Genomic DNA, 144,179 nt, shown 5'->3' with positions numbered 1-144,179 from the left:
AGATGTTAAAAAGCACGGGTGACAAAGCGGAACCCTTAGGAATGCCACAGGCCAATGGCCAGGGCATAGACCAGAAGTCACCCAGCACCACCTTATGTGTTCTCCCCTCCAGGAAGGACTGGAGCCACTGTATAACAGTGCCTCCAAGTCCCATCCCAGAGAGACAGCCGAGAAGGATACCGTGGTTGATGGTATCGAAAGCCTCTGAGCGGTCCAGCAGGACCAACAGGGACACACTCCTCCTGCCCAGTTCCCAGTGTAGGTCATCCACCAAGGAGACCAAAGCTGTCTCTATCCCATAGCCAGGCCTGAAACCAGATTGAAATGGGTCTAGATAATCCGCTTCCTCCTGGAATCCCTGGAGCTGAGAAACCACCACATGCTCCTGTAGCTTGCTCAAAAATGGGATGTTTGAGACTGGCCAGTAGTTATCCAATACACTGGTATCCAGGGATGGCTTCTGTACTAGCGGTCTTATTGCTGCCTCCTTTAAGCAAGCAGGGATCCTACCCTGCTGCAAGGAGGCATTTACTGCTCCCTGTACCCAATTGGCCATTCCTCCTTTGGCTACTTTTATGAGCCAGGAAGGACAAGGGTCCAGCACGCATGCGGTGGCATTCACCTCTCCAAGAATCCTGTCCATCTCATCAGGCTGCACCAACTGAAAAGTATCCGTTAAAACAGGACAAACAACCAATCACTTTCTCGGCTGCATGGAGGGGCCGAGAAAGTGAGCAACATTTTTAAAAGTGTGTATTAGGGCAGCAAATAGTCACTCCATCGCTTTACAGACCTAAAAGACTGATAGAAAGCAAACATGTATTTTGACATCAGGAAAACTGAGAGCTGACTACTGTGAACAAAAGAGGGCCACTTGAAGTCTATGCCATTTGGATGTGAGAATTGCCAGGCTCCTCCTAATGCCACATGTAAATAAGCTTTGAGCTTCACAGCTCAGTGTGCAACACGCACGTTTATTTATTTATTTATTGGATTTCTATCCCGCCATCAAGACCAAAGGTCTACTCTGGGCGGTTTACAAAATTAAAAACAATAAAACCAAAAACATATATTATAGGTCCAAGATGGTGAAGTATAAGAAATTAAGACATGGCAGGAGGGGAAGTCTGCCCAAATAGCCAAATTTTAATTCTATTCTTTTTTTTAAATAAACATTTTATTAGTTTTTCAATCTATCTACATTGTTTTGTGCTTGTCAAACATCATGTTACATGTTTTGCTTACAATTATTTGTTTTTTACATCTCAGTGTCTTCCCGGTTATCCCCCTAAATTCCAAACATCTTTCAAACATTCAAACCATTCATATACAAATTTTAGTATATAATATGACTACTATCATATTACTCTCATATTATATAAAATTCTCAAGGTGTTCTAATAACATTCTTATTGAAAGTGGTTCCTGATCCAGGACCCAGCTTTATATCTAGTTTAGTTTACCTAAAATAAAAAACCACCATATTACATCTTTACCCTGATTAGGACTCCCTTATTTCAATTTAGTTCTCCTTTTTAATATACAGAATATACCCTTTTACAGTTCCAGATGATAAATATAAACATGCTTTCAATATTAAGGGGCCCTTCCTTGTTTTCCCTTTTTTCATCTTTCTAGGTAATTCCCTCTCTAATTTTCCTTTTCTCATTTAACATTTCTGTGTCTCTAAGCATTCTGTCATCTTTCATGTCCTCTGAAACCATTTTGTAGATCTGATTTATGTCCACTAACTCTTTATGTACTTGGTCTATCTTCAATGAGTCTTCCAGGCGTTTTTTGGTTAATTTTGCTGTTTTTTTCCCTTTGTCTTCCCCTGGTACTCTCCTCTGTTCCAAGACTGATGTTTATCTTAGATTAACGTCCTCCAGCTGCTGCTTTGATTGGCATACATCATCTGAGATACTCCTATTTCCTTCTTTGTTGTTCCCGTTGGTTGCGGACTATAGTTCTTCTGATGTTGATTAGATAATTTTGTCTCTTGATAATGAGATCTCACTGTTTCTAATATTGTTTGAAGGGTAGATTTTATTTCATTCCAAAATTGTCCTTGTTGTGCCATTCTGTTTCAGCTGCCCAAATGGTTATAAACAGATATTTAAAGTTTCCAGAGTCATTTCAAAAAGTCCGCTTTGGCTAAATAGGCCTGAACCAAATTTGAACCCTCAAAATACCAGGGTAGGGTGCAATATTTGTATCTGTGGCCTGATGGCCTTAAAGGTCCACTTTAGGGTTAATTTTCCAGCCAGGCTCAAAGAAAGTAAAAAGGAAATAACAGCAGAGTGCTCAAGGTCACTGCTCCTAGGCTCCATGCCGAAAGATTTCAAGTAGTTAAAACAGAGTCCAGATTTATCAAGTATAACTCACAGGAAAGTTTCTCAAGCTTCACAACGCCAAACTGTAATATTCTTAAAGTGTATTTTTAAAAGTTATTTCCTTTCCATCAGCTATCCCTCTCACCAGATTTTTTGCCGCTTTATAGTTTCTGAGATGAGATAGCAATTCTTTTTTCCATATATAGGAATTATTTCCTCCAGGGGTATAAGCAATTAGTTGTAAAAATCTCACCCGGTAAACAGCGATGCCAGAAAGCTGATATTCTTGCTTCTTTTAGCCGGATGCCGACGACTTGCAAGCGAGCCGAGGCTGCTTGTTTCTGCCCGTTGGCTGATTAGGGAGTTTCCTGGATCGAACAGGGGTGGCCGCCACCCCCGTGATCAACAGGCTTCCCCCCCAGTTCACCACCCCTCCAGGGTGGTTCTGACGCCCTATGGTGTCCCAAACAAGGTCAGAATTCAGCCCAGGGGACAGAGCTCTGTCCTCCTGCTGCTGTCTTGTCATGATGTCAAGCCGGAAGTCCCAAATTTTAATTCTATTCTTGAAAACACCCAGAGAAGGAGCCAGGCAGATCTCCATTAGCAAGTTGTTCCAAAGGCGAGGGGCCACTGCCAAGAAAGCCCGATTCCTTGTCCTTTCCTCTGGACCTCCCTCAGCGTTAGGCTCCTCAGCCACCCAGCCTGGCTGGAACGAGTGACTCTGGCAGAACTGGGTGGGAGAAGGCGCTCTGCCAGATATCGAGGTCCTAAACCATTTAGGACTTTATATGTAATCGTAATAACTTTGAAATCAATGCGGAAATGAATGGGCAGCCAATGCAAGGCGGCCAGCGTGGGGAAAATATGTTGGTACCTTTTCATCTCTGTAAGAAGTCTGGCTGCTGCATTTTGTACCATCTGAAGTTTCCCCGTCAGTCTCAAAGGCAGCCCCACGTAGAGCGCATCACAGTAATCTAATCTTGAGATTACAAGCTCATGGACCAAAGTGGTGAGCGCCCCCACATCAAGATAGGGACGCAGCTGGGCAATCCACCGAAGATGGAAATGTGCAGAACGGACCACTGATAACAACTGGGTCTCCATGGTGAGCACCGGGTCCAGATGTACACCCAAACTGCAAACCTCACTCTTGGTGGTAAGAGTCACCCCCCTGAAAGGAAATGGAGTTTCCCAGACCACTGATGTCTGGGACACCTGAAGGGCCTCTGTCTTGCCTGGATTCAGCCTCAGTCCATTCACCTGCATCCATAGCTGAACAGCCCCCAGGCAGCGCTCAAGGAACGAAACAGCATCCACTGTTCTAGGAAAAAAGGAGATGTATTGCTGAATATCATCAGCGTACTGATGACACAAAGCCCCACATCCCCTGATGACCCCTCCCAGAGGCCTCATATAGATGTTAAATAGCATTGGGGAGATAATCGAGCCCTGCAGAACCCCACAATTGAGGCTCCACAGGGTTGAGAAATTCTCTCCAATCTGCACTCTCTGGGGGCAGTCCTCCAAGAAGGAACAGAGCCAGGCAAGAGCCAGGCCACCGATTCCCAACTCAGAGAGCCTCCCCAGGAGAATACCGTGGTCGACGGTATCAAAGACGGCTGAAATATCAAGGAGGACCAGCAGAGACATTTTGCCCCTGTTGGCCTCCCTCAGTAGGTCATCAAACAGGGTGACCAATGCTGTTTCCGTGCCATGGTGCGGCCTGGAAACAGCATTAAGTTCTACCTTTTGTGTAGTAGCTAGACATGGGCTATTTGTAATCGTATCTCCAGGGATACGAATATGAGCCATGGCACCACAGGTACTGCGGGGCCCCGATTCTCTCCCCCATAACCAGCCAGCTCACTCACTGGGCTCCACACAGTGCTGGGGTCCTTTGTCATCAACACATCACTCATGGTAGAAGCCCAGCCTGCTTTTCTTGCCTCCCCATGCAGCTGACCACTGATCAGCTGAACAGGGAGACTGCATCCTGCCTCTTTGCCAAAATGGTCAGCTGTGTGGGGAGGTGCCGACTAGGCTCCTGCTGCAATTGGCACGAAGATCACAATGAAGGACCACAGCACTACATAAAGCCTGGTGAGTGCACCAGCCAGTTCTGGGGAAGGGAACTGGGCCAGGTACCATGGGTCATATTCGTATCCCTGGAGATATGAATACGAATAACCCATGTCTAGTAGTAACACAACAAGATTTCAGCCAATGAGTAGAATTTTCTTGTTGCCTTTACTAGTTACATTTGGAGGAGGCAAAATGTTTAGGGAAGCAAAGGGATTTCCACACACACACACACATATACACACATATGAAAACTTCATTTTCTGACTTAATTTTTTTTTGTCTGAAAAGGAATGAAAAAAATAATAATGTGTTTTAAGAAATAACTCGATGAATGATTCCTTAGAATTTGAGCAAGCAACTGTAATGCTTCACTTTAAAAAGTGACTTTCCCAGCTCTTTTGGCACTGTGGGCTAAACCGCAGGGTCAGAAGACCAGCAGTCGTAAGATTGAATCCACGTGACGGAGTGAGCTCCCGTCACTTTGTCCCAGTTCCTCACCAACCTAGCAGTTCGAAAGCATGCAAATGCGAGTAGATAAATAGGTACCACCTTGGTGGGAAGGTAAAACGGCATTCCCCAGTCATGCTGGCCATGTGGCAACGGAAAACTGTCTTCGGACAAGCGCTGGCTCTACAGCTTGAAAACGGGATGAGCGCACTGCCCCCTAGAGTCGGACATGACTGGACTAAAAATGTCAAGGGGGAACCTGGCCTTAGGGGATCTGTTTTGAGCTATAGAGCCACCTTAACCCAGCACCTATGTATAGAATAATGTGTGCAAAGAACAATGATGTTTCTTCTTTTGAAAAAGAATGTTACACATACTAGTGTTGGAGGAAACCTGTGCATATCCATTTAGTTGGAACCAACTCCCATCATCCTTTACCATTGATCTTACTGACTGGTACAGATGGAAGTTTGAGTCCAGCCGTATCTCAAAGTTGACAGGTTCCCTACCACTCTTCTGCAGAAGTCATCTTTCACTAGGAACTACAAGTTCTTGAACACTTTGCTTACCACTTTTGCAATATGTCAGAATCTCCATCTGTGAATTGCACAACATTTCTCAAATTCCTTGGCATACATCTTTTTACTGTAGGTGAGAAGCAATGATCAGCACATGGTGTGAGAACCAATCTTATGAAAGCAAAATATCAGCAGGTTGATCCAGGAGGATAATTTTGCCCTTTTGTTATTTATTACATTTAATACTGTATATTTATGTTAGTAGTGTATACAACTCTTGACAGCTTGAAAGTGTTATGAAAGGTTTAAGTGATGGATTAAAATGGGGTGTAGGGGACAACTAAAGTTGACTTTAAGACCTATGATATAGCTGCAAAAGAAACATCTAGTAATGGCTTGCTTTTATTTTGACTGTTTTTAAGCAACGCTCCATGGTAATGAATGTCTTTAACTCAACTTGATACAAATAAGTTGGCATTTTGGGAAATAAAACATTTCAAAGAACAGGGAAACCATCCCACAAAAGCACAGTTGCGGTGAGCATCAATTTGACAGGCACTGTAATTTCTCTGTTATAAACATTGGATGTCATACAAAAAAAAACCTTTTGCAGAAAATACACCAAATAAGGGGGATTGTTATGAAAAGGGCTGTTGCAGTCTTGGGGAGGAGTAATTGAAGTGCTGTGAAGACTTTGATTGTATCAAAAGTTGCTTCTGAAGGTGTGTCAGAAAAAAGCAACACCTCCAAATCTGTCTGAATATCTCCAAACAGAATCTAAGGTTACAAAAGGTCATAATCTCCATGAACATCCCCCAAAATAGCCAGGATCCTATTGCCAATTTATAAATACATGAGGAAAATCATGGAAATATTGATGACAAATTGTGATTCTAATTTTTTTAACAAACTGCTGTTTGCTATTCATTAGCTGGCCCAAATCCTCTTACCTAGTTACACTGCCATAGGACAAACAGGATAGCTTCTGAAGGCAAATTGGCCCAACCAGCATCTTGTTAATGAAGGGCAATTTACTTCCAAGATTTATGCAATTTCTCCCACAAAAGCATAAACTTAAAGAAATGGTGTAACTTGCAGCAGCAGGTTTCCTCTAATTAAAGAGTTTCCACTTCAATACCTCTTTGCTCAACCTCGGGATTCTTTAACTAGCAGCAATCCAATTAATGAAAGAATCTAAAAGGGGTGCTGCCATTTGGCTATGCATAGATCTGATATTTGAAACGGTCACATTTCACTTTTATTAGGTTTACATAATTTTTTTACTGTTTTGATAGAATCCTATTGTAAGTTTAACACTAGCATAATATACGTAACAGGATTTTAACTCTGTAATTTAACTGATACAAAGAATGACAATGAACTGCAGGGGTATGAAGGCATAAGCAATACAGAAAGGCAGGACTGGATGCTATCCCCACTCTGTCAACACTTGTGATTGGTTGAGCCGCAGCTGAGCCATGCGTCAGCAGCGTGGCTCGTCTTTGCCTTCTTCCCTGGAAGAAGCGAGACCTTGTAGTCTCGCGTAAGCAATCCAGTGGGAGAGGGGGGAACGTTAAGTTCTTTAAGGGCTGTTCCCCCCATATCTTCCTCTTCCTTCACTGGCACGGTGCAGGATGGAGTACAGCTTCTCGACATTGCTCGAGCTGTGTTACAGATTGGCAGTCTTTCCATTGCGAGTTTGGGATTGGGAGGGTAGCATCGACTCCTTCCTGTGGCTTGATTGACCCTTTTTCTTTGACCATTTTAAGCTGCTTTAGTTCTTAAATCAATTTAATAGAACTCATTTTAATGTTAATTGAGTCGACTGGGGAACAGCCTGAGAGGGGGCGCTGCGCAGGCCATGCTCCCTTGTGATCGGATTTTACCCTTTGATTTTAACATCCGTGGATTGGGGTTTTATTGGATAGAGTGCTAGTCATATTTGTTAAATACAAACAACAACAACAACAACAACAACAACAACAACAACAACAACAACAACAACAGATATTGAGCAATAAATTGAGCAGGTCATTAAGGTCATTATTCCAGGGTAAGGGGGCAAATGACTTTTCATGATTTCTGATCTTGTGGAAATCCTCTTTACTTAGTAGATACTGATCTCTTAAAATTGTCCTTCACACACAAACACCAAAATGTAGTGTGCCCATTCCCAGCATGCTAATTTTATTCCCTTTGAATACCTGAGTAAGCATTTTGAGTTTAATTTATTCCTTCCTTAATGGTAATAAGCATATATAAACCTCCTCACCACAAAAAAAGGGGGAGGGCTTTGAACCATGCTGCAGGGTGAGCAACAGGTGGAACAAAGCACTGCAGACACACCTTTGCGAAAGCTATATTTTCTCTTCCAAAGGGCTGCGCAACACAAGGCGTTTGGTCAGTTTTGATTTCTCCTACATTCAGTTTTCTAACATCTCGAGTTCTCTCTAGCTCAATGTGTCTATATTTTGTAAAAATTAATGTGAATGACTCAGGAATGAACAGATTTGTCCATCCGAACAAAGGAGTCTGAGCGACAAACCAGGGAAGGCAGTGGCATTCGGCTGAGGAAGAGGTTACATGAGGTGTCAGGGAAGTGGAGCAACATGTTCTCTGTCCCTCCCTTTTCTGCCAGCTATTGGATAGCCCCAGCAGCTATTCGTGAAGGGAGATGAAAATGAAGCCATACTGGCAGTGCCCTTGGAAGAAGAGAAGGAGAAGCAGAAGGTGAGGTGGAGTTTCCAGGTGGTGTTGATGGTGGCAGTGGCAGTAATGGCAGCAGTGGCAGCAGTGACCAACAGAAGGGCCTACACAGCACACATCTAGCATGGCTCAGCTCTGCAGAGTATAGTTTTTATTAAATCAAAGTCTGGCTCTGAAGGGTCTTACACTTAAGGAATAGCTATATCTTTGCCCTATAGCTGCCTTGCTTGTCTCTTTCTTCCAGATTCTAGCGGGGAATCTTCCAGAAGTGTTCCAGCAGAAGGAATCCTTTTCTTCTCTGCCTCCTCTGATGGGTGCTTTTGCCTTCATCACTGTTTCTCAGGTAGGAGGAAATGCTGCCTTCTCCTGGGACAGACAAATTTTTTTGTGCGTGTTGCTGCACACACAGGCACACAGGTATGCAGATGTACAATGTGGGAGACACGCAATGGATACTTGCACTTTATGTCTCGTTTCAGGCAGCAGGAGAGCTCGGACTGCCCCGGCATTTAAGGCTCCAGAACCTGAATTTGAATTCCTGTCACATTACTGCTGAATTAGGCTTGCCATTGTCTTTTTTTCTTTCTTTCAGGAGCTACTCATCCTGATGGGAAATTTGTAAATGTTGGTAAGTTCTTTTCTAAACACACTGAAATTGTCTCCGTTACAGGTAAGGCTGGGGAAAGAACTTTGTCTGGAAGAGTGGTACTCTGTTGGCAAGGCTGACAACAGTAATCCTAAGGAACCCATATTCTGAGTCAATGCAATTTGACTTCCTAAATGAGTAGAACAAGTGAGTCCAGGACTGGATTGAGAGAGGAAGCATACTAATCTCAGGGGCATGTTGGAATTTTTAAAGTACTACAAATTTTCTTCTGAACAGAGTGAGGAGGATTAAACAAGGATGAAGAAGACACCAAAGTGAAACACAATATGCAACCCAGAATGACATCCGTAAGCAAGAAAACATCCTCAGACAGACAGGCATGTCGGTTGTTTCCTTTCCCGAACATCTGCAAGGCATTCGAGCGGTCAGATCTTTTGTTACCCAATACTTGTGATTAAACTTTACCAATTGACAGGCCTGAGCCTGCCAGTTAGGTAACACCACATCCACTTGATTAATAATGATGCCACATCCCTTGTTTGTTTGCTTATTCTGAAATCGGATCATGTTTATTCGGTGCCCCATTCCAGTTCTGATAGATAACTAATTGTTGGCAGATGTGGCAAGTGTCTGAGGCCAAGATATATTTGTTTGCACAGTTCAACCGTAGCTGCTATCAGGATATTGCAGCTGTTCTTTATCAAGATCCTGTACATGTTAGACAGTCCACCTGGCAAAACAAGATCCACCCATGTGACCTTCATCTAAAAGCCTTAAATAGGGGTGTTCTGATTAAGTAGTACTGAAAATAAAGGCTGAAAACACCTAATTAAATTAACAAATTGCCATGAAATGCTAATTGGTGTTTATATATGCACAAGTGCCCTATGGTTCACATACAGTGATGTCGCTGCCTTTTTTGTCAACTTTGATTTAAAGCCTAAACTGCACGAGGACATTAATTTTATCAGACATCCTTTATTTATTCTGTGAAGCACAATTGGTAAATATATTTTAACTGTAAAGCCTGTACCCGGATTTCATTTCATTTCATCATTTCATCATTTCATCTTAGGCCTGCAGTATAAATCTTGTTTTGAAGTTAAACACCAATACGTATTCCTGTGTTTTGCTGAACTTGGCAATGTTGTGTTTCTGACTACAACGCACAGAATCTGGACTTCAGGATTATGTGAAGTCCAGATTCTGTGTGTTGTAGTCAGAAACACAACTTTGCCAAGTTCAGCAAAACACAGGAATATTGGTGTTTAACTTCAAAACAAGATTTATACCGCAGGCCTAAGATGAAATGAAATGAAATCGGGGTACAGGTTTTACAGTTAAAATATATTTACCAATTGTGCTTATATACGTATTATACAATGTATATTAGTACAGCTCCCATAATCCTGAAGCCCTATATATATAACATTGTCACCTCTGTCCTTTTGTGAGCATGGCTGCAGTATTTTCAGTCAATTTTATGATCTGATTTACTGCCATGAACAAGGATGTAAATTTTAGTCCACTCAGTCATTTAAAAGATGAATTTCCTAAATCTCTCTAAGGGAGCAGTTATATTATTGAAATAAACTGGGTGATGGACTAGGGTTTTTAATGTGATTTAAGGTTATCTGTAGTCACATGGGTTTTGGCTCAGAGTGTGCATTATCTTGGGACAACTTTTCAGTTGTGTTGTATATCAGTCAAGGGGTCTATATAGACTTTTAAAATTGTTGCATTTGAGACTTTATCCTGCACCCACCCGCCTGCCCTTACGCTGGCATGTGTGCTTGACTGTGTGGGGTTCCTCAAGGGGAACCTTGCAATCTGATCTGTTATTTTTTTCTATCTGCAGAAATGAACTAGCACTATCCCAGTTTGAAAGAAATAAAAAAAATAAATATTGAAAATAACACCACTAGTGACAGTGGTGAGTGACAGTGAGAGACAACTAGTGCAAAGGTGGTCAGGCACCACAAACTTGTTAAATTTGACATTTTGTCCCTTGCATGCCTGCCTTTGTTCTGCTTGCCTCTTACAACCACTCACTGTTTCTGCTTCCTATTTTATTTTTAATATTTGTTTGATGCTTTCATATATTTTCTTCATAGTGGGATTGCACTAGCTCAGTATTACACACACAGAGAAAAATAACAGATTGGATTACAAGATTTCCCTGCAGCCTAAAATCCATGATTGTGGTATTGGAGATGGGCACGACTTATGTCATCCCTTTTCATGCAAAGTATCTCATTTCATGCTGCGCATTTGCTCCCCTACCTCCACCTAACTAGCCCCTAAGTGCACCACCAGGGTACTCTTTCTCTGGTGGCTGCCCAGTCTGAGCAGGAGTTCGGGCTGTCCTGTCTCACCTCCTCTGGCAGCCAACCACTGAATAGATGTGCAAAGAGAAGCCCTGTCCTGCCTCTTTGTCGGAGTGGTTGGCTGCCAGAGGAGGTGGGGCAGAGCAGCCCAAGTTATTCTCCACAGTAGGCAGCTGCCAGAAAAGAAGGACCCCGGTGGATCACAAAAACATGTGAGTCAGTCAGTCGGCCAAGGGGTGGTGGGACCAAACTCACAGTACCAGAAGTGTCAGACAAGACAATACAAAAAGGGACCATATAAGTCATATCTCTCTCTACTTGGCATCCATTACTTGACGACTCCCACAGACACAATTTATTCCAACACAGTTGAGCACACATGCCAAAATGATTCAAAATAAATTGCATCCACAAACTAGTTAAAATAAACAGCCCCCCGAAGAATGTTTAAAATACCTTCCTTTACAAAGAGAAAAGCCATGCTTCCTGGCCAAGTAAAAGAAATGTATGCTCAGCTGTACATCATTAAACAGATAGTTTAAAATTGATTTCACGGATTCAGGGCTTCCTTCTCAGCTGCAATGGTCCAAGACAGGGATTTTTCCAGTCTAAATTAAGTGTAGGGACTAGAGGTTCTTCTCCTCTAACTTAGACACCAGATAACTCCTGTCAATCAAAGTACATGTGCAAACCACTGCACCAATCTACCCAAAGTTCAGTGAAATCTTTGATCGATGCTGCCCCCACCCCCTCCCAAGGACTGGAACCTAGAGACCTGTCTCCTACATATTCTGGATCTGGTTACAGTTTAAAATGGTTTATTTTAAAAGGAACTTGTTGCACTATTCATTACGTCTTAGCTACTAGGTTGCCCTTTTTATGATTTGTTGCATTGCAAGTTATTAATACACTGGCTGAATGCCAGTTGTGTAACTTACAGAAGGGTGATGATGTCACCGACAGAAAGCAATTTTCAGTACAGTTCCTGTATCAGCGAGATCAATATCCAGGGTTTCAACTACTGGTCTGAAAATATTAAAGATACCTTGAAAAACATTTTTTTCACATGTATAACCAGAACTGGCCACCAGAGGGAGTGATAGAACATGCTATGAATACTTTTTAGTGAAGAATACATAAAACGGTCTCTGGTGCCCTCTGTTGGCTAGTTTTGGTAAACCAGGTGTGGCGTTTACCCCGTGGCCCCTGCTTGTTTCACCAAACACAGAGCTCACAAGAGTATCTCAACATGTCCTTTTCCTTGCTGCCACCAGTTGATCTCTTTACCAACTATATTTCCTATGAAAGACTGAGGTCCAGTCTGTACTGAACTTTTAAACAGAAATGGTTTATTGTTTACAATTTGTTTTAGGAATAGTTCTTACGCATATTCTTAAAGTTACACAAAGCTTCAGTATTTTACTTTAAACTCTTATATCTTAATACAGGTCACACACTGACTAATCACTCCTTAAACACTCTTTCTGCCTCAAACCCCAAACTCTTTCTCTCTTTTCTGTCTCTGACTGAATTTCCCAGACTGTGACTCACCCCTCCCTTCTAGTTTCTCTGGCTCCGCCTCACGACAGCTCTCATTGGTACATGCAAACACATAGCTGAATATTCGTACCAGGGGTGATCGCTACACCAGGGGTATGCATGGGGGACTGATTAAAATGACTAAAATGCCCTTAAGAGTAACTTTTGAAAATAACTACTTTTTGTTGATTACACATCTGTAGCATAGTCACTCCTCTATAAAATAGTTGTTGCTCGCTACTCAAAATCAGATTTTAAAGAATTATTTATTATTTATTTTATTTTAGTTCAATTATTTATATGCCACCTTTCTCCCCCTAGGCCTAGGGGACCCATCACTGGTTACATCACTTGTTACCAAAAAAAAAAAAAGTTATATGAGATGAAATATACTCCTCAAGCTGCTTCAACAAGCTTGCAGCCTCCATTTTGGAATTGCACTTTAAACAATGAGGCCCAGGTTGAACATCTGGCCAGGATGAATGGGGGACTTTTCTGTTTCTTCACATCCCTCAGCTCTAAAATGCCCAGCTTGATAAAGAGCCCTGCAGAACTGGAAAGCTTTTCTCTCTCTCTCTCTCTCTCTCTCTCTCTCTCTCTCTCTCTCTCTCTCTCTCTCTGTGTGTGTGTGTGTGTGTGTGTGTGTGTGTGTGTGTGTGTGTGTGTGTGTGTGTGTGTGTGTGTGTGTGTGTGTTTGTGTTTTTTTGAGACTTTAGTTTAATAAAGATATTACCCACCCATGTTTTTGTGATGCAAGAAGCTGCCAACTGCATAATCATGTTGGAATTTTTTAAAAAAAAATATTTAGAAGAGACCTCCCATTCCAACATGCTAACCTTTTCAATTGTTTCTGCCCTCAGAATTCCTTAATGATCTACTGCAAATCATCTTGTAATCTACCAGGAGATTCCCATCCAACTACTTGACCATTCCTGGCTTATAGTGATTCCACTCTCAATAAGGTGTGACACTGTATGTTCAGATGAAATTAATGCATTCTCTTGGCCAGCAGTGTGTTGATCAGGCTTTCTCTTGCTTGTCAGTCTAATGGTTTGCAAGCTTTAAAGTCATGTGAAATGTTTCTTTAAGTATAGGAGTAACAGGCACTTGGTTTTAAAATAGTCATTAGCAATGGCCAGAGGAGACATTAGGCACAGGCTGCAAAAATGGAGAGGTGGAAAAACAGTAATTTAGTGCAGGAACTATATCAGGGAAGAATCAGGAACCACAGCACTGTGAGCAGCCTGTGCATAAAGGAAGATAATTATAATAAACACAAAGAACTAGCTTCATCGGCAGCTGGTGGTTCAACTACCAGATACGGCTTCAACAATGGGGAATTATTTGGTGAGATCTTATGTCAGCGCCTTGTGGGATTCAACTCATCATATGCAGTGCAAGCCTCCCCTCACCCCAAAACATGAGTACATATGGATTTTATCTTGTGCCCTAAGAAGTGAGATAACTTCAACCTAAGAAAACACATACCTCTTTTATCAAGGTTCAGCTAATATTCTTTTCTTGGGAGCCTTTACCATTTAGCTTGGCAAAATATTTATTCTGAACAAGCTACATATACTCAACAGATGTCCTTTAAGCTCATGAACCCACTTCTCTGGGCATATCTGCACTACAGCCTGAAACTGATTTGAGAGAAATTCCCTATTCCCAGGGAATCCTGAGACTATTTGTTTTTTGAGAGAGCGCAGTTGAAAGGAAAGATGCTTCACCAAACTAGAATTCCAAGAATTTTGGGGTGGATTGGTCCTACAAGCCAGGTTCTCACGAAGTCCAGTGTTTGGCTGTTTTATTTGTTAATTTGTTAATTGGTGGCATTTATGAATATAATGTATAGGGATGTGGTGGCACTGTGGGTTAAACTGCAGAAGCCTCTGTGCTGCAAGGTCAGAAGACCAGCAGCCATAAGATCGAATCCACGCGACGGAGTGAGCTCCCGTCACTTGTCCCAGGTCCTGCCAGCCTAGCAGTTCAAAAGCATGTAAATGTGAGTAGATAAATAGGTACCACCTTGGTGGGAAGGTAACGGCATTCCGTGTCTAGTCGTGCTGGCCATGTGACCACGGAAACTGTCTTCAGACAAATGCTGGCTCTACGGCTTGGAGACAGGGATGAGCACCATGCTCACTTTGGAAATATCGGTTTCAGACACATAGAAAGAGAAAAATGAGGATGGGGAAGACCATGGGAAAGGGGTTTAAACTGAAACAAGAGCAACTGGGGAGTGGATTGAGCATCTTTGTCCCATCCTCCCCTGCAACCATTTTGGATCGTCTTCCTAATTCAAGAGATCATGTGGTATGCACCATAGGACAGAGATAGGCAGAAGGTAGATCAGTATTGAAAGATTTCAGGGTGATCGAGACTAGAGTGGCAAGAATTTCTGACTCTAGCACTATGGAGTGGTATATAAGTCATCATCATCAACAACAATTTGTATGTGAAAGGACTGAGGTCACTTCTCATTCAGACACCTGGGCTGAGCGTGCTCTCAGCGACCTCTGATCGTTAATTTTAAATGTATATAGAAATATCCCTGTGATCCCCTTCTACTACTGTACTGGGATACAGTATCTTTAAATTAACTTTGACAAGCTTGTTGTTGGATCCATAGCTTCCAGCATCTGGGAGGCTCTGGGAATTATAGTACAAAAATTAACATTTCCCTCCTCTGCTTTAAACAGTGAATGATGGGGATAAACAAATAGCGAGAGCTGTTGCCCTCATCACTACTTAGAAGATTCCCATGCAATGGCCTGGTCACTGTTACACTATAAAGATATGTTGGGCCAGATCAACATTTAGATTGCAGTTTCGGAAGAGGTAGCTATCTTCGTCTGTGCAAACATATCAGGAGAAATCCAAAGAAACAAAACAAAACAAGACCAAAACAATGGCAGTTTAAAGACTACTATGTTTTAATGTAAGCCTTTGGCTACAAAAGTTTACATTAAAATATAATGGCTAGTCTTTAAGGTGACACATGTTTTTGTCTTTTTTGTTTGTTTGTTTTATTTCATTTTGTTTCTTCGGATTTTGCCTGATTTAGATTGCCCTAAGGCTTCTTTTTGGTTCCAAACCTTCAGCCATAAGGGAAGAGGGGCAGACTTGGAAAGCAGCCCATTAGTCTGGTATTTGACTCACTCAGGGAGTGCAATGACATAATTCCTCTCGCCGCCCCCTTCTGACTTCAGAAAGAGGTTTCCAAGTGAGCACTGGCCACAAATGAACCAAAATTACAGCAGTGGTTGAAAAACGAAAGACTGTCTAGCCTCTCCTTTATCTATTTCGTCCTAAGCAGATGCTGAGGCTACAGATATGAACTTCACTAAGAGTGGCTTTAAAAAATGAAAGCTGGCAAGGAAGACGGAGAGAAGAAAGCAAATTACCCATCAGTTCCCCTCTTTAAAGATTTCTCGCTGCCTAGATCAAAATCTGCTCCACACACTAAACAAGGGTCCTTAAGATGTTGTCTGGCTATGATATGGACACACGTTAAGTTGTAACCCAGTTCTGTAGAAATGATATTAACATGTAATCAACAAGCTTCCTTGATGTCTAAACCATTGCCTTTCAAAGTGTGTTCCAGTGAAATCTTAAAAGCTTATTGGTCATTATTCAATCAGAAGCTGTTCTCTTTCAGGTAATTGTTACAGAGAGATAGCAGATAAAACTGAAGGGAGGGGTTCCAAATCTGGACAGCTCTGAATGGAGCTCAAAATGGAAACACAGAGGTTTTCTGTCTCACAACATATGTATTTAAGTGATCAGACTTGCAAATTAAACCTGTGCTCATCTTCCAGAAACCAATCAAACCAATTCTCCCACCTAGATCTACCCGAGTCACCTGTTTTAGCCAGGAAAGACAGCTGAGGGGCCTAACACTGAGAGAGGCCCAAAAAGAAAAAAACAAGAAACTGGGCCTTCTCAGCGGTGGTCCCTCAACTATGGAACACCTTGCCGCCGGAAATCACCCTGGCACCCTCGCTGGGTGTTTTCAAGAGTCATTTAAAGACCTGGCTCTTCAGGCAGGCCTTCCCTCCAGTCAACACTTGATTTTCTTTTCTCTTTAGTTTTTTCCTCCATCTTGATCCTCTAATTTGCTGATTTAATTATGCGATTGTTTTATATATTTTGATGATTCTATTTGATTGTATTTTATAATGTTTTATACTTGTTTGTAAGCTGCCTCGAGTAGACTCTGTCTAGAGGGGCAGGGTAGAAATCAAATTATAAATAAATAAAATAAAATAAATCACAAAACATGCTAAATGCAAGATGCAAAGATGAGAAAAATCATATGCCATGATAAACAGATATTTTTCACCAGCATCTCTTTTATAATAATGCATCATCCAATTTCACCATCACAAAGAAGCACAGGCGACTCAAATGTTTCAACAACACTGGGTAACTCTAGGTTGATTATTAATACGACAACTTCTCAATCTGGGTGTCTAAATCTAACTCTCCCGGGGAAGAGGAAAAGTCTTTCAGTGATTTAGCAAGTATTAGTTCTGACAGTGTTGTGGCTGAGGTTAGTTTGATTTATTGTGATTTCAAAGCTATAGCCTTCGTATTTTGAAGATAATGGCAGGCAACCTTGTCTGGCTAATGAAATAGGCATAGGATGAACTCCAGATGTACAAGGACTACAGAAGGAAGGTCACCTGGGACGGTAGGAAGAACCATTATACCCACCTCGATGTGATCTTCTCTTTAGGGTCAATGGACTTACCAAAAAGTGTAGAGCTCAAGCCCAGGACCATGAGATATCAGTAACTGTAGAAATGTCTTGAAAACCAGTTTGTCCCCTCAGTAGCATCAATGTTCCCCTGCTATGTACAGCTGCAGGAGTACTAAGTATGATCAGGACATACTCTGTGTCTAAGCACAACAATAGTGAAACACAACACAAGAATCAGTACCTCACTTGAACTAACATATTGCTTAATATACATCCAGAATTCTCTACAATGTACTGAGGCTCCATTACAGTTATCCATGTCTTCTTCAGCAGAACAATAAACATGGAAAGAACTCCCTGAAGATAGAAAATGTGCACACCTTTTCTTCAGTAAAATCAACTTCCATTACCAGTTATTGGTGATGTGACAGCCAGTGTAGTGTAACAGACAGAGTGTCAGATTAGTACTTAGAAGACGTGGGTTCAATTCCCCACTTGGCCATGGAAACTCACTATGTATTGGGGTGGGGGGGGAACAATGCTAAAACCACTCTGTAAATACCTAACATTACTTGGAAACCTTACTAGGGTTGCCATAAGCAGAACTGACTTAGAGGCACATATATTAAATGTTGAGTTTGCTTCTGAGGATCATTAGTCTAGTGTAGGTGTGGTGGGCTCTAACGCCTCTCATTGCTCACATTTGTCTATAATGTGTAGGGTTGCTGTTTAGCCCCTCTGGAGGGCCAAAAGTTGACCATCTTTGGTTTAGGAACCTTATCTTACAGATGTATTTAATTTTTGGTAACATTACATATTGATGGGAGAAAAAACACAGCAATCAAAAGACCATTAAGAAACTTGCTCATCTAAGTAACATCTTGGCTTTGGGCTGCACAATGAAGTGATAACACATCTACATCACTGACGTTTCACTGCATTGCAGTCTGCTTAGGTAGACGATCTAATCTCTGTGTTTTGTTGACCTCATGATCCTTTACCCCAGCAGAATGTCTGGGTTCCATTTTATAAATGTAAACATTATTAGTGCACGTATGAGGACCACCTCAGCTGTACAATAGAAGATAAATAAATCCAGGAGATCTTATCAAGGCTTGGACTGAATGAGTTGCATATGGTGGGATCAACCAAATTGTGACAAAAGGAAAAGTAAATGCTTGGAAGGAAGGAAGGAAAGAAAGAAAGAAAGAAAGAAAGAAAGAAAGAAAGAAAGAAAGAAAGAAAGAAAGAAAGAAAGAAAGAAAGAAGGAAGGAAGGAAGGAAGGAAGGAAGGAAGGAAGGAAGGAAGGAAGGAAGGAAGGAAGGAAGGAAGGAAGGAAGGAAGGAAGGAAAGGGTCATGTGAAATTAGGTTGCAATAACAGGTCTTCTAAATATATTTCAGTACAATAATGAATATTTCATACTTTAGATTTTTAAAATCTCTCAGTTTGCTCCTTAAAGAAAGCTATAAAAACTTTTTTCTTTATACTGAATTTATTTTCAAAAGAAGACATTTCAGAAGCTGGATAGATCTCTATTTTCATTATTCCTGTTATTTGCTGGAAGACAAAGGAGTTGTGGAAGAGGAAGATGGACAGCAAGTTTGAGATGCCTTTATGATTGCTACTTCACATTCCACAAGGATAAAGAGCTACAGGATGTAAACTGAGCTGAGTGTTTCTACACAAAGTATATTCTGTATGGTATAGAAACTTCATGGCTGTTGTTGGGTTAAGCAGTGCTGTTAGTCTTTAGCAGGAAAAGCCACAAGTCCTGTGGCACCAACTGGTTTTATTTGGCATAAGCTTTCATGCTGGTTGACCACTTACACAAGACAAACCAGAACTGGTAATAACAAAACACAATTTGTTCTAATGTACTTAATATCACTTAGATACATCATCACTGATCTACAGTCCATCCTCGACAAGGACATCATACTTGCAAGGGTACCTCGTCCCTTGCAAGTATGATGTCCTTGTCGAGGATGGACTGTAGATCAGTGATGATGTATCTAAGGACTCCATCTAGAGGACCTCTGTGCATTTCTGTCCACTCCATGATGCAGTTGCTAAAAGCTAATGGGCAGTTTCAAGGCACCTGCTTTCTCTTCTTATGGTTCTTTTTCTTTAAACTAGGCTTTAATTAACCAGTCATTCAAACAGAAATCTCTTCTCTGCATCACCACCTTATCTATTTGCGGTGATCTCCAACGCCAGTTGCTTCACCTTGATGCACAGGACCACCCTTCCCATGAGCAGGATGGTTCAAGAGGTAAGTCAGAAGTGCCTGAATATTGTGCGCACCATCCACCACCCAAAGCATTTCCAGTTAGCTGTCACCATCATCACTGTCATTTACTTGTCCACCTCTGCTGAAGCCCCGCTACCTCTTTGCTGCTACAAAAAAAAAATACTCTTCCAGTTTCATTTGATATAGGAGATACTCTTGAATTTTGGTACACCGATGTGGCTGATGCTGTTTCTACAAGAGCCTTCATGAGCACCCATGACTTCTTTGTTTGCTTTTTTCCTTGTCTTTCCTCAAGCAGGCCATTGTAAATGATACAGCTTTGGAGTTCACTTGAGAAACCAGCAAGTTCTGGCTCTGTGTAATTGCTGGCTAGCCTAGGGGAGGTAAAGGTAAAGGTTCCCCTTGACAATTTTTGTCCAGTCGTGTCCGACTCTAGGGGGCGGCGCTCATCCCGCTCTTCAAGCCATAGAGCCAGCGTTTGTCCGAAGACAATCTTTCCGTGGTCACATGGCCAGTGTGATTTAGACACGGAACGCTGTTTACCTTCCCACCGAGGTGGTCCCTATTTATCTACTTGCATTTGCATGCTTTCGAACCGCTAGGTTGGCGGGAGCTGGGACAAGCGACGGGTGCTCATTCCGTTGCGTGGATTCGATCTTACGACTGCCGGATCTTCTGACCCTGCAGCACAGGCTTCTGCAGTTTAGCCCACAGCGCCACCACGTCCCTAGGTCAGTGACAAACCTGACAGGGCCCTTAGTATAATGTTGCTAATTTCCCACAATGACTCCATTGGTCACCGTTGTTGCTACCCTATCTAGCATTGCTGCCACTGCTACCTCCTCCACCTACCTCACCCAGACACTCCTCTCCTCACTCTACCTCTACAGCAGTCTTCTTCCTTTCTATTAATAGTTCAACCTGTTGAGATTTCTGGAAAGACCTGTCCCAGCTCATTGGACTGCCACCTGCCTGACTTTCCAATGCCAACCCTGACACCTTGGCACAATTAGAAACCACCAGGTGGGGGGATTGAAACTCAAACATTTGTAAGTTCACACCCAATGTTATAATGAAATGGAAGACATGAGAAGAGAACCCACTCTAATATTGTCCTTCCGTCAGAGGAAGAGTCCTTCTGCTGGGGGAAATGAACATTCCGATCCAAACCTATGAGGCAGAATCCTGTTCATTCGTTTTGCTTGTGCAACTCCCCATTGCACAAGGGGTTAGGCAGTTTCTGAGCTTGTGCAAGGAGATATGACTGGGTACCTCCTTGTGCTAGCTGGGAAGCTGTCCAGCCACTAATAGAATAAACCTCTGAGTGGGTGAAAGAATGAAAAAGGACTCCACTTCTGATGTCATGAGGGTGAATGAGGAAGTCTTCTGAATGAACTGCAATTTGGTGTCTTCTAGAAGACATCCAGACATACCATCAGTGAGACTGCTGCAGAGGTGTCATTATTTTATTTGCCTCAGACAGAAAGCTGTCTTGGGCCAATTCTGTTGAGGGGCGCAGAATCATAATCCTGCTTTTCTAGTTATGCCGTTTTGGCATTTTAATTTTTAAAAAAACAAACACAGAAATACGTATTGTTGAAAGCACATACAGGAAGAGAAGCCTCAGTTTTCATTCTTTCCCAGGATGAAGAATGGGCAATTACACTGTAATTCTGAAACAATGCCAGCTAGTGAAGAAGAAAAAAATTCAGAATTTCCACATAGTCATGTATCTTCTGTTTTACTGTCAAAAGCTTAAAATAAGTTTTGCATTGCTGAACAGAAAAATATGATAAAATATGAAGGACAAGAATTCAAAAAGCGACAGAAACAGACAAAAACAAAAACAAGAAGTATTGTGGCACCTTTAGTGAGCCTTTATAGCTTTGATGTCTGAAAAAATGGATGGTAATCCATGAAATCTTACACAACAATAAATCTGTCTTAAAGGTGCCATAATACTTTAAAGAAGTCACTGCCATTTTTCTGCTCAGGTACATGGTTTGATTACATCTTGCATATTGGGACAGTATATTCAGAAAGTTGGCTAAATTATACCTGTAGTATTAATGGAAACCATGTTAAGGAAGGCAGGGGAAACTATTCTTCCTGTTCAGAGAGATGGAGAAAAGAGAGACAGAGAGAGAGAGAGAATGTTTTGAGAAGTCATGTTTAAAATAAACTACTTCCCCCCCCCCAACTGCAAGGCCGCACCACTCCATGAGTTTTTAGTGATAGCCAGGATGTGTTTAAGACACACTGACACAAAAAAATAAATCAGCTTTGACTTCAGTTATTAAGTGCTAAAAGTAGCATTCACTGATAGAAAAAAAAGGAGGGTGGGTTTCCTGCTTTTAAATGATAAATATGTATGAAAAGGAGAAGTATCACCATGGAAACCAAAGTCTTGCCAGAGTTTTTCAGGCAAGCAAGTGTTATAATGGAAACTTGCAATCATTGTAAAAACAAATAGGTAGAGGCTAAAAGGGAGGTAGACACTTTGCTTTGGCCTGTTTGGCAGTTGGTATAACACATGCTCCTTGGGTCGGGCTCAGACTCCACCTGACAGTGAAAAGGTCACTTTTTTAAAAAGAGAGAGAGAGAGAGGGTGAAAATAAAGTTTAACAAAGAATGGGGAAAGCATTATTTTTTATTTGTTATAAAGATTTGTAAAACCACAAACCCTATACCCTCTTCCCTGGAAGGAAACCACATTGATAATAGTGATACTTACTTCTCAGCAGGCAGTGGTCACACTGCACTAGAAACACTTTGAAAAATTAATATATTTTAAAATTTAGTCCAAGTTGTTTTTTGGAAATAAAAAAACCCCTCCACCACACCACCTCTTCCTCTTCTGCTGCTTATATTGTAGGTTGTTTTGCTTTATATTAGAAATTGCCTTAGGACTCTCCAGATCAAAAGACAGTGTTGGGAGAACTGTGCTTATCTGAAAGCAAAGCCTTTGCAGGATCCTGAGTTTAGGGGCAACCCTGACACTCTTCTTTTTTTGTAAAAGCAAAAAGACAAAAATGACTAAACCGAGGGAACTGAGGGAACTGCATTCTGGGCATATCTTGAGAAAAAAAAGTTTGCTGGAAGAGACAATAATGGTGGAAACAGCTGAACATAGCAGGAAAAACAGAGGACCAAATATGAGATGGGTTGCCAGTAAAAGAAGCCAGGGCCTTGAGTTGTCTGATGGTTATTAGTGACAAGACCTTTTGAAGTTCCTGAGTTCACAGAGTCTCCATAAGTCAGAAGCAAATTGATGGGGCCTCGTAACAATGTTCTCTCTTGGGAAGGTGTCTAAGTAGCCTTAGAACAGCAATGCTAACAATGGAAAAACAGAGTGTAACAACACAGCATGGAACTCTTCTCACCTTTCCTGTACATTTTGAAAATTATGCTGGTTCTGCTTGTTTCTTTTATATAAGCATGCCTGGGGTGTGTAGGGGCCACCTTTCTTCCCTCAGGACTATTTGGGAGCCAATGACAGACCTACATTTTTGAGCCCCCTCACAAAAAGCAATGAGACATGAGCAACCACTGTTATATTCTTCAGTGAGGATGTTCCATGAGAGATCAGCACAATTTTTTTTTAAAATGGCTGTTGCTTACCCAAATCAAAGCAGATCAGATGGATGGTTGACTAATTTTCTCTTGAATGGTCTGGTGTTGGAGCACTCACCACCTCCCAAAGTAATTGATTCCATTGTAGTATTGCTCTAAGTTAGGAGGTTTTTCCTGCTATTCAGCTGAAATCTGGCTTCCTATAGCTTGAGCCCATTATTATGTGTCCTGTACTCTGGAATAATCAAGAACAGATCCTGTCCCTCCTCTGCATGACAGCCTTTCAAGTATTTGAAAAGTACTATCAGATCTCCCCTCAGTCGTCTTTTTTCTTAAACATGTCCAATTCTTTCAGTCTTTCCTCATAGGGCTTGGTTTCCAGTCCCCTGATCATCCTTGTTGCCCTTCCTCTGAAGCTTAAGCTTCATTAGTTTCATAATAGATCTACTCCTATTGTGGGCCAACAAAACTGTGAAATAAAACAAAAAAAGAAACTGAAATGGGCTGCAAGCCCACATCTAGTTTTGAAGAGCAGCTATTTGATGGTGTGAGGGGATTTTGTTACCAATTTTTAAAAGCAAAATTGCTGCTCCTGCAGCTAATTCATTGTATTTTAATTGGGAGGAAAAAGAGGATTCAGTGGGCCAATGGCTGCTTTAAAAAAAGGCTAAGCTCTTCACCCATCCCTGCTTTGTGTATTTGGGATTAGTGTCCTCGGGGTAATGTTTGGGACTACATTACTTGCATTATTTGCCCATAAGAACCTCTTAAGGCTTGCAAGGGATAGGAAATCGTGGGGAAATCCATCAGTAAGGTTACTAGCTTTTCGTGCCTTTAAGAGGGCTATTCCTCTTGTGCACAAATGATTTAAATAAGTTGTGTGGCAGGTGTTCCATGTAGAATAGGGGTGAATAATTTCTGGCTGCTGCATGGACTCCTCAGGGACCACCTGAGCCACAATCCACACCATATGTACATACTCATACGTACTTAACTGGGTGGCTAATGGAATGGCTTAAGCCATAAACCTTGTTCAGGTATTCGGGTTAGGCCTAATACATGAGCAGGTCTTGGTGCTCTGCATGCAGGCCCTGCTCAGGATATATCAACCTGCCCTTCAGTGCAGAACTTTGCCATACTGAGCAGGAACATCAGAATGCAAGTTCTATTCATGTTCACTTTGTAAAGCCCAGTCCCTGGTTGTACTGGAGAGGTCTACTGGTGTTCCAGTGAAAAAGAATTTCCATTATATCTTGGTGTTGACATGGCCAAGTTTGAACTGAGGGGGCAAGAAAGGTAAGCATTGAACTGAGGAGACAGTGGTGGTATTCATTGGGACATAGGAAGTGTGGCCTACATTCACAGTCCCATACCTTACTACTCATGTCTACGTGGTTCAAGTTGAACATCTGAATAGGGGTTTAAATGCCCCTCTAACCCTATGCTTGTTGTTTAGTCGTTAAGTCGTGTCTGACTCTTCGTGACCCCATGGACCAGAGCACCCCAAGCCCTCCTGTCTTCCACTGCCTCCCAGAGTTGGGTCAAATTCATTTTGGTAGCTTTCAATGACACTGTCCAACCATCTCACACCCTCTGTCATCCCCTTCTCCTGCTGCATTCACACTTTCCTAAAATCACGGTCTTTTCCAGGGAGTCTTCCCTTCTCCTGAGATGGCCAAAGTATTGGAGCCTCAGCTTCAGGATCTGTCCTTCCAGTGAGCACTCAGGAAGGGTTGATTTCCTTCAAAATGGATAGGTTTGTTCTCCTTGCAGTCCAGGGGACTCTCAAGCATCCCTAGGCTAAAAATGGGAAAAGAAGAATGAGGAAGATGAGGCAATTTGTGTGATATGAAGACGTGAGGCAGAAGTATTGCACCACTGACAGACTGTTTGCCCGTTTTTTTGCTTTTCCTTCTGTAAAAACCTCCAGAAACACAGATGTAACTTGTAAATAATTTTGGCTTGGCAATCCCTCTTACTTGCCAACAGTTTACATATTGTTTTGATTAGACAGCCAAACATGGTACCAAATATGCAGACGTGTTTCAGTTCCTGATGACAGCTTGTGGATGACTTACACTGTTGGCTGCTAAAGGCAATTGTTCTCATTCCATATTCCTATGTATTTATGCCAAGGTTTCTCTGTAAACAAAGCAATTGAGCTTATGTTATCATATCGCTACCGGGAAAGCCATTTTAAAAGCTCTGTGGGAACATAAATGTAGATGACTTTGGAAACAATGTAAATAGGCCACTGTTATATATATTTTAAAAAATGCTCTAGTTACGAAATAAAATCAAGTGAAAATCCAGGGTGTTTCCAAACTTGCTTTTAGAATTTCCCCCCCTTGAGTCCCTGGTCCAAGAAATTGTATTTATAGAATTGCAATAAGGTTGAAACTTGAAATCAGTACAACTGTGTAATGAAAAAGAAACAAAAGACAAAGAAGGGTTTATGATGGTTTTGGTTTTGCAAGTCTGTTTGCATTTTTAAAAGTCTTGTTCTTGGAACAAACAGTTTCCCAGTTTCCAATACTTTTGCATTGTATAATGTTTATAAAATATTTTATATCTCTTTTGTATATAGAGATGTGTTTATTTAAATGCAGTTAACTCAGTTGTTACCAACTGCCAGAGCTCATGAAAGATGTCATTCTTTACAAAGTTTACTGCTTTTGGTGGCATACAGTATCTATGTTTCTAGTAGTTTTCTGCCACATATTGAACACATACTGCCCACAACACATCCAGAAATTGAATAATTGTTGCTGATTGTAAGCATTTTCATAGCCTTAAAAAAAAAAAAAAGTTATATTCTATCATATTCAGTTGTTGCAACGTTTGGTCCAGTGGAAAAGTAGGGCTAGTTTTCCAGTCTGGCCAATTCTCCCCGCCCCCCCCAAAACATGTGATCAACGCTATTTGAAAAACATAATGTACGCTTCCCCAGAGCCACCCAGGTCACAAACTACTGGCTCTGAGGGTTCCCTAGTGCCAGGCATTGTGGAAGGAGTGGTCTGGGAGATAACCAGGGCACCAGTAACTCAGGCAACCTTCCAAGGCACTTGGTGTACAATGCCCAATCCTGAGGAAAGATCCTGAGGCCCTGACCCTGGTTCCTGGCTGATTCTCTGAAAAAGCGCTACACTTAGCAGCAGCCAGCACTTCATCTTACCACAGAGCCTACCTACCTTCTGTTTTGCTCTGTGAGGACAATGGCAGTGGTAGGGCACACTACCACAGCAAGGCTCACAAGAAGGCTTTTCTTCCACTTCAGGAAAGAGGAGAGACCAGGCCACAACTGCCTGAGCAGCATAATGTAGGTCAATGACACAGTTTTAGTGATGGAATCCTGAGCCTTCGTAAAATGAAGTAGCTTCCATGGATGTTAGTGAGAGTAAATACATTGCACTAGAACAGTGTAGACAATAGCGCTGAGAAGCACCAGCTTCTCATGAATAAAAACTAAATGCTTGTGTAGTCTGGAGATAAGCATAACTCAATGAGAAGGAGTTATTCTGCAAGCATATTCTGCAAGCAAAAGAGGCCAAGTATAATCAACAGCCATCCCCCGGTGGCTACCATTTTCCTCCATAAAACACCTTTGGATGAAGCTAAGTTATAAGTTATACACAGGCTGAAATCCTGTTGCACAATTATGTAAACAATGCAGATTTTAGACATGAATTGCCACAAGTTCAGAAATCTTTACAAACGTTATCTGTTGCACGCCAAGTCATGTGACTCAGTACGCAACATATGAGGTCTATGGAGATTTCTCAACTTACAGCATTTTGCATCTAATAGTTGTGCCATTTCTGTAACTGCTCAACAGGATTTCAGCCAAAGCGTGGAGAGCAGCAGAAGAGTTATTTTGGGGGCAGTCATATAAATTGAGAGATGAACAGCTGTTGACACTGCCAGACAATAAAATGGGAAAACATGCTGCCTTGGCAGCTGCCCTGGCTATTAAAGAATAAGATACTCAGAAAATTCAGCATATGTCCATACGAAGGATAGGCAGATATGTTTTGGGGTTTGTTTTTTTCATTCACATTTGCCAGTTTTTACCAATTCTGATCAAAACTGACATAAAACAATATTTGTACCTATCTGTGGCAGAGAAGCAAACATCTGTCTCTTTTACTTCCCCCCACATTTGCAGTTTGGAAATTCTGAAAATTCAGATTGAAGAAAAAGAAATTGAAATTGTGCTCTTACCTGTTTATACTAGAGATGGGCAATTTGACAGTTTTGCTTTCTGTTGTCTGAATTTTGAGTACATTTGAGAAGAAAAACTGAAATGAAATTCTAACCCACACCAAACTCACATGGATCTCCCACTGAACTCTGATACCACTCTTTCTGTCTCCATTCCGGTATTACTTAGGCATCAGAAAGGAGCTAAAACAAGAGCACTATCTGGGACAGGGCATGGGTTCACAGAAATCTGGAGTCGTTTCCCACCAATTATTATGGTGTATTTATTTATTGCATTTCTAACCTACCCTCAAAGATAGTAGCTCTCAAAGAGACTATTACATTTCATAAAAGAGTTTAAAAACAGCAGATAAAAACAGGTACAGCCATAAAAATATGAAAACCAGCACAATCTGGAAACAATTAAAACCCTCACAATAAGGAGGAAATATGTTCATAAGCCAGCTGAAAGGGATGCATCTTTCACATCCTTCCTAAAAGCAATGAGAGAGGGACTTGATTAGGATGCAGGCTGCTGTAAAATGATGCGGACTAATCCAACTACTGTGAAATGAAATTTTCTCTGTTCCTTGGCTTGACAGTCTCTGATGAGGAACCACCCCATCCAAGTGACTGAAGAAAATCTTCAGCATTCAAGAAAGTTTTGAAGAAAGAGAAACGCTTGTGTTTAACGTCTACCCATTTCAAAATGAATCCCCAAACAAGTAGGACAGGAGTTTGCACAAGGCAGGTCAATAAAGCTCATGCACGTGGCAGCACCCTGTTGTGCATACAGAGATATGATGCTCCAACAACAACACCCTGGCAATATTTTATTTATTTATTTATTAAATTTTTACCCCACCCCTCTAGACCATGTCTACTCGGGGCAGCTTACAACATAACAATAAATCAATATAAATATATATATATAATCATAAAAATACAATTGCAGTATTAATTAAGTCATTAATTTGAGAAAGGATTACCAAGATGGGATAGAATAAGAAAAGAAGAGATAAAAAGACTTAGCTGACTGGAGGGAAGGCCTGCTTAAATAGCCAAGTTTTTCACTGGCTTTTAAAAACACCCAGCGAGGGTGCCAGCCGAATTTCTGTTGGAAGGGCATTCCACAGCCGAGGGGCCACCGCCGAGAAGGCCCGGTTTCTAGTTTTTTCCTTCCGAGCCTGTCTCGGCGTCAGACCCCTCAGCCGTCCCTGCTGACGATGACGGGTGATTTGGGTAGATCTGGGTGGGAGAAGACGATAGAAACAAATAAGTCACTTGGCAATGAAACACCTTTTAGTGTCCCCATAGTCATTAGGGCATTCGGCACAATGCTGTGAAATTTTATTAACTTTTATAATCAGCTGCAGATCTCTGGAAAAAAATACCATTAAAAAAGAGAAAATGGCAATATAAGGAATGGATATTACATCAATATTTAACTGATACTTAGGTATTTGGTTAAAACTTATATATCTTAAATAACACCAGTTAAACACTGTTGTTGTTGTTGTTGTTGTTGTTGATGATGATGATGTTTTGTTCAAAACCTGCATTTGTTATGTAATACCAGTCAATGCTCTTATAATTGTGATTGACTGTGAGTGATATTTCATCATCATCATCATCATCATCATCATCATCATAAATACAAGTCCCAGTACAGGCCCAAATGGCAGGTGGTATGCTCATATCCTTAGAAGAAATGTTATACTAAGAAAGAATAATTCTGTGTTATTGGGGTGACATGGCTCACAAGAATCCAGCTAAACCCCATGCTTTTAATTGTATATTATGGTGCCCAATGGAAACTCAGGAAGGAGTCATCTGGGCAAGCCTTAAGATGACTTTTAATAAAAGATAAATGCATGCCTTCAATACAGTATCTCCATTTCTTGCTCTTAAAAAAGGGTAAAGGAATAACCGTAATAATACACTCAACCTTTTCTTCCAAAAGGAGTCAGAAAGGGTTCATGCTTGCAATTATGGGATCTAAGTATATGTTGGATCCTGGGTGTCTTCTGAGGAGTTGGAGTATCACGCTGCCTCTCTCTCAACAGTATGGCACTTTTACTGTATTGTTTTTATCTGGTCAAAATGTTCAGTCATTGGAAAGCCAAGGTGAAAGCTCAAACTTCTGTGTCGAAGTCTACCTATTGTGTATTAAAATATCCAAGATGATTCATTCAGTCAACCCAATATCTACTCATCAGCAGGAGAACAAGCTAAGAAGGCATTATATCTTTCTCTAGCATAACAGTTAAAGTGAGGAATTCCAATCTAAAAGCTAAAATTGTTCCTTTGAGTAAAATAATTAAAGGAGCCTGGTCAGAAGAAAGCTGTTACGAGAGAGACCTCTAGTGGCAAAAGCTGGGTGCAACACAGCAAATGCTTTTTATTGTTTATATGTATTCCATTCTTACAGTCCTAACTTTTGTTACCAAAGGATGATTCGGTTTTGTCCCTGACCTCTCATTTTAAATCAGACAGTTAAAGATCAAAGATGCTGAAACCTGAAATATGATTCTAAATTTTGCATATTGCTGGGTTGATGTTAGATGGCTGCAGCGAAAGTACTTTGATGAAGTGCCCTAACATTTCATTGATCAAACATTCTGTGTACTGCGGCTTTTTAGAAGAAGAGGGCATTATTACAAAAAATATATATGCCTACTTCAGTCTGTCAAATGTCCATAATTCTGGCATTTCCAGCCATTTTTGAGGACTGGTTAATATATCAATGTACAAAAAGTATCTTGAATTCTTGCACCCAGTTTTGCCTTCCTGTTACTGCTGGTGGGAGCAGATGAAGACATTATGAAGAAGCAGATAGCAGCCAGCCTGTCTCCCATTCTATGTGCAGAAGCTGATTAGACTGATAGCTGAACCTGGCATTAGACCTAGCAGCATCGTTGCCTGTACCTTGAGGCAGCAGGCTAGCATACAGGTTGCAGAGAAGCCTCCAAGGCACCCACAATTCTGTCCTCCAGTCATTCCTCCCTGCTTCTTAAACATCCACTCGCTCTCTGGCCTCCAGGCTTCTTTCCCCACCCATAGTTTTGCCCTCTAGAGGACAAAGAGTAAAGAACAAGATTATCAAACGCTGCTGGGCACGAAGGTTAATATTCTGCCAGGATTGGAGGCCAAAGGAGAACCATAGCTCGAGATAACTTACTGCTCTCATGTTCTGTTGATGGAGTTCCGAGAGCTGTCTGTTTGGCTAATGTGGGAATAGAAAGCTGAATTAGGTAGGCCCTCTGTTTGTTTTTGTTTGTTTGTTTGTTTGTTTGTTTGTTTGTTCCTTCCTTCCTTCCTTCCTTCCTTCCTTCCTTCCTTCCTTCCTTCATTCATTCATTCATTCATTCATTCATTCATTCATTCATTGGATTTCTATCTCTCCCATCTAGACCAAAGGTCTACTCTGGGCAGTTTACAAATTTAAAAACAATAAAACCAAAAGCATATATTATAGGTCCAAGATGGTGAAGTATAAGAAATTAAGACATGTTCTGAAGCAATAGGGTTCTTCTTAGGTGCTTGCATAGAGAGACTCACCCGCTACCTCAGGACATATTTCTGACTTTATTCCTGTCACATGTGACCACCTTCTAAATTGACTGGGTATTATCCAAAGGCTTTTGACCATGCATGGAAGTGAAATTTTGGAGACTGGCATGGCTACTTGACAAAGTGTTGGTTTCACATTGGTCGAGAGCCTTGCCATTTCCCTGATATGTAACTGACACATAAGTGATACCTGGTCAGTCAGCAGCAATTAGCTGTAGTGCTTCCCATTACTTCATTTCTGCATGTGGTAAAAAACAATGGGGTTCTAGCCTTTATGTATTTTTTTGTCACAACAGTTAATAACTTCATGAGTGGTCAGGCTATATAATAAACCATGTGGCAGTAAAGATTCTGATTTTAATAACGGTTTGCACAGGTCATCTGCATGGTATATAGTCAGAGCATTTCATCATGTTCTAGTATTTCATAGTAATCCAAACAAAGAAAATGTGGGAGTCCTCTCTCCCTCCCTCCCTCTCTCTCTCTCTTTGTTTGTTTGTTTTGTAACAAGGACTTTAACTAGGGTGTCCCAGAGCAAAAACATTTTAGAGAGTGCTGAAATCTAAATGTAAATTAAATCTGAAATCTAAACCTAAGGTGAGTCTAGTGGTGTCCATAAGATACGTAAAAGCAACTCCTCTCAGCTCTAGTCACTTTCAGAGCAGCTCTTTGCAGGGGCAGCCTGAAAAGAAGTCCTTCTTCCATAGAGAGTAGTTTAAATGGAGAGAGGGCATTTGGTGAGGAAACAGAGGAACAGTGGTGAAGAGGAATGGCTAGAGGTGGGGTGATGATAAATTAGGGAGCAGGAAGCCAGGGTAGGGTAGATTGGGCAAGATGAGGAACTGGAAAGTGGGAAGGTCCAGGAGGTGGAAGATCTGAGGAGGTCTTTAAGTGAATAACTGCAGAAGACAAGAAGTGGAAAAAGCAGTTTAAACAGTCAAGAAGTGTGGGAAGGCTCCTTTCTAATTCCAGAGTTAAGACATCCCCTTCAACCTCTGCAGAGGTGCTGCCTTTTTGCTAATTAATTCCACTGCCCCCAAGATTCATATTATTAAGAGCAGGAGGCCTGTACAGGTGATTTCCATGCTCCTTCCTCTCAGGACACCTGGCTTTGAGTCAGGCATTTGGAAATAGAGCTGCTGCTGGCAGCTGGCAGCAGATCCTCCTCTCCTTCTTGCTGCTGCCATCACCACCACCATCTCTTCCTTCTTGGGAATGGAACACAGGGCATGTGCACTACAGCTGCTCAAGTCATTGTCATCATCTTATCATCCTCTTTAAATGGAAACATTTTCCCTCTCTTGGGTGGGGACACCACAGTCTCCTCTAAGGAGTGGCTTCCACCCACGCTTCAGGATGGAGTGAGTGGGAGACGGTGCTATTTGCCTCCTGCACCAACATAGCAAGTTACATGGTGGAGCTCTGGTTACGACTTCCAAATATTATCTACTTTACCTTAAAATGGACCTGACAAATGCTGCTCTCCAGAGGTTAGCAAAGTTACTTTTCAGGCTGTAGGTCCCCAGATTTCCCAGACAGCATTGCCAGTGGCCGTGCTGGCTGAAGAATTCTGGAATTCATTGTCCAAAGGAGTAACTTTTCCAAACTCAGCTTTTAGCCACTTTTAAAGACTGTTATAGCTTCCAGATAGAAACGTTCTGAAGCTCGCAGTTGTGGTACGGCTTAATTTTCACTCTCTCTCCTCCTCTTCTTTTTCTCTTTTTTTTTTCTCTCTTCCTCTTTTTAAAAAGCTGGTGACTTTGGCATCGTAATAGTAATGAAGCTTTGTTCATTGAAACTCCCTCCTTCCCACAGTGCCTTAAAATAGGAATAGAATGGCTGCATGACTTGCTCAATAGCTGGAGCTGCTGCCCTGCCAAAACCACCAAGAAAGTACTGAAGAAGAACAAGGAGGAGGAGGAGGAGGAAGTGCTGGTTGCAGTGACCACACCAGCAGTGACAAGATAGTAAACCCATACAGTCATAGTTGCACAAGTGTGGAATCAAAAGCCAACATTTCAAAAAAAGTTATGGGGAACTACATTCCAGTGGTAAGTGGAGGCCAGGGCAAAATGGAAGGACCAAAAATAGCAGCAGATTTTAACTAAAAGCACTCTCTGCTAATCACTAAACCTTAGGAACCAAAACATTTCAACTAGTTCTGTACACACAATGGGATATTAACCAAAATTTGGACTATTTCTACATTTCCATCATGACCATGGGGAAGAGCAGAGAGACAGGAGACAGTGCTGGGACAGAGAAATGTGAAATTCAGCCTTTGTAGGATTAGAAACTGGAAAGACATAACACAATAAAAAGCAGGAAAGGAAAGACTATCAATATCTGATAAGGAATATGATAGGTGGGCACAGTGGGGAAGGAGACTGACAGATTTACTCCTCTTTCAGTGAAGGTCATCATCTCTCACCCACACCCTGATCATGAAAATGTGAGGTCCCTGAATGAGGTCACCATGCTGTATATTCTCTCACAACTGCTTTTAGAGGCATTTGGCTTATATGACGTTACATTACATCATATTATATTTATGGGTTTCAATGCGGCTCACAAAATTTAAAAAGACAAGCCAGTTAAAAACATGATAAATGATGACATTAAAATCATTAACCATCTACTAACATTAAAATAATTAGTTAAAACCATTAATAATACCTTAAAAGCAGATTTAAACACACATAAAATAATACACAACACTAAAAAATTAAAAGGTGCAACATGGTGAGAGATTTGCACTAGTGTAGCATATACAGCCTGATCTTCATCTTAATTTAGTTATTTTGACTCCATCCATCCATCCATCCATCCATCCATCCATCCATCCATCCATCCATCCATCCATCCATCCATCCATCCATCCATCCATCCATCCATCCATCCATCCATCCATCCATCCATCCATCCACAGCATACAACAGCACTTGTTTCATTCTCCCAATTATAGGGCTCACCACTGTAGCAATTCCACGTATATATTTATTGCTTGCTGTACTACTTATATCCTGACTTCCTCCAATAGGTTTAAGGCAGCATACAAGACTCTCCTCATCAATTTTGCAAAGTAACCCTTTTGGGTAAGTCCACTAAAACACTGGCCCAAGATCATCCATTGAACTTCAGGACCCAGTAAGAATTTGAAATGAGGTCTCCTGAGTTTTAGTCTATCCATTGCACCATCCTTAATTTTTCTCTCTCTCTGTAAAGAACCAGGTATATTTAGCCTTTATTCTCTGAAATCATGTTAACCAGTTTCCAGTTTTTGTTGGAAGACAGCTAGCCATGTTCCCTGAAGTCTTTGTTGACCCTCTGGCAAGAAGATAGAGACCTTTTGTTATTCCTCAATTATTGCTTTTTGCAGCACTATCTTCTCTGTGTTTATGGAAAAATATGGTGTACCATATTCAACGAGCGTTACAACAGGGAAGTTTGGATAGAGGTGCAATTTCAAAATGCATATTATGCAACAACGGTCTAAGCTGTGGTGTGTTTATGAGCTTAGGCACCTGAGGATTGAGCAGTACAAGTGAAAATATATATCTTTAAAATGAAATCAGGTTTGCTGAGGAGTTAAGCTGTAAGATGATAATTGGATGGATTCCATTTTGGTCTGTAAAGATCAGTCCTGTGCAACATAATTCTGTACTCAGAAACCTGATGAGCTTGTAAATTCAGATCCCCAGCCCTTCCATTGACTTGCAGCAAAAAACCAAAATAGTTATAACTTTGTGCACACATGTACATGTACATGATATCTGGAGATGTGATAGGCTGCAAAGAGATCAGACGGAGAGATGTGTACTGAGCACTTTTAAAATGCACTCCCTTCAAACACTGTTACTGAACTGAAATTGTAGCCACCAACTGCATGCCATGTCTCTCATGGAGCAAATCCCAGGTCCCTTCCTTCACTCCTGGTCCCCTAAGTAGCATTCACACAATCCCTCCCCACAGCCTGACTTCTCCTCCCGCCTGTTTTAGACGTTCTAACAGTCTTTCCTTCACTGCAAAGCCAAATCTGCTGATCCTGTGTCAATCTGGACATCATGCCAATTGGCCCATGTCAGCTGATTCAATTTAGGATTCCAGATTTGAACAATTTGTTAAACTGCTTTTCTTATTGATCCTTGAGTTGGTAGCTTAAGCAAAAGGGTAAGGGCTCTCTGAAGGAGAGATGTGGGGAAAGGCTAGAATGAGCCGTAAGTTAAGTTATACCAGATCCAAACTCCTGTATCCCAACAAAATAATCACAATGCTGGGCCAAAGTTAGACTAAGGCAAGATTATTGTAACACACTGAAAGATTTTTCATACTTACAATGGCCCTTGATTTATTAACTTTCGAAAGGTCCTATCATTAACAGACCTGCTCAGGCCTTGGAAACGAAAGGCCATGGTACCTTTGTTGAACCCACCCATCTCATGTTGGATTTTGCTTTCTTCCTACTTACTACCTTCCATTTCCAAGATCAGATGAACCCTGTTTCTGCGAAAATAAGACCTAACCTGAAAATAAGCCCTGGTAGGATTTTTCAGGATGCTCATAATACAAGCCCTACCCCCCCCAAAAAAAAACCCAGTTAAGTGAAACCCCACCCTCCACCATTGTGCAGCATTGTGCAGCAAGCAGAAGATGACATCACTGTAAAGTAAAAGATCCCCTGAAAATAAGCCCTAATGCATTTTTGGAACAAAAATTAATATAAGACCCTAGGGGAAACACGGTAGAGGTAGGTGTGAACTGAACGATGATCCAGAAAAACCAATGAATCAGGATGTTTTGAGATTTGGTTTGTGACCCAGTTTAGAGATCCTGTTTTGCTAAAGCAAAACAAAGACCCGACCTTTTTTCTCTTTGGTGCTTTGTTTTTCTTCGGTAAAACATATGCCCTCCTGCCCCCTTCCCACTGCCACTGCTGCTGCCTTCTCCACTGCTGCCGCTGCCATCCTAATCAAAGACAGCAAGTCAGCTTCCCTTCCAGGATCCAGGCCTGCTGCCTCTGTGCTTGTGCCTGCCACCCAGCTGATCAGGGCAGTCAGCTGGGGGTGGGCACATGTGCATAGACAGATCCCAGGCTCCTGGAAGGGAAGCCATTCCTCTGCCACCCCCAGCCCCTTGTGATTCAGCGGGGCAGCAGGGCGGCAGTGGCGGTGGAGCAGTGGCAGTGCAACAAAAGGAGGTAGCCCACCCACCAGGCATGAACTGGAAACGAAATCGCAAACCAGTTCGGTTTTCCGGTTAGTTCATGATAAGTCATGATTCGTATGTAATCATGAACCACAAACCATCATTAACCACATTTTTTAAGGCTTGTGCCCATCTCTAATCAGATGAGATCAGGTGTGTTGAGGTGGTAAAGCCAACAACAAAATTAATTAGTGGCTGTTAGGGATAATGTAGGGAATGAAATGTCGAACATGGAAAATATGGGAATGTGAAGTCAACATTTCACATACTTGTTTTGTAAAACTTGTTAATTGCTTGTATTGACTGAAATCCTATTGCTTAATCTAGTAAATTTCAACTAGAATAGGCCCATTGAATTGCTGGAGATGTGGTAAGTCAACTTCTCTGTAAGTCCCATTGATTGAACAGGCCTACTCCAAAATGCATACATTCAGCTACCTCTGTTCCACTTTTGTAACTTCCATTAATGACAGTGGAGGAACGTTGCCAAGGCTGAATTAAATTTTACAGAAACAAAGGGGAAACACCACATGGCTGTGCTATTTTTGGCAGCCTTTTGTTTTATTTCTATCATGCTGCACTACCTAAAACTCAAGGAGCTCATTCTTCTGGTAATAGTTTTAATGATCACTCTACGGGTCAAAAAGGAGTCAGTATTTTCAGTTTCTGTTTCTGTTGTATCCACCCCATCCAAGTAGCTTGCTTTCTTTGCATAACTTAAATGCTTCTCTGTCAATGGCTTAGTGCAGTTTATGAGATCCTTTCGGATGGAAAGATTTTCACAGTCTTTATCACTGTAGATAACCAGTGAAGAAGAGTGTTCTCAATCATCTCATCAAGTAGGATGTCATGGTTTTAACGATCAGCCACTGTACATTTCTGCTATCAGCAAATTGCAATTTCTGGGCAGGCAATGCCACTGTAACTGAGAGATTGCAGTAAGGGGTTAGGAATTGGCAGAAATGCCCTTATGTCAGCAGAGCTACCTGCCAGGGATCAGCCAGCTGGGGGATCTGCTAGTTGAACTGCTCTGCCAGTGAAGATCTGGTAGCAGAAGACCATGCCCTTCCAAAAAAAAAAAAAAAAAAGATGGTTAATAGCTGGAGCAGCTGAACCTCAACCACATCCAAACCTCATTCTGCCCAAGAAAACAGCCATGTGCCAGCACAACATTAGGCTGAGGTAAGGATTAGAGTATGCCATTAGACGCTGTCTAGGGGGTGGGTGGGGTATAAATTGAATGAATGAATGAATGAATGAATGAATGAATGAATGAATGAATGAATCAATCAATCAATCAATCAATCAATCAATCAATCAATCAATAAAATATAGTGACCTATGAATTAATAACATCCAGAAGGTCCTGCTCAGATCTTGCAAACTAAAGGTCGTGGCTTCTTTTGTTAGTTCAGTTCATCTCATGTTAGCTCCACTTCTCATAGAATCGTTGTCTTTCGCAGTGAATTTTGTTTTCTCATTATGACTATTGTTTAATGCAGTAAGTCACAATTAGAATAGACCCATACAATCGGTGGGGATTCAGTGAGTCAACTTCTCTGAAAGTTCCATTGATTCAATGGGCCTGCTGTGATTGTGAATCACTATGCTAAGCAATAGGATTTCAGCCAGTATATCCCAAGCATGGTAACTTCAGTCTGGTCATTTTAGCTTATAGTGAGAATTCTGTCTTCAAATGGTCTAGAACACATGTATTTGTCTCTCTGGCAATATATGGTATGACATTCTCTTCAAACAAATTGACTTTTTTCTACTCAGCTTTCTTCATTGTCCAGCTTTCATATTTGTGCATTGTAACTGAGAATACCATAGCATGGTTGATTTGGGTGCTGCTGTCTAGTGACATAGCCTTACCTATGAGGATCTTGTCAAGTTTCTTCATGGCTACCCTTCCAAGTCTCTGATACCTTGACTGTGGTCTCCATTTGGACTGATGATTGAACTAAGGTATAGAAAACCTTTAATAATTCAGTTTTTTAAAAAAATTGTCAACATTAAAGTTATATAATACTTTTTAAGTCATTGTTTCAGTTTCCTTAATATTCAACAGCAATCCTGCTTTTGTATTTTATTCTATAATTTCCATCAATAACAACTTCAAGTCTTTGGTGGTGTTCTCACAATAATATGGTGTAATGTGCATATTTTAAATTATTCATGTTTCTTTCACAAACTTTCACTCCCCCATTATCCGAATCTAATGCACGCTTTCATGTGATATGTCATGCACATAGATTGAATTTACAAGGAAGTAAAATATACTCTTGTCTGATGCCTTTGTTGATTTGAAGTATTTCTTGACTCCTTTGGGATCAGGTCATCATTCAGTCAGTGGGTTATAGTTTTGTTTTCCATACTCATTGGCGTATTCATATTAGTTGTTAGATTAGGTCTCTACAATTTAATATTCTACTATTATTAGTAGACTATTCCTTTATTTCTTCCAGTTGCCTCTGAAGCAGCTTTCACTTCACTTTCCAAAGCTGCATGTTCTTCATCAAAGGAGGAATTTTTCATTTTTATAACTGTACTGTATAGTTCTTTCATCATGTTAAGGTGTACATTGAGGGAAGGAATTTGAAAGATAGTTCAGATGATCTAGTTAGCATGTGCTTTTATTCCCATAAGGGAGGTTTACTTACTGTCTTTGAGTAATTTTCAACATTCCTAGGATTGAAAATTTTGGATTCAGCAATTAATTAGCAGTTGTCATCACCCTTCTGAAGGGAGAGGGTTAGTTAATGCCTCCCATACTTATGTGAATAAGAGCACTTCTCCATTAGCCTAGATGACTGACGGCAGCCAACCTCATGCTAACAGATGCATGAGGAAGTGGACTTGCTTGAAAAAATGAATAGCTTTTAGAAGTGTGTGTGGAAAAGACTATGTCCCACACAGGAAAATTGTACAATATTGTTTTTTTAAAGTGTGCCATATGTTGGAGCAGAAATAATATATAGTTAAGCCAGAGGCTGGGCTCTCTGGTACCTCAAAATATTGTTGGGCTACAATTTCCATCAGTCCCATTTTGCCTGCCAATGGTGGGTGATGATGGGAGTTATAGTTTAGTCAAGATCTAGGGAGATACCTCACCTCCAGACCTGGCTTAAGAAATATAGACATCTCTCCAAATTACTTTTTCTAGTTTTTCAAATAATTTAACAATGACAGTGTTACTAATTCTAAAACACGCCTGCCTCAATTACTGTAAAACTGATTAACAAAGCAGTTTTAAATATATATATACAGTATATATTACCCCAATGGATAAAATGATTCGGGGAGGGGGATAATTCCTTCAGCTGCTTGAATTGTAAATCTGTTCACCTTTCTCCAATATTGTTTGGTGTCATCTTGTTAGCTGCTAAGGCTTTTCTCATCTCCAGGCATTTGGAATAAATGCATGAAGGGGGTTTCAATCCTGCTGCCATAATTTACACGTCTTGAGACTGATGACATCATCAATAGCAGCAACTTTTTTGAAATGAAACATTTCCAACTTTTCTTCTGGATATCCTAAAGTGATCTGATTCATTTTCCAAAACTTGTAGAAGTCACAGGATGGGAAAGGGAGGTCTTTGCTGAAAATAGACCCTGCTGGGATGACTTTACTGGTGGCAGTGATTTTCAGTAATTGAAGACTTCCTCCTTTCATCCTGTGGCATCCACAGGCTCCTGATAATAACAGGGATTTCCTGGGAGCCTCAACAGCTTCAGGAGAGAAGTAGGAAATGTCTATTTTTTAAAAAATGTTGTTGTTGCTGATGATGATATGGTCAGCCTTATGTGCCATAAGTTATGGAAACAGGATTTCAGCCAAAATACCTTCTCTCCAATCACTGCCGGCTTTAGGTAAGTGATTTCCCATACTGAGAAGATACTGATTTGCTTTTCTTTGATTCCCCACCACACCACATCGCATCTGGGTTTTTTAAAAATGCCTTTACTAGTGTTAAGTGAGGTGTTCTTTATGTTTGATTGTAGCCTTGGTGTGCTTGGGAGTCTATTCCTGCAGTGAGGAGAGGAGTCCCCACCACCATCCATGGAAACCAGTCTCTACTGAACCCCCCCCCCAGGTCCAGTCCTGCCAGTTTCACCAGTAAAAATTTGTGTGTGTTTTTTTTTTCAAAATAAAGCCAATATTTCCTCAGTAAGCAAACACTGGGGAAACAATTGTCATAAAGTTGTCAGAAGGGTGGGGATGAGGAACTGCCTTCTTTTGAAACTGCCCAAAACTGTCTGTATAATATGCTGAGTATTTTTACCTCAGCCTAGTTCTTAATAACATTATTATATGTGAATAAGAAAAAAGCTGCATAAAAATGTAAAACATTGGTGCATGTTTATATGAGATAGAAGCATGAAAGGGATGGCTCTGAGTGGAAAATAGGAAAAACAAAGCTGTGATAAGCATTAACTGCAGAAGAAATACCTCTTGCTACAGCAAGACCTGTGAATTCTATCAGCTAACACTGTCATCTTAAAGGTTTATGAGGCAAGTTAATCCAGAATGAGTTTCTGAGGATGCTATTTTCTGACTTTTAGGGGTTATTAATAATCATTACTTTTTAAGTGACAGAAAATTGAAGACCCACAATTCGTTGTTAGTGCCTGTTACTTGAACTGACCTTCTCATACGTTTGGACAGTTGGTGGAAAATCTATTTATTACAGGGGTTATATTTTAATTACTTTCTTTTAAAAGAAGCTATAAGGTATAAGCAAAGCTGTGTAAAACGGGAAGAGTCTGAGTATTTTGTAAACTTGTGTTAACGTGCACAATTTGTGTCAGCATATTCAGAAAAAAAACACAAGCATTTCTCTGGGTATTTTCAATTTGATAATTATATCCATTTCAACGAGTTCTTCAGCAAAGCAACATTTTTCTCTATTACCTTACAGATCTTACAATTTATGGCAACATCTTGGCCTCACTAAAACTCTGTGGATTTCTTATTTATAAAGCTATTGGAGGTTGTCAGCTATTCTTTCATCTTGCAACCAATATATTAGGGATGAGGAACTTTTTTTCCGCAGAAAGCACCATTCTGTGGGGGACAAGGCTTAGAAAAGTAACTTTTTGTATTATTGTTGTAAACCGCCCAGAGTGGCCTTGGCTGTCAGATGGGCGGTATATAAATTAAATAAATAGTAGTTCCCAGATTCTCAGGTGCCATGCAGCCTAGGAGTCTGGAGAGTTGTAGTCCAAAAATTTTGTATTGAGGAGTAGTCTGTAGAAGGCCAATGCCACAAGTATGCCCTAGATGACTATTTGGAACTCACGTTTACTCAAAAGAAATAGACGGAAGAGCCACAGCTGCACCCCACTGCCCTACCAATGCTGTCATTCTTCTACATCTTTTGTACATCTGCAAAATTTCATCTTTCCAGATGCATTACTCTCCATGTGTAAAAGAATGGTGGTACAGGAAACAGAGGGAGTAGGGCTAGAGCACCCTCTTCCCCTGTGATAGACAAATGTGAATTCGAAACACTTGAACAGGGTTTGAGTGATGGATGTGAGGGGAGCCAAACATAGGTGAGGTGATGCCTTTTCACTTTCTTTTTCTGCCATTCTTCTCTCTCTCTCTCTCTCTCTCTCTCTCTCTCTCTTCATTCATTCATTCATTCATTCCATTTATATCCCGCCTATCTGGTCAATCTCTTTCTACCATCCTCTTTTTCTCTACCACCCCAATTTCTCTCTTGTTGTTATGTGTCATCAACTCACATCTAAGTTACGGTGACCCTAATATGGTTTTCAGGATAGTTGAGATATTTAAGAGGATATTGTCAACCCCCTCCTGATGAATTTTCACGGCCAAGGAGGGATTTGAATCCAGGCTTCTTGGATTCTAGGCAGAAACCCCATACACAGGTTCTCTGTTATTCATCACCTGTTGGGCTGCTGGGGAAAAGACAGGTAGCTCATGCAGACTTGAATTGATTACTTTCGCTGGAATTTTGAAATTAGACCAAAAGCCATATGAGATCAAGCTGTGGAGCATACAGACTCCTAGGCCATGGGTTACACAACTCTGCAATACACAAAATGCTGTTTATTTTTTTCTGTCTACCACAGGATATGTTCACATGCAGTAAAATGACAGACGTTTGTTTACCTCTCCAAGGGAACCATTCAAAAGAAGTACAAATGCAAAAATAGGTGATACCTTTATAGACCACTGAAAATCATTATATAATACATGTGCTTTCATGAATCAAAACACCATCCGGTTTATACCAGTGTGATGAACTTAAAGTCCAAAAGTTCATAGCAAAATGGAAATGTCTAGTGCAAGAACAATGACATTAATCAAATCGTTGCTTGTCTTATCCTCACAACTGAGGGTGAGGAATTCCCAAAAAATTATTTTGCTTTGAGAGAGCGCAAGATATTTTCTTCTGCTATCAAGTCAACAGTTTTGTGCAAATAGTAAAAAGCACGAAGGTTACATAACTTGAGCAATTTATGCAAACTGTGTAAAACTACAGCAATTTCTGCTTTCTTACATGGACTTCTAAAATAAGCATTTGATGGGTTGTTTGCATGCTTTTAGTCCCTTTGCACACTGTGTATGTATGCACATGCATTTTACTTATGAAAAGGAAAATACACTACTTTTGCTCCGACTGCATAAATCTGTGCAAATTGCAGAAACCTTGATAGAAAAAAAAGTTCTTTGCTGAACACTCAGGCTCAAGGCAAGGGATATTGTGAAGCTTGGAATTTCCTCATCAAGATTTCTTGGTATAGCAAAACAAACTAAATTTATGAGAATGAGGAACTGAGTATTCTTCACACCCCTTGCTCTTGCTGGTACAAACAGATAACTAGATTGAAACAGTTGCCTCACAGAACCATTTAAAACATTTTTCCAGACTGTTCTTACATTTAAACTAGTCTAAAAACATACACAAGTATTCTGAGATCTGGCTTCTCAAAACTTCTAAGAAAGTACATTTGGAAATTAGGACTGCATAATACAGTACCGTGTTATAATAGACTTTTTACTGTAAATGCATTCTAAGTGTGTCTGCTTATAAGCAAGTTGTTTTGTATTTAGTGGGACATTCCCAGAGATATGTGCAAAAGAGCATATCCTGTGATCTCAACAGATGTGCTGAAATGTATAGCAGAAGACAGCGCTTTCTGTTCCCTTCCCTCCAAACAGTAACACAGCATTTCATCTGAGTAGTCCTTATTGTGTAAAACAGGAATGGCTCACGGACAGCCAACTGGCTGTATCTAACCTTAAGGAATTATCCTTTCCTGTCCCAACAAAAACATTCATCAAGGTGCAATGTGGTTGCTCTTGTAAGGAAACATAAATGTGTTCAGGTGGTAAGCTCTTTAGTTTACATATCTTTTCTGTTCTTTAGTTGACATATCTCATTCTTTATGCACCAATTTCACATATTATATGTAGTGATCTAGCTGACCTGTCTTTATTAAGACAAACACATCGGCTGAAATCCTGTTGCCCAGTTATGCAAATGATGTGACTTTTGGAAGAGAATTGCTGTAAGTTAAGAAATTTTCATTGGCATGAGCTGCTGCATACCAAGTCACACAACTCACTATACGACACATATGGTGTACAATCAGACAATTTGTCTCTATTGTGTAATTGGACTGGTGGCGGCAGCTTTTTAGGGAAGCAGGCAGAGGATCTTCTAGCCTTGCTGCCTGGGATCTGTAAACACAACAATTCCAGAAGCTGGGTCCTTCTCTATGCAAACAGTACACTCAACTGCAGAGCCACAGAGCTTCCCTAGTTGTGGAGTCATTTTTCTAAAGAGCCTCGTGACGCAGTGGTTAAACTGCTGTACTGCAGCCAAAACTGTGTTCACAGCCTGGGGTTTAATCCCAGGTAGCCGGCTCAATGAGTGCTCACTGGAAGGACAGATCCTGAAGCTGAGGCTCCAATACTCTCACCATCTCATGAGAAGAGAAGACTCCCTGGAAAAGACCCTGATGTTGGGGAAATGTGAAGGCAAGAGGAGAAGGGGAAGACAGAGGATGAGATGGTTGGACAGTGTCGTCGAATTTGACCAACATGAATTTGACCAAACTCTGGGAGGCAGTGGAAGAGAGAAAGGCCTGGCATGCTCTGGTCCATGGGGTCACAAAGAGTCGGACACAACTTAACGGCTAAACAACAACAAGCTGGCTCAAGGTTGACTCAGCCTTCTATCCTTCCGAGCTCAGTAAAATGAGTACCCAGCTTGCTGTTGGGTGTGTGTGTGTGCATTGCCTGCATAAGTAACTTGTAATCTGCCCAGCGAGTGCTTTCAGCACTATAGGGTGGTATATAATCAGCAGACTTTGCTTTTAAAAAAAAAAAAACACCATTTTCAGTGGTCAATATGACAAACATTCTACCTTAATATCTACTATCCGAAGAATAGAGTGGTGAGGCTTGCCCAAGATATTTTGTTGCCTGGGGCAGTGGACAAGGTAGCCCTTCCCATTAGGAAATCTGGTTGCACTGGGAATTGATGAGATGGCATCTTTGTCTGCCATGGGTTGAGTCAGGTCAGAACAAGTTGTGCGGCATACTCAAATGCATCCTATTACAAGAGGGGAACATACTGGCATCCAAAGCAATTACCTCACATTCCGTAATGATAGGGCTGCCCATAGGAATATGGAAGACAGTCTTTCTTCATATATAAAATAGAAAACATGAAGATCTAAATATCTAATACTGTATGTTTGCTCAATCTTTACAAGCACAGAATATTAAAAAATTAACATTTGTTGGGAATAAATATTCAGCAATTGTGCTGCAGGATAGTATTGATACTGCTTGTCATATTATGCAAAGTGTCCACCTTCTCCCTGCTATGGCCCAATCTGTCCCACAACAGAAGTTATTAAACATATTTAAGGTGCTCATGAACTGTTTTGGCAGATACTTATTGATGCATTTTAAGCCTTTTATTAGAGATAGTCTTCTGTCATTTTAGTACACTGAGAAGTAATCTTCAAGTCTGCCTGTCCCCATTTTGCATTACAAATCATCTGTAGTTTTATAACTGTCATTTCCAAGGACATCTGGAAAAGATGGATTTATGAAAGGTTACCGTGCATTCTAAGGAGGCTGGGAATTAGCATGACTTTGTAAAGGTTCTTGTAAATTGAGCAGCCACCATAACTGGCAATAAGCTGTTTTTCTGCTCTAGTCAAGTATCTTTATTTAAATATTAAGGGAGAGGTATGACCCTTGGCCTCAGAGATCACTGTGATACAGCAATAGCGCAATCTATTAACTGTCAATGAAGTACCATGGCCTCGGATCTCTCAAGATACCTATTTGTGGACACTGCTATAATAATCCTTCCATTAGGCATCCCCAAGGCAAATAACCTTGGCTTTAACAGAGTCAGTTTAAAATTCCTTGGAGTAAAATTAAGAGAATATCTAGGTTTTGTCAGTTTAAGATGGACTGCCCACCTTAGTCATTCTGTAAATTATAAGTAGCTGCCATTTTAACAGAAGAGTTTATACATGCCTACAGGTAAATATGAAACGTAGAGGATACAAAAAAAAAAAATCACCCCACCACACACATTGTAAATGCTTTCTGTTTCCAAATCAAAATGTTTATAGATTGACTCTTCTCTGCCTGTATGCATTACATTTGATTTGTCGGGGTGGAGTGGAGTGGGATTGCTAAAATTAAACTTTGGAAGAAAAACAAAAAAAGTGAGACAAGAAAACCTGGTAAAAGAACAGTTCCCTAGGGATACAGAAGGAATGCAATAAAAGATAGTTGTTGAAACAGCATGCCAAACAGATGACATGTTGTTGTATCCAAACAGATGTTAGCTACCTGGTTTAGAATTACATAGGTAATATTAAGAGGCGTAGGAAGATTCCAGCTGTGCTTCACTTTTGAGTTTAGCCAATATCCTGTTGTTAATCTCAACAAGAGCACACCCATTGACTCAATGGGATTTAACATTCAGGAATTTATTCAATAGCTGAAATCCTATTGTGCAGTTTCGCAAAGGGCATGAGTTTCGAAAGCAAATTGATACAAGTTAAGAAATCTATATAAACACCTGTTGCATGGTGCAACAGATAATGCCTATGGAGATCATATTATGCAAATCATTACCCTCTTTTCTTGCCTTTTTTGATGAGATATATCTCTTTTTTGGTGACTTGCAATTACCCTAGACCAGGGGTGTCCAAACTTTCACCTTCCCTGGGCCACATTAGAAGATGAAAATTTGGTTTGGGCCGCACATACATTTGGTTTGGGCTGCATGGGGGGGGGCAGCCCTAGCTGTCCTCCGCAGCCCCGCTCCATGCACGCTTACTGGCAGCTGCGATCTCAGACAGCAGAGGCTGCCAGCTTCGACTCTGGCGGCTTTATGGGGCCGGGAGGGGGTCCACCTATTGATGGGGACGGCGCAATGCAGTCATGCAGCCCCCCTGTCCCCTCCCCTGCCACTCCTTCTTTCCTTCCCTCTCTCCCCCTCTATTGTTGTGACATGCCCCGGCCACATTCTGGCCACAAGTGCTGGCAGTGTAACTTGAAACTTATGAATTTCTTTAAAAATAAAAAAATTGCACTGGGCCGCATTACGAGCTGACCTGGGCTGCATGCGGCCCTCGGGCCGCGGATTGGACAGTCCAGCCCTCGACTATGTGGCCTAGCCACTATGCTTGCTTGTATTTAAAGATAAATAGACAAATGGCTAAACCTGCCAACTGCCTACATCTGCCCCTTCACTTTGAAACTGTGAATGAAAATTCAAAAGTGTAGAGATTCTTATTTGGTCCATCATGGATGATTACTGCTTCCATTTGGATACCTCCTGAATCTCTTTAAATCAGCCTAATTCAGTTCTGGATTCAGAATTTGTCCAGATTTAAAGTACACCATCAGTTAGTAGGCTTAATGGTATAAATAATTTCTAGGAACAAAAGATTCACATGAAACCCAATATCACCCATGTAAAACTTCAGTTGGCAGATATGATACACATATATAGTGACAACTTAAGTGTGTGTGAATGAGTTTGTGTGTGTGTGTGTGTGTGTGTGCATGCATGCGTGCATGCACACTCAAGTGTGTATTTGCTGAGCTCCTAAAATTCTAATAGCCTAATTGCTAAGCAGGAGATGCAATATGATGAATATAGTAGTATAGTACTTTAGCATCAAGAGGTTTCATGGCCAGCCTGACCCTCTAAAATGTTGAAATATAGGCATCTGACAGTTCTATGGGTAAATGCAGGAGAGTTGCTTAGTCTTTCAGGACTTTTTATGAACTTGCCATTTTTGAAATTGTGAATCAGTAGACACTCAAGAAATTAATATTACTCCAAGTGGCCCATTTGAAAGCTGACTTACCTTGGACCCAGAACTATAAAGCTAATCACCCCTCAGCTGGCAACATATTTGAAAAACTGAGTAAGGATGAAGACAGCCATTCTAGAAAGGATGGAAGTCATCATAAGAGCCACACTTTACTCTCAGATCCTAGCTAACAATCCCTGTGCACATCTTTAACCTACATTTGTATCTTCCCTAGTGGCTCAGTGCTTGGACTACCCAGGCAGATCTTGGGCTTTATTGAGGGCTTCACCCAATGGACCTACATTTTGTGGGGTCTGGAAGCTTGAACTGTTTTGCAACCACCAACAAGGTCTGGATAAAAACTGCAATCTTCTTCAATGGGGTTGTTCCACAACAGATCACCAAAAATTTTCAAAAAATGTGGTAATCCTGGGACCCTTCCAGGATTCAATACACTGAAATTTTAGCTTCACTAATTTCCTAGCGGTTCTGCCCTGGTTTCACCTGTCACCTGCCTTTTCCTTAGGTGACATCACTTCAGTCATTTCATTTCCATGTCCTCAGTTCCAATCACTGGACATCTTTGGTCAAAATTTTTTAAACCCCATGAATTCCAAATGAACACAAAAGACAGAGTTTGTTGTTCTGGCCCTGGGTGTCCAGTGGCTCTTCGCTGTGCCTGGTAGTCAACCTGGAATCACAGAAATAATCCTGATGATCATTTTTGCTCATGTGTCCAAGGGCTGCACATAACCCTACTGAATACCTGTAACGGGATGAAGACCATGGATTCAACCTCATCTCCTGTACATGTGTTAACAGAACCCCAGTGGGCTATCAGTACATCTTTTTATCCTCAAATATTACTCGTGTCCTCACCTCAGAGAACCCTGAGGCTAAATCAACCACAATATTAAGTAACCAATAGGGAAAGATCCTAATAATAGCCCATGTTGAAGCATAATTATTTAGGTTTGTTGTAAGAAAACATATGGCCATCTCCCACTCATTCTGCCATGACGCATAAGCATGAAACCACCACCACCTCAGAAAAAAGAGGAGTCCCTGCACACACACACACACACACACACACACAGAGAGAGAGAGAGAGAGAGAGAGAGAGAGAGAGAGAGAGAGAGAGAGAGAGAGTTTATGCTTTCAGGAAAAAGAAAAGCAGATAAAGCTGGGAGGTATTGCTGATTAATTTCCTAACACTTACCAGTAGATTCGTCTCTAGATTTTGGTGTCCACTGAGTTTTGCTGCCCTGGGTCAAAGTCCCAGTTACTCCATTTTGGCTACAGCCATTTCTGTGTCTGTGCTGCTCCTCAAAGCATCTATTGTCATCAGAAGAAAGTGAGGCTTTCAGTGACAGTCTTGTGAGCAAACTGGCTCAAAAAGATTAATCCATCTCTTATGAGGTTACCATACTGGCCGGCTGGATTTTGCTTGTTTGGGCCATCCCCTGTCCTAGATTCTCAGCTTTCATTTTTTAAAAAGAAGGAAGTCTCTAGCCGTTAAAGAAGCAAAGGCATAAGACAAAATATCCAGGTAAGGTTTGCAAAGATATTTCCTTAAAAAAAGGAGCTTGCAATTCCCAGGTATATGTTGCAGGGCATTCGCCCTTGTGGCCCCTGCTTATTTTACCCTCACAAAGGCTCATGTCATTTTCTCTTCCCGCTGCCACCACTTTGCTGCGTCCACCCAGCGCCCCTGTTTAATCTCCCTTAAATATATCATCCCTCTGGATGCATTTCCACTTTACACACTGCCACGAAGTATTATTCAGCTAATACCAATTATGTATTTCAGACACGTGTGCTGCCAAGTATAACAGGTTCATTGAACTTTTGAGTTGGAGAATCAGAGGTTTAAATTACAGATGTTCTTTTATTGTCATATAAATCACAATGGGTAAATCACAGATGTTCTGTATTCATTAAATAGGATTTGTTTATGCATTGGTTTGATGGTACCTTTATTCAGAACAACAATATACCGTTGCTAATTATCCATTCTCTATTACTTATAGCTCTTTCTCTCTTCTCTTTATCATTCCAACTGTTCGATCTACGTATGTATTAACCTTCTCAGTTCCCTCGCCTAACTCTCCCTTTCCAAATCACTATCTATCTTTTCCTTCTCTCTTAACTCCTAACTGTCATCTTCCTTCTCTCTCTAACTCTTAACTGTCAATTTTTTCTCCACTGTCTCCTTTTTACCCCACCCCTCCTGCCCTATCATTGGCTCCTCCCTTTGGAGCTTTCATGATGGACAGACAGGAGGGACCTCATGTGTTGGCATGACATCATGTGTTGGCATAACAATCTTATTCTACCCTGTTTGCAGACAAATGAAGTTTGCTTCAAAGAATAATCTGCAAGCATAGAAAGTAGTGAAGCACTAGGAATAAATGGGGGGGGGAGTGGGCATAGTCCAAAAAATGACCTCCAATGCAGCCCACAGCAGCAAGCCAAAAAAAGAGAGCAGCTATTGGGTGTAGGGTAATAGGATTCCTGTTTTGAAAAAGTGGGTGCAAAATATGGAAGGATATTTTTAAGCAGTGGAGAAACATTTCTGCCACACTGGATAAATATACCTTTCAAAGCAGCACGCTTTGAAAGGTATATATTTCTTACACAAATAAGCACCTTTTCATTTTTTCAGAGAAATAGCTGTAATAGTCCCTGTGGCGTTCGCCCAGGACATGAATATTCATGTGCTATTAGCATAGACCAATGGGAGTGCTGGAGGGGCAGAGTCATGAGGTATAAGAGACACATCAGCATCAGGAGGAGTTGAGATAAGATTTAGATAGGGTTTTGAGATGGAGAATTAGAAAGTTAGAAAGTTGAGAGAGTTTTGGAGTTTGGGCAGGAGAACGGTGGTTGAGGGTGGATAAAGAAGAATGTTTGTTTAAGAGTTAACAACATTGTTTATTCTGTCAACACCTGTATCAATAAATAATTTCAATTTGGTTCTTTTAAAATGACATATGTCTAGACATCTATTATTAATAATAGGTATTGCTGATGAAAACAATTGGTGGCAGCTGAGGGGCGTGTAGCGTGAGCTCCTAGTTTGGTGAAATCATCAGGGGCCACATGGAATCACGACAGTCCTTTGTAGCAAAAGCAGCCAAGAGTCTTGCATTATAAACACTGATAACTTTTATTTGTCATAAACCTTCCTGGACCGTAGCTCACTTTTATCAGATATATGGAGCATAGCCTCATTTATTATATACTATTTTGTTGGGACAGAATCATTAGTGTGATGACAGGGCATGGAAATACAAATCGTACAAACAGTTATCATTACCTTAAATGTGGTCACTAGCAAATCATAGCTGTTAGCCCAGATATCATAGCATAGATGAGCTGATTAATGTACTGTGATGAAACATCAAATCAGAAGGTTAAACTAGGGTGTTTTTGCATAATAAAATATTTAATCTGCATCTCTGAAGGAAATTCCATTTATATTTCAGCTTGTGATTCCTGTAGTTTGACCTCACTTTACTATACCCCTTTCCCCATGAAAATTAGATTTTGGCATGGTACTTTTGGGGAATTCATTATAACCGCACAGTAGTGCAGCTACATTATTGTGCAGCAGAGCAAATCAAATATTCTACAAGGTCATTCTAAAAGTGGCGGCAGGCCAAATAAAGTATTATAAATTTAAAACTGGACTTCAGATCAGCACCAAATTTGGCACAGTTATAGTGGACAGTCTGCTTCTGCACCATGCCAAATTTGGAGAAGTTTAGGCAAAGTTATGATTTTTAAGCAAGTAAAATTTTTTTAACTCCATGCAGAAACAAGCAGCCATAACCACTCTCAGATTTAAAACAGATCAAATAAACTGAAAAGACTGATTTTGCTTATCTTGAAAGAGAACAGTTGGTCCTACCTAGGTTTTTTAATCTTTTATTTTGAAGGAATCCAGGCTGCAGGGGCTGAAATATTGATTTTCAAAAAAGTCCATTCACAAAGGTAAAATAGTGACCTTATTATAAACTCAGGATGTGTAGGACAAGCTTAACAGCAAGAGTGTTACAAAGTAGATATATTGATGTAGCTTCGTGGCCCAGAAAGGGACATAGTTGGAGGTAATGAAAGGTCACAGAAAGAGAGTCAGAAGACAGATTTTCTTTGAAGAGTCAAAAAAAGAGGCTTGCCTTAAAGAAAGTAATGGTGGTGGCGTCGTCCAAAAAAGAGGACATTTTGACATGTATCTCTAGGACATTAGCATACAGTTTTGCAAGGCATATATTTCTGCATTACAAAAGCAGAGAGCAATTGTGTTTGTCCCAACCCTGAGTGCTTTCAGTAAGGATTTTATCAGGATTTCTGACATAAGTCTTCAAATGGTGCCAAGAATGAAACATACCAGTTTTAAAAAATGCAATTTGATTTGAATAGTATATAGAATTGCACATTTTTCAAATTAGGCTGTCCAGATTTGGCAACATGATATCTGTCATTCCAAATTCAGTCCTTTGGTCCTATTAAATGAGACAGGATGAGATGTTAAAATTATCCTTGTATGGATTTGGAAACTTAGCTGACCTTAGTTTTATGTATGGTTGTGGTGTCTGTTTAGGAATCGTTTGCAGTGGGTGCTCTGGATAACAGGACATTCAGTACTTGAATTAATAATGTTTGCTGAATAAAATATCCCCCTTAAATTTCTGACATAAATTAATATCTTTATATTATCTTAATAATGACACACCGATGTCACATACGACCTCAATAAGAGCAATTGTCATTTTTAATGAAATCTGGAGGGAAAATCTAGTTCTTGAGTGATGTGAAGAATGTCCCTCTCTCACACTGTATATGCGCTCCCCATGAATCCTTAATGTTCTCTATACATTTGTTTTTCTGTGCTCTTTCTCTTCCCAACCTAGCCTCTTATTCAATTATAATGCTCAAATGAGTCACATGCAATTTTTCCAGTCCACTTTTCCTAGCTCTTGAAACTTTTTAACAAAATGTTAGCATTTGCAGGCACCAGATGTTTTGACATAAGGAGAGACAATATGCAAATTTTAATCCATGCCAGGAACAATAGCCTGCAGGCACCTTTTTCTTATTACATGAATCATATACTTAACCACAATGTGGTGGCTTGTATCAGAATCCCCGCCATCCTGAGCATTCTGCACTTGTCTTGTAGTTGCCAATTAACGAAACTGACATATATTTAAGTTGATGGGTACTAGTGATTCAACCACTACTGGTTGGCACAGAAGCATTCCTGATTAGATTTGTGGGCCTCACACTGATTATCACCAAAACTTCCCAGGTTCCTCCCTAATCAACATTGAATCAACATTGTCATTGTCAATACAAATGATGCTGACATCAAATTTCATTGAAAGATTTCTATTAATGTCACTATTTCTAATCAAACAGGCACCATACCACATTTTCTTAATTTCTATATTATAATTCAGTTTCCTCGTGGTAGTTAACCTTTGAGGAACCAATTCTGTAACCTTTGAGGAACCAATTCTGTTGTGTCTGCTGGTTATTCTTTGGCTTCAAACATACTAATAATCTGTAGATTTTGATCCCAAGTATGCTACCATGTGCAGAACTTAGATCTCCTTTTCTAATTCACCAAATTCTAAATTTTGTGCAACAGTGCCAATGAATATCTACTGTTTGAAACATACACATTAGAAGAGTTATAATTAAATAATTCCAAAGCAAATAAATCTGATATATAACTAATGGTCTTTTTTAAAAAAGTATTTTTTAAAAAAAGATGCACCCAAGCTCAAAGTTATTGTTAAATTATTTCCTATGTCATTATTGCTCACTATTCCATTATATACATAAACATACATTGTACTAGGAATGTCAGTGCTAATGCTCAAATTCTTACTGAAATCCATTAGACACAGGCATCTTCGGAACACTCAAAATGTTGCCCAATTATCAGCTTTCTAAAATGTTTTACATCCTGAAGTACAATATGCGGTTTATCCTAGATTGTCTGGGGACATCTAGTACAGTACATTGAAAAGATTTTGTGGAGCTTCTTCGCAAATTAACTGATACCATCTTGCCTACTGGCATTTATGCAACATTTTGAAAATGTTTCTCATAAATCAAAGCCTTAAACAGGAGGAACAAACAGAAGGAAAAAGATGGCATGTTATATGTACAGTATAATGGCTGAATACTGGATTACAACGTCTTCTAATGGATTCAATGTGTAACTGTTGCTCAGCTTTGCTTGTCCTAAGTATTCCCCTTATTTGGGCTTAGCTAGTGTTATTGTATTTTTTGTACCAGAGAAGATGGCCAGTGTCAATCTAAACAAAGCAACTCCATACAGTCTGCACAAATACCTATTTTAGTTTCCAGTTGATAACGGTATACCTATTATAATAAGGGGGAAAACCGAGCTCATATTAAAAAGTATTTTAATAATAATTGCATACAAGGATGTAGTAAAGCATATTTTGTTGTACCGAGTTACTTAGAAAACAATGATTATATTAACAGTGGAAAAACAGCAATCACTATAAAAATGATTCTACTGTCTCACAATAGCAATGCAAATGCTTTAACTGATCTAAAAAGACTTAACATAATTATAAATTACAATAATTTTACACCCTCCATTTTATATACAGTCCTATAACAGTCAAGTGTATTATAATAACAATGTTCTTATTAAGATTAACTGCCTGAATTATTCATCTTTTAAACTATAAAGCAAAAACATTCTTTTTTAAAAAAACAAATTCACTTATTTAGAACTTCATATCTACATTGTAGGCCAGAAAATATTTTAGCATTTGATTGCTTTTTAAAAAAGAAATGGGTCTGATTGCTATCTATGTCCATTTCATAAATTAAACAGGACAGCCATATTTCCATTCTCTCACACACACTTTTAATAACAGTGTATTTACTGTTTCATGTGTACTGGAGGAGTAAGATGAGTCTGTTATATCTGTTACGAGAGGAAATGGCAGAAAATATCCATTTCTCCTGCTCCAATGAATATTCCAGTGAAATGTTCCTACACCCTCTACCATATGAAGAGCCCATACTTATTACTAAGACTTGATTAAAGCTGCATTGGAAGCCTTTTGATCATATTTCCCATAAACTGCACTGGTAGCAGCCTCTCAAATATTAATCCAGTCTATCTTCCTTTCTTGTTCCTGGAAATGTTGCATGAACTAAGATGGAAAGCTCCATCTCCTTTCTATAAAGAGCTCAATATGAGATCTCCTAGGGCTTGAGCTTCCTAGGTGCTGAGTCTCAGTGAAATAATAAAAAGGCACAAGTCTTGCAGCCAAAGGCACAACGCAGGTATTTAACACAATTTGCACAGCAATTATTACTGAGATTGGTGCAAATCACGCTGGAATGCTGCTTATTGCAACAAGTCAGAGAATTTTCTTGCTAGCTTTTCACAACTGAGTTACATTTAAAAAAATGCAAGTGAACACGGGAAACTGGAATGCATGTATGTTTTGTCTGTTTTGTGGAGGTGTGAGATAAATCGGGATCTCCTAAAAACAAGAGAGTTCAGAGAACTCACCCAGTACCTTGGTCCTTTGAAAGAGAAAATTGTGTAGTCTATCCATATTCGATTTATCTCGTATAAGGACTTACCTCTTGTCTTTGTAAAAATAACATGATCCAGATTTTTGTGCAACACTATTTGGAAACAGCTTTCTAAAGTTTTCTGTGATCCAGGTTGGGCACAATGAATAATAATAATATTTATTTATATTGCACTCTACACCAGAGTGCATTCCAATAAAATCAAAGAATGCAGCTTATTTCTTATTGTTGTATGCCAGCATTTCATACAGAATTATTCAGTTTGTTTACTTCAAGAGCCCACATTACAGGATTGCACTAGATGAAAAAATGATGTAACTCATGCACTCTCACTGCTAAACCTCTATTGCCTCATCCATCTACATGCTTTCTGAAAGTCCATTGCACTGTATCACTATCATAAAACATATAGGTAGTTATACTAATAGTCCACTGTGATAATAAGGTCAACTGGCTTCAGTATTTGGATAGTAAATCTAGACGAATGAAGTCTCAGCAGGAAGTTTGATTTTGTCATCTAAAAATGTACATCCCACCCCTTCATCCAGGTTTTTTTTTCAGTATAGGGATAGCAAAAATATGTTGTACCATTCAAAAGACTTGGGCTACAGTTTAGCAAAGTCAATAAGATATAGATCTTACATTTCATTTAGCTGCAATTGTCATAGCTAGAAATGAAAGATTAATCACTGCTGCCTCCAATGAGGAGGATGAAGGGCTTTTGAACTCCTGCTTTTTGTACCATTTCAATATACACAGTGTGTAACATTGCAAGTGCAAGGACTCTGTATTGTGTTGCTTTGTTCTCCTTGACCCCCAAAACCATCTTTCTTTCTTTCCTTGCACTAAACTATTTGGAATATCCAAGTAACGGATTTTTAAAACAGCATTCTCTGCCTTATAATTTATAATAATCCAATGAATATTCACAATACATTCTACAAACATCTGCTGTCTGCTTTACAGGCAAGCAACGTACTTTGCATCTATGTGCCCATCACAGAAACATATAAAAGAATATTGCCAGTTTTGCAGTGTTTCAGAAAAAAAACTACATCTGTTCATATGCTTTTAAAAAGCCTGAGATGATCAGGATAATCTGCAAGTTTAGGGGGACTTTCTCCCATCACTTATGCCATCAAATCCCCATCACTCTCCCATCTTATAACTTTCCATACTGTATGAGTCTTTCTTCAGGAACTGTACTTCTAAAATGCCCATTCTGAAAAACTACAATTTACCTCAGAACAGTGCTATACAGTGAAACAGTCAGAGCTTGGAAGAGTTAGCACTACAACTCCCAGAATTTCCCAGCCACTGTGGCCACTAGATGTTAAAGCCCAAGAGAGGATTTTGGAAGCCATAGCCCAAAAAATAGGTTTCCTATACTTTAAAAATAGTGTTGTCACCCCAGGGGCATAATGTGTGGGAATGGGTGCCATTCTTACACAGTGATCAGGAATAGAAACGAGGAGGGAGTAAGATACCTTTGTTAGACCCCTATAAAAAAAAAAACAAGGCAAACAGCAGACAGCTAGCTTTTGATGATAATTCATCTTCCTCTGGCTGTGCACCAAGATTCTGTGGGTAGTTCAGAAAATTATATATTAGAGTCCCAAAGTTTCATAACTGTTGTTCAGAACAGGTTAGCTTCTTAAGATGAGTTCAGATTCAGTCTGCTATCAGTTTTCAGGGAGACATGGTAGGTCTGGCTCCTCATGTTAAAAACCATAATTCTGCAAGGAAACCTGCCTTTAGGGACAATTGCCCTTGCTTGCTTGCTTGCTTTTACAACTGCCCAGATCACTGGCTGGGGAATTTAGTAATCCAAAAAATGTAAATTTCCCAAGCTTTCCTTTAGCACTGCTAGTGAACAGACGAGATCCAGTTTCAACATCGGCTGTGAAGTTTAGATATGATGACTTCCAAGTCATGGCATACTTCTCTTCCTATTGTTCAGTTTTCTGCAGCAGATTCCTGCCTCTATATTTCACATTCCAAAACAGGTTCTAATGACAACAATACTAACTTTTTACAGCACCACTGAAGTACAAGCAAAATGAACAAGAACACTGTAACTATGGAGTCTTTTTCCATGTTATACATCATCGCCATCATCTGAACTAAAGCTGCTTCTTCGACTGCTCCCTTTGGACATGGCCGGAGATACAGAAGATAAGAGTGGATCTGTCCCAAAGGGTGATATTGTATCATCCAGTAAGATTTCGTCCAACCGCTGTTCTTTTAAAGCAGCACTAAATGACAGATCTGTGAAGTGTGAGAGGGGATCAGAAAAAGCTGCAGATCTGTCACTGAGGTCAGAGTGCTGTTGCTGGACCACCGAAAGATGTTGTGCATAATCTACCGAATTATCTTCTTGATATGCCTGTTGTTTCATGACATGGGATGCTAAATCTACAGCACTGATAGAAGACATGATTGGTAAGCCATGGGCTCGTGCTTGAATTTCTAGTTCCTGTGGTTGGAGAGAAGAATATTTAGAGATTCACTTCAAAAGAATAATCATGGACATAGGTCAATGACATATGTGAAGCCCAAAATTTACAACTCACCTGTTAAAAAGTTAATTCCTTTTTAATTTATTCCTTTTCCAGTAATGAAGCTATAACTAGGGCACATTAAAGTTGTAACAACATGAGAACTTCATGTCTTCATGGCGTAACTAAACTCTAGCTTTTTATGCTACTGGCTTTTGTTGTACCTTGAATTTTTTTGAAGCAACTAGTCAGAAACATACTTCTAGAATTTTATAAGAATAACTAACATCCTGCTTTGAGGTACACCTTAAACCATAACTGTGGCTATTATTTAAAAATAAATGTACAAGCAATGAGAAACTCTACATATGATGCAGTTCTGAAACTGGAACATATTAATGCTGTTACTGTTGTACATGCAGTAAGTTAGAACCGACTTATAGTGACCCATGAGGGTTTTTAAGGTAAGTGAGATATTTAAGGAGAGATTTGGCCAGTTCCACCCTCCCAGTCAGTTTCCATGGCTGAGTGGAGATTCAAGTCCTAGTCCATTGTTCTATTGACTATATCATTACTGACCATGTGATTTTTTTAAAAAAATACACAATAACAGCATTCGGATATAATGAGAAAATATGGTTCCTCATTACATGAATGTCCCTAGAGAAGTTTTAGGCTTGTTAGCTTCCCACACCTATTGCACTAGTTGAATTACGCAACAGAATACTGGCCATTGTATATTATACTCAGATCACACACCTTTAGACCTTATTTGAATGGCAGACTTCAGTATAATCCTATGTGTATTTGCCTGTAAATAATTCCTAATGAATTCAATGCAGCTGCATTATGTGTAGAGAGGAGAAGAGAAGAAATTTTTGCCAAACTCTCATTTAAAGCAAGTTGTCTCAGTGCAGCGAGAAAGCCTGCTGAGGATTCAGAAGCCCCAGTGAGAGATCTTGATATGAAAGCAATATACCAAGTACTGTCTCGGTTGTGCTTCAGGCAATTTGCACAAAGTATGTCCACGTCTTCTTCCTTTTCGGTTTAGCAAACCCAAAGCAAGTACAAAAGGACAAATACCCACACAATGCAATTGAGGATGGATCAGGATACGGTTTACATATCTATATCTGATCTCTTTGTACTTTGAATAACAATTTAGCTAATCTGGGATGCCTAATTATAATATCCCAGATTGATCCAATCCAAGCAATGGATTCACTCACTAAAGGAAGTCACAACCTTGAGTTTGCAAAAGCTGAGCAGGACTGTTAATAACTGGACTTTTTGGAGGTCTGTAATTCATAAGGCTGGCAGAAGTCAGAAGTGACTTGATGGCATATTGATAATCCAAGGTAAGCAAATAATTTCCCATTTGTAAGGGTTATGTATATGATTCAGCCAAAATTATTCCATTCAGAATCATATTGAGTTTAATGGGAAAGTTAAGCATACACTTAATCTCTCCCATTGTAATCAGCAGCACTCCAAAACTCTTAACTGTGAATGGATTGTGCTTTGCATTAAGTACTTGAAAAGTGATGAGAAAAATTCTGCCGGCATTTCTGCTCGCTAATCATCTACCAAAATTCAGGAATGCTATCTAGAAGCAGACCAGATACCTTACCCAATTAAGTATGTTGTAAATCATGTGCTGAGCAATAGAAAGTCACTGGAAGATGATGCGCAACTTAATTTAATGTGGCACCTTGTACCCCAAGGTAATACAATGTCATGGACATTTTTCAAAGTATAAAACTGGCACACTGGAGTCTTGTGCCTTCAAATACTACTTTAAACAAACAAATGAAATCCTCATTCTCACACACAATCTGGGTTTAATATAGGTAGAAGATATACCCAATCTCAATATTATTTGTTTCTGAAATATGTTTTCTTACAGAATGCATAACTTTCCTGCAAAATTAAAGCTCTTGGATCACAAGGCATATAAATTTGTAGCATTGCTTCCCAAAACGTATTTAGAATAAAACATGAAATTGGATAAACTGTGAGGAGAATTGGGGGGCGGGGAGCTTGGATCTGAGCAGATACATTCCTGTACAAACCTGAATTCGAAGCAAAAGTCGCTGGTTAGCCTGCTCTAATTTCTTCTGTCTGTGTTCTAATTCTCGGCCTCTTTGTTGTTCTTTTTGTAACCACTTGATATACTCCACTGATGCTTTTAAAATAGTTCCTTTGTTCCAGCGCATATCACTGTAGAAAGTAGAGATAACCTTTTCACAATTCTGCATGTCAGCAAAATTCATAAGAACGTACAAAATCTTTTACATTAATATGAAATAATGATTTACATGACCATTATTCACTCTTAGATATTATTGCTTCTGAATGGAAATTTTAATAGAATAGTTAAGAAGCCCTTATATAGTAAAATTAATCCCAGAATGAAAATAAGTGTCAAAAGAAAGTAATAAAGTGACTTTTTTTTTGGTGGGAGAGCTCAATGCAATATCATGATTCTACCATTACAGTTTTTATATTTTTAGTGAAAATTGCTTTCATTATTAACTCTAAGCGTCAAATCTATGTGCAGTATTTCTGCATTCAAGAATGAGGAGACAAACGTTACTGAGAATTTAAGCCTAAATTTCTGAAGATTGCTTCAACTATACTACTCTTATTTACCTCATTTTCTCATAAGGATAGTTTTATGTTTATTTAACTAAAAAGTCTCACTAAAGTTTGATTCTCTCTGATGAAACATATAAAACCACAGTTTAGAGACTGTTCCATGTCATCTTACTAAATCTATAATTATTACAAATTAGGGGAAATTTCTCCTTGACATATTATTACTGCACCAAAAGTGAAGCAGTGAGCTTGTATAGGCAGAGCAAATTAACATTCTATAAAGCAATTCTAAAAATGGGGGCAACAAAAAATATATAACTTTTAAATTGGGCTTCAGATCAGAACTGAATTTGTCACAGTTATAGCAGACAGTCTTGCGAAGTTTGAGAAAGCGTTTTCAAGTTACAATTAAAAATAATGATAAATTTGTTTTATCCCCCCTATTCAGAAACAGATGGCCCTAAATATCCTCAGATTTAAAACAGATGACATAAATTGAAAGGACCAATCTTGCTTATCTTGAAAGAGAACAGTTGGCCCCACCCACTTTTTCAAATTTGGAAATAACTCAGGCTGCAGTGGCTGAAGTATTTATCATCAAACAAAGGTGTTTCAAAAGAGAAAAACAGCTATTTTGTCATAAGTCTGATCATGTGTGATACAGGCTTGCCAGCAGGAGCGAAATGAAACATTGAATATATCTGTAGGTAAGGAAGGAGATGTTTAGTGGGAAAGGTCACAGAAACAGAGTGAAAAGGCAGGTTTTCTTTAAAGAGTTGTTTTAAAGCAGTGGTCTCCAACCTTGGGCCTCCAGGTGCTATTGGATTTCAAGTCCCAGAAATCCTGGACAGCAGAGGTGGTGGTGAAGGCTTCTGGGAGTTGTAGTCCAAGAACATCTGGAGGCCCAAGGTTGGGGACCACTGTTTTAAAGGATAGGTTTGGGGTGACAGTCCTCTAGAAATAGGATATTTTTCCAAGTATCTTCAGCAAATGTTCTATTCGCATTTCTGAGACAAAACAGTCTCCTCTCACAATAGGAAATTACCTCCATGTGAGGAGAAATCTGAATTCATGACCCTGTTAATCAGGACACAATTAACTGACTCTTAGACCATGTCTACACTGTTGAATTAAATCAGGAGCTGGTGTGGTTTTTAGAAATCAGTTTAATGCCATGTGGTTTTTGTGTCAGAGTGCATATCCACAGGGAACAACTTTTAGTCTGATGGTAAGCTATATGATACATTGGCACTTCTGTGTCCTCAGTCCCCATTTTTCCTATTTTTGCCCTGTGCTGGGAACTTGTTCACCCTGTTCTCAAGGTGGAGCCTGTCTGCCTTGAGGCAGCTGATGCCAGACTCAGCAGCTTTTATTCAGCAAAACCACTATCAGCAGCCTGCAGCACATCCCACAATTACTCTAAGAGTTATTTCCTCTGGCCTCTACCCTTGAAGAATTATCATACATGGTAAACTGTGTTTATATATAGCTCTTAGAGTATATATATAACTGCCATAGTGCTAGATCAATGCAGCATTAAAATAGAAACACATAGGCGAAAAAGGAAGCGTTTAGACTGCAATCCAGAATCCACTGTACTTGGTAATCCATTGTACGATTTACTCTTACACAGGTACTTGATCAGACATGCTAAATGAAGTAAAATAAAGCATAACCGGACCTTATTCAAAATAAATGACCCCAAAGCGGGTGTTTAAAAAACCCACTTCCTTGTTGAAAAAAATGTGCGCTTAGCTGTATGTTATGTAGTTGGAGATTATTATTTAATTTTAAACATACTAAACAAAATGAAAAAAAGTATTTCAACATGCAGTCATGTCCTTGGCTAACTTTTAAACTTTTTAACTCCTTCGTGGCCAAACAGGCTTATCGGAATCATGCTTACAAGGGTATCTGTGTCTGGTTGCAGAAGTGAAGACATAAAAATAATATTTCTTTATAAAAAATTATTTATTTATTTATTTATTTATTTATTTATTTATTTATTTATTTAACTTATATGCTGCCCACACTACCCAAAGGTCTCTGGGTGGCTTACAATTATTAAAATACAGTAAAAAAAGAAAAAAACAATTAAAATATAATTAATATTGAAACTATATTTAAAAATATTTTTATTTATTTAAGCTCTATATTTAAATATATTTTTAAAAAATACAGAACAAATATTCATAAGTTCACTTGTTTAAGTTGTGAAATTACTGCTTTTTTTGCTTTGTGAATGGGGATGCTCTTATTTGATATTAGCAGAGTTTTGGTGCCTATACCCAGTTATAGTATCCTGTCATAGTCTCCATTCTACCCATCTTATCACTATACAATTGCTTTGTAATTTAAAAAAAATACTCCAAAGATGTTTTGTGCCATCAAGTCCCTTCTGATGCGTGATGACTACATGAGTTAATGGCCTTCCAAATGTCCTATCATTAACAACTCTGCTCAGCATCTCATGTTCTGTTACAAAAAACTCTCCAAAAATCCTTTTGACAATACAGATTTAGAAGAGAATTTGCTCATTGCACTGAGTGTTTGATTTTTAGTGGTTTAAATAAAAGTATTCTCTCTTCTACTGTACATTTGCATCATGTTAGGTTGCTCTCTCTTCCTACTACCCCTGCCCAGAAACCATTTTTCTCAGTAATATTGTATTTTCCAGTCAGTTCTGTATTCTCATCAAATGTGCAAGGCAGGATAGCCTCAGTTTATTCACTTTTGCTCTAGTGACAGTTCAGACTTTAGATGTTTGAGGGCCCACTTATTTGCCTTTCTGGTGGTCTGTGGTCTGGTGGTCTATGGAGAGTTCTGACTAAACGCAATCCACCTGGGGTAGGAACCGGCAATTCCACTCCAGTATCTTTGCCAAGAATGCCCCATGATCAGAAACAAAAGGCTAAAAGATATGATGCTGGAAGATGGGACCCTCAAGTCAAATGGCATCCAACATGCTACTGAGGAAGAGCGGAGGACAAGTACAAGTAGCTCCAGAACTGATGAAGTGGATGGGCCAAAGCCGAAAGGACGCTCAGCTGTGGATGTGCCTGGAAGTGAAAGGAAAGTCCGATGCTGGAAAGAAAAATACTGCATAGGAACCTGGAATGTAAGATCTATGAACCTTGGGAAGCTGGAGGTGGTCAAACAGGAGATGGCAAGAATAAACATCGACATTCTGGGCATCAGTGAACTAAAATGGATGGGAATGGGTGATTTCAACTCAGATGATTATCATGTCTACTATTGTGGGCAAGAATCCCGTAGAAGGAATGGAGTAGCCCTCATAGTCAACAAAAGAGTGGGAAAAGCCGTAATGGGATATAATCTCAAAAATGATAGAATGATGTCAATACGTATCCAAGGCAGACCTTTCAACATCACAATAATCCAAGTTTATGCACCAACCTCCATTGCTGAGGAGACTGAAACTGAACAATTTTATGAAGATTTACAACACCTTCTAGAACTGACACCGAAGAAGGATGTTCTTCTCATTCTGGGGGACTGGAATGCTAAGGTAGGGAGTCAAGAGATAAAAGGAACAACAGGGAAGTTTGGCCTTGGAGTTCAAAACGAAGCAGGGCAAAGGCTAATAGAGTTTTGTCAAGAGAACAAGCTGGTCATCACAAACACCCTTTTCCAACAACACAAGAGGCGACTCTACACATGGACATCACCAGATGGGCAACATCGAAATCAGATTGACTATATTCTCTGCAGCCAAAGATGGAGAAGCTCTATACAGTCAGCAAAAACAAGACCTGGAGCTGATTGTGGCTCTGATCATCAGCTTCTCATAGCAAAATTCAAGCTTAAACTGAAGAGAGTAGGAAAAACCACTGGGCCACTCAGGTATAATCTAAACCAAATCCCTTACGAATACACAGTAGAAGTGAAGAACAGATTTAAGGCACTAGATTTGGTGGACAGAGTGCCTGAAGAACTTTGGATAGAGGCTCGTAACATTGTACAGGAGGCAGCAACAAAAACCATCCCAAAGAAAAAGAAATGCAAGAAAGCAAAGTGGCTGTCCAACAAGGCCTTACAAATAGCAGAAAAGAGAAGGGAAACAAAATGCAGGGGAGATAGGGAAAGTTACAGAAAATTGAATGCAGACTTCCAAAGAATAGCAAGGAGAGACAAGAGGGCCTTCTTAAATGAACAATGCAAAGAAATAGAGGAAAATAACAGAAAAGGAAAAACCAGAGATCTGTTCAGGAAAATTGGAGATATTAGAGGAAAATTTTGTGCAAAGATGGACATGATAAAAGACAAAAATGGAAGGGACCTCACAGAAGCAGAAGACATCAAGAAGAGGTGGCAAGAATACACAGAGGAATTATATCAGAAAGTTTTGGATATCCCGGACAACCCAGACAATATAGTTGCTGACCTAGAGCCATACATCCTGGAGAGTGAGGTCAAGTGGGCCTTAGAAAGCCTGGCTAACAACAAGGCCAGTGGAGGTGATGGCATTCCAGTTGAACTATTTAAAATCTTAAAGGATGATGCTGTTAAGGTGCTACATTCAATATGCCAACAAGTTTGGAAAACTCAACAGTGGCCAGAGGACTGGAAAAGATCAGTCTACATCCCAATACCAAAGAAGGGCAGTGCCAAAGAATGCTCCAACTACCGGACAATTGCACTCATCTCACACGCCAGGAAGGTTATGCTCAAAATCATACAAGGTAGGCTTCAGCAGTGTGTGGACCGAGAACTCCCAGAAGTACAAGCGGGATTCCAAAGGGGCAGAGGAACTCGAGACCAAATTGCCAACATGCGCTGGATTATGGAGAAAGCCAGAGAGTTCCAGAAAAACATCTACTTCTGCTTCATTGACTATGCAAAAGCCTTTGACTGTGTGGACCACAGCAAACTATGGCAAGTCCTAAAAGAAATGGACGTGCCTGACCACCTTATCCATCTCCTGAGAAACCTATATGTGGGACAGGAAGCAACAGTTAGAACTGGATATGGAACAACTGATTGGTTCAAAATTGGGAAAGGAGAACGACAAGGCTGTATATTGTCACCCTGCTTATTTAACTTATATGCAGAATACATCATGCGGAAGGCTGGACTGGAGGAATCCCAAGCTGGAATTAAGATTGCAGGAAGAAATATCAACAACCTCCGATATGCAGATGATACCACTCTGATGGCGGAAAGTGAGGAGGAACTAAAGAACCTTGTAATGAGGGTGAAAGAGGAGAGTGCAAAAAACGGTCTGAAACTCAACATCAAAAAAACTAAGATCATGGCCACTGGTCCCATCACCTCCTGGGAAATAGAAGGGGAAGATATGGAGGCAGTGACAGATTTTACTTTCTTGGGCTCCATGATCACTGCAGATGGAGACAGCAGCCCCGAAATTAAAAGACGCCTGCTTCTTGGCAGGAAAGCAATGACAAACCTTGACAGCATCTTAAAAAGCAGAGACATCACCTTGCCAACAAAAGTCCGAATAGTCAAAGCTATGGTTTTTCCTGTAGTGTTGTATGGAAGTGAGAGCTGGACCATAAAGAAAGCTGACCGCCGAAGAATTGATGCCTTTGAATTGTGGTGCTGGAGGAGACTCTTGAGAGTTCCCTGGACTGCAAAGAGAACAAACCTATCAATTCTAAAGGAAATCAACCCCGAGTGCTCATTGGAAGGACAGATCCTGAAGCTGAGGCTCCAGTACTTTGGCCATCTCATGAGAATAGCCTTAGAGATACCACTTTTTGTTTGTTTGTTCAGTCATTTAGTCGTGTCCGACTCTTCGTGACCCCATGGACCAGAGCACACCAGGCCTTCCTGTCTTCCACTGTCTCCTGGAGTTTGGTCAAATTCATGCTGGTAGCTTCGGTGATACTATCCAACCATTGTGTCCTCTGTTGTCCCCTTCTCCTCTTGCCTTCACACTTTCCCAACATCAGGGTCTTTTCCAGGGAGTCTTCTCTTCTCATGAGATGGCCAAAATACTGGAGCTTCAGCTTCAGGACCTGTCCTTCCAGTGAGCACTCAGGGTTGATTTCCTTCAAAATGGATAGGTTTGTTCTCCTAGCTGTCCAGGGGACTTTCAAGAGTCTCCTCCAGCACCACAATTCAAAAGCATCAATTTTTTGCCGGTCAGCTTTCTTTATGGTCCAGCTCTAATTTCCATACAGCACTACTGGAAAAACCATAGCTTTGACTATACAGACCTTTGTTGGTAAGGTGATGTCTCCGCTTTTTAAGATGCTGTCTAGCTTTGTCATCACTTTCCTGCCAAGGAGCAGGCGTCTTTTAATTTCGTGGCTGATGTCACCATCTGCAGTGATCATGGAGCCCAAGAAAGTAAAATCTGTCACTTTGGAACTGGAACAGAAGGTGTCCATCTCCAGACTAGATCAGATGGAAAGTTTTTAATCTCTTTAGACTGAAAGCAAAGACCAAAGTCCAGCTGAAATGCATGTGGGACTTCCTCTTCGTCAATGATGCAGTTGTTATTGCCCACTCTGCTGAAGACCTCCAACAACTCAGGAATCATTTTAGCAAGGCCTGCCAAGACTTTGGATCAACAATCAGCCTGAAGAAAATACAAGTCATGGGCCAGGGCATGGACTCACCTTCCTCTATTACCATCTCCACATAAAAATTGGAAGTTTTTCATGACTTCATGTACCTTGGCTCAACGATCTCTGATACTGTCTCCCTAGATGTTGAGCTGGATAAATACATTGGCAAAGCAGCTACCATGTTCTCTAGGCTGACAAGCTGATGGCATATACCAAGATCCAGGTCTATAGAGCCTGTGTCCTGAGCACACTCCTGTACTGCAGTGAGTCCTGGACCCTTTGTGTATGGCAGGAGAGGAAGCTGAACACGTTCCATATGCATTGTCTCCGACGCACATTTGTTATCACCTGGCAGGACAAAGTTCCAAATAGAGTAGTCCTAGAACGAGCTGGAATTTTTTTGCATGTACTGTATATATTACTGAAACAGCACCATCTACATTGGCTTGGGCATGTTGCAAGAATGGTTGATGGTCAGATTCCAAAAGATCTCCTGTTTGGAGAATTAGTGCAGGGAAATCACCCCAGAAGGAGCCCACAACTACGATACAAGGATATCTGCAAGCAGGATCTGAAGGCCTTAGGAATGGACTTCAACAGATGGGAAACCTTGACATCTGAGCATTCAGCCTGCAGGCAGGCGGTGTATCATGGCCTCTCCCATTTTGAAGAGACCCTTGTCTAGCAGGCCGAGGCAGAGAGGCAGTCCCAAAACCAGCAAAACCAGGGAGCTGGACAGGAGATCGATTGTATTTGTCTTTAGTATGGAAGGGATTGTCATTCTAGAATTGGCCTTCCCCGCCACACTAGATGCTGTTCCAAGTCCTCAATACAGAGCACGTTACCATAGTCTCTCAAGTCTGAAGGATGCCTAATCTAATCTATTTTTAAAAGCTAGGACATTTGATTCTTCAAAAAAGGCTCCAATTTTATGAATGTGGGATATTTTGCTTTTGTATACCCAATACAAAATGCCAGGAAATGGGCTGATATTGCTGCACAATATCATGCTTGTTTTGCCAGTAGGAAAAAGCATGCCAAATTTTACATCACAAAGTGTAGCCTGAATATTGATGACACTAATGACAGCAGCCATTCTCAATGGACTCCCTGGCATATTTGAAGGGAGCCATAGTCTAGAAACAGTTCTTCACACAACATCTTATAAGGTTCATTATGTGACTTATACAACCCTGATTCAGCTTATATTTCTATCCTATTGTGCTTATGGTCACAGCCAAAAAAAGGTTGGTAATAGCTAATCTACAGGATACCCTCCTATGCTTACTGCCATTCACAAAGAGATACCAAGCAAGGGAAATTCTCAGAACCTAACTCTGACTCCTTTTTTCATCAGTTAACCACTTCTCACCCAAACACAAAGCCATTGTCCAGGCTGTTTTCAACAAATTATTTGCTTGGAACCACAAAGTGATTAGAATGCCTAGAGAAAATGGTAGCAAATCATGTTTTTTTCTCATTGAGATGCTCTTTTGTGAACCAGACTCTGATGTATACATCACATCATCAAATAAATCAAAATACTTTGCTTGTTTGTGCATATTGCACTGCACACTTCCATAGCTATGCAGATCTTTTAGGATGAAGACCTCAATACAATTGGAAATACATAATCTACATCCCCTCCCTGTATGCCTCTTTATAATGGTACCAGAGCCATCATCTTCTGTTGTATATCAAGATATGATCCCAGCTTTCTGACTGTAGGTTCAAGCCTTCCCCTCTCTTCTCTCCACCAATTATTTTTTTAATATACTGCCTGATGAAGAGGTCTGTTGATGTCTAAATTTTGCATATTAAAGTTTATATATAAAGTATATAATAATTATATTACCCTAGTGTGGATTTTCAAATTCATACATTTCTGTATTCGTGAAGGCTTTCACGGCCGGGTGCACCAACATAGCACGGACAGAGTTCGTACTCCAGTCCTCTGAAGATGCCGGCCACAGAGACTGGCGAAACGTCCGGAAGGACAACCTTCAGAACATGGCCAAAGAGCCTGAAAAACCCACAACAACCATCATACATTTCTGCCTCCTACAAGGGGATTGGCACAGCTGGAAAGCAGTATTGGCATTTGTGAAGACATCTGAATTTCCAAGTTAATTTAATAAAGAGGTTTGGATATTCAAATCTCTTGGTGTAGTGGACACATTTTTTCCATGACTATCTGAGTAGCAGCATGGTGACATGACCCACCATACATCCCTTCAGCAAACAGGTTTTGCAGTTCTCTGAATTTACCTCAGTCCTTACAATGGCTGGGACAGAAATGAATTTTCCCATGAATAGTATATTTTAGCAGACTATTCTGTTTGAGTATGGTTTGGTCTGAACTGGACTATTAAGAGCAATTAGCTTTACAAAAGCTCTGCTCCTGATTTGTTAATATTTCCCTCCCCACCTTTTAATACGAAGCAATCCAACTGCCTGCTGTTTTAGACTCCAAAACCAGGGTGGCTACAGGGCTAGTCATGCTGAGCCCCTCCGCTTCCAAATTCATCAGTACAACACTGAATCTGAGACATAATCGGTCCATTTAGGGCCTCTTCTGGTCTTATATTTGACTGCTATCAATTTCCTGTTGACTGGGGTCTAAATCTCACACAATATTTCATGGTAGAATTGGGATTTTTGACTCTTCCTTTTCTGCAGCCCCCAAAACCTGTTCTCAAAAAGTGGGTTTGGGGGCACTTGGGGAGCAGCAGGAGAAAGGGGTATTATCGGCCTCTTGCTTCCACTGATAGAAGCAGCTAGCCACCTGTGGAATAATCCTACTGGATACTTACAACAGTTCAGAAGCATAATGATATTCTGGCTGGATGTCATCTTTTAAGTAGAGCCCCCTTACTATCACCACCACCAAATCCAAGTGTTCCAACTGGAATCACCTCTAGGCATTGGCTAGTACTTTACTACAATAACAAGAATCTTCGTGTATATCTTACACAAAATTTCACTGCTATCCTGGCTTCATAAATAATCAGAACAAATTTTTCCTCAGATTTTTGTAGCATAAGAACAAGTAAAAAAGTTTGAGGCAATAGAACAAACAGTATATAGGGTTACTCATATATGGCTTACATTGCAATAACAGTTACTTGTGGAGGAGGGGAGAGGAAAGACTTCTCAAGAAGGGCCTATGATTGAAATTTGTCACTGGTTTGTTCAAAATAGCTTATTACACCAAGCTTGTACTTATTTTAGTCTCGCACAGCTTTATATTGCACAAACTGATAAAACATCCAATATATAAGGCAGAATTGTACAGAGGAGTAAACAAAGGGCATAATGTTTGTGTATGTAACAATATGGCAGTCATGACCATTTAGGTTCAGCAAATAATAAACTGTACATTTAGAGTTAATGCTGCTTTAAGCTCTTAAACCACACTAGAATTTGCATCAATGTTTTGCCAATCCCCTTGCAGGAGGCAGAAATGTATTGGTCGCTCAGTCTTACTTGTAGCAACAGTATCTCAAAACATCTGCACAGCAGAGAGGGAGGAAACTGATCCATTTCCAAAAATGTTTTTATTTTTGTTGATTTTAAAGGCACAAATTAGTTCCATTCTTTTACCACCTCACTTTGTGATTTTAAATAGCTCCCTTATTATCATATGCCCTGAATGCCCTATATACAATCTGCTGGAGTTTAAGTTTGCCAGGGCAGCATCCTCCTTTTCTCTGGTATTTCAGGGCAAAGCCCTGAGCCCAGGGCCCCTGTGATGTCTTAGTAATGGGGCAGTGGATTGTTGAAATGAATTTGAGGGGAGTCTAAGCAAATGGGGTCAGGATTTGGGTAAAAGCCAGGTAATCAGGTAATAGGACAAGGGGAAAGAGGGGAACAATTTTGTTCATGCCATGCAGGCAGCAAAATGTGTCATGGTGACCAGGTGGGCAGTAGGTGCCTAGTTTCAAAATGGCCTCACACATAAAAATTAAGCTTTGTATTCCTCCAGCACACTTTCCCCAGAGATCCAAGACCCCCAGAAGCATTACACAGACAGTTTTGTGTGACTAAAGTGACAGTGGGTAAGGAGAGCTAAGGCACCACACTCTTCTCGTGGCCTGTGCTCCCCTCTCACATTCTGAACACCTCAGTACAGTGGTAGTAACCCTTAAGGACAGTTTGCTTTAAATGCACTAAACTTGAATTATTTGGCTATGATAAATTTAAAAGGATCCCACAGCTATAAGGAAGAAAGGGAGGAGAAGCGAGGAAACAATACTTCAAACAACATCTTCTTTCAGAGATGATAGAAACATGACAAATGGCTTGCATCTATTTTACCTCAGCAAAACAGTAAAACTAGTAACATTTCAAAGGTGACTTGCTGTAAAATTCTACTCCTAGGTACTCAGGAAATCCCCCTTGGGCTCAGTAGGACTTACTCCCAAATAAATGGGTATAAAATTGAAGCCTTAAGGGCAGAAATATGGCCAGCAGATGAAACATTACACACTCTCCCCGTAAGGTTTCTCAATTCAACGAACATATTTCGACATCTAACTGCATTCTGGTTTGTATTCTTTGGGAAACTGAGATTGAGTAAGTTCATACAGAAATGTGAAGTGAACAGTTTTCTCACCCAACTCTATTACTTCTGTCACCCTTTGATGTAAGTAATAGAACAGTTTAGAGGGTTCTTCTGGTTGAAATTTCAGCATAAAGTGTATGGGACCGAACAAAGCTAATAGAATCTCTTCCTCCTGAGTGCAGACGACCTTCACACTGGCCAAGAACTAAGGATGGGCTACTGTAAAAGGAATGAGGCAGGAAACAATCTCCCCTTTCAGTGTAGTCCCTGCATGCCACCCAAACCAGCTGCAAAGAGCTGGAAGATCCTCCAGAGCTGGCTGGTTTTCAAGTGGCATGAAGCACTGTAGGAAAAAGAGCTGGAGAAAAAAGGTCCACTGGATCAGCCTAAGCACCAGAACAAGGTGGGATTTAGGCCAATGTCATCAAACAGGCTACTAGGAGAGAAGGGGCTCTTATTATCAGGTGGAAGTCTGATTATATTAAAGTATCAGAAAGAGAGCTGAACAAACAAACACAAATAATTTGGTGATGATAAAATTTTTATCTGCTTCTATAAAGCTCTGTGCCTGGCAACCTGGGATGTCTAATTATATCAGGCATCAGTACCAAAATGAAGGATGTATCTGGCCACATTAACATTATCTTCAGATCATTACTTATTGCTACAGATGGCTCCCTACAGGATGTTACTGACTTAAGTCAGTAAAACAGAAGGTCTTAAAAGCCTTCTGAAGGGAATCATCCTTGTGAATTTGGATGTGGCGTTTCCTTACATTAGCCATGAGCAAAGTGCTACCCATAGGCCCGTTCCAACCCTCCAAGGGGTCTAAATGCAGTTCTCTCCATGCCATTTTCCCCTGCCCCCAAAATGGTTTGCTCACGTAAGTGAGCGTACGCCCTCTAAGGAATATGGGAAGCAATTTTGTCATGTTTGGGGTCATCTCCACCACCACACGACCAAAACTTTTTATACATTACAAATGTGCTTTTTTAGTTGTTTTTTTAAAGCCTCTTCAAAGGAGAAATATTTAAAGGATCAGCAGGGCTTAGATGTAGCTTTCAAAAGTCCAGGAGTGGGTATGTGCAGCCCTCATACTTCTGGAGATTGCGCCATCCCCCACCCCCACCCCCACATCACATCAACATCTTACAAGTGGTTCCTTTAAGTGTGAAAGCAGACATTGTTTCTGATAGAACCATCTTTAAATCAAACACTGTACTATCACAATTTGTCCTGACGTGCGGGTACTTTAAAGCCATAAATACTATCTATATTTGCAAAAATCTAGGGCAGCACCTTAGGTGTAAATATGTCATATTTCTAGCAGACTTGAAATGGCATTGATGGACATTTATGTAGAAGTTCCACCGGTTCATGGAAAACTTAATCTGGACCCACAGAGGCAAGTCAGTCAAAATATTTTATCAAAACTGGAAACAATTTCCACCTTGCATTATTACATGTTATCTCAGTGGCTGATGTTAACAACCCAACCATACATAGTCAATGCAGGTTGGTTGTTAACTTTCAAATATCTGTGGCATAGCTCCCATAATGACCAAACAGAATAGCCAGTGGTAAGGGATAATGGAAGTTATAGTGAAAAATATGTGGAATGATCAGTTTGCATACCTTGGCACAAAGGAAGATTGACTGTACATCATGAAGCCATGTGCTACAAATATATCTGCACAGATCTACTTGATGGGCAATTGCAAAGGGCCTGCGGCCAATTTTTGCTTGCCTTGGGACCACAGAAGGCTGGAGGCCTCTTCTGAACTTCTGTTTCTTTTGGGAGGGAAAAGGCCTACTTCCAAAACAGGAAGTGCCTGTCCACAGTTTATATTTAGCCCCCATCTTGGGAAAACTGTCATCACCAACACTCACAGATTGTAAGCACCTATTTCAAAGAAAATAGTTCACTCTCTGCCTGCTTATAATTAACTGTCCCACTTTGCTTCTCTTCATTAATGCATACGAGAGAAGTACCGGTAGGTTCCACCTACACAAACTCAAGTGGAAATCCCAGATAAAACTATTAATGATGATTAAATGTGCAGCTTCAGTTTTTCTATGACTACTACTGTAGTTGTTCTTAGCTCATTAATTCCAGTGTGCAAACCATCTTATACAAAAATGAAACTGGTAATTCATTAGTTATGCTGTTTTCACAAGCCCAGTACAATGTGGGCCATTCCAGGGATATGACATGCACATTCTGGGTAACGAAACACTGCCCAAAATGAAATTAATTTGACAAATTCTCCAAGCTACAATGTTTAGAATGTTGTACCATATGGGCCAGTAGTTTCTGAGTAGGTTACGGGTGGAGTGAATATCTGAATTTGCCAAATATCAACAAACACAAATCCACAGCCAGGAAAGCTAATCAAACAAGAGAAAAATGATACAGGTTCAAGTTAACTCTGACATCCAGCAAATCTGTTTTATCCTTTGCCCCTTTCTGCATATTTAAGCTGTAGAAACATTGACAGAAGTGACAGGTGAACTCACGGATCATTAGACTTTGGGATAAGTGTGCCAAGCTCCTTGATCCGGTAATTAATGTTGTACCTTCTTCTTCTTTCAACTAAGAAAACAAGAGACTGTAATAATAATAATAATAATAATAATAGCAGAACGTAACAAACATATATAATTTATTGGTAGGCAGTGAAATAGTTTTGTTATGAAAATACTGTTCTGAAGCATCACAATGTTCTTAGCACCTGAAAATACTTAATTCACGACAACAACGAATTTATTAGTATTGAAGAGTGCAGGTCCAATTAAGTGGTTGTGTAGATTTCTGCCCCCCCCCCCAAGTAAAATTGGACTAAATTTTTTGACATCTAACAAAGTAGTTAGGGCTATTAAATAAAATAAAGAAGCACTGGAAGGCAACAAGGAAGCACTCAAGCTGTCATGCATTTCCTGTCATACAGACTAAAAAGAGATTAAATGTTGATTATGTTTATTATGCATGTCTATTGAATGAACAATCTTACCAGGCCTGTTTTAAAAACCAGGCAGAAATCAACTAAATCCAAACTGTTTCGCAGTGCATCTCTTTATACTTTTTAAAATATAGGAAACAAGACATATCAGTCTTTCTGCTGTAAACTGTCTGCAGTTAACATCTGCTTGCCAATGTTGCATGGAATCATTTTCTGTTTCTCTTTGTTCCAGGCTACCTAGGGACGTGGTGGCGCTGCGGGCTAAACCGCAGAAGCCTGTGCTGCAGGGTCAGAAGACCAAGCAGTCGTAAGATCGAATCCACGCGACCGAGTGAGTGCCTGTCCCAGGTCCCGCTAACCTAGCAGTTTGAAAGCATGCAAATGCAAGTAGATAAATAGGGACCATCTTGATGGGAAGGTAACAGCGTTCTGTGTCTAAGTCGCACTGGCCATGTGACCACGGAAGATTGTCTTCGGACAAAACGCTGGCTCTATGGCTTGGAAACGGGGATGAGCACCGCCCCCTAGAGTCGAACACGACTGGACAAAAATTGTCAAGGGGAACCTTTACCTTTACCTTTGTTTCAGGCTGCCTAAAACCAAATGGGAAACTGCTCACTATGAGGAAGCTGTGCCACTACAGTTCAACTGTAAGAAGACTTCGTGTGTAAATGGGGCCCTAACCACATTAAAAACAGTGGAAGTAACTTCTCCTCATAGCCCAGTCTTTAAAGGAGACAGGAGATTAACTCAGCTCAGATTCTCCTTAGCACCCAAACCCTGTAAGACAGATAACACAGCACAAAGGACATCACCTACTGATCAACTCAAGCTATTCCCCATAGGCTGGAAAAATCATTAAACACTCTTAGAGTTCTGTTACATTTAACTGTGACTGGGAATAGTTTAGAAGATCCACAAACACACCGAACATTCACAGTTATTTTTTGTCATGGTACAGATTGTTTTTTATAAGGCGCCCCCAGACTTTTTCAGAAGGTGCCCCATATTTGTATCAAAGCACCAAAAGCTTACATGAAATATGATCATTTAGCCTTATCCTGATTTACAGAACAGGATGTACAAGGAGTAGATTAAGATACCTAAGGAGCTGCCATATACTGATGTCAAATATGGTCTGATGACATGACTCCGTATGACTTGCTATGACTGGCAGGAACCTTCTGTGGTCTCAAGAACCATGCCTGGACAGCTGAGACCATGCTGCCTGGGTCAATTCTAAATTCAAAAATATGAACTTTCCCAATCTCTGCTTAAGAGTTCCTCCTTGAGCTCTACTGCTTATCATATTTTAAACAGGAAATGCTTATGGCAGCAAAACTGTGATTTCATGGATGCAAAGCATGTGCCCTACTATTTAGATGTGACATTTCCCCTGGTTAAGCATCCTATTTCAATGCAAAGTCATGCTTAGAGTGTTACGTTTGTTATGTCTCATCACATTGGAACTGACTTACAGCCACTCTAATGGAACTGTCAAGGCAAGTGAGATATTTAAGGAGTGCCCTTAACTATTCCACCACCCCCTTCACCCCCAATGACCTTCCATGGCCAAGTAAGGTTTTGAACCCAGGTCTTCTGGATAGCCTGTCACTCCATCCAGTACACCACACTAGGTACCCATGTTTAAAGCAGACCCACAGAAATCACGACTGATCAATGTCTTGTTTATTTCAGGGAACCTTCTCTAAACATGGCTAAGTTTGGATCCAATTGATTCTGTAACAGATGAAGAAATGTGCTTGGTGTGGCAGGGGAAAGCTGCAGATGGTGTGCTACCTCCTTAGATTAAGAACCCAACAATCAGTCTCCAACATAAACATAATTCTATATAGAGCTTATAAAAGAACAGTTTTAGGAAAGAGATATACTCACTGAGATTATGGTTATCCTTTTTTTGCCTCTCCTTGGCCATTGCTCGTGTATCTGTTTCTGACAGAAATCAAAAGTTACTTAAACAGCCAATGAGTCACAACTCCAGAAATTGTTCGGTGTTACAACAGGCCCTCTTTATTATTCAACTACACCTTCAGGTCATTTTATGCACTCTCAGATTTGCAAAATACAATCTTGTCACTTCCTGCATTTACTTATTTGCAGTTTACAGCTTTTGCAGCCTCTCTCTCTCTCTCTCTCTCTCTCTCTGTGTGTGTGTGTTACTGTGTTGTTGTTGCTGTTTAAAAAATTGCCATCACACATTTTTAATTTTTAGAAACTGAAAAAGAAGACTGTATTTAGCAATTTTCTAATTTGCTGTACTTTACGCTGGAAAGAGGAAGCTTTACTCCAACCAAAAGTGAATTTGAATTCCCCTTCCCTTCATGCAAGAGATAAATCAAATTTCTAAAATACTCAAATGGGGTGGGTGGGAGAAGAGAGAAACCCCTTCTTTGTTCCCTTGGCAATGCACTGATACATGGTTGTTAGCATTCCTTAGATTAATTGAATGTAACTTTTAAAGTTCTTAATCCACTAATACAGATTTTCTGTGAATAGATTTATTGTGAACCTTCAAGAGAGTCATTTGTGGCAACCTGGAACAAATGTAATGAATGATAATTTATTTATACCATTAGCCCAATGCCAAAAATGTGTGCAAATCAGTGATATTTCCTAAAGTAATTAGGTTTATCAGCAGCATGATGTCCAGAAGGATTGCTTGTTGTACATTGTCCAGCTACACACTGCTACCACAACACCCTCCACATTACTCACAATTATGCAGGGACAAAGGTTTCAAACAAAACTTTGCAAAGTCCATGAGGAACTTTAAAGCTCAGGTCAGCTCTCAACAGCAAAATAACATTTTGTACTTCTCTCTACCAACATTTAATCTCAGAATCGAAATGTATTTCAAATAATTCATGGAATATTGGAAGTAGAGGCTATGGTGGGATCTGGAAGACTGAAACTGGTTCCTGAACCCCCTGAAGTCAACCAGACACTTCTAAAACACAGTGGAAGCAGTTTAACCTGCTGTTGAGCCAAAAGCAAGCAAACGAGACAGAACATTACAGATGTGCTTCTCCAAGTACTGTAACAAAAAACAAACACACAAAAAGTTTCTGTATGGCATAACCTCTCCACTTCCTCATCTTGTATTTAGCATTCTTTAATTTGTTATTGGTCACTAGAAAGCAAATACGAGCTGAAACACATATCTGAGAGGAAAAGTAGGCTAATGGAAGGAATACATTTTTATCTTTACAACTAATTTGACCTGAAATACACATATGTACTTCTAGCAATATAGAGAGGATGGGAGGAGGGAATTGCTGACTGGCACCAGAGCTTCTTCCAAGCACTGTGAGCTGTGTTTTACCTCAGAATTCCCCAATATGTAATGTTATAGTTATGCTGAAGGGACTTCTGAGGTAGAACAGCAGCTCCCACTGGAGGACAGCTGCCATTAATGACATATTTATTTATTTAACTTATATGCTGCCCACACTCCCCGAAGGTCTCTGGGACAAGAAGAAGAAGAAGAAGAAGAAGAAGAAGAAGAAGAAGAAGAAGAAGAAGAAGAAGAAGAAGAAGAAGAAGAAGAAGAAGAAGAAGAAGAAGAAGAAGAAGAAGAAGAAGAAGAAGAAGAAGAAGAAGATGATGATTTCTCACTCTTCCCCATTCAAACCCCACCTCAGTTCAGGACAAATTAAGAAGGAAGGAGAAGTTTTGGTTCAGCATACATTTAGAGTTATATTTACATTTCTGGTCACTGGTTTCATGGGAGAGGGTATGTGTCCAAATTACATGAAGCACACGTCTGCCTGTCAGTCTTCAGCTCACGTATATCAAAAATATTCAGCTGTAAAGTTCTTTAAAAGAAGGTACTTTTACTTCCAAAGCTACAATACAGTGCAACATTTCAGAGTTATATTACCTGTGATTTCTCTTTTAACAGGCAAATTAGATGAGCAGGATGTATTGGTGAGACCCATATTAGCTGTTGGCATTCCTTGGTCACTGTTGTATATATCCAGAATGCTACTTGAAAGCTAGAAGAAAATAGAAGAAGAGAATGGGGGCAAGGGGAGAAAAAGAGAAAGTTAGGGGTGAGGGAATCAGAATAAATTTATGATTTGTAAGGTGAAAAGCATATGTAGACACTTAAGAACAAAATTCCTTTTCGGATGCGTATTCATGTCTTAATCGCAGCGGGAGCTGCAAATACGCATCTAAAGACTGAGGTTGCCCTTATCTTGTATAAAATAAAATTAAATGTTAAGGGTGAAAGACTACCATTGTTCCATATGCAGAAACTTGAGTGAGGCTGATGTGAGTTTTATATGCAGAATGATGCCTGGTTATGGCCCCTGAAGTCTGATTTTGAATTAATGCTGTAGCATATTTTCCAGTAACGGGATTACTGCAAATACACTTCAAATGTGAGTTAAGTTGAAAGGAAAAGTAACCTTGCTGATCTTACCTGAGACCCCAATGAGTTCTTAACAACCTCCCTGAACTCAGAATTCATTTCTCAGATTGTTTATGCTTCATACACCATACAAAGGAAGAGAATTGGCAATGCAAAACATTTTAAAATAGTTTTGGACAGAGCACTAGAGACCAAGCTGCAAGCAACTGCCTTACAAAGGCACAGGGTTAGAGAAGAAAATTCATTCTACATCTGCAGTGCATGCTGAGATGTTATAACACGTGGTATAGTTGTTCATTCATTTCAAATGTGTAATGTGAAATGCCTCAAAACAGAGAGTTCAGCTTGTAAGCATTCTTCTGAGTTCTTCAAATAAAGTTCAAATTTACACTCAACCTTGTCCAATATAAACTGACAAAGTGTGAAAACTTGGCTCATCATGAAATAACAATAGTCTTTATGCCAGCACTTTTGTACTCTGACAGAAGTGCACTTCCTAACTCCACAAGATTTTGTTTTCCAATAGGACAGGGAAAGACCGTCAAATTTGTGAATGGTATCATACAGTTGGTAGATGGGCATTTCCTCCACCATCATCAGTGCCTACATTATATCAGTGGTAAAGAAACCCATTAAGCATGAGGGCTGACATCAGTTTCAGTTACTGTCTCAGGGGCGGCACTTCAGTAATCAGTGGACCCAATGGATGGGGCAAAATATCAGCATATTTTAGTTTTAAGTTCTTTCTTCCAGTCAGTAAGTCTTACAAGAGGCAGTTCAAAATTTTAGATTAGAAACACCTGTACAATATCAAGAAAACAACACATTATCTTGTCACAGGGAAAGGAACATAGCTATCTGTTATATCCTTAATGATTTTTGCTTTGGGATCCCATGAGAACCATATTCTGCTCCAGGGCTTGATGTTGCCAACCCAACATTATTTTTGAGTTCCAAAGTGGGCTGCAAGAGAAACAACACCCACAGAATACGCCTCTTCACCACTTTCATGTCAACACCCAGTGTGCAGGCCACTAAAAGTTGTTTCTTCCTTTATCATAGATGTGGATACATGGGACAAATACTGGTCCTCAACATAAGGGGGAAAGGGGCATTCCAAACCACTGCAAAAGAAAGAGTCAGTGGGCAAACGTTCACAACTAGACACATGCTATTTTATCAATAAACTGATTTACTTGATTACAGATCTAAGGTCCTGGCTATATATCTCATAATTATGAGTGAGCACTGAGTTAATATCCAACTGCTTCATGCTAACACTTACTACAGCTCTCTGCAAATGGCCTCTTGAAATTCTTTGCCCTGTTGGTGGGAAGAGAAATTAGGAGTACCATTTTGGTGCAAGAATGTAAAGGAAAAATCTTGCAGCAATTTCTCAGACGTAAGGTTCACCATGAGCAAGGGTTAGGACACAACTTTGTTCATTTTTCTCCACAGAACTTTTGGGGTTTTGCACTGTAAGCGGCAACAGGAGCAGTTCTGCTGACTTGCCTGGCTAACATTTTCCTTTCTACCTACCACTGCTCCAAGCCGTTGTAGTGGCAGTGGTAAGAAGGCAGCCACCAAAAAGACTACTGAAAAGTGATCTTTTAATTCTAGTTGAACAAGCAAAAGAAAACCTCACAATGTTATTTGGGTCAGGGGAGGACTGTGTTGTAGATGTTTATAAAACAGTTATTTCCCTGTAAACCCTTAAAAGGCTACAAGTGAAGACAGAGTTGTGCCCACCTCCAGGGGAAAAAAATCATAATTAGTCCTGTAATCATCTCAGTGTGGTGTAGTGGATGGAGTGATGGACTAGGACTTTGGAGAATGGGGTCTGAATCCCCATTTGGCCATGGAAACTTACTGGATGAATGGAACTGATAAAAGTACTCCTTAAATATCTAACTTACCTTGAAAGCCATATCAGGGTCAATATAAGTCAGTTCTGACTTGATGACACAGAACACATACAATCGCCATCATCACAAAACTACAGAGTTAGAAGGGAATCTGTGGATCATTGAATCCTGCCCCTGTCAAGGGGGCATGGTGGAGAAATGAACTCTTGACCTCTGGCTCCATATCTCTAAACTACTGAGCTAACCAGCAGCTTTTTCTCAGATATTTTATTTTCTCATGAAAGAAGCTTTGATTTTAATTCCTTATTCTCAGCGCACTTTGGAATTTAGTTTGGTTATATTTTTGCACTTACCGAAACAATGAAAGGCAGCCAAGGGTACTGCAGTTTTTTTCTTTCTGTTACATGCCTCAGCACCACTCAGTAGCTTCCCTGGCTGCCCACACTTCCTGACGTGAAAAAGCCCAGTGGAAGCAGTTGTCTTGCAACATATTTCTCTGGGTTGTTTTTTTTTTTTTAATGTATGAGGCTGGGGAAAGGGGAAGGGAGCCACCAACTGCCCCACAGACAGTTGTACAATCAAAAACAGTAGGTGTGTACACTCCTCAGCCACTTCATAAATAAAGTAAGCATAAGAATCCTGAACCATATCCATGAGAATGTTTCTGAAATTTCCCCTCTTTCGAAATTATTTTCAAAGGGACTTTCCTTTCTTTCAAATTGATTGAGATTCTCATGAGGGAATTCCATCCTCTTTTTAAGGCAATTGTTTTCTCCATCTAAATAAACATATTCTAGGCAGCTGACAGTTTCCCCCCCAAGTATTAGAATAAAACTGTTTAATTATCACCCAAATGTGGCAACAATCATTGGTTCAGTTACGATCAGCAAGAACCAATGCTGTGTTTTTACACTAAATCAATTTAGAAAATTCCCATATCTTTTCATTTCTTTATGGAAGTAGATTTTGAAGAATGTTCAGAATTCTACTCAAGAGTAAGCTACGTTTAATAGGTAGAATTTGAAAGCTAAACACATTTCTAGCACAATCACTTTTTTCTGTTCCTCAGTAGGAAGGCAAAATATATTCTTGCCATCAAAATTTTCTTCGTCAAAAATATATTTTGTCATCTTTCCAATCATTTCTTAACTGAACTATGACAACGGAATTTACATGTACATTGGAGACTGCTCGGGCTTGATTCTGGATGAACTGAAAGGAGATACATAGTCCTTAAAATTCCAAGATTCCTGATCTTCTTTAGTTATTTAGAGTACTCATTTAATGCCCTTTAAGATGAATAACGATCTCATACAAGTGTATTCACAAGCAAATCCTTCTAGGTTCAGGGAAGAATGCAGATGGTTGTGAAATAGAACATGACAGCTAAACACAAGTAATACTTATGTACAAGTCAATAACATAACAAACATCTGTTGAAGGAGATAGCAAAGACCCTATTCTGCTGTGTTCTGCTATTCCCTTCCATATGGATGGGACATGCATAAAAGAAGGAAGACAGCCACATATGTGAGTTTCAGCCCTTGTGTTTGCACATTCACACAGTATCTGCAAGAAAAGCCTATGCACATTCAACTGTAGGTGCTGCATGTAGTAAGAATCCAATGCCCATCAGATATCCTAATCTAATTGACTGCTTATGCACTTATATCTATAAGGTGTAAGTGTTGATCCCAGTGCTACTTGAGTGGTAAATCCACAACGAGTTTAGTCAAGGGAATTAGGGGCTGGATCACTCAGTGAAATGGAATAACTGCCTACAGATCTAGGGCCCAGGAGCTTGATTCCCTGAAGGAAGAGTGGGTTGTACCTATATTGGACTAAATCAAACAAATTGCAAGCTTTTGGGGAGGAATCCCACTTCTTCAGACTAATTACCACTGCTACAGAGATAGTACAGAAAAACTGTAGGCAAGAGTCCAAAACTTGATGCTAGATGTCTGTGAGAGATGACCAGGTTTCAAAAAGTGCTCTGGGGGTGTGGTCTCAAGCGCCGTTCCTTGCAGCAAGGACAGACAATTATATAAAAACAGTATAGTTACAGCGACCACTAACAAAGCAGGATCACTGAAAGTATGAACACCCTAGCACTGCTAAACCATTTGAACAGTGAACAATATCTGGAAATCATTTGCTTTCAGGTAGTTCCATTGCCTGTTCATTTTTGCACTTTATCACCTCACTGTTGTCTTTAACCTCCACCCAAACTATGTGTTCTCCTACCAATTTAGGATGATAATTCTTGCATTTGGTGGAGTGGACTCCATCACTGTGGCTGCCATAGAAATAAACATCAAAATGTCACTAATCTAAAAGGACATCTTTGTTGCAGCAAATATGAGAGGAGGGTTATTTTGAGCCAATGTGCTTTAATACATAGGACTCCACCAGTTCAAATCCTGTTTCAGCTCAGAAGTTGAATCACTGGCTGACCATAGTTCTACTGGTGTCTTTTGTATAACCGCAAGACTGCTGTGACATTTAAGTGATGTAACCTAGAACTCTGAAAGGAAAAGATAGATGCAACCTTGCTGTAATGATTATTATTGCTTGTCACCTATTTGCCAGTAAGCTTGCTAACATCTTGTAGACCTAGAAATCTTTGCCACTAATCAAAATGTGCTCACGATTTTTATAAGTAATACATGGAACCACAGGGAACCTCAAACCTGCAACTCTGACATAAGTCTGCAGCTCCTATTTTGAAAAATTTTAAATAAAAGAACCCAGAATGCACATCTGCCCATGGTTTTTGGAAATTGTTATGTTTTTAATAATAATAACAATAATCTTAGAACTGCAGAGCTGGAAGGGACTGTATAGATAATTGAGTCTAGCCCCTGTCAGGAAGGTACACTGGGGAATCAAACTCCCAAACCACTGGGCTATCCAGCAGTGTCTTCAGTGATGAGCAAAAATAAAACCAAATCAAGCCCATAGTCCATAGGTTAAATGGCCAACATCTGTGAAAGATCTGAAGAGATGATATGCATGTAAAAGAGCAATAATTGGAAGAGCTGTACCATTGTCTTCGCATAACACAGGCTTAAGAATGGCAGAATGGTACCTTTCTTGACAGAGGTACTACGGACCTACAATGAATATGGAAATCCCCAGGTGCTCCACAAGACAAACAACTTGGAAGTTTTACAAAAAATAAATAAAAGGAGACAAACACTTCAATATCCATGCCCTGTAACTGAGTTTCCACTACTCTTTTACTTGAAGAATTCAAACTGACCTAAATTTGGAGAAAGAGCTCAAAAAAGTTAATTTTTGCCAGAATCCCCAGAAAGCCAGTAGCTGTGCTGGCTGAGAGATTCTTGGAGCTGTAATCCAAAAGCCATTTCCCATACTGTACTTTTTGCGGCACTGTCAATACCAGATCAGTTATCCTAAACCAAGCCAAGCAACCTCTTTCCAATAGAAACTGACATGAGATATAAACATAACTATTCTTCACAACTACAATCTGACTGTCAGTATCTTTGAACTTCCAAAGGGCAGAAAAATACTAATACTGTATGCAAATACTGTACATATTTAAAGACATGGTACCTTTGCCTTCAATACATATTGTTGTCTTTACTTTTCAATGACCACAAATGAATAGACTCTTCCTTCCCTTCCCCTCCCCTCTCTTAATTTATACATCATTGTGCCCCAATGCTGAGAACTACACTTAAATGATTAACACAGCAAATGGTTAACCAGACATTCTAAGATAATACAACTGCCTTCAGAAACTCCAAGGGAAAACCAACTCACTGCTCTTTGTGAAAAGGTTACTTCAAAACCTTAATAATCAGGAAGCACTCTTTTAATATTTCATATGAATGAATTACAATGCTGCTGCTCATGTGAATCTTGTCCATATTCAATTTTGCATCAGTTAGTCTGAAACACCTGGAGATGTTGAATACCATGATTAGAATAACAATCCAGTTGCTACTTCTTATCATTAATTCTCCTCCTCCCTCCTCCTCATCCAATTTTTCTTCCATGGAAGTCAGCAGACTCAGTAAACATCTCATATTACAAACCTACAAAATGAATTATGCTGAGGACCTGTGGCTTTCTCATGGTCACTCAGTGAACTTCATGGATTAAACCCTGTCTTTTTGTTTATTTTTCCCTTGTGTGCGTTGTTGTCATAGTTCATCTAACATAAGGAGAAAAAAGCTGTATCAGACTGCTTTAGTCGGCCATTATATTCCTACAGCACCCAATCAGAAGCATATGGGAAGCCAAAGGGAGGGGGATATGAGTTTATCAAACCCCTCCTACAACTCATGTTGAGTACTGCCTGGTACTATTGCTTTGGTAATATAGCTCTGATACTATAAGTAATGCCTAACCATACAGTCTTATCCTCCATAGCTTTTTCCAATTCCTTTTAATGCTGACTATGGTATGCCATGTGGTAGTGAAATCTACTATTAACTTTGCATTGTGTGAGTATGTTATGTAAAATACAGTGATGCCTCGCAAGATGAAATTATTTCGTTCCGTGAGTCGTGTCATATTGTGAAATTTTCGTCTTGCGAAGCGCAGTACTAACGGTTGTGTGATTTAAAACAACCCCCCCAAAAAAGAAAAAAAATTCATCTTGCGAAGCACAGCCATAGAAAAATTCATCTTGTGAGTCACCCAAAAAAATCGCAAAACGCTTTCGCCTTGCGAGTTTTTCATTGCGTGAGGTATTCGTCTTGCGAGGCATCACTGTATTATGTTATATAAAATGTTACAATATATTAACATGACCAGCAGGTGGTGTGTTCAGATCCAGTAACTTGTTCACCCTTCTTTTACTCTTTCCAGTGATTTAGTCGCAGAGCAATCCAATGGCCTAGCAAGCATTAACCTCTGTTAGTCAAAATAATACTTATTGTCATGGTGGCAGCTTGCCAGATTCTGATTTACAGGAGTTACACATTATCACCCCAGTTAAAGCAATAGAAATGTCAATTATAATTTTTTTTGACTGCATATCACACCCATGTAACTTACTGCAGCAGCAAAAGTAAGTTGTTTACATTTGAAGGGAAATGTAAACATCCAAGAGAAATGTAAGTATATAGAGCCAGGAGACACACAAATGTAACACAATGCACTTCCCTGACACACACATACTGTATGCCAGATGCCAACAACACTGATACCAGGGAGTGTCATGCATCGTGTAGCAGCAGCAACAACAGTGGAAAGAACAGTTATATAATATGCTAAGAAAATCACTTTAATATATTCTTACTTTGAAGAATGTTGGTATTTTAAAGATGTATTCCCTGCTTTTGGATTGTGCCTTTCTAAGCTATAAGTTATAAGCTTAGAAAGTAATTACAATGTGGTTGGGGTTTTTGAGTTGCTTCATGAGAAGAGAAGATTCCCTGGAAAAGACCCTGATGTTAGGAAAGTGTGAAGGCAGGAGGAGAAGGGGACGACAGAGGATGAGATGGTTGGACAGTGTCATTGAAGCAACCAACATGAATTTGACCCAACTCCGGGAGGCAGTGGAAGACAGGAGGGCCTGGCATGCTGTGGTCCATGGGGTCACGAAGAGTCGGATGCAAATAAATGACTAAACAACAACAAAGTCAAGCACAACTTCTCAGTATAGCCATTCTCCAAGCCCAGTCTTACCCTGATTATTATATACAGAAAATATCCTGCTTAGATGCTGACAGAGTGCTTAGTATAGTGACAACTGCCACATCAACTTTATTGATTCATTTTTAAAGTGTGCTGCTTGGTGGAACCGTCACTGAGGGTGACTTAATAAACTTCAAGACTTGGGCTATTTTCTGTCTGTCAAGGAGATAGCTGAAATTAGAAGCACATTCTCATTCATTTCCTATATTAACTAAAATACATTTTGTTCCATGTTTGTTTCATTTCCATGCCATTTACTTTTTGATTTATTCAGTATGACTAGCCAGCATGGATTGGTTTAATCTTGGAGACTTGCAGATGGAGTAGGAAATATTCATAGACTTTCACCATTTTAATACTCACTGCCCCATTGTCACGCATGCAGGCACTTACCCAGTGAGACTGGTGCTATCAGAGGATATTTCGTCCTGTAAATTGGAGGGGAAACTGTGCTGCTTCACTTGTACATTGCCATTTGGCCTAGCATATCAAAACGGCTGACAAACAGAAAGACTGAGAGCGACTCTGTCTAATCACTAGCTGTGCGTGCTTCACAAATGACCTTGAGGAAACTTCACCTGTTGACTCACAGTTCTCTCTGACTTAACTGCACATCTGCAAGACCTTTTATCTTCATGATAACACTTGCTGGTATATATAGAAACTGAAACTACTGCGGCTGATGGCACAGTAAGTGGATGGATGAGGCAGGCCAGTATGTGAAAGCCAGAATGTCTCGGAAACTACTATTCTAGGTAGATGGACCTCCATCCAGAAAATCCATAATGATAAATAGGTCAGCAGCTGATTAGTGACTATTATGTGGTTACTCTCCTGCACATAGCCCAGTCTGGATTGTACAATGATGCTTGAGGATCTCAGTATGACTGTGTCCACATTTTACAAGCACCTGTCACATTCTCTGTGCATACATATGTCTGCAGGGCATCTTTGCCTCTGCATAGGACAGTCCTCACATGATAGCTAAGGCACCTCCTAATAAGTGGGTCCTGCTTGGATTGTACTTGGTGGGGTGTAGATTTACTACTTCCATGGCAAGGTACATGAAAATAACCCCCTTCCATCAAAGGACATGCCTTCTTGCCCTGTGTTTAATAAAAAAGACAATTGCTGTCTTCTTCAAACAGTCACCCGCATTATCACCTGACAATAAAAATTTTAAATGGGCTTTGAGGTCAAATATTGTAATCTGCTTTGCATTCTCAATTTGGAATGGCATCATAAACACAGACAACAATAAGAAGCAGCATTTGAGATGTGGGCTTATAGTGGAATGCTAAGGATTTCTCAGATCAAAAGGGTGGTCAATGAAGAAATACGAAGAGGAATTCATAAAGACCAAATAATAATAATAATAATAATAATAATAATAATAATAATAATAATAATAATAATAATAATAATAATAATAATAATAATAATAATAATAATAATAATAATAATAATAAAAAATTGCCAGATACATAAAATGCAGATGGATACGTAATCCATGAAACGAGAAACCCTTGAAATGTACATATTTTAACAACTAATCATTTAAAGTCAAATAAATAGGATAAGTACCCAAAGGAGAAGACCATGAACCCTTTGAGGTTATTTTAAATGGAGCACAGCATAACTGTTCAGAGCTGCCACATCCCAGGTCAAAACAGCCATGATGCTGTCTGACATCTGGTAGAAGAAGCAGCAGAACGAGAACATCCCCATGTAGAGAGACAGGGGTTCTACTGAGATGTTTTTCAATACAGTTTCTTCAACATGCTTAGTAAGTAGCACCCAGGTGCACTTTGCTCCACTGTTGCATTTCTCAAACAGTGAGGAGTCTAAAGAGGACAGGGTTCCTATTCATGTGCAGATACCTCACACAATCAAGAACGTGTAGAGCATTAGAGAAACATTAGAGAAACTGGGTTCCATAATCCATAAATAGGACTATCATTTCCAAAGTTGGTCATAGGCATAAGACTTTTAAAGGACATCATTCTGCTGTCCAGTGTTTGCTAACTTACTCTCATGTTATGCCATACTCCTCAAACAGGTGAGCATCTGTTTGAGAGGTATGGCATACCATGACAGTACGTCAGCAGTATATACAATCTCTGTGGAGTATAATGTGAGCAATGTGTCCTCATCTTTTAAAAGATTAACTAACTCCATCCCTTTCTTCTCTACAGGCTGACTTTTTTTTTAATGCACAGTGTGAATTGGTTAGTCCCATCGTATTTCTATTTATAAGTGACTGGCAGGTCTGGAATAAAACCTACCTGAACAGTGTGGCAAGGAATGCTTCCCTTCACTGCATTCACCTCCATTTCAAAGACAGAAAGCTCAACAGAAAGGAAAGGAGCAGCCTTCCCTTAGTTCCTCCTAAATTACCACAGAATACACTTCAGCTGCATATGTATTCACTAGCCTCTTTACATGGCATTTACAGAGAAGCTAAGGAAATGGGTCAGCCCAAGAGGAGATATGTAATATATAACCTTCAGAGGCATCTATAGTGCCATTCTGTTTTTATTAGAAAAAAAAACAGAGGCTACAGTGAAATTACCAAATTCGCTACTTAAAACTAGTTCACGCACTTAAACGCTGACACATACCAAAGGTCAGGGTGCCTGTTGTTTAGCTGACATTGCTCTATGTTTCCTGAAATACAGAGCAAATTTAGTTTTGCAAAACAAAAATACCTGGAAAATGTTGTAGATAAAGGGGTGGGGAATCTCAGGTTCTGGGGGGCAAAACTGGCCCTCCTGAGGTCCCTATACGGTCCTCTGCAGTTCCTGAGAAAGGTCTGTTCCCTTCCCCATGATATTATATGAGATTCTCAACTTTTATACAGCTGCCTCTCCTAAGGCTTAGTCACTGGCTTTAAAATAAAATATTATGGTATCATTTTGCCTCTCAACCATACCTGCCAAGACAAGGGTAAATTACAAGCAAATTTCAAAATGCAACCCTGGTTTAGTCTTAGGGCTTTACCGTGAAAAACCTTTAACTCTCTGAAGAATTTGGTCTATTTCTTTTCAGAAATGGTGTATTAAATTGTTGAGAACCTTCATAATTATTGACTAGAAACTGCACCTACAAACAACATTACCTGAGTTGTAACAACAACAAAATTGAGTGTAATACTTGACTGATGAATCTGTGGTCCTCCAGAGGCTGGAGAACTAGTAACACCATCTAGGAATGGAAAGAATACTTACTTAATCCCTTCCCCTTGACCGACAAGAGAACTTGATGAGGGATTTTAAAGCTTCCTAGCCTCTAGTCAAGTGGAAGACAACAGAGTCTTTTTTTTCCTCTCCCAACCAGGTTTTCTGTAATTTATATAAAAGTCTATAACCACCCATCAATTTGACAAACAAATCTCAGAGAGAGATGCAAACAACCCAGTTAGTGCTTCATATTCTTAAATCCCCTACCAACCTAATTTCAAGGAATTCTGATGATTCTTATATGTACACACACACCCCATTCTTGTTACTGTAGAAACTCTTATGAAAGTATGAAGAAACCAAATCTTGCCAAGAACCTTCTCACCATCCTCATTGGAGCACAAAATTTTAATTTTTCATCCTAGTGTATGGATGAGAGAAGTTAAGTTTTCTTTAATACCATCATCTTTTACAATTGACCTGGTTTGTGGGATGAATGAAAACAGGAGTCTACAATATCCGGAGGGCCACAGGACAAACTTTATCCCTATCCTTCGCTATTTAAACTGTAATACTGTACACAATGTCCTGTCTTTATGTTCCCCTGAATACTGTGCATTGCTGTGCAACTCACACTGAAGATTATACATACATTAATAAAAAGACTGGTTGATTGATTTATCAGAATAGCTATAATCATTACTATTATTATGTTTAATAAAGGACAGTTGTGGCTAACATTTTGAAATGGCATACATACCACAGCTGTAAGAAGTTTGCTTTTCTTGTTCATTTCTCTCTTTTTTTGCAAACAGAACCTACTAATGCAACACGGAACCTCATAAACCAAGATGACCTTTGAATCTTCTTTTAAATGTAATCTAGCGTAAAATATGCTTGACGAAGGCATCTACATTGCTGCAGGCTTTTCCAGTTACTAAAGATAAGCAAGTAGGGCTGTTAATATTTAGTCTGGTTCTTCCCAGCAAAAATGTAAGAAACGTTGATGATCATGGTAATTACTGACTAGAAACTACTCTTACAAACAATACTGGTTAGGGTGAAATGAAAACAAGTCCAAGCATGAGCTTAGTGAGTCTAAATGGGTAGATCTGTATGAAGGAGACAACTGTAATATTGATTTTATTGTTTACAAATTTTAACCATCTGTATGCAGTTGATTGCTTTTGAAGTGTTGAATGGGGTAGATATAGAACCTTAAGGGGAAAAGATTAAACAGTGATACTAATGAGGCAATACATTAAAATTGTATTTTACAGATATTCTATTCTTTTCATATTTGACTAAAGTGAATTTCAAAATCTGACAATGTTGTTTTAAGTGCACAGTTTCCTTTGATTTCACAGCTTCTCCCATGCTTGCAACAAATCTGACAATTTCAGTCAACTGCTGAACACCAGGTTATTCATTAGTTTGGCAAACTCTATAAAAAGATTCAAGTTCTCAAACAAAGCCTATCTGCTATAGTTGTGTAAACAAAAATAAAAGAAAGAGCAGAAAGTTCAATGCAGAGTTTAAGTCAAGGCAATCTACATACCAGCAAGAGCTAGACATTATTCCTCTTTCTTGAGCACTACAAGTGTTTGACTACAAATTAATGAGGAGAGCAAGACCTTTAATGGTACAAAAACTTCCACTGTAACAAGTGAAAGAGATACAGATAATATATTGCTCCTTATTGCCCAATCTTATCATCCTGCAATCTGTCAATGCAAAGGACAATTCCATCAGGTTGTTTCATACTACAGTGGAAGGTGGTGAAGACATCACACCTGTTCACAATAAATACAGAATTCTCAGATGAATGCTTAGTTCCATGTACAGTATCAAACACTTTGTTAATCATTACTTACAGTTCTCTGCATGAGCAGTGGTGCTTCAGAACAGCCTATCCCTTCATCATTAAAGCTTGACTCCATGTTGATGATGTCATCAATAACGTCCTCCATCTAAGAAAAAGAGAAGCTGATCACGAATGCTTAATAGCAGAGCTTAGAGTGGAATTGTACACATATTTATTCAAAAGCAATCATTCAAAAAGGGGCTTACTCGCGGGCTATTACCAACATCACATAAATAACAAATAATGAATGCTTGAATGCAAGAATTCTTTCTTTCTAGGGAGAATCAAGCGTACACACTGTAGTTCTTTTCCAAAAGCCAAGTGGAGTGAGTCCTTTAACCTAATTGGAAACTAGGAACATTGAAGTTCCTTGAAGGAACAACAGGTAATAAGGGTAATAAAACACATCAGTACAGCTTACAGTACAGATTTGAAGGAGCATCTTCACAAATGTCAAAAATGTTCCCTTTTTCTAATGATTTTGGGAAAAGTAATAACATTATTTAATATTATCCTATGATTTTTGTAATAACATTGTTTAACATTAAAGAATTTGGTGCTTTTTTGCTCTCTTTCAATTGACATGTCTCCAATGAAACTAGATTTAGTAGTGTAGTGATGATCTTTGATCAGACAGAATTGGCAAAATAACTACAGAAAACATTTCATTTCGTCTCACTGAACTTTATTTTCCCTCACAAAACTCTTATCTCTAACTGGAAAATGCTATAGTATTTATAGTAGTATTTTATTACTATGTGATCTCAGACCGGCAAGGTTCAGGTGGTACATTCAGGAATTTCTAGTGACAGGTAGGAATGTATTTATGCTTTCAAAATATGAGCTGTATTTATTTACTATTTTACACATACAGCCTAAATGATATTTACACACAGCATCTCCTCACTGTTGGGACATTCATATGATTTTTAATTCTAAAAGACATTCTTTTGTATTTTTATTATAACATAGATTTTTCACCCAACAGCAAAATCCTACACCTCTCTATACGCACAATGTCAGAATTAATGCAGATGGCAAATAGCATTATGTTACTGCTGTCAGCATTCACAATACAGTAATGACATTGGTTTTAGTGTACACGTTTTAAAATTCCACGCAATAAAACCATGATCTGGTATGACCCATATATGTATATTTACATGATGTTTATAGGAACCCTGAACAGTTCTTTTGTACTTCCTCATCATCATTCAATTTGGCAGCCGTTATGAACATTATCCCTCAGCTTGCCTCAAATTTATCATCATACCGCATTTTCATGGTCTCCTCCAAGAGTGAGTAGCTTGGCCACTGGACTCCCAGAAGCGCTGATATCACTGGTTGGAGGCATATGCCCACTCCTTAATATGGGGGTAGTGCCTGAGGAATGGATTGAATGAGACAGAGACAAGGTTTGGCTAGACAGCTTGGTATCCAGGGTCAGGTACTGCTTCACCTGATGCCTCTGAGTTTGCTGAATGTGGTATCTTGCTGGATTTTCAAGATGCGTCTGGACCTATAAAAGAAAGGAATTTGTGGCTTTTTAAATGTCATGTCATTCACATACACATACCCCAAATTGCTCCTAATAGCTTAAGGCACTCTTCATAGTACTCTTCAACAATTTTAGCTTCACAGTCACAAATTCACAATAGCTGTGATGTAGTTAAGGCTGTGAGACAGTGACTGGCCCAAGGTGACCCAATAAGCTTTGCACTCACATACGCATCTAAACCCAGATCTCGGCAGTCTCATCCAACACTCTAACCACCACGCCACGTTGGTTCTTTGAGACAGCTTTCAATATGTGCACCTACCACCCACTCATACAAACTGGGTGAAAAAATGATGCACAACCCATGCAGCCACTTAAAACTTATGTTCACTGATTTCTACAATCAATTACTGTACATTAATTCAACTGAACCATAAACACCACCACTGTTCCCCATCTAAATTAATAGTGCTATGTTCACCAGCAGACGTAGTGATCTAGAATCTTAAAACGATTCGCTCTTTTCTGATTTCTGCCTTAAGGATTTGTCTTAAGCAGTTAATTTTCCACCCAGAGAAATAAATATTTTGGGGAGGAATTCAATTCATATACATCCAGAATCTATAGGAATATCCATACATCTCTGAGGACTATTTTAAAACCCTGCTTGAGATGAAACCTATCTCTTATCCCACAAGCATATATGTACACACACTGACAATAAGCATTATAGCACAAAAACGTCCACTGCAGAATAACAGTATGACTGACTTTTTCAATGGAAAATGCACCCTACTCTTCTTAGCTCACCTGATAGTAAGAGCAATCAGTTAAATGAGGCATTATTAGCATCAGCAGAATCAAACAATCCAAGGAAACTGTGCCAGGTTATCAGCAAGCCATGCGGTCGGCTGAGCGCCCTCTTATGCACTGATAACATTTTTGTGCAGCCCGGGAGACCTTATAAATTCAGTGGTCATGCCCAAAACAGCTAATTGTCTATGACCAGGCCTTCCTTTGATTTTGCATGCTAACAGGCACTATTTCAAACAAATCTCATCTCTGATCTTTGCCACATTCCTACAATTTACCCACTATAGGGATACTGAGTACACAAACGTGTACTGTCACATTCACCCTCTGGCTTTCTTGAAATATTATACTATGACTAATGACTAATTTCTTCTAATAGGTTTTCTCTTAATGGTCTTTAAGATTTATTCAATAGTGAAGCTTTTGTAAAGCTCTCCCTTCCCTTTTTTTAAAAAAAATCTACTATGTCTTAGATAAAAACATACAATAACCATGTTTTCATACAGACAAGATTTTAGTACAGATTGTGGTATACACCTCTACTCCTATTCAAAGTTTAGTCTAAATTATTTTAACCAAATTAATGCTCAAGTAAGTTTGATTTAGAGGATTGCACTTTTATGTCCAACCCTTTAGATACCCATCACAATGTTACATCCTGTGTTCAGTTCATGTTTGGCTTCTCTTTCTGTTACACATAATGCAGCTCAGTGGATTGTGTACTTATCAAGGCTTAATTGCTGCATCACAATTAGGTGCAAAATGAAGCACAGTACAAGCTCGACTCACTAATTATACAGATTACTAAATCAGAATTTAATGCATTTGTTAGAACCGGAAAAATACTGACAGATGAACCAGGGGAAAGTAATATTCTGTATGGGAATTCATAATTAGATTCTCATTTTAAGGGTTACATCCAGTATTGTGCCAGTGGGTCTTCCATCTGCACAGCAGATCTTTCCCAACCCCTGGGCATCTCCACCCCCAGCAAGTCAGCCAACAACCCTTATGGATGTTATTCCATTTGTAGACAGAAGACCTTACCCTATGCTCTTTATTTTTAAAATCAATAACTACACTAACATGTAGTTTCTAACAAAGTTTCTACAGGAATCATCTCCAGATGTAAGGAAAATTCCAGGCAATCCTACACACATTTACCTAGAAGAAGTAGCACTGTCTTAAAAGGCTGCTTGCCTTTTTATTATATGTGCAGCTTGAAATTTAATATATTGAATATATATCACAACTAAATTGCAAAATTACTGGGAAACTTTTGCAATACTTCTAGCCTGCTTGTTTTCATTTTCACATTTACTCATACTGTGTTTCCCTGAAAATAAGACAGGGTCTTATATTAATTTTTGCTCCAAAAATGCATTAGGGCTTATTTTCAGTGGATTTTTTTTTCATGTACAATAATCTACATTTATTCAAATACAGGCATGTTATTTTCTTCTGGTTGCTGCACAATGGTGGGGGATGAGGTTTCACTTAACTTGGGCTTATTTTGGGGGTAGGGCTTATATTAGGAGTGTCCTGAAAAAATCATACTAGGGCTTATTTTCAGGGAAACAAGATAGTACCTTAGGCAAAACCATTTTTAGGACTTCTCTCCTTTGCATATATAAGCAAAAAAAGAGAAAAGAACTGCAAATATGTCATTATATTTATTTATACTTTAACCCTTTGTTAACTGACAATGAGTATGATCAAGAATGAAGAATCCTACTTCAAGGTGAGAAAAAGGGAGAGATAAAGGACATGTCTCAGAACGAGTCCAAAACATCCAAAGTATTCAGAAACATTTGTGTTTCTGTTTGTAATACACAACTTTGAATTCATAGCAAAAAATATGTAAAACACAAGTTTTTAATGTGATTTGCCCTTCTAGTAGTAGCAAGGTTAAAGTATATCAGCAGCATACCTCAGTGCAACGTTCATCATTTAAAGCAGGAGCTCAAGGAATTATGACATGGTACCTGTGCAGGCTTTGATATTTGTGGGCAGCATAGATAACTGTGTTGATCTATCTTCCTTCTCATTAATTTTGTAAACAGAAAAGCAAGTGAATTTTGAAACAGGCCAGAAAATGGATAAGAAAATAGGACCCTGCTATATAAAGCTCAGAAACATGGCAATAGGTTTCACTCTTCATTTATTTTCAAAGAGAAATTTAGCAGTACTCTTTGACTTTTCTCCCTTTCAGTCTGCCAGTGGAATAGCAACTTCGTTTCAAAATCAGTTTTTAGTTTTCTGAGGGTACTTATTTATTGAAATTATTTTAGTCATTTCAATGTTATTTCCCAGCTCCAGTAGGCACAAGACTACGGACTGCTATGAGACAGAACAGCCACCACAACACACAAACAGAAAATTCTGCAAAACTGTTTCAACCACACAAGCCAATTACAAATTGAAATGAAAGGAGTTTTAACAGAAAGATGTCTATAGCTTGACTTAAATGCTTGCACAGAAGGGGCTAGGAATATGTTACCAGGAAGTTCCAGCTTGTTAGATCCACCACCAAGAAGTCCAAAACACTGGAGTGGTTTTTAAAATCAGGATCATGGTGTTGAGAGATATGGCTAAACACACACACACTTCCCTCATTGTGATTCCAATCCTGATGTCATTTGGTTTTAATGAAGATAAGAAATTGATGTGTGGTTAAAATTCTTTAGAAATGGAAATGTTGATATTGTTGCTTCCAAGATAGCTGTGACTACATTGTAGTCACAGGTATATGGGCCATAATCCAGCCCAAAATATTAAATGAAACACCTGCAGATGGCAGTCTTAACTTTTTCTGAGTGCCAGAGCAGATGTTTTTCCAAGTGGTGGGGGCCGAAGAAGCAAAAAGAGGGGAAACATGGTAAAACTATATTTTACTCATGATATTTAACAGATAACAAGCCCCCCCCCCAAAAAAATTAGTAAACAAGTGATTCATTTATTCATTCACATGGAATGTGGACATCTGTAAGGACCTTTCACATGGCTCTTTTACAATTCTCTCTCCTACATTACGGTTAGTAGGGTAGGAATACTATGATGATTCATCTAGATCCTGAAGAAGGCAACATGGAGAGGGACAATGTTGCATGTGTTTCTCAAGGGAAGGGATCACCCCTTGAGGGACACGTATACTAACTGCTATCACCATAAAAACTCACATGACTGTATTGTAAGCATTATAACTGATCTTTATCAAGTTGATAAGGTTTCTTCTTCAATCTCTTGACTCTGAAGAGAAGCTGCCCATTATAGTTATCTGCACGATGAGCAATGGCAGATGGATATGTCTGGTCCAGAAGAAATGTTCCTGTGTCTCAATGACACTTTGAAGTTAAAACAAAACACTCATGTGACATCAAATACAGTCTTTTGCATTAACCTTTTGACATCACACCAATCGACAAATTTTGAACAAAGGGAAGCAGACTCAAGAAACAACTATTTTCATGCCCTCCTGTTTTCAATGCACAGGCTACTCAACTTAATGAAGGGTCTATTTTAGTGTCAATATTCTAAAAATAATTCCTGCATTTCCCCGTCTTTCTCGGTATGTGTATATGTGAAATTCTTTCTCTCTCATAGCTGTCAGGCATTATTAAATCTTTTTGTATTGTAGCTGAACAGGAGCTATCTTTAGACACTGAAATCTTTACAGCGCTGTGGTACCAACCCTAAAAGCCATTAAATCAATACAAAAGCCAAGGTAGTGAAGCAGTTAAAAATGTTGAACCTTATTTGCTGAGTTCATATATTTGTTCATATAACATCGATCATATATTAAGTTCCTATCTTTCTTTATGTAGCTCCCAGGATGACCACAGTCATTATTTTTAAGCTTAACCTATTTTAAAAGCCACCTTTCAATCATATTCCCATGGTGGTTTGCAAGTGAATCAATCAATCAGTCAATCAATTGATCACTTCTAGATGATACTGATTACTTGAACCCACTCCAGCCAGGCTTTCTGTCAGGACGTGGGACTGAGACTGATTTGGTCATCCTGGTAGATGACCTGTTACACCAAGGACTTCTGGGGAAGTGCAATCTTATTAGGTCCCCAAGACCTCCCAGCAATCCTTGATACCATTGACCTGTTGGATCACCTGAATATATTAGATACTGGAGGCACTGTATTACATTAGGTCTGATTTCCTTGCCAGGGTTTACACAGAAAGAAGTATCAGGAGAGCACTCTTCAACAGAGACCTTTGGGTAGTGTGGGCGGCATATAAATTAAATAAATAAAACAAACACCAAGCCCTGTGGCCTGTGGCCTGTGGCCTGTGCCCTGTGGCCTTCCTCAGGCCTTCACTTTAAGACCAATATTATTCAACATCTATATGAAAGTGTTGGGACAGCAGTTCATTGGGAGCTTTGGAGTGAGGTGCCATGAAGATCTATTGCTCCTTGTCCCACAACACAAATGAACCAGTAAAGACTCTTGAAAGTTGCCTGAGCTCCATAATGGACTGGATGGAGGTAAACAAACTGAAACTAAACCCAGCAAGACAGAGGTGCTGCTAGTCATCAGAAAGTCAGATTTGAGAATTAAGATTCAGTCTGTACTAGAAGAGGTTGGTCTCCTCCAATAAGTCAAATTTGTAGTTTGTGAGTGCTCCGTGTCTCTGCACTGATGTTGGACTTCCAGGTAGCAAGGAATGATGAGTGCCTCTTCGTAACTCCAGTTAGTCCATCAGCTACTACCTGCCCCAAGTCAATCTGACTCAGCAACAGCCATCCATAACCTAATTGCATCACATTTTGACTATTGCAATGTGCTCTATTTATTTATTTATTTATTTATTTATTTATTTATTTATTTATTTATTTATTTATTTATTTATTTATTTATTTATTAGATTTCTATCCTGCCCTTTTAGAGAATTTTCATGGCAGAGTAGGGACTCAAACCCAGGTATCTGGACTTTTAGTTCACCATTCTGTCCACTCCATCATACTGAGTAACTAACTGGGTAAATTTAGATGGCAGAAAAACAGCATACAACGTCAGTAATATTAACTCCAAGTAGAGTCAGCCAGTGTTTCCTTGGGCAAGCTTTGCAGTCCAAGGGCACCCTCAGAAGAAGGTAATGGTAAACCACTTCTGAGTACTCTCTACCTAGAAAATCCTGAAAAGGGTTGCCATAAGTCAGAATCGACTTGACAGTACATGATTATTTATTTTAATATGAACTCAGTAAGATGCACTAGAGACACAAATGACAGAATTAATGCTGTTGTACTTACAGCATATTATAAGACAAGATTTGATGAAAAAAAAAACAATAATGCAAGAAATAAATTGCAGCAAGAAAGGGGGATGACCAAATATGAGATGTACTGATTCCATAAAGGAAACAAGAAACTCAAGTTTGCAAGAACTGAGTAGGTCTGTTAATGGCAGGACCTTTCAATCATAAGAGTTGCCAAGAGTCAGAAGCGACTTGACCACCAATAACAGGTAAAGGTAAAGGTTCCCCTTGACAATTTTTGTCCAGTCGTGTTCGACTCTAGGGGGCGGTGCTCATCCCCGTTTCCAAGCCATAGAGCCAGTGTTTTTGTCCGAAGACAATCTTCCGTGATCACATGGCCAGTGCGACTTAGACACGGAACGCTGTTACCTTCCCACCGAAGTGGTCCCTATTTATCTACTCGCATTTGCATACTTTCGAACCGCTAGGTTGGCGGGAGCTGGGACAAGCGACGGGAGCTCACTCCATCGCGTGGATTCGATCTTACGATTGCTTGGTCTTCTGACCCTGCAGCACAGGCTTCTGCGGTTTAGCCCACAGCACCACCACGTCCCGCAGCGCCACCACGTCCCAATAACAACGACACTATTAATAATGTATCTAAAAGAACATCTTTATCTGGCACTAGAAAGACAAGAATGTGTTCAAAATCCCAATGTACAGAAAGAAAAAAGCAGTACTTCTTCATAGCCAACATCACAGATCCACTGGGACAAGGGAGAGGGCCTTCTCTGTTGCTGACTCTGGAGCTTCCTCCCGTGGGAAGCTAGGCTGGCCTTATCTTTGTTGCCCTTCTGCAAGCAAGCAAAGGCCTTTCTTTAGTGGTTTGAGAATGATTTTCAAATGGATTGTTGTGCCCTGTTGTTTTGAATATGCTTTAGCATTGATTTTATTTAATACTCATTTAATTATTTTTTAATATTTGTATACTTAGTGTTTTTAGCTTTTAAATATTGTCTTTTTAATTACATAAGTCCCCTTGGGTTCTTTTTAAAGAGATAGAGAGGATAAAAATATATTAAATGAATAAAATAAATAAACTAGAGTAGACCTATTTGAATCAATGGAACGTATGGAGGAGTTGACTGCTTCCTGGGCCTAGTCTAAACATGACTAACTGCACAAAGCAACAGGATTTCAACCGTTATGTTTTAAGTTCTACATTTAAAGTTTTTGTTTTTAAATAACTTGTGAGCCAACTTATGTCCCTATAATGGGAGAAAGGAGACATGAGATGAAATGAAGAAATGGATAAAATGTTGTAATGAAGCAAAAAGGAAATAGTAGGGGTGAGCAACCACAGATCTCTAGATGTGATTGAACGCCAGTGCCCATGAAGCTCAGGCACTGTAGCCAAAAGTGCAGGACCGCAGGAAAATGCAGGCCAGCAGCATCTGGACCATAATGCTGGGAAATTCTGAAGGCAATAGGAAAAGAAGAAAAGGAATATGAGATGGTTTGACTCAATAAAGGAAGCCATGGTCTTGAGCTTGCAAGAGCTGAGTAGGGTAGTTAACAATGGGACATTCTGGAGGTCACACAAATCATCACATCAGTTCTGAATTATGGTGACTCTTTCCAGGTTTTTCTAGATATACGAGAGTACTTGAAGTAGTTACCATGTCCTCCTTCTGGAGGGCTTCTTGGGAATGTGCAGTTTACTTACGGTTACTCAGGCTGGCTCTTGAGAAGCACAGTGGGGAACTCCTGATCTCTATGTCTGTAGCCAGACACTTGAGTTATCACGGGACTATCATGACTCAGAGGCACACAACAATTCCATCAAAAAGGTTGCAGTTGTCCATGCCAATTTCTAGTAAATGGCTGTCTCACTGTAGTTCCATGTAGCTGGAAAAGCCATGGAAATTGGCACATAGTGAAATACTGGGAAAGGCGTCTCAGTATTTAGAAAAAAACAACAACCACAAATTCAGACGTGTAGTTTCCATGGCTTCTCCCAAAGTCAGCTAACTGGAAAAGGTAAAGAACAGTCAGTTTATTTTCAGGGAGTTTAAAAAACAAACAAACAGAACTTGAAGTTTCATTTCTGCTCCAAATATCTTTATTCTGCAAACAGTTTGCAAAAGTCAACTGTTGGAAAGCAAAACCGTTAGAAATGAAACAAAGCGACATTTAAAAAAAACAATTAAATTAAATTAAGCACCCTCCCATCCCTTCTGACCATGCTTAGAGATGGTGTCGCTTGCTCCACAGTCACACAGACGGCAGGGTAGGGAATGTAATCCCACCAGCCACAGATACTCAGGGTGATCTCAGCTGACCCTTCTTCACATCTTTGGCCTCTGACTTTACAACCAGGCCCCCTAATGTGCTTCAGTCTCTGAGCAAGGACCTGGGCAGCATTACCTTGGTGATACTGCTTCCCTTTTCCTTCAAGCACATCTCCTAGATGGATGACCTCTGTAGAAAACCATGGGCCCTTCTGTCTGCCAGGAGGGCACTGGGACAAAACATTGCTATACAGTACTTTTAAAACTGAAAACTATGGGCTACATCCAACTCAGCTAGAGTAGTTCCATTAAATCAGTGTGACTTTAAAACGTAAGACTATGATAAATTGCACTGATTCTAAAGGTCTACTTTAGTTAGGACCAGCAATTAAATGTAGCATTAAAATACAGGTTCTAAACCCCAGGTACAGTACTAACATCACAGTTTCTAAAGCCATTGTGACTGTTTTGAAATAGAAAAGTTGTAGAGTGACTGCAACCATATAGTCAGGAATACACAAACAACAGAGCCCTCACTCTAAATGTTTTAATAACCATTTTAAATACTGATTATTAAAAAAGCTTTGATTTAATATAATCATTTTCAAAATTTAAAAAAACCCTCCTGGAACTACTGTCTAGTGACAATGCTAAAAATCTCTTCGAGGGAGGACACCACATAGCTGCATATCCTCAGTCTATATCTCAGCCTCCCTTAACCTCAAGGTTGTGCCTTGGGGGGGGGGCACATTTCTTCCTTCTCTGCCCTGTCCTGTATTGCCTGGCTCAGGTTATGCTATGGGCATTTCTATGACATGGCAGCAGTGAGAGGTGGCAGGCTTTGGTGGGGAAGGTTGTGAGCCCAGGAAGACAAAGACCCTACTGGTCCACCTGCTGTACATCCTTTCCATTTGGACCTTGAGCTGAGCAGAGCGGTTACAGTGGGGTCTTGACTTAAGAACAGCCCGAGTTAAGAACATTTTGACTTAAGAACCACTCTCATAGGAAAATATTGACTTGACTTACATACTTAGATTTGAGTTAAGAACTGAAAAAAACCACGTGGGAGGCAGGGAAAGTGCAAAATTTGAACTTTCTGTTAACTGTTGGCCAGTGAAAAGGGTCCCTTTCTGCTTCCTCACTCCTCCCAGCGTTTAGAGAGTGGATTGGGAGATAGTCTTCGGACTGCCTGGTACTGTACTGCCTGGACTGTATTTTCCCTGCCTTCCCTGAACCTTTCTTGACCTAAGAAAAAAAGAAACACAATATCCCCCTCTAGTGGTCGAAGGCGGAATAGAAGCTTCCCATTAGTTTCTATGGACGGAAAAGAGCAGATACGGATCAAATGGTTTTCAATGCAATCCTATGGGAAATGCAGATTTGACCTGAGAACTTTTTGACTTGAGAACCGCCTTCCAATATGGATTAAGTTCTCAAGTCAAGCCCCCACTGTACTTGTTGAAGACAAGCAGACACTGCAGGGGCTGGAAGCAAGGTGTGTGTCATTGTCTGCTGCTTGCCCTAGGTAACAAATTTGCTTGTCATGGCTGTTTCTATCTCCCCACCATCTCAGCAACCAAACATGGCACACACAGCAGCCTTAGAAAATCCTAGTGCTGGTTGCCTGTAGGAGAAGGCAGGGGCTTAGGAAGAAGTTTCTCACACAGCAACAACAATAACAACAACATCTCTATCTCCCAGGCAGAACTCAGAAAAGTTGCTTTTTTGGGACAATAGCACTTCAAATCCCTGAGCCAGCATGAGCTGTGGCCATCCTTGATGGGGGATACTGGGAATAGTAGCCCAAGAAAGAAACTCTTCCAAACTCTGCCCTGACACCAAAAACATTATCTAAGCACCACACAAAATTCCCTGACGGGAGCACTCCAAAGGAAAAACACAGCCGTGCAAAAGACAACACCCTTGGACACTGTTGCAGTCAGTATATGTGCTTCCAAAGGTAAGAGGGCCTGGCAAAGGTTCTCTGAGCTTAAGCAGCTGAACAAGATGTTGATTGTTACCTCAGTTTAAGATATGAAACATATATTTTTAGATTATTTTTTTAAAAAAACCAAATATTTACCTTCCCAAGAAAAACTTTGTAGGCTAGCAAAATTAGCAAGATGTTTTGAATTAAAATATAATGCAGCACTTAATTTTTTAAAAAAAGGGAAACTGCATGTTATAGTTTATCTGCTGTTAACAGTTAACTGCAATTGTGCAATGTGAGAAAGAGAGATTTCTAGTTGTGCATACACCGAAAAACTACCTATTAAGAATTATTCCTTCATTAGGGACAAAAGTTGTAAGAAAATACCAGCTATAATAATACAAATAAAAATGCATAGATACTGAACTAAACTTAATATACATTCACCAGAATTTATCTGCCATGATGAATAACTTTGATCAAAAGTACACAAATCTCTCTAATAACTGAGCAACCGAACAAGGTAATTGTGCTGTGCAAAAAAAAAGGGGTGGGGTGGGGAGAGAGATGAAGAAGAATTACATAAATGGAGTTCGGTCACTCCAGTTAAGTGACAGCCAGAAGAAATATTATCTTGGCAGTTTAGTTACCTACCAGCATTGATTGGATTTCAGAAATTTAAATAATCACCCCTATAAAACACCACCATCTCCTGGACCCCTGTTGCAGGAGTGGAAGCAGCTTGCTAATGACAAAGAGAGCAAGGAACGGGGTATTCAATATTTGACAATGAATAATGTATAGTTAATTAGTTTGTGTAAATCGAGAGAAAGAAAGTGAGAGAAAGAAAAAGAGAAGTGGTGCATTGAGGTACTTCCTGAACTCTGGCTGGAATTTTGAATAAAGAAGTTACACAGCACTTTTCCAGGGGGAAATTTCTCACATTACAAACCGAAGGGAACCCAAAAGAGAAAAATACAGCAACAGCTCTGTCTTCTTTTTTATTTAATCAACTGCTTACTGATGTATTGATTCCTTATGTCACCAATGATTTGTTTTTTATCACTAGAGTAGCAGTTATAAATTGTTGTTATGTGCCGTCAAGGCATTTACAACTTATGGTGAGCCTAGGAGGGCTTGTGAGATGTTTGTGGAGCAGTATCAGTGCCACTGACCCTGTGGACTTTCCATGGCTTGGTGGGGATGTGGAGCCAGGTCTTTTGTGTCCTAGTCCAACAGTTTGTCCACTAGGCCTCAGAGTTGTTGTTGTTTAGTCGTTTAGTTGTGTCCGACTCTTTGTGACCCCATGGAGTAGAACATGCCAGGCCCTCCTGTCTTCCACTACCTCCCGGAGTTGGGTCAAATTCATGTTGGTCACTTCGATGACACTGTCCAACCATCTCATTCTCTGTCCTCCCTTTCTCTTCTTGCCTTCACACTTTCCCAACATCAGCGTCTTTTCCAGGGAGTCTTCTCTTCTCATGAGATGGCCAAAGTACTGGAGCCTCAGAGACTTGCTAGCAATTACAAACTCCGCTCAACACTTGACCCCAATGAAATCTTTTCCTCTTTCTCCATTCTCCTTTTTTCTGCACCCATCTACCATCTACACATAAAGGTTATATAAGCTGACTCTAAACAGCTAAATTCCACTGTCATCCCTGACTTTGTATACTTCCAAGGGCTACACAATTTTTCCTCTAAAAATCCAGTGTCCGGTTATCTTCCTGGATATTAAGGTGACCATTTAAAAAAATCAGATGCTCTGAATATTACCCATATACTTCAGCAAATCCATTTCTGGTGTATTTGCTATCATCATTTACCTGCAGCTGCAGCACTTTGGGCTTTTTTTTTTTTCAGAAGAAAACAAAATGGGCATATTTACTTCTGGAAATGCAGTATATATTTTGACAGAAATGCTGTTCAGTTTTTTGTAATCATCATCATCATCAGGTTCCACTATCAAGGCTGTCCAGAACCAATTGAAGTCTGCAGAAGAACAAGTTGGTACAGTGCTACAGTATAATAGCAGGCACCATTCCAGTTTCAACTGCACCCAGGAAGCACCATTCAAATACTCCTCCGTGAAATATCACTCCTTACCAAAGAGAGACAGTTTAGACAAAAGGGCTACCACAGTATGCAAAAAGGTTAAAATGTTAGACCTTGGACAAGCCAGGCCTGAGTTCAAGTCTTTCCTTTTATACAAAGTTCAGAACTTGCCATGGTCAAGCCACCAGCTCTCAGGTCTATCTCAGTGTCCTGCAGTGGGCCAGGAAGAGTCTCTCACCCTCCATGCACATTTCCAGGCCTTAGCACAACCTTGCCAAGGACAAAGAGATAACCCTTGTGTCATTCTGGGGTCCTCAGAGTTTGTAGGAGAATAAGATACAAGTGACAGATAAAAGAATACCTGGTGTGCTGTTATAATCTTGAAGACTTGCAAATTGGCATAAAGCAGTGCATTGCAAGAGATGAAGAAATCTCACTACTATGATCTGTTACTTGCGGGTCTGGTTGTTCTGTGTTAGAAACTGAGATCTTCATATGTTACACATTAACACCCCGGTCTCCAGGCCAGCTGAATTTAACCTACATTTTCAATTCCCGATGCGTGACTTTCATGTTAACTACTGAAGTTTCATTTTCACTTCCAAAGCTACTGCACATATCGCTCCAGACATTCTTCCTTTCTTTTACCCCTAAAAGCTATTTCAGTGCTATGGATTTGACATTTGTGTTTGACAAGAGAGTGAACAGATGGAGATGAACTCTCACACCAAAACACTTCACCTTCTGCCTGAAGAAAGCCTTAATAAACCTTAAATAAAAAGAAGAGCAATATAAATGGGAAAGGCCTGGGCTACCTAGATTCCTAGCTGTCATTTTCATAGCTCCTAGAAACCCTTCATCCATTTTGAAAAAGAAACAGTAGTGAACAGTACTAACAGGACCAACTCTAAACACACACACACACACACACACAGAGAGAGAGAGAGAGAGAGAGAGAGAGAGAGACTAGCCACACAAATCAAGGTCTCCAGCAACCAAAGTCACCCAAGATATTTTGACGTACGAGTCACAAAGCCTTACAAGCAATGTTCCCTATCTCTGTTAAAACACATTCAGTACAGATGTAAGAGCTTCCCCACACATGGCAATTGGAACAGGCTAAATAGGATCACTGAGAGGTCCAATAACCCATATGGAGTGGTCCTCACATCCAAGTGTCAACACCTCAAGAAACTCTGCTGGGTCTACGGCAGCCTGCCGTCAATATGTTGATATCCTGAAGTGGCTTTAGATGAGAGCCACTTCCCAGTACTGGCAAATTAATCACTTCCGCAATTTTTAAAAATTGTGTATTCGGGCAGTGAATATTTGCCACATCACTTTAAAGACTTAAAACATGAATGAGAAGTAAATGTGAATTTTGACAACAGGAATTTTGACAACAAGCCATGTTGCACTTCACAATATTGGCAAATTAAGAGGAAGGGTTACATCTGGTCTATTTCCAGCGAGCACACACACTGGAAACAGACCAAACCAGAACAATTTTACACATAAGAAAAAAGTAGAAATCCCTGACAAGGGACAGAAAAGTGCGAGTAGGAATGCTCTGGGGAGAATTTATTTCACTCCAGTGATTATATTGTGTGATCACTAGAAAAAAGAGCAAACCAGCGCATCCCTGCAGTGGGGCAAATAGCAAGCTAAACATCCATTTGATCAAACCTTCAATTAGAGCATAGGTACTTGACCCTAACTAACAATTTTCTCTTCTTTCATGACATCCAAAATCTGCTGGCCACTTCACTCTGTCTAACGAAAGGGTTGTCTTCTGGTTTGAGTCATGGTGAACAGGAAGATCTGACTTACATATCTACATAGTTACGTGTCCTTAAATGTAATTGATTTCCAAGCATGCATAACCGTAACTAAACTAGAGATATTTATGACATTTGCCCATCTGAAGTGTTTCTAGGATTTTGAGAGCCAAAGCGTATGTTACAGATAGCCTGTCATTAGAAGCTGAGATCCATTTGTGTTTCAGAGACACGGTTCAGGCGGCTGCTTAAGACTAATTGATCATACTTGCACATGAAGCCTGTGCCTACGAGATCTCTCAGGCACCAAGCACAAAACTAAGCAAGATAATATGTAAACTATGGAAGATGTTGAAAGCTCCTGGTGTGACCATCAGGTATTTAGAGTGCATAAGGAATTTTTCTCTTCTAATGACAGGTTATCTGTAATGCATAGTTTGGCTGTGTAGGAACCCACATTACTGGTTTTTTTTTTTTTTTTTTAAAGAAATGTCCCAGTGCATTAAAAAGCTACCAGTCTTTTTTAATTTGAGCTTTTGTCAAGAATTCTCACCTTTTATTTTTACCCAGGTTATCAACATGTGGAAACAGACATGTTCAGGAACAAAGCATGAGATGAACTACAAAGGCCAGAAGCTGTAGCAAATTCTCTAAATCTTTTAAAAATTGTGCTTTTGAAATAAATTCCACACAATTACCAATTCCAAGCTGTCTGGAAAACTCAGTGAGTTGAGCACTTGGCTACAGTTGGCAGTCCAATCCCCCAGAGTGTGTCCTCAGAGAAGAACCAACCTGTGCAACCTTAAGCTTGTTGCACGGTCCCAGAAGAAGAGGAAATTGATAAAATGACTTATGAGGATACCTAGAAAACCCTGGGAAGAATCACCATAAATTAGAATTGACTGGATAGAATATTATTATTATTATTATTATTATTATTATTATTATTATTATTATTATTATTATTATTATTATTATTATTATTATTATTATTATTATTATTATTATTATTATTATTATCATCGGCGGCGGCCGATCATCATCATCATCAATCTTTGCACACCATATTTCATCTACTAAATCAGATGTTTGGGATTTTATTAGTTCCAAAGTTCAGGTTAAGCTTGTTATGCAATTGCTCTAACAATTTTGACAGCCCTGTCAGTTCTCAGGTAGGCTTTGTTGTTATTACATGTAGAATGACATTTGCTATACAGTAAATGTAAACTCTTAAAGGATGCAATTGAATGAACATATGGATTTAGCTAAAAGAGAGAAAGATTAATATATGTCTCATCTGCTACCTTTTTACTGATAAAACATGATGATTTTACCCTTAACTAGAACTGCCTCGCCTACTCATGTTTATGCAAAATAGAAATTTTGGAGGAAGAAGAAGAAGGAGAAGAAAGAAACACAGTAACATCAGAGAAAAATATCAAAGGGCCTGTCACAACATCTTAAGGCTTTTATCAAAGTAGTAAGAGAATACATTAAAGCAACAATATATGTAGCTCGCATGTGACAGGACTATCAACTCAGCAATATGTTTGATGAACATAGGTGGGTACATGATTTACATGCATGCTTTGTTTGTGATCCAGGCTCTGGCTATAGAATTAGAATCAAGAGCAAGAGGGAATCAGGTAAAAAGTTTGGAAGATAAGTTTCCAGCCTATGCACTTCTTTTTGTATAGTCTTACAAAGTTGACACAGAAAGAATATATGTCACCAACTGTCACTCTCAATCATTTCATCTTCTAAACATTGGTGTTGTTCAAGGTATACACAGAACCCTTAAAATATATTAATATCTGAGACACTGTACCCCTCTACGTTAGTCAATGACATGCCATCAAATCAGAACCAACTTGCAGTGAAAAAGTCTTCCAGTGGGCTGGATAGCTCAGTGAGTTGGGCAACTGGCTTCAGAGCCAGAGGTTGGGAGTTCAATTCCCCACTGTGCTTCTCCAGAAGAGCCAGCCTGCAAGGCCTTGGACAAGGTGCACAATCCCAGGGCACTCCCAGAATGGTAAACCACTTCTGAGTATAAGAATATACTCAGAAGCCAGATACCTAACTCACTGAGCTAGTTGTCTGTTGGTGGAAGTCTGTCAGTGGAAGTCTCAGAACTCTTCCTGGGAAATTCCTGGAGAATTCTGGGAGTTGGAATCCAACCCCCCTCCAAATAATTTATTTGACGATTTGTTTATTATATTTATACCCTGCATTTCCACTCAAAATTAGCACTAGTGTCTAGTTGCCCCCTCAGTCTAACTGATGGTAGGACCACATGAAAAGAGAGAACAAGAGAAGGAAAGCAGAAGCACCTTAGTAGAAACAGGACATTTCTTCTACTAACACGGTAATAGCCTTGTGTCTTCCACTGGGAAGATGTCTGTGTTCAGATATGTGAGTTTTTTCAAATGAAGGACCTAAATAATAACTTCAGGGTAGAGGAAGTTTAAGAAGGTAATATTGAGGCATTATGCAGGGTACTTATATTTCCTCAGCCAGCATGGTCAAAATGAAACTGTTTTTAAAACTTGGGAACACTTCTATTCCATCTCTGTTGCACCATGATCATTTTTCTGATGTAAGCTTACCACTAACGATCAACAGCAGAGTACCGCATTGGGGTCTTTATCTATATCATAAAGGGTCTGTTTCCTAATAAATCTACCAACATGTTTTATGGTGTTTCTTTCGGTCCCCCCAACCTTTTTTTTTTTAATTTAAGGACTCAAGAAGCCTCTCAGAAGTAACCTGGCTCTCTCTTACAAATACCATCTTTTGACAAAATGTATGCTGGATCACACTGAGTTAGGAAAAGCAACAACAATCACAGGAAAGATTGAATCATTAATTATCTCCTGCTACGCATGTTTTAAAGGTTCACAGGAAGTCCTACTTTTACATACATCTGTGCAGGTATCCAGCAGTGACCACAATGGTCTTTTCAACACACTTAATGAACACACATCTTAATACCACTCCTGGAATAATGTCATTATTTGTGTGAATAGTCAACCGTCCTTTTCAGAACAATAACAGGTCAGCTTCAGCATACAATGATGCTGAGCATTCAGCCTTGCTTAAACAAAAGGTAATTGTACATGGACTACTGTAGTCATAAAAGGAAGCTCAATGCCATTTTAAAAGCAACACTAGGAATTAATCCCTTTGCTACACCTCAGTCTTTACCATCAAAATCAGAGGAGTGCGGCTACCGGGGCCTATGTCAACTGGTGACTGAGAGAGTATCTACCTACACATTGCAGCAGCTTGATACTGCTTTAATTACCTGGACTCCATCCTGTGAGATCCTGGGATTCGTGCTTTGGTAAGGTACTGCTATAGTTCAAGAGAAAGCAGTGGAGTGTTCTAGCAGAGAATTCTGAGTTCTTCATCAAACTGTGAATGACTGGATACCTCAGGATACCACCAGAACAGTTAAATTGTTGTCAAACTGCTTTGAATGTATGGTGTACATTGTTATTGTTATGTGCTTACAAGTTAGAACCGACTTAAGGTGATCCTAACAGAGTTTTTGGGCTCAGTGAGATATTTAATGAGTGGTTTTACCAGTTCGACACCCCCAACGAGTTTCCATGGCTGAGTGGGAATTCAAACCAAGGCCTCCTAAGTACTAGATCATTAGGGATGTGCAATGTCTCCAGACAGGCAAAACCAGAAGAAACCTGGGATATTTGTATGATTCCAGAGCAACCATAGAGCAGAGCAGGGACTCACTCTTTACCTCACAAAGAAGTAATGACACAATAGGTTGGAATGGAGAGGAGATGAGATATAAATGTAAGAAGGACTTACTATCCTTTATTAATATACCTAACAGTTTTAGTTGAGGCCTTCCAGATCAGCGGCTTGCAACCTTCCAACCTTTGCACCTCCAAATTATGTTGGACTAAAGTTTCCAGAATCCATGCCCACTGGCACTTCTGGCTGGGCTTCTGGAAGTTGAATGATCACAGGTGAGATAACACCCACTAGTTTAGATTATAATGGCCAAAATCCTATTGTGTGATTCAGTGGGCCACAGAAGTCTACACAGCATTCGTAACTTGAGAATACAATATTTCCCTCTCCAAGTTATGACTTTTGTGTAAGCACACAAAAATTTCCAGCCAATATGCCTCAAAAACAACAGAAAAGCTGAAGCTCCAACAGATACAATGCATTTAGCCCACATAAAATGTGCCTGAGGCAAAATGATCCGTGCAGATTTTGAGGTACAGAGACAGGCTAGGCATTAGCCAAACTCAGGTTGTGATCTCAGGCGATGGACCACTGGAAGTAGCAAAAAGGCCAACCGTGCCACTCTCTGCTGACTCAGCCAGATGCCATAGCTACTAGTCACTTTCTTACTAGTGCAGCTTTCCATCTGCATAGCTCAGCCACTTCTTAGCCAGTTGCACAAATGATGCCTTTGAGTTCAGCCAAGGTATTATGGGAAAGCATGACCACAAAGGTTACCTGAGCTGTGCGTGACCAGGTTTTGCTAGGCCACCTTTCTTTGTAATGCCTTGGCCTTGAAGACTGGAACACATTCTTTACAAACCTCAGCCAACAAGCAGAAAGGAAGCAGTAGCTGGGCAGAAATCACCCTTACAGACACTCTTCTCCAGATCTCATGTCAGTACCCATGAAACAGATGTCACGATCAAGTTATCAGTCCTTATGGGCTGTGAGAAGAGGCAATTTCCCCCTCCAAAACAGCTGTTTGCTTAAAAACTATAAGCTATAAGCACACAGCATCATGATTATTGCTGTCAGCAATGTCTTGTGACAGCAATAAACGTTCATTCAAGTTCATTCACACACTGCCTTTTAGTTTTACTGAATACTCCCATTGTTTTTATGTTATGAGCCTGGCATGGACAGAGTTGTTGACCTCCTAACCTTCCTACATCTTCGAGGCACATATGATTCAGATATATTTGTACAGATTTCATTCTGTATGTTCAGAATTGTGTTATTTTATAACCAAATTTGGAAACATCAGGAAAGAAATGAACCATCAGAATGGTCGTTTAGCACAGCTTTAGATATACAAAGGTATATTTTGGTACAGAGTCAATGAATGCTTCACATTCTATAGAGTGGCCTGAATTTTTTTAAAAGCACAGTGTTTAAATTTATGAAATCAAGGGAAATCATGTTACACATATTACATAAGCCTGAAGCCCAGAGATAACTTTCTCATGTAAACGGAAACTTCACTGAGGATTGAGACACACAATAAAGGAATTGTTCTGATTTGAAATAGATGGCAAGACGTTTCTTCTTTTAATTCTAAAAATTAACTTTAAAATAATTAAATGTTATCATTTAGCATGAAATCGACATTATTAAATAAAGCAGGAACTCTTCAGTTTATGCTGCAGCAAGAATTTTTAAAATTATTTAAACAGGAATCTTGGGCTTCACCAAATCTTGCACGCTATTTCATGTTTAATTTAACCCTTTGAGCATTTTCCCCCCTGCAGAATGCATTACAAATACACGTTCTGGGGATCAAAGAGAAAGATAAGTTTGATTAATTCGGTTTAGATAGGAAGGAGGAATATATCAAGTTACTATCATGTTATTAAAGATGAAGATAAACTGGGCTCCTTGTTGGTGTTTATAATTGGATGGAAAATGTTTCGGGGAATATTCACTATAGAAATGAAAGAAGCTGCTGAATCTGTTATGTCATAGCAAGGATGTCTAAGGCGTGTGAGTTAAATACTATTCTCCCAGATGAGTGAAGCCCACTGGCACATATCCCTTTGGGGAAGAAAGGTATTATTTGAACTGTGGGTCTCACATGAGATACTAAAACAGGAAAGCTTTTTTTAAATGCCTACCATAGTGGGAGGCTCCTCGTGCAATGGCCCCTTATTTCAATAAGGCACTCTTGTTAGTGCCCAGTCCATTGTGAGCCCAAGTCTCCACTGTGGTTGTCCCAAGGTGTATCTAGATTGCATGAGCTGCTCAAGGATCAAGCAAAGGAAACCTTGCCCACCATTTTGGAATGATGCACCTTCCCTCAACCCTCACTCAGGCACAAACCACTATTGAATGGTGTAAATCTACTGAATGATACACAACAACCAACCTCAGCAAAATACATACAATAATATTATCAAAACATGATAGAACTAAAATTTAGAACTATTTCATATTAGCCTAACATGGACCGTTATCTCAGCTGGCAGGCTGTGGCAAGTGTGGGAGGGTGGCAAAATTGGCTGTTGCCTGTGTTCTTGCCCATACTTTTTTGTTGTACTGCCATCAGCAGTGCGGCTTGGCCCACAACCAAGGCAAAAAAATGTTGGGTAACTCTGTCAGGGCTGGTTATGGAATACCTGCTGATGCTGCTGGCCTCTTCTGGTGTGAATTATAAACACAAAGACAGCTATAATGGCTGTCTGTTTGGCTGGCATAACAAGCTGAGCTGACTTTTCTTCTCTCAGATGAGCTACAGGGGTTTGTTATAGTCTTTCAATCCAAGAACAAAAGGCAGCAGCCACTACTGTCACCCTCCTTCTGGTCCTTTCACTTCTACTGACCTCAGATGCATCTTGGGAGAAATGAGGCAGAACAAGCAACAATTTTCTGTATCTCCATCCAGCAAAGACAGCTAAGCTGTATATGTGGCCCACTATGGCTTTGTTGCAACATGGAAGGGGGTAGGAGCCAGCCATGGCAAACTCACATGCTCCTCCTCAGCCCGCCACTGGTTCTTTAGCAGCTACTGAACAACAACAGTTTTCTAGCTTTCTAAGAGAGAGATCTCAGGATCTTATCTCCTCCTCAGACCTCAGATCTTTAGGAGTGGGAGCGAAGCAAGAGGCTTGTTTTTGAAACAGCAACAGCAATGCCTCTTTCAAGCATGAGGCATGGAGAGATTTGGAAATAAAAAGGGCTTCCTGACAAAAACATTTAGAAGGCTGGGTCATTCACAGTGTCTGTCACACAAGAAAAGGCAAAGGGGAAACTGTGTGTGTTTATGAGAACGATGGGTGAATGACCCCATGTGCTTCTGTGAGGATCTATAGTACTCTGGAGTGGGTGAGAGAGGAACCTGGAAATTTCATTTTCTGTTCTATCACAAGCAGTGAAATGTGTTTGTGACCCAGCACTGACACATTAAAGAAAGAAACTCCAATATGAAGAGTTTTCAAGTTCTCCAGAAACTCCCCCATCAATTGTATCTGAAGATTCTCTAGGAAAAAATTCTAGAGCCCTGGTCCTTGCAGAAAGACCTAACATAACTTCTTCTGACATGAACTGTGGATTTTGCCATGTTATGTCACTGACTTATGGATGATGCATGGTCTAGCAGTTGGCTAATACACCTTTACACAAACCTTGAAGCACCCATAACCCTAAAAATGTAAGAATATCTAGCCCTCTGCTCTAGCCACAAGCTACCTATGACTGAGTTCTTCATCTGAGGAGTTATCATGGTTCATTTTCTCTGACTCTGCGTCAAGCATCGTGATGTTTCAGGATATGTGTCAAGTGGCAAGAAGCCAGAGAGGGGAGGAGAAGGACCCTCCTTGAGATTGTGAGCTATTCCATTAAGAAGTCATACAACTCAGGCGAGCTTAACTTCAAAAGGCATTTCTTAGTTTGATCGAGATTTCTTAAGCAGTTCCCCATAGTTGCAGTGGTGTCCCAGTAGTAACTTTCTCTGCACCAACATATACAATCAGATATTGGAAATGACTATGTCTCTGATGCAAATAAACTTGTTGTTTTATCAAGTGGTCTTTTTCTCTGTCTCCTGTTGGAGAAATTTCTTCAACCCACTGATTGCACAGCATTTTAGGCTGCTAACTGGAATCTAAAGAAAATGGATTTAAAATGGCAGGATGTAGCAATGTCTGATAAAATATATGCCCTAAAATGACTAAATCAACATGAGCAAAAGCCTGCACTTCCATGAATTAACAAAGGTCAATTGTATTGGTCTTGGAGCAAATATGTTGAGCTATACCATAATTGCTCAGGGACATGAAATTTCATTACTCTATATTTAGAACTTCCTTTAAATAGAGTTAGAGTCTCAAGATTACAAAATTAAAACAATTAAGAAGAAAACTGTGTTGCAACTTGTACAGAACAAGGGGTGGAGGAGGAAAGAAAATCCTAATCATTTTATCTCAAAAACAAGATGTTCTGTACTCCTTCTTCTTATTCTAATTAATCAGAGGTATTTCCAAATATTAAACATTGTAACATCACTAGATTTTGATGTTTAGGTCCGCATTATTTTTCCAAGTGTCCTGCATCTAAACATGCTACGTGTCTTCTAGGATTTGCAATATCCCTTTTCTCCTGACCGTTCTGAGATTTCTAATTAAATTACTGGATGGCACAGCAGAAAAACTAAAAAAAAACTTTAAAAAGAGCTACAGTGACACACGACACTTCCATTTATTAGCATCTTAAACTAAATTTACAGGATTGGGAGGCAAACATTAGGCTCTTCAGAATCACCCCCACATGTTACCAAAGGTGAGATCACTGGAACCAGCAGTTCTTCAGGTCCTAAATAATTTGTGAGAGTCTGATAGACCTGTGGGAACATTTGCACCTGGTATATCCTACTTGCAAAGAATGAATGGAGGGGCTGATAACAATCTGGGTTACCCATTGGCTCTGTCTTTGATACTGGCAAAGTGGAGGACGGTGGACAGTGTCCATTATGGAAAAATGGGACTGTGCCTTCTCCTAGGCTCAGGCTACCTGAGACAGCCCACCTCTGCTTGCCTTCTTTCCCAAGTGAGCAGATATGAGCCATTGGCTCGTTACATGTTGATTATCTCCAGCAGCCTGCATGTTTGGCTTCCAGGTTCATGGTAGGGCTAGTTATAAAAACTATTGCGATGATGAGTACTGCATTTCCAAATGTATGACTGCACTGATGTGAATAAATAAGCCTACTGCCCAACTCTAAAAAATAAACACAGAGAGAAGAAGCAATCGGGAGAAAAATGTGTAGTTTGAGGATAAAAATGTGTTTTTGTGCTGTTCAGCTGTGTTGTGGAGTGAAAGGGATGGAGCTGAAGGTGTATTTGAATGATTACCTTCTTGCCTTTCTCTGTGTGTGTATGAATAACTTGTACATATGTGTGTTAAGAATATCTAAGTTTTGTGTCTTGCTTGAGCTACCATTATCTACTATGCTTTCTGTCCTATCATTCAAAAGGAATACTAGCTGAGGATGGAGGTGGATCCCCGTGGTGCAGTGGTTAAATTGCAGTGCTGCAGTGAAGACTTTGCACAACACCTGTGTTTGATCCATATGGGCTCAGGTAGCTGGCTTGAGGTTGAGGTGGGGACTGTGTAGCCTCCATAATTAAACTGTAAACCACCCAGAGAGAGTTTTAAGCACTATGGGAGGTATATAAACGTTGTTCTGGAGAGTTAAGATGCTGCAGATGTCCTCCCATCTATGTCTTCCTCTCAACAGCTTTCTAAATCTCTTCAATCTCACTTCTCAAGAACCACTTGGGGCCAACAATCGAGTCCAGTCTCTGTCAAGCACACACAGTGGGGAATTGAATACTCAACCTCTGGCTCTGTGGTCAGATATCTAAACGACAGAGCTATGCCACACCCAGAGATTAACCATTGGACCTAAAATATCTCATGACCGCTTTGAAACATACCAGTCCAGCAGAATGTGCCTCAGCCTGTCTGCCATCTTCCCAATATTTACCTCTTGTCTCCCAGTTATGAATCAAGCCAGGTTAGTCTTCAGCTATCCAACTTCCTGGCAGTGAAGTTAAAGTGTTTTTCCACGTATATCATGATTTTTCAGGTTAATACTATTAGGGGGAGGAGAGTATTGAATGAGTGGGAAGAAATTCGTTGTATTTCTCAAAGGTGAATAACTGTTTCCTGAAACAGACAAAAATATCTTTCACTGTAGACAACTGGTGGAAGGGAGGGGATTTGTCATGCTTCCTCAAATGTAAAGAACGAAACTTCTCTCATTGCCAGAACATACATTTTAGAACTGGAACAGAAGTGTCAGGAGTCAATTAACATTTCCAATTAATAAATATTCATTTTAAAAGCATTCTGAGAAATTCTGACACCCTTTGAAAAATCATTGCAGGAGGCAATATATACATCAGTCATAACCTTGAGTAAAGAAAATATAGTTTGAAAGAAGACACACAACCTGTGATATACACACACATTTGTTTGTGTCTCTGTGTGTGTTATGGGCCACTATATTAGGAAGAGAAAGAAGCTGTGAATTTCAGTACAACTTTAGCAAAAAATACTAGTTTTCATAGAAAGAGAGATGTGTAATGTTGACTTTGCTTTTTCACACTAGATCACAGTTTCTCCAATTAAAATATATTAAATACTGTCACACAGAGGAAAAGGAGACAAGAAAAATGCTTTATATAGGTGGTGAGAGATGTGGAAATGTTTACTGAAGGGATGCTATCCTCAGGACACTGCCCCAAGCTGCAGCTTGAATAACTAACAAGGGATGGTCACTAGTACCGTTGCTGTCTCATTTAAACGAAACACAAATTTAATTTTAGAACACAGAAAACCTTCATGACTTGTTTAACCTTAGTCAGTTATAGTGCAACTGATGAGCTATGGAATTACAATGAGTTAATTGTGAGTCATGATCTCTGCTCACTTGGCACTGAAAATAGCATGTTAACCAATCAGTTCCTCTATCAAAGCAAGCACTATAAGTTTAACAAGGGCTAGAACATGGGCATGTAAGTTAATTACTGCTTTGCCAATTAAAAAAGACTGATGCATTAGAATGGCCTTTCTAATCGTGGTGCCAGCCTTTAGTCTGAGTTACAAGACTGTGAGCTGAGGAGGTCCCCCTCAGTCGCATAGTGGCAAATTCCCGGTGTTGTCTTTGTCACTGGGTACTTGCACCAGACGTCAATGCCTCATCCATTCTGCTCATAGCAAAAGCTAGGGCCTTCCCTTGACAGTGGTTTTGCTGTAGGCAGAGGTGGGAAGAGAGGAGGCCTAGCTGTGCCATAGAGCAGATGCCTTGCACACCAACACACCAATCCCTGACATTTCCAGCTAAAACAATCTGAGCATGGCTAGGAATTGTGTCTCTCTGCCTAAGGCCTCAGAAAGCCACTGCTGGTCAGAGTGTAGGAGAAGGTCCATATGTAAAAAAGGGCATGGGATAAAGCATCCTATAAAAGAATTCAGATATCCTGTTCGTTAGAGGTGAGCTAAGCAGGAGCTTTTTCTGGGAAAATGTCAGAAGCTATTATTCCTCTTTCCTTCCACCAGCACACCCATCCCAACCAAGAAAAAAAGAGAGGATAATATTGTTAAATATTCTCCACAATTTTTCTCGAGACTGCCATTTCCCTTACTCAACATAGCCTTATAATGACACTATCTACAGGACCCTGTAAAAACTGAAAAAAAATGATGGCCAGACTACCATTTGAAATGATAGCACACAACCCTTTAGGAAGAAAAAGAACTGAATTCTTATGTTGCCATTGCCAATGGCAAGTCCAACACCACACACAAACAAAATCTCCTTGCTGAAGAATGTTTGATATTATGCCCCTTCAGGAAGCCATTTCATCCACCTCTACCAAAAAAAGCCAAAAGGGACAAAAAAGCCTAAGGGGCAACCAATGGCCGGGCTTTTTCAGCTGTTCTGGGAATTATACTCCAAAATCAATTTTTCAAAGCTCACCAGTTCACCACACACACAACTGAGAAGACAATTTCATTCGCAACAACCCAACAAATCCACACATGTGTTTTTCCTCCCTCCCATACTAAACAAATAAAACAAAACAAAATAGTGTCACTCCTCAAGGTGGCTTTCCTAAAACTTTACAGCCACAAACTCCATAAGTAGAATAAAGTAAGCTATATGTTTCTGCGCCACTTCTCACAGAATAAATGAGTAATTGAACCAATCTAAGCATCATTTCAAAAATGAAAGTAACTCAGCAGACAGTCTAGCAATCTAACCCAACTCAGGCATAAGTATTCAAAGTTATCGGCTGGGAAAGAGACCAACCAGAGACCTTGTTAGATCAGTTTCCCTCAAGAATCTGTTAAAAAGGCTCAACAGTCTTTCTTTCTCACCTCTTCATTCCTCCCGTCTCCCCAGTGCTTCTTTATGTGCCGAGAAATCTCAGCTGTGGAACCTTCTTATACTTCTTATCATTTCAAGGGGGAAAAATTCTCTCTGTGTCTCTCTCCATGTTCCATTGAGATTCTTGAAGGTGCCATACTGGGCAGAGTGTTTTGTAACTAAAAACAGGAGAGATTTATTGCCCTTCAAGAAAAAGTCTGAGAGCATCAGGGCAAGCCTATCCTATCTCCCAACCCCTCCCAACAAACCCTAAAGACCATATGAATGAAGGATGCTCAGCCATGCCACTTTCAAATTGCCCAGAAACCAGAGCATATGTGACATCCACCTCCTAGTTTTTGCCAGTCCAAACATGGCAGCTTTGAAGAGTTCTGATTGTGAAGCCAGGCTCTTCTATAGTTTAACCTAAAGCAGTGGTCAGGGAACAGGGGTAAATTACCCCAAATGGGATAAAAATGAAAATTCTGGGGGCAATGAGGACACGACCCTAACCCCCTTCCCTCCTCCTCCTCCAATTCTTCCTCTCATGCCCAGAGGGGGGAGTCCCTGGCTGCCCGATTGCCCCCTTCCCACTCCCTTCTCTGGCTTGGCTGCAACCGAGCCATGGTGGATGGCGGCCGGTGACGGGCCCCGGCTGGCGGCATAGGGCAGCTGAGGCAGTGGCGGCGGGGCTGGCCATGGCAGAGGGCGAGGCCAGGTTGAGTGGCTGGAGCGCCCAGGCCAGGAGGAGCCTCTCTTTCCAGCACCTGGAGAGGTGGATCGTGGCAGAGGGGGGCGAGCGTGGCCACAATGGTGGCCTGGGCCAGGCTCAGCCTCCCGGTGCCAGGATGCCGCCCCGCCCCGCCCCCCCATTCCCCATCCCTGTCTCCGGAGGAGCCCATCGGGCGGCAGCAGCTCTCATCCGGCCACACGATTTCCTTCAGCGCCTATTCCACGCCAGCCGGCCAGGCCTGGCAGAGCCTCTTGCCTTCCGTGCAGCAGCTGTCGCGGCGCTTCAACGGCAAGGCTCTCAGGAGCCCCTATACCAAGGCCTGATGTGGCTGCCCCAGTGAGCAGCTGCCAGAGCTGGTGCCAGAGTGGGAGGTGGCATCAGGTGCCCCCCACGGGCGAGCCACCTGCTGCTCTTTGACAGCCGCCCAGGAACTGCCCACCGGTGGAGAAGGGGAGCCACCCCCGTGGGGCCAAGGACTGAGCGCAGCCCTGCCAGTTGGAGGAGGAGGAGGCAGTAGCGGCCCGGGTGTGGTCAGCAAGGCTTCGGCGGCGCTGCTCGACTGGCCAAGCGTGACCAAGATGCGTGTGACCAATATCCTTCCTTTCAAATCAAGGGGGTAATGTCGGCATATATAAATTATTTGGGGGGGGGGAGGGTAAAAGATAAAAAAATCCCCTGACCTAAAGAGAGGGCCAATTCACCAAGAAAGGAAGAAATGACTTCAAAATAAGCTTTCTTGGAATCTTATTATCACCCTCCCCTCCACAATTTATTCACTGAGTGGGGAAGAAAAATCTCCCTCTGATTTATTCCCCCTCTAATTCTTGAATGTGTTTCAAGAGTTCCCCATCATCACAGTAGAGATGAGCGGTGAATACTTTTAAAACAGAGCTATTTTGTTTATCCTTAAAATGAACGAAACCAAATATTTGTAGCTGCAATCCCAAATACACACATTAGGAAGTAAGTCTCACTGGACACTTCTAAAGAAACATTCCTATTATGGATTCATAATAAGTACTGAAATCTAGGGTAGGTAAAGTTAAGCACATCTTCCAAAGTAACTCCATATCATAAAAGTTCTCTATGTGTATTCTTTCTTTCTTTTTTAAGGCAGACACATTTATGAATATTACTTTAGATGTAAGAAATGCTCAGATGCATACTGGCAGGCAGTCTCCAAAAGTAAGAGCATAATCATATTCAAGATACCAGACAAAATTAATACAGGATGAGATGACTCTTTCATCACAGCAGGAAAGCTTAAAGGGGGTTGGGGGGAGAATCCACTGTCCTGAATATGGATCAAGGTTTTTTTTTATATTTAAAAGTGGAAGCCAGCCAGGTAGATGGTGATGCAGAAATGTTTATCTTGGACTGAGATTAAGAAAGGCCATCTCGGCAGAAGCCCTTAAAATGCTGTCCTGAAAATTCTGAATAATGTTCATCATCAAGGGAAGATACCATCCAGCACAGAAGGATACACTTTTTATATTACCAACAGGCCACTAAAATACTTCTGTATCGTACCAATATAGCTAAATGTTATGAAACAGCCATGATCAGAGCATGGAAGTAATCAGGTACAAGTAATATGTTGTTGTTTAGTCACTAAGTCGTGTCTGACTCTTCATGACCCCATAGACCGGAGCACAACAGGCCCTCCTGTCTTCCACTGCCTCCCGGAGTTGCTCAAATTCATGTTGGTTGCTTCGATGACACTCTCCATCCATCTCCATCCATCTCTGTCGTCCCCTTCTCCTCTTGCCTTCACTCTTCCCCAACATCAGGGTCTTTTCCAGGGAGTCTTCTCTTCTCATGAGATGGCCAAAATATTGGAGCCTCAGCTTCAAGATCTGTCCTTCCAGTGAACACTCAGGGTTGATTTCCTTCAGAATGGATAGGTTTGATCTCCTTGCAGTCCAGGGGACTCTCAAGAGTCTCCTCCAGCACCACAATTCAAAAGCATCAATTCTTCGGAGGTCAGCTTTCTTTATGGTCCAGCTCTCACTTCCATACATCGCTACTGGAAAAACGATAGCTTTGACTATGTGGACCTTTGTCGGTAAGGTGATGCCTCTGCTTTTCAAGATGTTGTCTAGGTTTATCATCACTTTCCTCCCAAGAAGCAGGCGTCTTTTAATTTCGTGGCTGCTGTCACCATCTGCAATGATCATGGAGCCCAAGAAGGCAAAATCTGTCACTACCTCCATATCTTCCCCTTCTATTTGCCAAGAGGTGATGGGACCAGTGGCCATGATCTTAGGTTTGTTTGTTTTTTAATGTTGAGTTTCAGACCATTTTTGCACTCCCCTCTTTCACCCTCATTAAGAGGTTCTTTCATTCCTCCTCACTTTCTGCCATCAGAGTGGTATCATCTGCATATCTTCCCTTTCTTTTTGCCAGGAGGTGATGAGACCAGTGGCCATGATCTTAGTTTTTTCGATGTAAATATATTACTTGATGTACAAGTAATATAGTTACCTGTAAATACTGTAGGGTGTTTTGGGGTTTTCGGTTTTTTTTTAGAGGGAGGGATGTGGGTATAAAAGTGACTTTCCAAAAGTAATTAACAGCAACAATGTTACTTTACTGATAGAACAAGTAACATTTTCTAGTCATGCTAGAAAATGTTACTTGTTACACAGAGCTTTGGGCAGGCTGCACAGTCCCAGGGCACCCCCAGAAGAAGGGGAGGGTAAATCACCTCTGTGTATTCTCTACCTAGAAAACTCTAAAAGGATCTCCAAAAGTCAGAACTGACTTGGGGGCACATGATGATGATGATTCAGAATTTAGACCCTAGTTATTTTAAGTTACTTTACAAGATTTTGTGGTTGTTTTATGCAACCATCTTATCATCCTTTTTTCTTTTCTTTTCTTGCAAAAAAGTGTTGGGAAATGATGTTGGGTGGAGGCAAGCAACCCAAGTAACAATTATTTATTCAGCATTATAAAAGGTAGCAACAATGGGCTCCTTTTCAAAATCTGTGACAATTAACAGGAACTATTTGCTATATATAAAGTAACTTCCTAAGCTGTGCACATGATCCATTCTCCTTGGATTTCATTTTGCTCCCAAAGGATTCACTGGATATTTGGCTGGGTAGAGCATGATAAACCTATATATTTACCCCTGTAGAGATGCCGCACAGGTAGATCTAAGCCAGAATCTCCTTAGGAAATTCAGAAAGATGTAATCCATATTTCCAAGCTAAGATCTGTGCACGGAAAACACATAGCAGGTAACCCTGTAGGCTTTTTATGCCCTTTGAAGCCCACAGGTGTGCAGGCAACACATTCCCAGTGTAGAATTATCCACGAACACCACGGTAATAAGCCCAAACCTACTTTGAAAATAGTTGAGTCCTCCAGCATTTATATTACAATAAGATTTTAGACAAAGGATTGAACATTCAAAAGTTATCTGTCAGAGCTAAAGCAAGTGTCTTGCTAAGCAAGTCATCCAGAAGCCCATCAAGTGTTCTTTTGAAAATAAATATAGATGTGGGACTGTCATTTGGTAAGAGTACCCAGTGTGGTGTAGTGGACATAGTGATGGACTGGGACTCAGGAGATCTGGGCTTGAACCTCCACTTGCCCAGGGGAAATAAGGGGTAGAAGTGGTAAAACCACTTCTTAAATATCTCACTTACCTTGAAAGCCCTGTTAAGGTTGCTGAGCTTTGGTTCCAGCTTAATGGCACATAACACAACAATTGTGGTTTGAGGTGATATTTCTGTCAGGATCGCCACAAGGGAAGAAGAAATAAAATGTCCTTGCCCGTGGTAGCACTGGGAAAACCCCTGCCACACTTAATTAAACAAGAACGTCAACCGGCTTCCGAATTTAGCATCACATCTAATTGAGCCATAGGGCAAATTTCAAGTTAAGTTTACTTTATAAAAGTAAAAGAATAAAGGGGAAACATTGTTCAGTAAGGACATAAGTGAAGTAAAGACAAATGAACATCTGGGAAGATGAGAGCTGCCAACACCATTCATATTTCCTCTTTTTAAATTATGCTCTGACCTCTTGCTATTTATATCACAACATATGAAAGCAAAATGTGGAAGCTGGCTAAATCTGAAATTTTGCGGGAAGGTCTGTAAGTGGAACGATCTTTAAATGAAATGAATTTAGGGTAAACAAAAACATTTCAAACAGTTCCACAAGTCTTTCCACATTAGGAGGAAGATACAAGAGATGGCACAAGCTATGTATTTTCAAAAGGCAAGTGTAAAAGGCCAGTCAAAGACATTTCACAGGACAGCTAAATTGCTATACTGTTCCCATGAAACATGGGTGGGAGGATATATGTTCCATATGCATTGCTTAGTTCCTAGCCCATTAAAGAAAAGAAACTCAAGCAAACTCTGGATTTAAAATTGGACAGAAACAGGTGGAGTACTGAATGGCACAACTAGAAATAAAAATTCAGTTCTGAGATCTAATCACCCTTTTCTATTATTGTGATCATTGGACATTCTCTGTTGATCCAAATATTCTCATCCTGGGCTGCTGTGGCGGGAATACATATAACGACCCAAGAAAATATTTGAAACCAGGAATAGGACTTCCCAGAACAGTTGTGTATTCATTGAACCAAATCCTGTTGCTCAGTGTAATAAAGAGCACTAGGCTAGGCTCCTTGAATCAGTGGGGATTTGGTAAGTCACGAGCTTCATAAAGTTCCACTGATGCAAATAGGCCTACTCCAACTATGAGATACTTTAGCATAGTATATTGCAATTAGAGTAGGTCCATTTGAATCAGTAGAATTTACAGAGTCGTTGACTCATTAAATTCCCATTGATTCGATGAGCCTACTCTAATGCAATTTACCACACTAAGCAACAGGATTTGTGCCTCTGAAATCCTTTCTGTTCTGCATAATAAAGAAGGGATAGCAACAGCTGAAACAAATCAATCTTAATGCATATGATCATTAGCTACTAATTTTATTTATCCATGAAGACCTAGAAAAAGAATCCTGCTGGATCATTCCAAAGCCTTGTCTAGTTTCAGTATTCTGTTAGCCCAGTGTCTAATCAGATGCTTATGGGAAAGCCACAATCAGGATATGAGTGCATTAACACCCTCTTTGCACATGCACCTTAGAAATCAGTACAGAGAAGTATACTGCCTCTCTGGAAGTGGGAGCTGGACCATAAAGAAGGCTGACCACCGAAGAATTGATGCCTTTGAATTGTGGTGCTGGAGGAGGCTCTTGAGAGTCCCCTGGACTGCAAGGAGAACAAACCTATCAATTCTAAAGGAAATCAACCCTGAGTGCTCACTGGAAGGACAGATCCTGAAGCTCAGGCTCCAGTACTTTGGCCATCTCATGAGAAAAGAAGACTCCTTGGAAAAGACCTTGATGTTGGCAAAGTGTGAAGGCAAGAGGAGAAGGGAACGACAGGGGATGAGATGTTTGGACAGTGTCATCAAAGCAACCAACATGAATTTGACACAACTCCGGGAGGCAGCGGAAGACAGGAGGGCCTGGTGTGCTCTGGTCCATGGGGTCACAAAGAGTCGGACATGACGAAATGACGAAACGACAACGATGACAGTGGAGATAACATATAGCCATCATGACCAGTAGCCTTATCCTCCACAAATCCATCCAATGATCTGCTTCTAAAATCATCCAAGCTGATGGCCATTGCTACATCTTCTGGTAGCAAATGTTATCCTTTACCTGTGTGCCGTGTGAAGAGATGCTTCCTTTTATGTGTCCCGTATCTTCCACCATGTTGTAGCATATGATTCATGTATTATGGAAGAGGATGAAATCCTTCTCCCTGTCCACTTTCCTCACACCATGCTGAATTTTAAACATGTCTGTTATGTCCCCCTTTATCTGCTTCTTCTCTATGCTAAAAATTCCTTACACTGTCATATTTTCCTTCCTAGGGGAGTTGGCCTTCACTCTTTTAGCTGCTCTTTTTCCGGCACAACATTATGTTTTTGAAGCTTCACTGGTCAGAACTATACACAGTATTTCAAATGTGGCAACCTCATGGATTTGTATATAAAAGCACTATGTTACTAACAGCTTTCTTTTGATCCCTATCATATTGATTCACAATATGGATTTATATTTTTATAGTAGCCACACAAGAAACAACAACACGACAGAGTAACCACAATACCATGGTTAAAAATGATTAATACTTTCTAATGTCTATAAACTTATCACCTGTATTATAATTGTAGCATTGTATACCAAGCAGAAAAGCATTACAAAGACATTTTAGAAAACAGTATCAGCTCAAGTCAAAGATTTGTCTTCATAGTGTAGATCCTTGCAATATTTCTCAAGAGGAGTGTTGCATAAGCAGCTAGTTCACACTGAGAATGTTTTCCAAAGTCCTTTATATGCAGTTGGAGTTCACCTGACTTCCATGATGGTAATGGACCCTGTATCATGATAATTTCATCATGATACCGTTCCAGCACTACCTGTACATGTCTGCTCAGAAGTAAAGTAGAGTGAGTGATTGCTAAGCATTTCACAATATTTTAACTGCAACTGCTTTTACACGCCACCCATTTATGTTTTAGATTTGCCACTTCTTTACAACCAAAGAAAAGGCTATTTTAACCAAAATATATATTTCATCCAATGCTTGCACCTTCCCCTTTTCTATCCTGTAACAGAAGCATTTAGATGTGCCAAAAGACACCCTTAGTGCCACTTAGGAAAATGTCCCAACCCCCAAGTCAATTCTTTTACGATTTGCATTTTGCCAAATATTTGTTTTGCAAATATTTGTTTTGCAAGTATATTTGTTTTTTAAATTTTAAAAAACATATATATTTTTTCATCTTCTAAAACTTCTTTTATAGTATTGCCAGTACAGTTTTCGTATGCTAGTGACTGCACTCCTGACTCACCAGAGAACTTGAAGTGTATCATCATACTGCAGTTTTTTCCTTCAAAGTCTGGTCAGCAACTATCAAATTAAATCTTCATTTAACACTTAAGAAACTGGAAGAAACAGACCCTTACAAAGTGAAACAAAATGTACATCCACACAAACTGAACACTAGGAAGTCTGACCTACATCTCTTCCTCTCATTTTCTTCCTCGAAAGTAAGCCCACATCATTAGCAATGGTAGTACAGTATGTACACAGAGGCCATAGCAATAGCTTCCCAAGTCAGACAAGTATTTTGCAAACATTTAACAACTTATGATTTCTAGTTAGGATCTAGATATCAATTTATCAGTCAGGATCAGGGGAAGCTTCTTAGTTTACAATCACACCTCCTGACCAGAATAGTCCTTTCAGTGAAAGAAGAGAGGGGGGAAAGGCAGCTTCAACGAGAAACGGACAATATTAATGGCAAATAAATACCAGCTTGTATCTGTGACACATGGCATCAAGCATTTAGTCTCATTCATTATATTGGAAGGCATGCGATCTATCTGTTCCTTGCTGCTATAATAAGACAGCTTTAATTGGAGTTATACATACCTGCCCATACCAACTGTATTCCAGCATTGTAACTGTAGGGAAAGCCAAACCTTAGAAAACTCAGAAAAGTTTGTGAATACCCACTGTTTCATTAAGTGCAAAGCTAATGCCTGCGCGGGTGTCTGTCCCTTTCAAGGGAGGGTGCTCCAGTCCACAACTTTTTTACCGAGCCACCAGCACTGCTACAATCCGAGCTTTGTTGAAGTGTTGTACTCTTACAGCTAAAACCTGTTGATAATGAACCTGAACCCATTATTTTGAGTCAATGAATTGAAAGAAATAGGGCAAAGAATGAAAGCCACAGGGCCAATTACCAGCATTCTTTGATGTATTACTTGCTAGCACACACCAAATCACTTTGTGTCTTTGTCTTGATCCTCTCTGTTATTCATTAATTATTCTGGAAGGGTTAGAGTTCAGATAGCTAATTGCACAGACAGTCTTACTTGGTGGGGATTCTCCCTCCGCTGACACTTTCCCCAACTGTGCCCAGCCACCTTGTATTATGCCAATTAATCCAATTCTTGGCATTTTTCTACAGCCTTCCAGGCTCTTTTTTAAAAGATATGCCTAAAATGCACATTTGCTCCTGAATCAAAAGGAGAAACTGTTTTAAGACTTGACGAGATAAGCAAGACTTTGCAGCGTTGCCTGAAATATATATATATAATTTTAATTTTAACACACATATATGTATTGCTATCATCATCAATTATTCTAAAATGTATTGCCTGGCAGTTGTTCCATATTTGTCATGGACTTTCTATCTGCCACAAGCATTTCATATTTGTCATTTCCATTTCCTTGATTTTAAAGCTGCAGCTTCTACTCAGGCATTTCTATGATAACAGCTACCTACAACTTTATTAGGATGATACAGGCAAATAAAATGTATGCAGATGATAGATTTCGAGAAACAAACCAGCGCCCTAATGTAGGTCACCTGAAATCTTCATTAATCCGTAATATGTATCAGTTGGCAGAAAGGCAAGGAAGTAAGATCTGGCTGACTGGAAATAATCACAGAAACAGTTTTCTCCTTACATTACTTACTTATTCAAAGTAGTAATTACACAATGGGCACAGAGTAAGGCAGGCCATCAAACTTTTGAGACAAAGCAGGAAAATGAAGTGTGTTGTAAGTTGGTTTTCAAAGTGTTTTCCAACACAGATTTTGTATTTTGGACGTATGGCTTGTAAACCTCCATCATCAACTTAGTATGCAAAAGTCAATGCCCAGCATGCAATGGGGTGAAAAGATTAATTCAATAATTACAGACGTCTTTCATTACAATCTGTAAGAACACCCAGGAGCCTAGAGTAGTTGTCAAGCAAGATTAAAGGCAAATGTTTTATTATAGATTTTATTTTTTGCCACAAGAATCTAAATAAGCCTGGGACAATAGACTCCATCATAAAAGCAGGCTGCAATGTCTTTAATAACTACCTAGAATGGCAGAGCTAGAAGGGCCCCTATGGATCATTGAGTCCAGCCCCTGTCAAGGAGGCACATTGTGGAATTGAACTCCTAATCTGTAGCTAGAGATACTTAAACCACTGGGCTATCTTGCACATACATTTAGAATCATTCAAGCTCCATCGTCAGCTGTACAAACTCTTTTTTGTCTAACCTACCACTACTTCCCACAGCATACACATTTTTTCACCCCAGGCTGAATGGTTGGAAACAGTTACTTTTTTCCATTATATTTCCCAGAATTTCCCCAGGCAGCAGTTATGACAGCTACACTGTAAAAGGAGTAGAGTTACACTTTATTAAGTAGAAATGGGCACAAACCAGAAAAGTAGCAGGTTGTGATGGTTCGTGGTTCACCACTTTTCATGAACCATGAAACACATACTTTCACAAACTTTCTGATGAAACCAACCATTTTGTGGCTTGTGCAATCTGGGAAGTCCAAGAGTGCTTGAATCGCCCCAATGCAAGTTAGAGACAGCCAACTCGTAGAAGGCCATCAGTTCACTCTCCTCCAAGCCCCCTCCATGATTGGCAAACATTGGATTCATGGAGTCCAAGTTATATCCACTCAAAGCAGGTTCCCCCCTGCCCCCAGGAAAGTGCTGTCTGACAGCTGCATAAAGAGCATTTCCTGCGAGGACCTGCTTTGGAGGGCTATAACTCAGATACTCAAATCCAGTCTCTACCAAACCTGGAAGACGTTGGGAGGAGAGTGAACTGAAAACTTGTGGTGAATTTGGTGTCTGTAACTTGTACATAGGCCACTCTGCCATTCCCAGAAGTCCCAGACTGCTTGAACTAGTGTACAAATTGCCAACACCAATAATAGTTTGGCATTTTCTTTCATTCTGGGCAGGCACATTTCCTCAAAGCACCCCGAACCAAACCACAAAATGGTCCAATTAATGGTGTTCATCGCAAGATGAAATTAATCTGTTCCAGGTTAATGCTGTCTAGCGAAAATTTCGCCTTGCGAAGCGCATTTTTCCATAGGAATGCATTGAAATTTAATTAATGTGTTCCTATGGGGGGGAGTCAGAAAACAAAAAAAAAGGCAGAAAAAAGTCACTTACCAGGTACAGTAGACTGAGCCCCGCTCCTCACAGTGCCTTGGTAGCCCCGGAACAGCCAGACTCTGTGTGAGCAGAGCGCCGAACAGCTGAGAGTCAGCAACCAGCAGAGAGGTGGCAACCATTTTGAGAGGCGACCACATGGCTGCCGCCTCTCTGTTGGTTGCTGACTCTCAGCTGTTCGGCGCTCTGCTCACAGAGTCCAGCTGTCCCGGGGCTACCAAGGCACTGTGAGGAGCGGAGCTCAGTCTACTGTACCTGGTAAGTGACTTTTTTCTGACTTTTTTTTTTGTTTCTGACTCCCCCCCAGGAATGCATTAATTAAATTTCAATGCACTCCTATGGGAAACCCACCTCGCAAGACGAAAAACATCACAAGACGGGCTGTCTTGCGAGGCCCCAAAAAACTCACAAGACCCATTTGTTTTGTGAGTTTTTTGTCCCAAAAGGCATTTGTCTTGCGAGGCACCACTGTACTGTTCTAATGTAATGTAATGTAATTATGCTTTACTTGTTGAGAAGAACCAATTATAAGTAAATAGGTATGTGCAACTAGTACATTCCAAGATCTGGTAAGAAGATACAGGAATGAAAGACAATGGGCAAAATCTTGTCAAGGTCCAGAATTCCATTTTAGGAGGCTTGGCAGGGAGCAGTAATAGGTAAAGTGGGATAACTGACTTTCAGAGAACCAGAATGCTGTTTTTTTCTTTCTCTTTTTGTTGGACAGGCTGTGTCTATGATAGAGAGTTCCGAGCAGTATATCTCAGGGCCCTTTATGCTGATAAAACAAGTATGGAGAATAGACGGCTTTCCCTCCTCCCTTCATGCATTTACAAAATCATCTTACTGTTTTATAATCAGTTCCCAATAGCAGAAAGTGGTTTCTGTATGTGGAGAATGATTGCATTTTTAGCAGAAACACTTCTGCTCTTCCAGGCAAAGCCATTACCTATAGTGATAACTACCACGGAACCATGGGAATCATACTGAAAGTGTCACCATCATTTACCTTGTTAATAATGGGGATGGAGATGCACCTTTATAGAAATGTGTCAGCTAAGTCTAAAGACATGAACTGTGCCCAGTAATATTTCTGCATCTGTTTATGTGTCTGTTTTTCTGTCTATATTCAGTTTATATTTTACATGTTAGAAACAGATAGTATTATAAGAATAAAGACTGTAGCTGGATACTGGGGCTCTGTCAACACAAAATGTTGGGATCAACATACTGCGTAAGGACAGATGGCGTCTTGAGATTTTTGTTTTTAAAAAAGATTTTATTCATTGCAGCAGCCCAATATGATTTGTCCATTTTTATAATATGACATCTATATTCTCAGTCATATTACAAAATCTTCCTGTGTACTGTAGGTCAGCCTTCAGCAACTGACTGACTGCTAGGGACAGGGGCTTTAAAAATGGTGCATTCTTAATTGCAATTATTTAAAATGTTTTTATCTGCATTCTGGAGGCCACCAGCATGCACATGGATCTTCACAAGAATATGGTTTACGTATTTCATTCTCTTTGGCATGCAGTAACCCTCTGCATGCACAAAGCATTTCCTATAATGAAGAAGCCTTGCTTACATGGAATTCCATGCACATATGAAGCCACCACCAAACACTAGATTATGGTCATCAGGTTCGAATGACTCACCATAGATCTGAAGTATAGTACAGTACTTATAAAAGATTTGTGTTTTTTTTTTCTTTTTAAAAAAAAGACAGAGGGAGGGAGGGAAAATCAAGATGGTAAAAAATACTGTTCAGGCCTAACTGCTATGAATACCACTGAAGAGTTAGCAGAAGATTTGAATGTACGATTATGATGTGCTTAATCCTTTGCTCCGTAAAATTCTCTTCCCGTGGCCTTCAATTCAGCATCTTCCAGAGCTGACATTGTAAGTTAAAATATTAAAAACTTGTTCTTATGCTCGGCCTTTTTGTACACACACACACACACACACACACACACACACACACACACACACACACACACACACACACACACACACACACAAACACACACACACACCAATTACAATTTGAACTTCACCTAACTGAAAAAGACTACAGACTTCACTCAATTAGCAATAATAGGATTAAAAACATAGCTTTGGAACTGAAGATTTAAATAGCAGGGGGAAAATCTTGGCAAATCCATCCTGCATGCGCCAAACTAATCTCAAAATAAATATGCAGCCTTTGGTAAAACAAGTGGAATGTAGAATTTTAGTTTTCTCTTCATCCACATCTCATTCCCAAAACGTATACACATGTGCACACACTGAGGTACATACAAATGTGCATACTCATCCATTTGGCATTCTTGACTATGGACTACTTAAGCTTTGGTGAATTAGGGCCACCCTCGAATATCAGTCCTTTGACTTTACCACTCTCCTTAATGGAAACAGTCATTCACAACGGGCTGCTTGCTCTCAGAGTGCTTTGTCGTTCTTTCTACAGAGGACCGCATAATTCTAAACACTGGTGTTTATTGCATTGGCTCCTGTGAGGCTTTAAGGCAGCAAAGTATGTGTGGCATAAAAAATGTCAGATTAACACAGCCATCTGATTTTAGCTGACTTGTGTCACAGTCTGACCCACACAGTCAGATCACTGAACAATAAAGGCACAGTTTTGGTCTTCTGTCCAGGTGGTGCTTTTGCTTTTTGGGAAAATATAGCATATGTAGCCATTGTGCTTAAAGGACCTAGACGCATACAGGCCTTCACCACAGCACAGACTGGGGCAACAGAGCCATAAGAAGAGGTACAGGTAACTGCCTAATGTGAGAAATCTGGTTGTCTTCCACTATCTTTTCTTTCAGACACCAATTAAAAACACACCTCATTGTACAGTGGTGCCTCGCTTAACGAGCGCTTCATTTAATGACAAATTTGCTTAGCGATGACTTTTTCGGAGCGATCTTGCACTCTGTTTAACGATGTTCCCTATGGGTGATTTTCACATTGCGATATTTGGGACCATGCTTCACATAGCAATGACAGTTTGGGTCCCTCTGTTTCGCTTAACGATGGTTTTGACAGCCTCATGTTGGCTGTTTTTTAAATGTTTAAAAATGTTTTTAAAATGTTTCGAATGCTTGAAATCATAAGTGCACTTAATAAACCCTTTGTTAAACTAATTTGACTTTGTTCCGACTCTTTTTAAATTTGTTGTAATTTTTTCCCCTCCATTGAGATGCATTGAATAGGTTTCAATGGATTTCAATTGGGGAACTGCATTTCGTTTAGCGATGTTTCCTATGGCGATTTTCGCTTAAGGACGGCAATTCGTTCCTATTGGAACGGATTATCCGGTTTTCAATGCATTTCAATGGGAAACCGCATTTCGCTTAGCGATGTTTTCCCATAGCGACAATTTTTTTGGAACCAATTACAATCGTTAAGCGAGGCACTACTGTACTAGCTTTGAGGGCAATGCACATGTCTTTTGTTTCCTTCTTATTTCTGCTCATTGGTATGGCTTTGATTGTGTTTTAATAGAGATTTGTAATTTGTGATTTCAAGTGTGTGCTTTTGTGTAAACTTTCAGCTGCCTTGAACATGGAGGAACAGGAGGATAAACAGGACAGTTATAATAATATCTATAGTAATAATCTTAGAACTGCAAAGCTGGAAGGGACCCTATGGGATCCAGCCACTGACAAAGAGGCACAGTAGGGAATCAAACTCTCAACCTCAGACCTTGTAGCCGGATGCCTAAACCACTAAAATATCCAGTAGTTGTATTAGAATCTAAACTACCGGTGTCAGAATGTACATTTTGGCATGGTTGTGTGGATCAGATTCTCTGGAAAATTCTGGATACTTCCAGATGAAAGACTCCTACACTTACCAATCAAAGGTAATTGTGGGACAATTATATTTTTTCATTTTTAAAAGATTGGAGAAGGTGTAAGAAAGAAATGGAAGAAGTGAAAAACATGGAAGGGTTACAAATGAAAGCCATCATCATCTGGACTGTCTGTAAAATCCTGGTAATGAGAGAGGGCCATTGTACTACATAAGCTTCACTGGGGAGCACCCCTGACAGAGTGGTTATTTTTAATGCTTCTCTTTCTCTCTAAAACATTCTTCATTTCATGATGATTATTCTTATTGTGGCTTTCAGTGTCAAAAAGTTTATTCAGGATTTCAGAGGGTTAGCTATATAAAGGAAACCAAAACAAAAATATTCAGTTGTTTTTGTTTAGTTGTTAAGTCGTGTCCGACTCTTCGTGACCCCATGGACCAGGCCAGCCTCTTCATAGATTGCTGCCTTGTCGTGGCGAAGAGACCTGAATAATTCAGAGAAGCTATGGGCTATGCCGTGCAGGGACACCCAAGATGGACAGGTCATAGTGGAGAGTTCTGACTAAACGCGATCCACCTGGAGCAGAAACTGGCAAGCTCCTCCAGTATCTTTGCCAAGAAAACCCCATGAAGAGAAAATATTGAGTAGCAACTCTAAAACTGACAAATGTATTTCAGTCTGAGTTTGTATGGATTACAACCCATTTCCAATATTTTGAGGGTGACATGTCTAAAGTACTGGATTGTAATACAGTGGTACCTCGCTAAACGACGAGCCCACTAAATGACGAATCTGCATAACGATGACTTTTTGCGATCGCTATAGCAATTCGCTAAACAGTCATTCCTATGGGGGATTTTCGCTGGACGTCGATTAGGTCCGTGCTTCGCGAACCATTTGTTTGCAAGACAATGATTTTTCCAGCTCCGGAAAATGGCTGCCCTGTGTTTTCCGGACCCATGCTTTGCAGGGCAGCCATTTTTACAGCTGATCGGCACTCACAAAATGGCTTCCCTATGGGCGATCTTCGCTGGACAACAAAGTATTTTCCCCATTGGAACGCATTAAACCGAGTTTCAGTGCATTCCAATGGGGAAAGGGTTTTCGCATGATGACGATTTTGCTAAACAGCGATTTTCCTGGGACGGATTATCGTCGTCATGCGGGGCACCACTATATATGAAAGTTCACAAAATGAAATAAATTGCTTGCTGGTCTCAAAGGTGCCACAATACTTTTGATCTCAGTTTGTTATTCAAGATTGTTCTCATATATCACATCTGTTCGATTGCTGGAGTATCTTTTGGGTTAGTTTTGTGAAGTTACATTTCAACAGCCCTACATGTTATTGCTCATAGTTTTCTATTTACAATTGATTCAAAATGGAAGAGATTTTAAAAGCAAATTTTAGTCTCCTACAAACCATGTCTGGAAGGGTTGAAACTATGCCAGATATTTCCAGAAAAAGATTGAAAAGACAGACAAATTTCAGATTCAGACTGAACTCACTTTGTATGGAATCAATATAATTTGGATGTCCATGGTGAAAAGCTGGAATGTTTATTTTTCAGGAAGGGACATTTCTCAAAACAGATAGCTTGACACATGCTCTTGGCCTATAAGTGTGCCTGGTTCTGCCAAAATGTTTGAAAGCATACTGTAGATAATCTGGATACTTTGGGGGTTTTGTGTGTTTTGTTTTGTTTTTTAATGCTATTGCTACTGAACAGCCAGGATTCCTTACAGAGGTCTAGAAAACAAAGGTCTAAGATTAATTGGTATCAATGCTTGGTTTCTAGTAACACACTGATATTTGACAAGAGGTTGAGATAGGGAATGTAATTATTGCCACAAGCTCATGCCTTCTGTCGCTTTGTTAAGATTGCAAACTTGGGAAAGCTTTTCGTTTACTACTCTGAAAATACAAAAGGTAGATAAAGGCGAGAAAGCTAATTAGTTGTGTATTCTACCTCATGAGTAAGCAGAGCCAGCTGTCTGAACTATCAAGCCAGCTTCAAACATAAGATACACGGCTTTAACTTGCATTTCAGTAGTAGCTCCTAGCCACAGACTGCATTCACAACTCCCTTTCTTGAGAATCACATATATTTTATAATAGGGGGAGCACCACTTCTGCTCTTTTGGATATGCAGTTTTCCTCTAGCTGTTGGAAAGTGATCAGTATTAATGGTAAGGAGCTCTTACAAAAATGGTGCAGTAAGTGTAGGAGGGGTTAAATAACTGCCCCACCAGTCTGCTGGTTCACTCCTGCACCCCGTATCTGTAGTTACATTACCTTAATGGATGTGAGAACATGTTTGTTGAGATTACTGCACTATAGGCTAATACTCAGAAGAATCAGAAGGATATAATCTGATTTATGTAACTACTGTGTCATTTTTGAGAACACCCAACTTGCTTTTCTGTCTACCTTAGAAAACATCCAGCTTTTTCCTCAAGTGGTTTATCCTGTGCCCACACCATACTTTTTCCATTTTTCTCCATTTTCTAGCAGACCCTTTAGGTGGAACTGGGTGTTATAACAAGCTTCTTCTTCTTTTTCAATAACATCTAACATGACTGGTGTGACAAAATGCCTTTCCATTGTGTGTCCCTTTGCATAGGGAGGGGGCAATCCTAGAGACCGTCTGTCAGACTTAGATTGGACCAACAATCTGATTCAGTGTAAGGCAGCTTTTTATGGCAGCACACTTGTCTCCAAAGCCAACAGCCCCTGCTGAGGCAAAATTACACAGCACAATGTCAGTATGTCACAGAAAAAGTCAAGCCAGATCAGGAGAGTGGAGCCTAAGGCTGTCCTGCTCTTCTGGCTTGTCACTCTCACCTATCTCGGGGCTAATGGTAAGAGATAGTGGAAGTAGTACTCCAATGCCTTTGGATACTCAAAAATTTCCAAATTCTCAGAAGAGAGACAAAAGAAACTTGAGGGGTATCTTTGCTCAATGTCCTCCACTGACATTTGGCTCACATTGTATTGGTATTCATGTATGACTTGTGTAACATGCCATGGCTAATTGACAAGGTACCAGAATGCATCTCACTTGTGCGTCTGGTCACACACACCCAGCTGCACAGCTGGGATGTGCTCCAGCACTTCACCTGTTAGCCACAATTAGCTGCAGCAACTTGTGCAGACTGTACACAAACGCCAATAGGATTTCAGCCACTGGATTAACAAATGAGATCTACATCCCAGTTCTCTGCCCAAATGCGTACTGCAGGAATATGTTGCCATGCTGGTCCAGTGTGTTTTAGGCACTGGAAATGCACGCTGTACTGATCTCATTCCAGTTGCAGAGGATAAATCATTCATGGGCATTGCAGCCCTGCATCAGACAGCTGCAAAATATTGGGGCATGCAGCTTGATTGCTGTTGTTTTTGTAGTCCACAGATCCAAACAGGAACACAATAGACATGGAGGAATTATTGTCATTCTTTACAAAGCTTAAAGGACTTGCAGTTCTTAAAAACTGCATTCCTGTATTAATCCAAAAGCCAGCTCTTACACAAGCAGCCCGGTGCATGCCTCTGAACACTGCTTCGTTTGTTATCTGTTCCCTGACCTGAGAAGAACACCTTCCTAGCTAAAGCAAAGCTAATTTGGCTGCTTGCCTCACTTCTGGGCCTTTCAAACTCCTGCATTTTATGTCTAATTAGAAAAAAAAATGGCATGTGGGATTAATGTAGGTGAAGGCAGGGAAGTATTTACAGGCGTGGCAAGACTAAGATGTAAATGCATGTTTGCACCCCTCTAAATGGCTGGTGTTCTACTGAACCCTGTATTCTTAACACAATATTTAATCAGTATGACCATTTTTGTATTTTAAACAATTGCGACGGCTTTTATCATGTTTTTATCTGACTATTTCTGTATTCAATAATTGTGATGGCTTTTAGCTAATACAATAAACTTGATCTGATCAGTATGACAGAATAGGTTATTCTGCAGATTCAGAAAACATGGAAGCTATTACGTGCCAACCTGGTGCATAAACCAGGTTGTGTGCAGAACACTACTCTGAGCTGAAGTTCACAGAACAACATGTAGATAACTCTCTCTCTCTCTCTCTCTCTCTCTCTCTCTCTGTGTGTGTGTGTGTGTGTGTGTGTGTGTGAGAGAGAGAGAGAGAGAGAGAGAGAGTGAGTGAGAGAGAGAGATCACATACACACACATGGACAAATTTATAAAAAGTGGGCAAGAGAGAGAAGTAAAATAGATTAATGGTGGGGAAGGAAAAAGGTGGAATTTTAAGCATTCCAGAGGATCTGCCCTTGGCACAGGCTCATTTTAATGCTTTTTTGCAAATCAGACTTGGTTTGAAGTCAGAAGAGGGGGACCAACCACTGTCTGTATGATTGCTTTTTCCCTATTATGCCTGCATCCATCTTGTAAAATCATTTGCCTGTGCCACCCTCTGCATAAGCATACAGAATTCTGTCACAGATTTAAATAATAAAAAATAATTATTCACGGGACTGTAATAATCAGCAGATTATTCCTCCAAATGCACATAGAGAATATATATATACCCTATACAAAACATTTCAAGGACAACTGTAATATCCCAAAGGGTCAAATAACAATAAAACTGTATCTTTGAGGCAACCATTATGTGTTTTGCCTTAATAAATGGGCAAAGGGAGCTCAGCCACTCACTTTGGCAGATGCTAATTGACGCTGAACATCTCCAGCTTTCCAGAGAGAGAAATTGTGCTTCAAAGGAGATTAAACTCATGAGCAAAGTGAGAGTTTCTTTCCCTTATAATAAAGGCTTTTGGATAGTCATTAAATCTGAATTACAGGTTTAACAAACACTTGCATAAGAATCATTAATATCATCCTTCAGGATGTCACATAATTACTAATGCTGTTCATTTCAGATGTCAGCTCTTTTCAAAATTCAATTATCACAGCCTTTGCCACAAAGTTACAGCCCTGCCACTTCACAAGGAGATATCTTCTTCCTGGGCTATTTCCACTTGACTGTCTTTCAGAATTTGCCTATAGCTTGCATGTAAGTCTGGTTGACACATCTCCATTACAGTTCTCACAATGAAATTGTTAGTCAAAGAGTGACATTCTTTTGTCCTTTCAATAAGAGGATTCACAGCTTTTTTCTTCTCTTTTCACTTCCTTTCTGGTTGGGCCCCTGTATCTTTATAGGCCATGTGTCACTCAGAAATTCACTTGACTAAGCATTCTGCAACAAGTATGGTAAAGGGAAATATTGGGCCTGTTGGACTTCTACCTGTAATTTGGCTCTTAACTGCTTAATATGTCCATAAGGGGAAACAGAGCTGGCAACAAAACAAGATTTGTCTATAGTACTAGATTAGGGTTACCATCTTCTCCTCCTGGCATGGTGCCTGTACTGCACACCAATCAGAACTTTAACACATGAAGCTTTTTCTATCCTGGAAATGCAGCAATGTGGAAAATTGCACTGAGTCCTCTATAATCTGATCTGCCAGAGTGAGAGGAAAAAATGGCTGCAAATTCAAATGGGTGTGTGTGAATGGACTGAGGGTAGGCTTTGTTAAAAAGGATATTTGCTATTAATAATACAAAGGATGGTTGCTGTGGGTTTTTCGGGCTCTTTGGCCATGTTCTGAAGAGTGTTCTTCCTAATGTTTCGCCAGTCTCTGTGGGCAGCATCTTCAGAGGACAGGAGTAGCACTCTGTGCTCTGGTACAGTTTGCTTGGGAGATGAGTATTTATATCTGTGGGATCAGCTTTTGTCCTTTTCAGGAGATGGGTGATTATGGTGATCAGTGTGTTTTTGTTATGGGTATATTGTTGTGATAAGGAGGAGATATTATCTGTCACTGTGATTGATGGGTGTTATTAGCTGGTCTTTTGTGTGTAGTGATCACCGGTCATTGTGGCTGGGTAGAGTTCGTCGACCTTTTGCAGGCTGTATTTTTCAGTGCTGGAAGACATTTCTTCTTTTCTGTTGATGTTCTGCTGGAGTTTGTGGATTTCAATGGCTTCTCTGTGCAGTCTAATGTAATGATTGCTGGTGTTGTCCAGTATTTCAGTATTTTGAAATAGAATTTCATGTCCAGCTTGTTTTAGGGCATGTTCAGGTACTGCCGATTTCCCCACAAAATGAAGCATCCACACCAGAATCAAAGAACATGAGAGACACTACAGACTAAAACAACTGGAAAAATTGGCAGTAGCTGAACATGCCCTAAAACAAGCTGGACATTAAATTCTGTTTCACAATACAGAGGATCTTTGCTATTATTATTATTATTATTATTATTATTATTATTATTATTATTATTATTATTATTATTATTATTATTATTAGTATTAGTATTAGTATTAGTATTAGTATTAGTATTAGTATTAGTATTAGTAGTAGTAGTAGTAGTAGTAGTAGTAGTAGTAGTAGTAGTAGTAGTAGTAGTAGTAGTAGTAGTAGTAGTAGTAGTGGTAGTGGTAGTGGTAGTGGTAGTAGTAGTAGTAGTAGTATTAAATACCAGACACTCAATCCAAATTATAAAACTTTGACTGGTATTATATAACAGATACATGTTTTAAACAAGAACTTCAGTATATGTTAAATATCAGCACAGTATGTAAGTTGTTCCTAATACTGCTGGTTTTTTGTAGCTTTGATGGTGTTATTTCTGAGATCTGCAAATGCTTTTAATTCTGAGGGAGGGGTGATTACATGCCATCAAGTCAATTTGGGAACTCTTTCCGGAATTTTCTAGGTACAATAGTATTCCCATATACACAGAAACCTGTTCTAGAATATACTACAAATGTGACCCAGGGCTACAAAGGTTGGTTCTTATCCCAGGAGGCATAGTGGTGAAACATACTCCCACCCTCTGTTTCGGCAACCAGATACCTAACTCACTGAGCTATCTGGCCTTTGGTTACTACTCTGTCCACAAAAACTTTCTATCTTTTCCACTCTTTAAATACCAGCTTCTTGTCTATTTCCAAAAAAAGTTCTAAAGGCCAATGCTCTGTGTGACATAGAACCATGGTATGTGAAGGAAACCTGCTCACACATCCAAGTGTTGAGAAAATGCACAGAGAGTTTCCTCCAGGTATCTCCACCATCAAAAGTGCAACTTCACAGAGGAGAAAAATATGAATGAATTAGCCGTGAAGTTGCACTCAGGAAGTCAGCTTCTCAGGTGAATTTGCTTTAAGCATCCACAGGGTATGCTTCAAGCCTTGTTTGAAGCTTGTTACGGTAATTCAGCTGTAGCTGTCCAGATCTGCTGGAGGCAAAACTACATCAGACCTTCCTTAACAAGCTGCAAAGAACTTCTGATTAGGAATTTCCTCCTCACTCTCTGTTGACTCCTTACTTTTTTTCCCCTTTGGCCTTCTACATAGAACAGAAAGTAAGAGGAAAACAAGCAGACCCAGGCACCAGGTGTGGTGAGCAGAGGATTCAAATGGCAGTTTTCCATCTGCTGTTATAGCTGAATAGAACGGCTTGAAGTAGAACCAGAAAACTCTCCACCTAAGGATCAAACTTCATGTGTCTCGGCAGAAGTGATCACCCTGTCTGATCGGATGTGAATGCATTTTCAGGAAGAAGAAGGAGTAGGAGAAGGAGAAGAAGAATAAACCCCAGCGATGGATGAAAAAAATTCAGATGGTGTCCATTCTCATTGGCTTGTACATCATGTATAGATCAATGCCTGTATTATTTGCCAGTGTAGTCAGACTCTCAGTTAAAGTGTATGGCAATGGGACAGATGGCTTTTTCATGTATCATAAAATGTCTCCTAAAAGGTCTACATAACTGTGCAGATGTTCTAGATTGTTTCCTTTTATCAAGAATCCTGAATATTGGAAGTACAGTTATGGGAAGCCAAATTTGCTGAACAGCAAAGACAGTGCTTGCTAATATGCAAAAATGAAGGTGAGCAGATGCCAAACAGGACTGGACTCCTGAGTTTTGAGGCTTGAAAAGTTGTGCAGAAGAAGTTTCTTTTCTGACAGACCATGATTCCTTCAGTCTAGTTTTCTAGCCCCCACTCCCAAATACAAGACTATATCACCACATTTGAAATAAGCACCAGAAAGAGTTGCATTGTGTGTTGTCAAGTCAATTCCAATTTATGGCAACCTTTTCCAGAGAATGAGAGAATATGTAGAGAATACACAGGAGTGGTTTACCATTCTCTTCTTCTGGAACACAGTTTGTTCATGGCTACACAGGCTGGCTCTTCCTAGGAGGCACAATGGGGAATCAACCTCCCAACCTCTGGTTCCATAGACATACACCTAAGCTCCTGAGCTATACAGCCAGCTACAACCAGGATCCAGTATAGCACAAAAGCAGAAAGGAGTGACTTCACGAGGCTAGGGGCTGAAACAGCTTCCTCTGCAACTCTGGAGAGCCAGAACCACCCTGTACTTGCTCCTTTCAGCCTCCTATAAGCCATCTATCCCCATCACAGCTCCTTCCCCCCCCCCGAAAAAAATGACTGCTCATGCCCCACAAAGCATCGATGCTTCTGTTGTAGAGGAGACAGGCACCTTTAGTAGGCTTCTGGAATTTTGTTTTGCAAAAAAATATTGGGGGTGCAACGAGGCCACAAAAATTTCCTTGGAGCTGCATATGGTCCCCAGCCCATCCAATTCCAGCTGCTGATTTAAAAGTCTGACTTTTGAGTAATGCTTTCATGTCATGACAGCCATATGAGCAAATGTTGCAAAAACAGTACAATTCATGCACACATTTAGAGTGAAATATCCCATTGGAAGGGGGACTCAAACCAGCCCATGGGGGACTGAACATGCTCAATTGCCACTGAAAGCTAAATCAAGAGAGGGACAGAAAACTTAGGAGGAGCAAGAATTGAATGGAATATCATTCAGGAGAATACAGTGGTGCCTCGCATAACGAGCGCACCGTTTAACGATGAATCCGCATTGTGATGCGGATTTCCCCATCGCTAATGCGAGGGCATGCTCGCATTGCGATGGGGGAGCAGCTGTTTGGCGGTTCTAAAATGGCCGCCGGACACCCAAAATGGCCGCCGGAACACCCAAAATGGCTGCCGGGACACGCAAAATGGCCACCGGGACACCCAAAATGGCCACCGGGACACGCAAAATGGCCGCCGGGACACCCAAAATGGCCACTGGAACATGGGGAAACATCAGAGAATGGTGAGTTTTGGCCCCATTGGGAACGCATTAAACTTGGGTTTCCCCCGTTCCACTTAACGATGTTTCCCCATAGCGAAGGTTAATCCGGAACGGATTAACCTCGCTATGCGGGGCACCACTGTAGGTGGAATGGATTAGAACAGTACTGTAGTTCCCAACCTTGGGTAATCTTAGTGTTCTTGGACTGCAATTCCCAGAAACACCAGCCAGTATAGCCAGTGGTGAGGGCTTTTGGGAGTTGCAATCCGAGAACACCCACGTTACTCAAGGTTGGGAACCACTTGACTAGAACATGAAAAGGAGCACTCTACACAACAGTTTGTTGCAGGCCCACTTGTTTCAACAAATTCCATACACATTTCCTTTATCTCAATCATTTCTTACTTTCTTCCTGTCCTCCACTATAGGTAACATTTTATAGAGTTTATTCTTGAGTATGGGTGGTGCATAATCCTGCTCAAGGCAATGCTAAGCATAGTGTCTTATCAGAAGTTCTCAGGTCAGATCCAGACCAAACACACTTTCCTGGAAGTAAGCACTACTAAATGCATTGTGATTTGCTTCTGAGTAAGTATACAACTACGGGAGGCAGTGGAAGATAGGAGGGCCTGGCGTGCTCTGGCCCATGGGGTCATGAAGAGTCAGACACGACTAAACGACTAGACGATGACAAAGTATACATAGAATTATGCAGTAGGTTAATCACAATTTCTATGGGACATCATTTTGTCCTGACTCACTGGTTCCAATTTTCCAACATGCCCAAAGCACTATTCACTTCTTCAAGACCACATTCAGTAAGATTTGGTCCAGAATAAGTGTGTATTATGGTTGTCCAATGTGCAACTTTCAGATGCTGTGGCCCTGAAGATCCCGTCATACCTTCCCATTGCCTATGGTGGCGATAGTCAAGCAAACTGCAATCAAGCAGCACCCAGAGGATCACAGGTTGCCCACACCTGCTATATGATTTGCCCCACTTGCTCGCCACTGCAAGGGGTGCAACTGGCTTCAATCGTCACAGAGGTGAGATATGGATGAAGCAAACGGGGTCCTGGCCATGGATGAAGCTGTTGGGTTTCTTTATGAAGGCAAAAGGCTGGCAATACCTGACGGTTTCATGCTCCAGCGAGTTTTGTGCAGGGCACCCAATTAAAGGCAGAACTGCCTGAAAACAAAGCAAGCAGGCACATGGAACTAATATGAACCAGCCTTCTCTTAGGTCTTATTAGCAGTCCTCCTTGCAATCAGCATTTCTTCTCGTTGATTGATAGGAAGAGGAATGGATGGCAGGAGGAGATCATTACAGCACATTAACTCAGGTAGGAGACAAATGCCCACAGGGCCTCGAAACATGGTGACGAATAAATACAAACTCTATTTTGGAGGGGGGAAAATATATATCCTTCATTTCCCCAGGCAAGAGTGGAGGAAAGTGAAACAAATGGTACACCGAGGGTGCCAGATAAGAAAGAGGGACGTGGCAAGCAGGGTTGAGGAAGCTCATTAGCAGTCAACTTACACTCTCAATATATATTG

At 40.2% G+C, this 144,179-nt stretch overlaps 1 protein-coding gene across 3 annotated transcripts; it reads right to left on the bottom strand.

Moving 5' to 3' along the window:
• Nucleotides 1-47,330: 47,330 nt before the first annotated feature.
• Nucleotides 47,331-127,556, bottom strand: TFEC (transcription factor EC). 3 transcript variants are annotated; one of them, XM_073000522.2, is made up of 8 exons: nt 127,083-127,556; nt 92,433-92,678; nt 91,170-91,265; nt 78,084-78,198; nt 76,079-76,135; nt 73,740-73,815; nt 59,579-59,726; nt 47,331-57,484 (listed from the first exon to the last, which is right to left on the bottom strand). In XM_073000522.2, the coding sequence occupies exons 1-8, from the start codon at nt 127,107-127,109 to the stop codon at nt 57,107-57,109; spliced, it is 1,143 nt and encodes a 380-aa protein (XP_072856623.2). In that variant the 5' UTR covers nt 127,110-127,556; the 3' UTR covers nt 47,331-57,106. The 3 variants fall into 3 exon arrangements, with proteins under 3 accessions (XP_072856623.2, XP_072856624.2, XP_020645331.2); XM_073000523.2 differs by having other exon boundaries at nt 76,079-76,129; XM_020789672.3 differs by lacking the exons at nt 91,170-91,265; nt 92,433-92,678; nt 127,083-127,556 and adding an exon at nt 90,056-91,150.
• Between the last annotated feature and the right edge of the window lie 16,623 nt (nt 127,557-144,179).

Source organism: Pogona vitticeps, chromosome 5, assembly GCF_051106095.1.
Source record: "Pogona vitticeps strain Pit_001003342236 chromosome 5, PviZW2.1, whole genome shotgun sequence".
Lineage (NCBI taxonomy): Eukaryota > Metazoa > Chordata > Lepidosauria > Squamata > Agamidae > Pogona > Pogona vitticeps.
Note: the sequence above shows the minus strand (reverse complement) of the source record. Positions and strands in the feature narration are given on the sequence as shown.

Bases quoted from the DNA above. Each gene is read 5' to 3' on its own strand.
- TFEC (XM_073000522.2), bottom strand. From the start codon at position 127,109: ATGCTGGAATACAGTTGGTATGGGCAG. The intron at 78,199-91,169 runs GTAAGTAATGAT...ATTTTCTTCTAG, and splicing joins CACTGCTCATGCAGAGAACT to CTTTCAAGTAGCATTCTGGA. The intron at 57,485-59,578 runs GTTTGTACAGGA...CTCCAACCACAG, and splicing joins GACTTTTGCTTCGAATTCAG to GAACTAGAAATTCAAGCACG.